This window comes from Dryobates pubescens, chromosome 12, assembly GCF_014839835.1.
Source record: "Dryobates pubescens isolate bDryPub1 chromosome 12, bDryPub1.pri, whole genome shotgun sequence".
Taxonomy (NCBI): domain Eukaryota; kingdom Metazoa; phylum Chordata; class Aves; order Piciformes; family Picidae; genus Dryobates; species Dryobates pubescens.
The window spans coordinates 28,364,524-28,508,702 of NC_071623.1; positions in this window are offsets into that span (position 1 = coordinate 28,364,524).

Sequence of the window (144,179 nt, forward strand, 5' to 3'; positions counted from 1 at the left end):
CTTGGCTGCTCCATCACACTCCCTTTGGTTCTATTTGGATTCTTTTCTAGCTGAGAATAGTACTGTCATGCATCCAAATGCCATAATGGTAGGTGCACAAAAATCTTGTAAAGGAAAAGAACCAATACATGTAGTCAGTAGTATAAAAGATACTGAATGAAGATGATGTATTTTGGCCAATGATCACAGAAAAATATCTAATGAAATGTTATGTGTTTTCTAAGATCAGCAGAAAACCTGGGTAGGGGGTTGAATTGGGGGATTTTTGTTTGGTTGTTTGTTTATTTGTTTGTTTAAAATTTTGCCTGAGGGATGGGCATGCAGCTCTCAAGACAGAGCTTGCAGTCTGTGGGCACATGAATCAGTAGGGTTGAGATTGGAACTTGTTGGTCCATAGCACTGGCATGTTTGAAAGCAGTATTATTCTACCCCCCACTACAGTACTTAGTATTAGGTATAAAAGAAACAAACAAATATTCAAGACCTACTTTATTTGAAATGCCCTCACCCCCCTCCTCAGTCTTACAGAACTAGCCCTGAAGATTGCAACGTGATAGATTCCAGGCTGGGGGCAGGTGTTGATCTGTTAGAGGGTAGGAGAGCTCTGCAGAGGGACCTTGACAGGCTGGACAGAAGGCAAGGGCATGAAATTTAACACATCTAAGAGCTGGGTTCTACATATTGGCCACAACTACCCCATGCAGTGCTACAGGCTGGGGTCAGAGTGGCTGGAGAGAGGCCAGGCAGAAAGGGACCTGGGGGTACTGGTCGACAGCAAGCTGAACATGACCAGCAGTGTGCCCAGGTGGCCAAGAAGGCCACTAGCATCCTGGCCTGCATCAGGAACAGTGTGGCCAGCAGGAGCAGCGAAGTCATTCTGCCTCTGTGCTCAGCACCTGGTTAATTCTATTCTATTCACTGTTTTCCAGTCTGGATTCCAGTTTGGATCTGTGAGCTACCTGATGCAGAGGATCCTGCTCTCAGGAGAAATGTCAACAATTTTAACCATCTTTTGTTTCACACAGTACCAGAATTCATATGCACTAGAGACAACCTATGACTGCATAGCCAACCTTGATTGTGTTATTTTCCAACTTTTGAGTACTTTGCAGCTTCAGTTTTAATTATAGTGAAATTATTTCGTTTGGATATGTTATGTCTGAGAAATATTTTAAGGCAAGGTTACAAATAATTTGTATATGTGATATATATGCACAAGAGAATAAAATGGGTTAACTCCTTTAACAGGTTTTGCTCAGCTGTGTCAGAATGGAGTTTTAGAGAGAGAGAAAAAAGACACTTCTGAAGATTAAGGGAGTTTCTTTTGTGGTGTATCAAAGCCTTACAGCAAACAGTAAAGCTGTGAGACATTTGTAATGGACAAATCACAAGACTCCTTTGTCATGGAGCATATTAACTAACCTAAGTACTGGGGAGTATACCAGTTCTGTGAAAGGTACCCATGTTACTTGAAAGGATAGCAGTCTTGTGCCTGTATTACATTCATGAAATAATTACTGAAAGCTTCTAAAAGTCAGGGTGTCAGTTCTGCTGGGAGGAAGAAGCCCTGAAAGTTCTTGCATCAGCCCTGACCGGCCATGGCTCAGTGATATGGGTATGAGAATCTTAACTTGCTGGTTCACCAGGCAAGGCAGATTTAAGCCAGTTTAGAAATCAGTATGAGGCATAGCCAAAATAGCAAAAGCATGCAGTGGTGACTTTCTGCCAGCACGTGTCACTGGTATCCTAGACAGCTCCCTGCTTGTCTGCCCTGTGCATATGGGGACACCAGTCCTGCCGCACAGCAGGAATATTTTGGGGCAGTTCGCTTAGACAGGGCCAGATTTCCATTTCCAAGGTCAACTGGTGACCCAGGAAATAGCTTCATAAAAAGTACCATGGCACTGGCAGGCCAAAATGCCCCAGGAATCTTGGCATTACAAGTACCATGTGCTATTTTTGCTGCTCCCCTGAGCAACAGAAATAGCAACAACAGCATGTCTCCATGCCTGGCAGGACTGGGCAAATGATGTGGCTGCATCAGGGCTTGGCATCAACTTTCTGTACACCATGGACTGCACAGAGAAGGCAGAAAGCAAAAGACAGAAAATGGGAAGCACAAAAGGTTGCAGCCTAAACAGGTGTGGTCTGCAAGAACTTCTGCAAGGCAAGGAAGGGAATTGTTAAGCTTTTCCCAGCAGGCTGATGTGTATAGGTGTCCAATACAGCTAGTTTGGGCCTGGAGCTTGGTTCTGGCTAGGCTGCAAAGGCATCTGCTGTAATGGCTGCATGATGGCACTGTCCAAAAAGAAAGAGATGGAGGCTCTGGGGCCTCCACTGAAGAGTAGGAAAGAATTTTGGGTGAAAAATGGAGGGACAAGAAAGCCTTGTTGTGGTCATGTTGATAGAGAAAGACAGCATCCCGGTGTCTTTGGCACACCAGGCTTGCCAGAATGAGTTTGTAATAGATAAGTCCTTTCTTTTGCATTTTTGATATGGTAGTAGAAAACCTAATACTGAATTTATGGCTTGGGGAAACCATAGCTGTCATTGAGCTGTCAATACTCAATGCCACTTGCCTCCTGTGAACTGCTGCCAATGGAGGACTTGCAAACATTTGCTTTTGCATCCATTGCCATAAGTCATCTGCAGGCTGCAGCAGGTACAGCTGGCCTGCTATGTCTATGGACTACTGCTGCTAGACTTGACAGAGGTCACCTGTGTGACTTCTGCTCAAGTAATAGAGTTTTTTAAGGTATCTTTTGTGTGGATTTGTTTCCATAAATATGAAAACCTAGAAAAAAGAGAACTAAGTACTGCTCTAAATAATCAATTCACAAATCCTGACCATAGGATCCAATATATGCATGTAAACAATTAATAGCAATGTAAGTATATGAGTATTGATGAAAACAAGCAGAGCCAATTTCTCCCAGAGAAGCTTAATTCTCAACTTCCCAAAGTCAGAATGCCTGGAAATTCCAAAATTAGAGATGTGAAAGTGGTATGCAAAGTATTTAGAAGTGCTAAATGAATTTTGCATCTTTTATCCCTGGAGGTGTTTAAAAAATTGGAGAGAGTTGGTTCTGAGGGACATAGTTTAGTGCCAGCCTTGGTAGAGTTAGATGGTATTTTGACTTGATGATCTTAAATGTCTTTGCCAACCAAAATAATTCCATAATTGTATGGTTTCTGATATAAATAATATTTAACCATTAATTAGGGAGGCATAAAATAGGACAAGTGAGATCATTCTGGGGCCATGATGTATTTTGTTCTTGTGACAAAGAGAAAATGTGAAATGCTAGCCTCTGCTTTACATGTTATGCCCTGTAGAAAGTCTGAGATGCTGTAAAACAGTGACCTGGAAAAGCTTTCAGGAAAGAGTTAAGAGCTATTTTTGTATGTCAGATAGCCAGCAGGGGACTTAAAGAAGACACTCACTTTCCTCAAGAGTTAAGGAAATCAGAGGAGTTAAGAAAATCCCTGACAAGGTGGACAGGTGAAATTTTGTTGTTGTTGTTGCTTGTGCTCAGAGCTGTCTGGATGGTTGACAGGTTTTGTTTGCTTCATGGTCATTTTCCTTCTAAGTTGTTTTTTGCAGGTCTGAAATGATTCCTTTCCAATTGAACTATGCATTTTAAAAACTCAAATGCAAATGCTATTATTGCATTTGTACTGTTGTTAACAAAAAAACCTCACAAAAGGAAAGGAAAAAACAACCAAAACCAGGAAAAAAAACCCCCAAGGCTCAAACTGAAAAGAAAATTCAGTAAGAAAACCAAGCAAGCCGTAGTGATCTTTGTAATTACTTATAATAAGGTTATATTTCTAACCGTGTAGACATGCATTCAGGTAGACTCTCCATGCTAGAGCTGATACAGGTTTAGATTGCTTTACAAGCTGGTAGTAGAACTATGGTCTTCTTCTGTGCAGGATGTTTTAAACAGGAGTCTGTAGAGTGGGTTTTTCTCAGTCCACTGTCCAAACCATTCCTTTTGACATGGAAAACATGGATAATTTTTTATCAAGCTCCTTATTCTTTACCTTGGTTTTTTGTGTATGTTTGTGTCACTCAAGTAGGATCACACACTGAAGTTTCATCCATGACTGAATTTTCCCCAGCACCAACTATCCAGATCTGGGACCTGAGCAAGCTGATCTCCCTTACAGCATATGCACTTTCTGGAGTTTCTTTCCTCTTGGCATCAGGCCATGGAGGCAACAGCTGGAAGCAAATGCTAAATATTTGCCCCCAGCATTTGGAACATGGCTGCGATGTGTGCCTGGAGCTGGGAAACATTGCTGAAAACCTCTGGGCTCTCTGAGCCCATTCCTGCACCTGATCTCATTCCTGAACCCTGTAGACAGCAGGAGCTGATGGCACTGATAGGGTAGACACTACCTGATCTAAACTGGACATCTAAGTCCTGGATCACAGCTTCTCCCACAGAGTTTGGGCCACTCTTGCCTCCTCATGGGACTTAGAGCACTACCACAAAGACCCGGCAGCAGGCATCCCCATTCCTAGTGCTAGCATGGGGATGGGCCTCAGAGCAAGAAGTGGAGCAGGGCAGAGGAGGGAATAGGAGGGAAGAGATGGAGGTCACATCCCTCATGGGGCGGTCATGCTAGATCCACACCTGAGTTTCATTATGTTATTGCCCTACAGCTGACATCTAATTATGTTAAGTTCACAGAAGGCTTGGACTTTTGAACTGAAGAGCAAAGGTCAATTTTTGCCATTAAATCAAGGTGGCAGAGGAAACATATGGTCCATGTGTGATCCCTCATCCCAGTCCCAATGTATTAGAACCCAAGAACTGATTTTTGGGAACAACTCTCTTTGCATTTATTTTCTCTGGATTTGATATTCAGAATCCATTAGATCTCTTAAGAAAACCTCAAAACTGCTAACAAAAAACCCAAGCAAACCTTTATATACTGATTTCTATTTAGGATATTGATATTCTGATTTTTTTCTTTCTTTTTACTTCAAAGAACATTCTAAGCTGTAGTCTCTGACACTGCCTTGTGTTAAATTCTGCTACTCTCCTTCCTTGCAATCCCTCTAGGAATTAGTAAATGATCATCCTCCATCCATATTCCCATGCTGACTGCTTTTGGTTCAGATCCTGCACTAACATGGTCAAGAAATGCAAACATGAAAGGAGAAAAAACCCTTGGGTGAGCTAAAAGTCCTTGTCTGGGTAATTTGCATGCTCTTTCCAGCTACCTGTAATGGCATCAAATCTAAGAGATAAGGGTATCACTAAACTTACTTTGAGTAATGTCATTTTACAGTCATAATTATTCATTCCCACATTCATTTTTGGAAATTTTTCATCTCTTGCCTCAGTTTGGAAATTCTCCCATTTGTGGACCTTTGCTTGTTCTTCTTACTACTATTATAATGGTTTCTCTGTCAGGTTGAGTTTCTGTCTGGCTTGAATGTGCGCACAGACTTACTCACGCTTCTTTAACAATGATCTAACTTCAATTCTTCCTGTGCCCATCCTTCTTCTAATTCCAAAGGTAGATGAGATGTTGGAAGTCGTTGCAGAACTGCCTTTCAAGAGACAATGTCATTGATCTGCAATTGCCTTCGATTATTAGGGCATTATTACAATTCAACGATACTAGTGATGCCTATGGACAAAGGCCGAGCACACCTACATCTGCATAGCTTAAACTATTCCTTTTCAATGAAATACAGACACTGATTTCATTGAGACTTCCTGCTTCCAGAAGTATTAATGAAGGTGAATAAAACATTTAAATTACTCAACAGCTCTTACATTTTGCCAGATGTGGACTTTCCAGTGACTATTGATCAGGCCTTTCTTTAATTCCATCTGGGAGCTTGGACAAGATCATCTTTGCTGTTTCTTTCTGTATTGACAAAATTCACTTCTGCTGGAGGGAATTTATGCTTTAGGAAGGCTGTGGTTCTCTTATGGTTTCAATTTTGATTTCTATTTATACACTTCCCTTGGTTAACATTATTCATCCACCCTGTTTGCTGTTTCATTTGTATGCAGACGATAGTCGGATATCCTCTCAGTCCCTGCAGAGTCTACAAAGAAGTTTGATGTTTTGTGTAATTGCCTCTGTGATATTTAATCACGGGTAACTTCAAATTTTGTTAAACTTAACACAGACAAAACTGAGTTGCTATTGATTAGTTCACTGGCTCAGAGGTCTCAGGTGTCATGTGTGGTAGTTTCCATTTGTGGTAGTTCTTTTATCCTTCAGATAATGCTTGTGACCTTGGGGTCATTGTGGATTCGGTGTTTTCTTTTGAAGCCCACATCAATCATGTAATTAAAGTGTCTTACTACTGTCTTTGGAATCTCGCTGGGCTGAGACCTATGCTCTTTCTAGCCCACTTGCTAAAACTTTAATTCATATTTTGCTTGTCTGACTTGACTGCTGCAGCTCTTCCCTATGCCCTTCACTGTTTGTGCTAGGGACACAATCAAGCTCTTTAGGAATATACAGTGCAACGCTCAAGAATTAACAATGATGCTCAAGAATTAACAATGATGCTCAAGAATTAACAATGTTCAAGAATTACCAACACTCATTGACTCTGCATTCTGAGTAGAGGATGTATTTTTAAAGCATGGCTAGACATCAGTATCACTTGTCTGCTTCTTAGCTAGGGGCTCCTAATGATATTTTATTTACCAGGTTACTCTTTCTGGACAGAGCAGTAGAGTTCTACATAACTCATGTAAACTCATGCTGTTATTTTTCACCTTGTTTCTGAGTATGGATGGCCTTAAAGCATTGGAATTTCAAGATTGCTATCACTGCATATTATTAAATGCTATCTAATAATACAATAACACATAATGCAAGTTGCAGCAGCATTGGTTATGGCTCTCATACACTTCTGTCTTTACTCATTTGTCGCTTTAGGGGCTAGTGTTTTCTAAAACAGTATCTACTAAAAGAGAAGTTGTTTCCATCACAGAAGCATTTACTTGAAACAATCCTTTTCTCAAATAGATGTTTTTGCCAACACAATGTCATAGGTCACATTCTGCTCTCACTTAGGTGTTCAGAGTTCAGTGGGATTGCATAGGATTAACAGAAGCTTTGACCATGATGGAGAGTTGTAAGGCTTTTAAACAATCCAGATAAAGCAATACGAGTATGTATGTAAACACTTATTTAAGTTGAAAAATTTGTTTAACTTTATGTAGTTTAGACTTATTCCTGGCAGCCAGTCTTAAGATACACTGAAACCAATAAACTAGTGATGCAGCCTATTGCTCTGGTATAAAAAATCATGTTGCATGTTTGTATTTTTGAAAGTTTAATGTGCAAACATAGCTTAACAGCAGGTGACTGTCACATACATCTAATTATGGTTCATACTTGCTCTAAAATGTAAAGTACTTGAGGTGAAATATGCTCTGGTGTACACTGAGTAAAGGTAAAAGCTATGAAAGATAATCAATCCATAGAGAAGCAAGACAACTGTTATCTGTATCTAAAATTAATCCCCTTAAAATCTCCTGCAAGGAAGACTAACACAGAACACCAAGTGGACTACCAACAATGTACATGCCAGGATGTCAAAGCAATGCACTTCTGCTTCTATTACTTGACACTAAAGGTACTCCTGAGTCTACAGGAGACAGGAAGCTGCCTACTATTCAAATACACAAAAAACAACAATGATGCGACCTTCCCCTCCCCCCCCCTTTTTTTTTTTCCATGTAGGTTCTCTCAATAAATGACTGAAACTACTAATTAGCATTACTGCATGCAGTCTTAGTGTTTATAGGACAGCCAAAGAGGTGAATTTCACTGCAGCATACTGCTTAATTTACACAGAGTTAAGTGGAGTAGTCTATTGTCTGCCTTTGCTATGATGCTTTTTTATCTACATGCCCACCTGTCACCCAAGGCTGTGCAGGGTATACTTAGATGTGAAAATCACATATATGGGATAAGCCTAATATTTTATTTATAGCAAGAACATTAATATACAACACACTACTCACTATATGCCAGGATGGTCTAATAGCATTCTGAGCAGTTTGTTCCTAGCTGAAATGTGAACTTTCATCTCTGACAAGAAGTGCTGGGACACTACAGCTTCCTCTGAAGTTGGATGCTCTTCCTGAATCATTTGAAAATTGTCTGGCAATTACTGCAAGTGTTAATTGCTGCAATGAGAAGGTAGCTTAACTCACCTCTCTAATTAGAGAAAGCACACTGGCCCAAGCCAGGCAAATGTCTGAAGCTTTGCCTAGTTGTCTAAAATGGATCCCAAAAATGAATAGATTGAATTTTCAGTACTTGATCAGCACTGCCTGCTTTTCTTCTGTCTGTCTGCAACCTCTGTCTGGAGACAGAAAGGAAAGGAGTCCTCAAAGTGTAAGGAATGCAGGAAACCTGAAATTAAGTAAAAACTTTCCAAACAAGACCTTTCATGAGAAGATTATTCCAAAGTCTCTAAAGAAGTGCAGGTTTTGTATCAAAGATGCAAAGCCTCCTTTAAAGTTTGTGTAACTCACCAATTTTTTTTCATTTCCCACAAATGCAGCTAATGTATTGTAACTGGGCATACATTTGCTCCAGGGCATATAACAAAAGAGCAAAAACTGTTTCAAAACATTATTGTAAAGATGCTACTCACTTCAGGGAGTGTTGCAAAGTCACTTTCTTCCTTTTCCACCTCAGCCCAAAAAGTCTGTGGGAAATACTTGAAAAACAAGAGAACAAGTCATAAGCTTTTCCCCACCACATAATGCAAGGGTCAAACACAAAAATAAAGGGGATATAACATGAAGAAGTATTTGCTCTGCATCATGATGTGCTGATTTTTGGCAGCAGTTGAAGTTCAAAGAGAATTACTTTATCTCTAATATGGACATGAGTAATAGATGGCAGAATGTACTGAGACATATAGGCAGATTTATGAGGCATGCCAGAAAACAGTGGCCCGACGAGTTTATTTAAAGCCATAGATTCTGAGCAAGTCTGGAGCAAGGACTACAGCATTCATTGCCCTCCTTGCAGTAAAACTGTCACAAGCTTGCAAAGGTGAGCATAGCACCACTGCCTCCTACCCAGAAGAAATCAAAGGTATTCAATAGTCTCAAAGGCTTCAGCAGCTGTATGAAAGTTCTTTCTCAGCAAGTTAAGCAGCCTTTGGTTTTTGAAGCAAAATTCTCTGCTTGACTTGATTTATAGAGTGAAACAGCTCTACATAAATACAAATGTTGTTGCAATAGACTTGTAAGATGGTTTGCTCACTTAGGTCAAATTTAGATACTTGGCATTTCTTCTGTTGGCACTTTGATGTTTATATCCTCTAGTTAGTGAAAAACAACAACTTCTTATGACCCAGGAAAATGTGACCTAAGAAAGTATGAGAAAACTTCAGCATCTCTGAGGAGGAATGTAATGTTCAACTGCAGTATAAGGAAGAGAGGTGGTACTAGTAGTGGAGTTACTCTGCAGTAAAATATTCAGGACTCATAATGTTTCATGGGGCCAATGCCCCTGAGAAGAGAAATAAACTCTTTTCTATGGCAGAGCAATAAATATTTATATATTGTATTTCCCAAAGACCTCCATCAGAAGGGACAGAGAGGGAGCTGAGTTTGCAGAAAAGAAAAAGGTGCAATCCTGATCTTGCATTTGCAACCTGAAAACACAAACAAGCATAGAGAAAAGAGCTTAGAAATTAGCACATTGGAGAATTTGCAGAGAATCTGCTAACTAGAAGAATTCCAGGAGTGCTGCTTTTCCCCAGCTTCTGTCTTCATAGTGTTTAGGAGTGAATCAGATACAATCTTTGAATCAACACAGATGACAGATTAGCAAATTTTGCTTTTTGATGGAGGGAAAATTGATTGTAACAGAGGTTTTTTCCTGTAGGATCTAGGTTATCTGAGTATCCACTTAACCCTTAAGGAAGCTTCTCTTAAGGAATGAAGAGAAGGAATAACATCCCTCTTGAGCACAGAACATTAACCTTCCCAAATGCCCATTGACACAATTTTGTCTCAGAAGACCACAACTGGTTGAGAAAAGAGAATCAAAGATTGCAGGGAAATCATTCTCATCCACTCAGACTGTGTTAAAGGCATCTTCCAAAAGCAGAATCCTTGTGTACTTACATGCAACTCCCACAGAACCTATTCATAAGATACCACATGAAAGAAATAAGTTTCAACTTGAATTTCTACTTTGGGGAGTTTAAACTATATCTCTAAGACATCAAAGCAGCCCAACTACAGTCTTAAGTCAGACAAAGTGAGGAGATTCAGAGAGCATCACAAACAACACATCTCCCACTGCAGGCATGAGAAGAGACATTCTTTGTGCATGTAGCGATTCTCAAGCGCTCCTCAAATATTAATGAGATCGAGAGCTGCAATGTTCATCTGAGGACCTTTATTCACAATTTACATATAGGGAAAAATCAGCCTTTATTATCATGGGCAAGATTCCAAAAATCAGTCTCTGATTTTGCAGGTATTGGTAGCTGCTTTCCATCCTGTGCCAGGCAACATGTAAAGATGTAAAGATTTCCCAACAAAATCAGGTTTGTCTTCCTCTTCCTTTAAGCATGTAGAACAACTGTCAATAGCAGAGTGTTTTGCAGAGATAGACAAATTTAGATAAACCTCTGCTTAAGACATAAAAAAGTGCTTTCTACATACAGGCTTTTAAGGACTCCAGACTTCTAGAGTCAAGATTTCTGGGGTGATCCCTCTGTATGGACTACCACAGACGTAGCAGGTCACAAAGTTTTAAGGTTCCTATAGCATGGCTAGGAGCCCAGAAAGCCAGGCTGTAGAAAATGTTTTTCAGTATCTCAGTGCCCCACTTTTCCAGAGGTTTGGAGATATCTAGCTAGTGTCAGGAAGAATAAAAAGGCTCAGATTAAATATGAAAGGCCTCTGGTCTTCTAGGAGCAGCTCAATAAACTGCAGTAAAAACAAATGCTAGGAAATATGGAGTTATCTAGTTAGGAAATAAACACTTCTGTTTTTCTTAATTATTTGTAGGGGGAAGAGAAACATTTTCTGTGGAGGAGTTCAGTATATGTAAGGGTATTTTTTTTTTCCAGTGATGGACAAAAGATTTTGAAATACCAAACAGAAATGGTCCATTTCACTATTCCCTTCCCTGCTTTTTATCAGCCTTTTGGTAGATTGTGGCTCCCTGCCTGCTTTCTCTATGCAATGACTGACTTCTGAAAACACGGGACACTGAAATTGCTGGACACAAAAAGTACCAAGTGAAATCACTAAGGGTTCCTATTTCACCTCTCACAAATGTGAATGACTGATATGACAGACAAGGCTGAAAGGCCAGAGAAGACCCAGGGCTACGCTAGCAACACAAGCGCTGGGACTGGGAGAACTGAGGGCAAAAGCAGGGAAGCCTCATTCGCCTCCCTAGTAAGCATCAGCCTTCCCTGTTTCTAGATGAGAGACTCGAGATAATCCTCAGATCCGAGCAGGAAAAAAGCAGGGACTGCTTTTAAAAGTTACCAACGTTTACAAATGTCGAAAGAACTAGCCAGATGGAGCCGAGTTCCAGGGATGTGAGGGGTGCAGCACCTGGCAAGACTATAGGAGGAGGAATGATCTATCACCTTGGGTGGCCTAGGGTTGCTTGAGGCACTACAAAAGAGAAGCCATCTCTGGCATTTGGGGCTTTATTACAAGCATGTGAATATTTATCACTCTGAGCAAAACATTATCCACATTTCTTCCCGGCAAGATGCAATCCTTTCCTGAAGTGTAGGAGGCAGGCTTTCAGCTGGGATGCTTTAATAAAAAGCAAGTGCAATTCAAAGAAGAATTGTACATTGAAGCCTGCTCCAAAACACTCCTAAAAACCCTGCGTCATTAGAGGCTGAATCACTTTATTCCTGTCAGCAAGATCTCTTCCCTAACATCATCCTCTATTTACTTTACATTACCTCATGGTGCTGGTCAAACTGTGCATCTTTTACATGAACAGGAAGGATCCTAGTCATTAGGATGTGTTGACGTGATGCGAGCTACATTTTCTGATACTAGTTAGAAAAAAACAGTCCCAATTAAGGATTTACTTAGGCTCAGTCTGCACACAAAAGAAGCCTTTGCTAACAAGCAGGTCAAATAATAAGCCTTGCTTTCTGGTTTTCACATTTCATTTATTTGCTGAAGCTCATAGCTGTCTGTAACAAGGGCAATTCTGAAAGTCAAAAGGTTACAGAATAAAGCATCACCCTTAAAAATTCATCATTTATCTGTCGAACAGTGACCTTGTGGTGACTCTCTTTCAGCCTCAAAGCCATTGATTGCTTGGCCCTTCATTCTTCTTCTGTACATCCTATAAACAAGCCCCTCTGAAATGCTGGAAGAAAATCTAATGTGCAACTCTCTTCACGCCTTAAAATAATGATGAAATATTGGGTTAGATATTAGACTGATTACCACCGATTTAGCTCTTTCCAATAGTTCATTGTATAAGATTAGGTGATAAATTATCAGGAAAAGACATTATTTGATTAGTTTTCAAATGTTTTAAAATTTGTCTATAAAATTAAATACTATCTGCATATATATATATCATTAGGCTTACTAATATGTCAGGTGCTATGCTAAAGAGATAATCTCCTTTCATCTAGATATGTCTATGGATTTTAGTTCCTTAAGGCACAGAGCTGTGGATGTTGGAGAGGCACAGGATTAGGAAGCTTAAGCAAGCTAAAAAAAAATTAAATATCTAAATTAAAGCAAAAGTTACTTTGCTTCATTTGTTTTAGATATTACTAAAACAGTGAGTCAGTTGTCTAGTGCAGGGTATGGCACAACAGCTCAAAGGGCAGCATTAATGATGAAAAGTTTAGGAATTGGAACTCAAGTCTTTGCTGAAAGAAAATGCTCAAAGCTGCAATCAGCCAACCATGGTTGCAGTCTGGATGATGTCAAACTTCTCTTCAGCAGTACTTCTGATGGACATGAAAGTCAAGCTAGGCTCTTTTCTTCTCAGACATCACCTTCTGCAGAGGAATTTCTTTAATCAAAACAGACCTCTACATTACAGAGGTGCAGCTTTGTTATCATTACTGCACCCTCTATATTCTGGTTAAGAGCTGTTATTTCTGGGGTCATGGAATAAGAGGAAGGGTTTGGGACTGAATACCAAACCCTGATTCAAGTTCATGTGGTGCTTGCTAATAATAGCATACAGTTGATAGCATCAAATGAAATGAAACCTACATCCCAAGCCAGTTTACAACCGCATTGCAGAGAGACCCTTACTCTAGCCAGCCTCTTAACCAAGAAAGTTATTATTGGAATTGAACTTTTCCCTGACTGCAGTTAAAATACTCCTGAGGCACCTGGGAGATAAACCTGTGAAGAGTAGTCTTGCTGGATCTACAGTTTGGAAATTAGAGTGTTGGAGCTACTCTATCAATTCAGACAGCAGCTGGCCTCTGGCAAGAATTTTTTCCTTCACATTAATTAACATTTCCTCTCAGCCCCTTGGTTACAGGCACGATCGTAAAATCTGTGCATGTTAGCAGCAGTTGCATCAGATACTGTACACCTAGCCAGCTGTGCAGCAGTGATTTTCTACCTCTGCACAATGTTTCCTGGAGTTTCAGGGGGGGTGGGAGACTTCAGTGCAGAGGCATGAAAATGGCCAGATCTCAGACGACTGGGCTGAAATTCTGTCAAATCCATTTTTTCCCCATTCACCTAAAAAAATTTATCCCTTCTGGGCTAATTACATTTTCATAAGAAGCTCTCATCCTGTCCTGTACAAAGTCAAGTTTTCATATTCAGAAGTCAGTAAGAGCCTCCTGTCAATGCCACCAGATCAGGATTCCTTCAGGGAAAGCTCACCTGTTTTTCCATCTCATTGATATTATACATCTCAGCTTTTCAGACTGACAGAAAATTTCCTTTAGGAAATCTTGCTTCAATAAGGCCTTGTTGGACTATAGTCTCATGGCTCTTCAAGATTAACTTCTCATATTAAAAAAATCTTATTCCTATATTACTGAGAAACACTTTCAAGGAGGTATGAGATCATGATGCAAACATATAAGCTATGGTGCAATTTCCTGACTACTTTTTAACCAGCAGCTTGGTAATATTAAATAGTTTCAGTAGAAATCGTGGATGTGAACAAGATTTTCTGTCACTAAGGTTTGTAAATAACAGAAGTGCTGCAAAAAAAACTCCACAACTCTATCTCACTTGGCAAATTTCTTCAGAATTACTTCTCCTTTTCACTTTCAACATAATTTAAACTCATTCTCACAAAATACTAAATCACAAAAACCATAGTCAAAAGCAGTGACTAAAAAATGGCCACAGGCAGTGTTCCCCAGGGCTCAGTTTTGGGGTCAGTCTTGTTTAATACTTTTATCAATGATCTGGATGAGAGGATTGAGTGCAACCTCAGTAACTCCACAGATGACACCAAACTGGGCAGGAGTGTTGATCTGCTTAAAGGATCTGGACAGGCTGGATCAATGGGCCAAGATCTACTGTGTGAGCTTTAACAAAGCCAAGAGATGGGTCCTTCACAACAACTGCAAGGAAAACTACAGGCTTCAGGAGGAGTGGCTGGAAAGCTGCCTAGCAGAAAAGGACCTGGGGGTTCTTGTTGGCAGTCAGCTGAGCATGAGCCAGCAGTGTGTTCAGGTGGCCAAGAAGGCTAACAGCATCCTGGTCTGGATCAGCAATAGTGTGACCAGCAGGAGCAGTGAAGCAATCATACCCCTGTACTAGGCACTGGTGAGGCTGCACATTGAGTATTGTGTTCAGTCTTGGGCCTCTTACTACAAGAAGGACGTTGAGATGCTGAGCATGTCCAGAGAAGGGCAACCAAGCTGGTGAAGGGTTTGGAGAATAAGTCTTATGAGGAGCATCTGAGGGAACTGGGATTGTTTAGTCTGGAGAAGAAGAGGCTGAGGAGAGACTTTATTGCTCTGTACAACTACCTGAAAGGAGGTATTAAAGGTGGGTATTGGTCTCTATGTTGGGGAGTAATTTCAGCCCACCACACTTCCCTGTATCAAGTGATAGAATGAGAGTGGTCTGGCATTGGAACAAGCTGTTCAGGAAGGTGGTGGAGTCGTCATCCCTTGAGGTGTTCAAAAACATGTAGGCATGGCACTTTGGGACATGGTTTAATGGCCATGATGGTGTTAGATCTGTAACAGACAATTTTCACAGTTTGAACTTTAAACCATTGCACTAATTGAAGCTGATGAGAACCTTGAACATAAACTATTTCTGGCAAAGCAGGGACTAGATCTTGAACATAGTGCTTACATGCACTGCCTCAATTGTATGATAATGTTCAATATGCCCCTAGCATAATACAACTGCCAGTGCTTTGTTCTTTACATTAAAGTAACACCCCCTCCTTCCTATTACTCTTCTGGGACTTGTGGATGCATTGCTCTGACTCATGAAGCAAAAAGGGCAATTGAAATTAGTAGAAAAAAAAATGCAGAGGAGCAGTTAGGATGTGAAATCTGGGTAGTTATTGTAGTTAAATTACAGAGATACTCACATTAGAAGGTCTCTTAGATGCCTTTTATAAATAACAGGCATCTAGGCAACAGGAGGGTTTCACAGAGAAGATGAAGTCAGGAGACAAAGCCCATCTCTTACATCTTAATGAAATATATGTACTGTTTGGCTGCACTAAAAACCCCAACAACCCACCACCACCGGAACACTGAAGGCAGCACAAACCCTATATTCATGAACAGGTCAATATCAAAGATCATCTGTAGATCAAAACCTGGAAAATGTAGCATGCTCATATTAGTATGCAAAATAAAACATCAGTGTAGAGAGTGGATTTATATGATTATACTATGAATAATTCATTAGCACAAGAAAGACAATTAGCTTTTAAAAATGATCTGACTACTATGCTTGTGTTTAGCAAATCTAACATATAGTAACATTAGGAGGTAAAAGTCCATAATGCAGAAGAAATTAAAACAAATTCCTTTAGGAGTCCAGCTGCTGCCTTATTACTAAGGGGGAAAAGGGCAGTGGATTAGACGGGTTAGATCATGCCCAGAGAGGTTAACTTGCCTGTAGTCAATACCCTTGCATTTTCAGGTGTGCCCTCAATTGACCTTATTAATATGTGCAATCCTTGCTGGAAACCTTATTTCTGAAACATTAAGCTCTGGCTGCTTAAAGTGGCTCTTGCTATGGTGATGCATCCCTTGAATTTGTAGGAAGGCTGGATGATGGGAGGATGCAGAAGAGACAAATTTTTTTCATGAGAGAGGCTTTTCTGCACTTCCAGTAGATAGAAATCAGAGGGCTGAATCAGACAGAAGATAATCGATGCTATAGCTGGCGTACTAAATCAATACATTACTGGCAACCGTAGCTAGTTTTAGCTGAACCTCTGCTTTCCAGAGCAATCACTCCAAGTCCTGACTTAGTCATTTTCAAGATGAAATTGCATCAGGCTCTTAATCTGTATTGTAGCAGTTTGATGTTAGCCAGCCTGATACTGATAGTAATTTCCTAGGAGGCTGACTTCTGTTGACTGATACTACTCAAGAAGTGAGCTGAGCAAGTGAAAATGGACAAGAGCTTGCTGTGGAGAAGCCTTCTAGTTGGTGTCTTGCTTCTTCCCTGTATCATGTTTCTGCAGATGGTTTGTGTAAGGGGAACACAGTGCCTACCTAACTTTTGGTATTTTAAAAGTACAGTGTGTTTGTAACAGTTGCTCTTTCAAGAATGAAGAGTGCCACCACTAAGTGACATTATGAACAAGAAGCCAAAAGCTGATACAACAATTCAAAAGCACACAAATTAAAGTCGATCGTCAAATGGATTTTCCCTTCTATTAAAAATGTCAGGGTTGAAAAATTTTGACATGTAAAAGATCATATTAAGTATCCATATTAAATTAAGTGGAGACAACCCCCCACAAAAATAGTCCAAGCATTGTGAAAAATTAAATTCTGAAAATAATTAGCTTTCCCAAAATGTTTGAATACCAATACATTGTTGACATTTGTATCCTTCCTTTTATTGTGTATTTTAAATAGCAGCTTTTTTCAAATTGAAGCAAATTTTCCTTTACATAAGGTGTCCAAAGAAAACCCCACCCCAACAAAACAAAACCTTGCTTTGCTACGGTGTTTTGTTTCTTTTCAGCTGTTATTGTCACCATTATATTGTTGTCATATAGTCAAATAACATCATTTACTTATATTATATTATATTATATTATATTATATTATATTATATTATATTATATTATATTATATTATATTATATTATATAATATTATATTATATTATATTATATTATATTATATTATATTATATTATATTATATTATATTATATTATACCAGGTTGGAAGAGACCTTCAAGATCATCGCGTCCAACCCATCAACCAATCCAACCCACGTAAACAACTAAACCATGGCACCAAGCACCTCATCAAGTCTCCTCCTGAACACCTCCAGTGATGGTGACTCCACCACCTCCCCAGGCAGCCCATTCCAATGGGCAATCACTCTTTCTGTATAGAACTTCTTCCTGACATCCAGCCTGGCGCAGCCTGAGATTGTGTCCTCTTGTTCTGGTGCTGGCTGCCTGGGAGAAGAGACCAACCCCCATCTGGCTACAACCTCCCTTCAGGTAGTTGTAGAGAGCAATAAGGTCACCCCAGCTCCCTCAGCCCCTCCTCATAGGGCTTGTGTTCCAAACCCCTCACCAACTTTGTTGCCCTTCTCTGGACACGCTTCAGCAAGTCAACATCCTTCCCAAACTGAGGGGCCCAGAACTGGACACAGGACTCAAGATGTGGCCTAACCAGTGCAGTGTACAGGGGGAGAATGACCTCCCTGCTCCTGCTGGCCACATTATAATATATAAACATTATCTAGCCATACAATTTGTCATAATTAAATTTTTCCCTGTAAAATATCCTCAATGAAAACCTTGCACCTACTCTAACATTACTGTACATTAACCATTAGACTGATACACTGTCTGGATTAGGAATAGGAGTAACAATTATAACCTTATGATCATGTTTTTGTCTTTAAAAATGTGTTTGCCATCAGGTGAGCATTTAACCCCAGATGTGAACTCATTCAACACAGATCTTCACAATGAATAGCAGTGGCTTTTTGAGTTTGGCCTTCAAACAGTTTGGATGCTTCTGCACACCCAAGTAAAGGAGAGCCAGAGGACAGTACCTGGCACAAAAGGTTGAGTGGCACCAATTGGCTCCCTTCTAAACTCATTAGGGTTATTAGCCTATCAGAGCAGATTGGCTGTTGCATCCCTACACAATGCTTGGTCCTCTGTCTCCTGCCCTGTGGGCTGCCTCTCATGCCCGTTACTCTTTGCAGTTGAGGACACTAGTTCAAAGCACATTGGACAGTGCTTCAGACTACCAGAGCAGCGTCTTTAGCTTGGAGCTGGGAGGGTGCTCTGCATACCACATGGTTGCTGCATGGGACTGTGTAAAGATACAAAAGGAGACTGTGTAAGATGGAAGAAGTCAGACTCGGTGCATGTGTGGTCCTTGCTGTCTGACAGCTGAGACCTCTGGTGTGAACTGCCTCCCAAAGCAAGTCAAAACTATCCCCCAAGAAGAGCTTATTGGAAAAGCCTCAGATAAAGATGGATGTGAACTAACAGTTCAGCAATGTCACCAGTCTGGAGACTTGTGCTTAGCAGCTCCCTTGTCCTCTTTTATTCGGCAATATAAATCCTGTAGTCTGGGCAAGGTCCCAAGGCGTGTGACAATTTAGTGGGAAGAAGTGTCTGAATTTCTTCTTTTTCACAGTGTGCCTTTATTTCCCAAATTTGCATTGCCTGTATTAGAAGGCTCTGTCAACAGAAGGACAGCCAGCATGGTCATGTTAGTGGCAACATTTGTTTTGCACACAGTGTTCGCTGTTGCCTGTTTGCATCGGTGGTTTTGTTCTCGCTCAGCCATGGAAAGCTGTCTCCGTGTTTAGTGCACTTCTTCTGCCCTGTACTAAGATTTTGGTGTGTTCAGTGCTGTAAACAGCTTTTGCACCCATTTCTCAAATAACAGCAACATTTCTGTGCCACATTCACAATAGTTCCATCTTTTTCATACCAGCAGCTACTCCTTTTCACGAGATTGTTACTCTGCTGCAAGCTTACAGTGCTATTCAGCAATAGCTCAGCTATCCAATTTATAGAATGCTGCATAGCAAATGTACCTGATTAAAAAAACCCCAAGTTAAACTCCACTAGCAGGATGCCTTTCCTAATTCTTCATCCACTCCAATATGTGCAACCCACAGCAGTACACTACAGCTGTGACCTTGCCTTCTGCAGACACATCCTAGCAATCCATTTGCAGAAGGAGTTGTAGGTGTCTGTGAACTCACTTGAAGTGTGTTTTAAGATGAATAAGGCATTATTCATAGCAAGTTTTTACTAGAGCTGCTGACGTAGCAGCTTTGGAAAAGCAGCTGAAGACACAGGATAGAGCTACCCTTAAACACTGCATAAAAAGTTACTACTTTAAGACTGGAAGAAGGACACAAGTGCTATGACCCAGTTTCCAGTCTGAAGTACTAGAGACAGAGACAGCTAGGTAACGCAGATGTAATGAAGACAATGCACAGCGAGGGGAATTAAGGCAATTTGATCATAATTCACAATCACCTGCATGAGGAAGAGATTTCTGGTAGCAAAAGCTCATTTATCTAGTAGGAAAGAAATCACTGAGCCACGCAGTACTGGAAGCTGAAGCTAGGTAAGCGTGGGCTCTAAGGAAGAAGCACTTATTGTATTTATTTCATTGTATTGTAGCAGATCGTTAATGACTAGCAGAGTTTACATAGGGACACTGTGTTACAAAGGGATTGTTTGGTGAGTCTATCCTGGCAGTGACTCATACCATGATCCTTTCCTCTTGACATAATTTTCCACATCTAGACTCCTGCCTTCAGTGCACTCTGATATGTAAACAACAACTCAACATCTATCTGATAACTCTGCTGCACATTTATGAATTTTAATCAACCGCTGACACACTTTCGTGAAGTGAAACAAATGAGCAGAGTTGACAAATGAGGGTTTTGCTTAGAAAGGATTTTAGATTCATATTAATATTCAGTTCCTCTCTAGGACTCTCCACATCAACTGTATTTTGGTGCTTATATGGCTGTCTTGAGCTTACATCATTATTTTCTATAGCCCAAACAGGGAGCCTATTGTGCTGAGCATATAATAAAAAGGCAGCTGCTGTTTCCGAGAGCTCAATCTAATACAGAGAGCGAATAAATGGCTGGTAGATGAGTAAAAAATAAGACTGAACGGCATTCAACAAGGTAAGAAACACTGTTGATATACCAGGTAACTAGCTGTTGGAGTCCCATTATTGGAATCTGTCCCAAATATACAGCATGTAACTGTATCTGTTCTTCAAAATATGGATCAGGATTATTTTTTTTAAGCTGTGCCTGGTTTGTCAGCTAATGCAATTTTCCCTCTTTTCCCTCTGCTCCCCTGATTCAGTCCCTGAACAAGCTCCCCTCAGGTAAAGGTCTTTGTGCCTTTGATTATTTTATGGCGTTAGCTGCAGCCTAGTTTTCATCAGAGGTCTTTCTCAGCAGACTAACAGCCCCATGAATGAAATCAGTGGGGAGGCTCTTCATTATCACAATTCTGGCAGTGAAGTCGCTGTACTTTTATCACTGTACTGGTATCAATTATTTGCAGCCACATTAAATAAATGAAGTCAGTAACATGAATATGTCATGCCCAATTCATACAGAGGCTCATGAACTCTCTTTAAAAAAACCCACCAAAACTCTCTTTTATGCTTGCTGCTTCCCTTATGAATTTTTTGTGAGCTCTGACCTTAGCCATTTCTCAATCATTGCAAGCATGCTTAGTTCAAGATTGAATACACATCCATTTTCTATGGGTTGAGGGGGGGAAAAAAATCATGAGAAAAGTAGATGGTATTAGAAAAAAAAAAAAAAAGCCTTTTCAAAGAAGGTTCAGTGACCTCCATATAGATATGACATGTCAAAGTCACTCACTTCTTTTAAACTCAGCACTTGCCTATATATATTTAGTATTATACCATGCACTTGTAAGGGCAAAGCCTCTTCAGCATTTGATCTACAATATTTATTGTAGCGTTCTGACTCACCTTCCTTGGGTGTATCCCAGTCACCGTAATACCAGCGCTGACAATGAAATGGGACTGAATTGGCCGGTGCCCTTTGGTTGTTTGATGGGTCACAGCAGCATACTGATGGCCACTTAAAGACAATTTCAGCTGTTTATTGCTTCTACTGAATCAGAATTAGGCTTGGCAAAGCCTACTCTCAAAACCAAGGAATTAAGAAGTCTCTGGGATTTAGATACCGTTCTAAACCATTTCTAACCAAAAAAAAATAACATAATTTGGTCTTAAGTAATAAAATTGTAAAAATCTAATGCATGGGCTATTAACTTCAGGAACCCTAAACCAAGTTCATTCTGCGTGTAATTTAACTGACCTGTTTAAACACAATAGGTGAAACACAGAACTGTGATGGGAAAGGAGATTTCTTGCACACTGCTTTGCATATGCTCAGCATAAAAAATCCCTCGAACCTTTGAGCTTACTGAGAGTAGAATTACTTGCAGATGGAAGGAGTAATGGGTAAGTGTTTTATGGGAGTGTTTGCAAACTCTGAAACTTCATCTCAGCCACACATGAACATGTTTCAACCTCTTTTCTTCTAACATTAATCAGCGTGGCTCAAATGCTCTCCCAAACATACTTCATTCAAACCTGCCTGAGAATTGCATTCTCTGCTTACAATTCACTCAGTCAACCTGGCAGCCAAAAGACTGGCATGTTGCTTAGGTGGCCAATTACACAACCAAAATAACACAGACTGAACAGGTAGAAAACATCATTAAAATAGATAGGTCTTGTAAATAAGCCCAGTCGGGATACAGTCTGATGAAATGACTATGCAGCCTGAGCCTCATGTTATGATGTGCATTGATGCTTAGTTCCTATGCATGCCTGCTGAAATTTACAGGGAACAAATCCTGTCCTTTTACAGAGACAAAGGCATTGACCTCAGGATTTTGGAGGGAGTGCATCAAATTAGATCTGTGGGTTCGTTAGGACTCAGCGCTGTGCATATCTGAGCAGAGGTTTGTGTCTTTGCAAAACTCAAGCTGACCTCACGAGAAAAACTAAGTCCTCACAGTTTTTGTAATGTTTTCATTAAAAAGGGGGCAAGAGTGGTGGAGTTCAGGTCAGAAATATGCAGCCAATAATTAGTAAAAAGAAATGAAATGATTCTTTCTTGGATCCCTTCAGTTTGGACGCATTCTTGTTTTATTTTTAAGCAGGTTCTTAGACATAACTGGGCATCTCCCCTTAAAAAAAAACACATGACTGCCAAGTCAGCAGCAGGAATAATTCTTGCCTATGAATTTCCAAACAGACCATGCTAGAGTGATGGTGTTCTCTGTTCAGGAAATCAAGCAAAGCACAGAGTGTGTTCAGTGTCTTTCTCTCAGTCTTATGTCATGTGATAACAAACTGGAAAAGCTTAAAATAAGAGGCAACAGTCCTGTACCCTAGTTCTTTATTCTCTTATCTCAGTTTTCTGTAGTGTAAATTACAGAATGCTTTAACCATGGACATTCCATCCTGAGTTAAGGCATTTTTCTTAGCATTCATCTCACAGAGTTGCTAAAGCACAATGGAGATACCGGTGTGAAGATTTTTTTGGAGTTCCTTGAACTCTCTTTGCATGCATTGTCCAGTAAGACAGGTGTGAGAGATGCAGCAGTCCTTCATCTAATGTTCATTCCTGGCATTGTCATGCTATTTCCTGAAGTAAGACTGTCAGGCTTATACCCCCAGTGACATGAGAAAATGGGACTGTGCTGCTCTTCAGAGAGAGCAAAAGACAAATGAGTCAAGTACATAGCTCACTCATCAGAAACTGCAGGCATCTCTTAGCTTCAAAACATTTCCACATTCCCCTAAACTGTTCTTTACAATTCTGCTGTATGATTGCCCTGCGAGTGCTTGCCATCACTGCAAGGTCAATCCTGAAACCAACCTTCCTGAAATCCACCAATTAGAGCAAACAATCAGGTAGATGCAATGCTATGTATTAAACATGAAACGACACATCTTACTGTCTTTAAAGGCAGAAAGGATTTCAGAAAGACCTTACTGTGATGCAGCTACCACCTCCATTTGCTTCTGATCACTATCACACCACACCGATGCAATGACTGAGAAAGAAACTTGAATTTGTTGCTAGAAGTCCACTGTAACATCAATCACTTGAAATAAAAATGTCATGCTTATGATTCCTCAGAAAATGCTGCACTTAACTTCCAAACTGTTGCTTTCAGAAAAGGCTAATTCGGGGTTGGGTACATTAATGTCAATGTCCTATAAAAGTGCCAGCTAAAAAAAAATGTCAGCAAAGACATTTTTTAAGCCTGTGTCAGCACAAAAGGGTGCCTCAGTTGTTTCATCTCACAACAGCTGCATGCTTTCATTGACATTTGTTGCCCTTTCTTTGTGCACTCATCCTAACCTCATAGGTTATTTCCTGGCCTCCCTTCCGTGACCTATGACCAGTGATGACCTTTAGCTAGAGAATGTGACATTTTGTTCTCCTCTGGCTGACATGTGATGCCCTCATTATTCAGAGGTATGTGAAAATAATGACCTGCACTGACCTCTCAGTTTCCTTTTGCTTATTGGTCTACACTAGGTGCTTGTTCAGCAGATTGCTGTGACTAGGTGGTGGGGTGTACAATTTCTTTTGAAGAAGGAAGCTTGTGAATTGCACCAACATTTTAGTTCTTTGTGTCTTGATCCATCAGAGGAGTGGGAGATGAGGTAGTGCAGCTGGGGGAAGAAGTTTAGGATTAACAGTTAAGTTTGGGTGTCAGGAGCATTATAGGATCATGCAGGGTGAAAAAGAACTTTAAGTTCATTGAGTCCAGCCATTATCTAAATGCTAGCAAGTCTGGTGCTAAACTATATCCCTCAGTACCATAGCTATGTATCTTTTTAATGTCTCCAGGGATAGGGATTCAACCACCTCCTTGGGGAGCCAACTCCAGTGTTTTATAACCCTTTCAGTGAAAAAGTTTCTTACATCCAATCTAAACCTCCACTGGTACAACTTAAGGCCAATTCTTCTTGTTCTATTACTTTACACTGGGGAGAAGAGATGAACACTCACCTCACTGCAACCTCCTTTCAGATAGTATTAGAGAGCAATAAGGTCTCCCCTCAGCCTCCTTCCTTCCAACCTAACCCCAGTTCTCTCAGACAGTCCTCCGAAGACTTGTTCTCTAGACCCTTCACCACCTTCATTGCCCTTCTCTGGACACACTCCGGCAACTCAATACCTTTCTTGCACTGAGGACTCCCAAACTGAGCAGAGAATTCAAGGTGTGGCCTCACCAGTACTGACTATGGGAGGACAATCACTTCACTGGTTCTGCTTGTCACACTATTCCTAATAGAGGCCAGGATGCATGTTGGCCTTCTTGGCCACCTGAATGTACTTCTGGTTCATGTTCAGCTGACTATCAGCCAGAAAACCCAGGTCCTTTTTCTTCTGGGCAGCTTTCCAGCAACTCTTCCTGAAGCTGGTAGTGTCGCTTGGGGTTGTTGTGACCCAAGTTAAGGGTTCAGCACTGGGCCTTGTTAAATCTCATACAAAGGGCCTTTGCCCATTTATCTGGTCTGCCCCAGGTCCTTCTGTAGAGCCTTTGTACTCTGAAGTAGATCAACACTTTCTCCCAATGTAGTGTTGTCTGAAAACTTACTGAGGGTGCACCCAATCCCCTCATCCAGATCTTTGACAAAGAGTTTCAAAAGAACTGGCTCCAGTACTGAGCCTTAGAGTACATTGCTTGTGACCAGCTGCCAGCTTCACAAGGCTGGCAGATACAGTCTAAGTCCTGTGATCTTATGAAGCAGCAGTTGAATCCCAGGCTGGATACCTACCTTAAGGTGTTTCAAATGGTACAGGATGCCAGTGCATGACCTACTGATTCAAGTCCTCAGTTCTCAGTCATCTGAAAGGCTGGATGAGTAAGTAAGCTTAGGAATTCAAAACAGGAGTTGAAATGAGTAGCTTTCCCATCACCAAGATTTCTACACCTTCCCTGTCATTACCATGGTGGAAACAGAGTCACAGTTACAAGAAATGCACGTCAATAGTGCCTTCTTAGGTAAGTCACTTTCTGCATTTCAAGTGGTGGAAGTTTTAGTATTCTCCAGAAATGCAAGCCTGAACATGTGCCATTTTTTTCAGTAAGGAGGCTTTTTCTCCTGTGAGGTGAGATGAGTCCTCATTGACTATAGTAAATATTTCAAATACTGAAAGTATAAAGCAGGAGCCAAGCACTTCGTGTGGGAGATTGTAATACCAATTAATAGTTTATTCAGACCTAGCCAGTATGAATATTTAAACCTCCCTTCCTTGAAGATGGTTACTTCATTTTAGAGATGCAGGCATGTATGAAGCACCATAAGGAACAGATGGCTGCTAAAGAGAATTCCCGACTATAAACAGTCCCTATTAAGGGTATAGAAATTAATCAACTGAGGACTAAGCTCTACTTCTGGTTGCACAAAAACAGAGCAGCAGCAGATGTTAACATATATGGCAGTGAGTGTTTCTGTTTGAGAAAGAGAAAGCAGACCCTTTCCCACTGAAAGGTGGGAAGCTTCTCTGGGTCTGAAAGTTAAGATGGGAGATTATCAGCAGCTCTTTGGAAAAGATTTTGTTATTTGGTATGTACACCAGCAAAAGTATTGAAAACCAGGATCAAGATTTTGACCTTGCCTCAGCACATTGTTGGTAGAGTATTCCCCACCACCTGGAGGTTGTAAAGAACATCATGTTGGAACATGTCCACTAAAGGTGTAAAAGGTGCTATTAAGTGACACCTGGACATCAAATTCCACACTTTGAGGTCTGACCTGGGCACCTGGGCCTTCAGGCCAACCATTCATCCTGAACTGTAATCCAGCTAAACAACCCATTAAAAGTTCAGACTGACACTTAGAAGCCTGCAGTGCAGTGGAAAAGGGATTCTAAGTTTGGATGACAGGAAGCCTGGCTTTGGGTTGAAATAGAAGAGTTAGTATAATCACAGGACCACAGGATGTTAGGCGTTGGAAGGGAACTCTGGAGATCTTCGAGTCCAACCCCTCTGTCAGAGCAGGACCACAGAATCCAGTGCAGGTCTCACAGGAATGCATCCAGATGGATCTTGAAAGTCCCCAGAGAAGGAGATTCCACAACCTCTCTGGGCAGCCTGTTCCAGTGCTCTGTGACCCTTACAATAAAGAAGTTCTTCCTCATGTTGAGGTGGAACTTCCTGTGCTGTAGTTTATATCCACTGCCCCTTATCCTATCACAGATCTCAAGTGAGAAGAGCCTGTCCCCTCCCTCTTGGCACCCAGCCCTCAGACATTTATTAGCTCTCCTTTCAGTTTTTTGTGTCCAGATTAAACAGCCCCAGGTCTCTCAGCCTCTCCTCATAGGGCACACACTCCAATCTCTTAATCATCCTCATATCCGTCCGTTGGACTCTCTCGAGTAGATTCCCATCCCTCCTGACCTGGGGAGCCCAAAACTGGATGCAGTATTCTAGGTGAGGCCTCACTAGGGCAGAGTAGAGGGGAAGAAGAACCTCCCTTGATCTGCTGGACATTTTCTTCTTAATGCACCCCAGGATCCCATTTGCCCTCTTGGCCACAAGGGCACATTACTGTCCCATGTATAACTTCTTGTCCACTAGGACTCCACAGGGCTGCTCTCTAACAGATCACCTCCTAACCCATACTGGTGCAGTTTATTACTCCTTCCCAGATGCAGGACTCTGCACTTATCCTTGTTGAACCCTCATTAGGTTCCTCTCTGACCAGTCTGTCCAGGTCCAGGTCTCGCTGAATACATGCACAGCCTTCAGGTGTCTCAGCCAAGCCTCCCAGTTTGGTATCCTCAGCAAGCTTGCTGAGCAGACTCTCTGTCCCCTCATCAATGTCATTGATGAAGATGCTGAACAGGACTGGACCCAGCATTGATCCCTGGGGGACTTCACTAATTACAGCTCTCCATCTGGACTTGGCACCATTGACCACCACTCTTTGGACTCTATTGTGTAACCAGTTCCTAATCCATCTGTTCTTCTATCCCACACTTCCTGAGCTTGCTCACAAGGATGTTATGGGAGACAGTGTCAAAAGCCTTACTAAGGTCAAAGTAAACTACATCCACTTGTCTCTCCAACATCATAGAATGCTATCAGATTACTCAAGCATGATTTCCCCTTGGTAAATCCATGCTGACTGCTCCTGATCATCTTCTTCTCTTCCAAGTGCCTAGAGATGACCTCCAGGATGAGCTGCTCCATCATTTTTCCACGGATGGAGGTAAGGCTCACTGGTCTGTAGTTTCCTGGACCTCTTTCTTGCCATTTTTGATGACTGGAGTGACATTGGCTTTCCTCCAGTCTTCAGGTACTTCTCCTGTCTGCAAAAATGATGGAGAGTGGTAGAGTGACAATATCAGCTCTCTCAACTCTCCTGGGTGCAGGCCCCATGGACTTGTGAATATTGTGAATTTGTGTAACTGTTCCCAAACCCAGTCTTAACTGACTAGTGGAGAGCCTTCCCTCCTCCAGTCTTCTTCTCCTTCATCCAGGGTCTGGAATTCATAGGGGAGTTCAGCAACTCTGCCTTCTCTGCATCCTCAGTTATCAGGGCTGCCTCCTTGTTCAGCAGCGGGCCCACACCTTCCCTATTCTTCCTTTTCCTACTGGTGTATTTGAAGAAGCCCTTCTTGTTCTCTTCTACTTCCTCTGCCAGTTTTAGTTCTAAAAGGGCTTTGGCCTTCCTTGTTGCCTTCCTACATGCCCTGCCAATTTCTATATAAAGTATTTTACATAGAATCATGGAATCAATAAGGTTGGAAAAGACCTCAGAGATCATCAAGTCCAACCTATTACCTACTACCTAACACCTCCTGACAACTAAACCATGGCCCCAAGTGCCACATCCAATCCTTTTTTGAACACTTCCAGGGATGGTGACTCCACCACCTCCCTGGGCAGCACATTCCAATGGCCAATTACTCTTTCTGGGAAGCACTTTCTCCTCACCTCCAGCCCACATATCTTAGAAGAAAATGCTACCAATAGATACTTCTACGTAAGCTGCCTAACTATAGATATGACTAACCACTTGTAGGTGTATGTCTTCATCTAAAGGAAACATAGCTGAAAAGTTTTGAGAATGCTGTCCCCTGTCTACCAAGATCCCCCTTTTTCTCCTTGTACTCAGCTTTGCTGCATCAGTCCCAGCAGCAGGTCTGGGCAGCAGGCTGAAACCCAAGAACGGCAGACAGCCATCGCATCTGTGATACATCACGTCTACTCTGCCGATCAGTTCACAAATGCCCCTGGTATTACATTTCTGAGGACTAGCTACTGATGGATTAATTGAAGGGAAAATAAGAGTATGGAAGTGGATCCTGGATGGTGCCAGGCAGTCCTCTTGTCCCTGACCTGACAGTCCTGTCACCAAGCAGGGCTGTTACATGAATCCTGCAGTTTGCCTTTGGCTGACAGTAATTTTCACATGGAATGCTTTTAAGAGGATTCAGCTAAGCAACAGAGACACTTTTACATGTGGCTCAAGCCTAGATCAGATGTCAGATTACTTATGACCAATTATATAAATGAGCTAACCCACCATGGCAACATAACTGTGGAAGGTCTTGCAGAAACCTTCTAGAAACATATTTATCAAGTGCCAAAAAGACTGTGACACATGGAATCATGAGTTGATTTTGATTGTTTTGGGCAAGAAAGACAAATTATTTATATATTGAGAACACGAGTTTAAGAGGACAGCAGTAAGGTAAGTTGTAAATCCAAGAGCATGTTTAGACTTTATTGTCTTTATTTTTCCCCAGAAGCATGGTCTCAGAAATATTCTTTCTTCCCCTCCATCTCATTTGCCTCTCATTTTTCAGGAGCTCATAGGGTTTCACTCCCCCCAAGATCCATAAATCAGTTGATTAACTTTCAGTCCAAGACTGTTTTATATGAGCAGAAGAAATCTAATTGGAATACAATCACCCTCCTACTGCTTTTCACAGCTTTCTTTGCATCTCAATGTGATCTGACTTTCAGATATCTCTTTCTGTTGAGATATTTATTTTTTCCCATCATGCCCTGAACCCAATTGTGCTGCTATCTTTTTCTGCCCTTTTAAGCTCTGGCTGTAAATTAACCATTATCCATGTGAAATAAGTTCCTTTAGAGTTCATAAGCAGTATTTCAACATGATAGCTTCCAGACTAGTTGCACAGAAACAAACTGCCTAATTCCCTGAACATGAGGGGTTAACACCAGTTTCATTTTCCCCTCTCTCAGCATGGGTGCTTAGGGGAGAATCTCTTTTGCAAGGTGAGCTACTGCTTGGACTGAAAGAGGGAGTCTGGAAATGCAGAAGTCCATTTGCAGGTGCTGGATGAACTCCAGGTTGGGGAATCCTTGTGTTACAGTTCTGGTTACTTGTTTTCATTTATGCTGACAGACATTTAGTACAACTGAAAAATCCTGCTGGTTGTAGGTCAATTATTGCCTTGCAATTTACTGGCTGATATCATTATTTAAAAAAAAAGAAAGTAAGAATCTATTCCTACTAACTCAGAAGCTGAGGATGCAAGTCACAGACTTGTGCTCAAAGTTTTCCTTAGATTCCCCCTTCCTGCACTCCAAGCCTTCTCCAGACTAAACAGAGCATGTCTGTGGGAGAAGTTAATACTCATGACTAATTAAATACTTGTGTCACCTCTCAGATGCTGTTTCTGTAGTGATTTCTTTATGTATATATTTGCTAAAGATAGCATATCTGAGAAAAAAAATAAACTTGAGCCACTTTTAGATATTTAGATATCAAGTGGAAACAACCTAATCATTGCCACATGACCATGAATGGAGACAGAACACAACAAGCATGATATGATTCCCACAGCTCTAGGAAAGCTGCAAGTTGATGCATCTTCCTGTTTGCATTCTGAGTCATTTACACCAGGGACCTGTCAGACAGCATTGCAGTTTCCAGCTTCTCTACTTTCCCAACAGGCACCAGGGTGCCATTCAGGCTGGAGCAGAAAGGTGCATTCCTGGATTTCATCCTGATGTGGAGTCCGGACATGGCAAGATGCCAGCTCCATGTCCCATAGTTTAGAGTAGAGTAGGGTAGAATAGAGTAGAGTAGGGTAGAGTAGGGTAGAGTAGAATAGAATAGAATAGAATAGAATAGAATAGAATAGAATAGAATAGAATAGAATAGAATAGAATAGAATAGAATAGAATAGAATAGAATAGAATAGAATAGAATTAACCAGGTTGGAAAAGACCTTTGAGATCATCAAGTCCAACCTATCATCCAGCACTATCTAATCAACTAAACCATGGCACCAAGTGCCTTATCCAGTCTCTTCCTAAACACCTTCAGTGATGGTGATTCTACCACCTCCCTGGGCAGCACATTCCAATGGCCATTCACTCTTTCTATGAAGAACTTCTTCCTAACATCCAGCCTAAACCTCCTCTGGCACAGCTTGAGAATGCGTCCTCTTGTTCTGGTGCTGGTTGCATGGGAGAAGAGGCCAACCCCCACCTGGCTACAACTTCTCTTAGGTTGTAGAGAGCAATAAGGTCTCCCCTGAGCCTCCTCTTCTTTAGATGTGACCTATCAATTTGTTAAGCAACTGAGTGTCATTTGAACAACTGCATACCAAGCCCAGCTTTTCTTCTCATATTTTCAGCAGTCCCACCTGCCTCAACAGAGCTACTTGTCCAAACATCTTGTGGAATCTGACCTGTCAAGTGTTGGAACAAAACCTTGCAACCAGTTAGTTCTGAGTTTGAAGTGTCATGTGGACATTGAATTGGATTTCTAATCTGAAGTAAAATTAATGATGAAAATGATTAAGCCATTGAATAAATACATCTCAATTCACAGGTGCTTGTGAATCAGTGACAGGCCAATTAATCAGAAAGACTTAGACATTTCATTTTCTGTGTCATCACATGCATCATTTTACAGTGGTATAACTTTTCTCACTTAAGTTTCCAGCAGTCTGAAGGAAGGGAAGATCTAACTTAGTGCAGCAATTCCACTGACTTTTTATTTTTGGTGGCTGCTTGTTTTTATTCAGAATGGCTTCTTTGTCTCTAAATTTTTGGGTGGTTATTTTTCAATAGAGCAGAGAATATACAGTGAGGACTAAGATGGCATTTATCTCAACATACTTTAGGCATTTCTAGGGAAAATGTTTAAATCCCATCCCCAGGGAGGTGGTGGAGTCGCCGTCCCTGGAGGTGTTCAAAAAGGGACTGGACGTGGCACTTGAAGCCATGCTTTAGTAGTCATGAGGTGCTGGGTGACAGGTTGGACTTGATGATCCTTGAGGTCTTTTCCAACCTTACTGATTCTATGATTCAATCACTAAAAGGTCCCCTTACAATTTTCTTGAATGGGAAACTGATTTGGCCAAATGAAGATGCATGTTTTTTCCCACTGCTAAATGAAGACAAAATTGATTTACTTAGAAGTAGAGATCTCCATGTTTTTCAAACTGATGCCATGCATGGATCTATCTTCAAATCTTTCTTCCCTACTGACCATAACGGTTCTAAAAGACAATATCCACATTGGTGCTCTAGTAGCCATACTGCAAGGGGCTTTTTTCCCCCCCAGTATTCTCCCCATTCTTAGTAATTTCTTATATGGAGCTGTCATAGGTACACAGACTCAGCATGCCCTTACTCATCCACTCATCCACAGCATGCACTCTGCAATACTTTATGCAAATAAGTTCCAAGCAGAGTTGCTTGCCATTAACACAGACAACTCCAGAAGCAAAACCTAGCAGAACTTGTTAGTGTTTGTACCCCTGCAGTGATTCAAAGTGCACTTGACTGTTTTTGCCTATCTGTTTTGTTGTTGTTGTTTTGGGGTTTCTTGTTGTGTTTTTTTTTTCCCACAAAGTTTAAAAAATGTCATTTTGGGTACCTTTTGTCAAATTACAGGTTTTATTGATATCATACCAGAAAGCTGCTTTCAGCTGCTGGCAAATGGGTAGCACAAGAGAAGGATTTCCTGGCTATCTTTATTCAAACACAGATAAATTGCAACCAAATCATTGAGGCATTTATGGAGAAAGAAAGAAGCAGATGAAAAACCACAGCTTGGTTGTGATGAAGTCAAAATGGACAACTACCATTTATGCTTTGTTCCTACAGTGAAAACATGTATACATGCATACAACCTGACTTTGCTGAGCATGTCCTGCTTGAACCTGAGGTTAAGTTTATATAGAATACATAGAATACATAGAATACAGCAGGTTGGAAGAGACCTTCAAGATCATCGCATCCAACCCATCAACCAATCCAACACCAATATGTCACAGTATGTAGAGATACCTGAGTTATTGTGGACACCTTGGGCATCTTAGCTGAGTGTTATCCCAGAAACACCAGGAGAGCATTGCACTTTTACTTTTGCATGCCACTACACACACTGTGACAGTCTCTCAGGTCTCACTATCTTTGCTGGAACTGAGGTCTGCTTAATAATTCACTGGCTGAAGCACTGACCACCCAGCCAATGTCAACTTAAATAAAGCCACCAGTAAAGCTCCCACCAGGCCCAGGCCCTGTCACATCTGCTGCCTGAAATGGCAAATTTTAAAACTGTGAGCAGCACAAAATCTTTGGTTTGCTTTCAACTACTGAAAGAAAGAAAATAACCCATCATCCATGAAAAATTCAAACACAGCTTTAACAGCATTAGCCACACAGAAATACTTGTGTTACATAAAGTGTTCCTTATGAAACAGTGGGAGAACTGTCTGAAATTATCAAGAATTACAAAACCTCCCACTCTGAAGGTGAAAGGAGAAGCAAGGTTATAATTATATAAATGACTATGGGGGAAACAGTTGCTCTGTATAGAGTGTGGGATCCAAGCAGTGTCAAAGTGTTCTACAACATTAAAGTGTTGGAGACAGGTTTCCTGAAGCCAGGGGTTTGTTGGTGTGGTTTTCTTGGTTTGTTCTGATTTTGTTTTGTTTGTTGGTTTTGTTTTGTTTGTTGTTTGGTTGGTTGTTTTTCCTTTCTTTGCCTTTTGCATCTTTAAGCTTCTCTCTCTTCCCTGAGGAGATCTGCATTGTGAGGTACACCCCATCCCTCCTCCGAGAGCAAAGGATTCAGATGCTCTCTAGCCTTAACCTGATTTGGTAGCATCACTCCCTTTCACCTTCTCTTTGCATCCTCACTCTTTCATTCTCACTTCAGTGGTGTGATTCTCAGTATAGACTTGTAACACCTGCAGAAGAACTGGATTACAAGGTTTATATATTTTTAGGCTCCACAACCATATTTACTGAGGGTAAACTAGGATTACAGTCCATTCTTCTGGGACAAGTGGCAACAGAAACAAAGAGAAACACAACCTTTGAAGGGTTCTAAACTCCAATTGTATCTTACATCATCTTGCCTTAACTGACTCAAGAAACATACAAACAAATAAAGATATGGCACTTGCACACTTTATTGATTACCTTTCCTAATCCTTCTGAAGTAATCTCTGATCTGAATATGAATCAAATGCAAGTTAAGGTCTACTCCCTAACCTATTAATTTCCTTTACAGGTTAAGCAGTGTCTGTTTCCTTGTCTTTCTCTTCTAGCCTCTCTGCTTTTATGATTTGCTTCCATTTGCACAGCAGCCTTCAAAAAGGGCATCGCTGTTACAAAAGCATTTCCTACATTTGCCTTCACTCACCATTTGCAGACAACTCTATCCCTAATCAACTACTTGCAGTCTGATCAGATGGCCAAACTCCATTTGTGGCCAAAGCACTCCTAGAGCCACATGAACCGTGGGGTGATGGGGCCGGGGCTGAGACAAGGCAACTCTTCCTCTTTCTGTATGGCTGGCTTCAGTTTAAACTGAACAGAAAGCCATGGTGAAGGTTTATAAGATTCTTCTTCCCAGTATATTCCTGAACATCTTCACTATAGATCTGTAGACAATGGCAATTACAGCTGCTTTTGGGTGGGGGAAAGAAGAAAGCTTTGCCAATCTGTTTTTCTCTTTCCATATTTTTACATCTGAAAATTCAGCAACATGATTTTAGCAAACATCAAACTGGCACAGCTGTGTCTGCTGCACATCTAAAAGACCTCTTAGGTGTCCACAGTCTCAGGCCTCAATAAACATATCTAAGGGTAGAGCAGAAGTCGACATTTGCTAACCATCATCATATGTAATATATGGTATCTTTATTGTAAGGGAAAAGGAAATACAGCTCCCTAATGCTGCTGTGATAACTGTTGACAAGTGCTGACATTTAAACAGCAATCAAAACAAGACCTGACCCTGCAGTGTCTCCACAAGTATCATTAGTCACCTACTCAAGCCCACTAAAATCAAATGGGATTGCTCTCTCATGACTTCAGATTTCAGGATCAAGCCCTTAGTGAGAAAAGTAACTCTCTTGCAGTAAGATCCTGCTCCACACATGCTAATGGGCATATTCAATTGTAGCATGACGGAGCTTGTAGTGTAAACATGAAGTCTGTAATTTTAAGGCGTGAAACTGTTATTAAGCCAAATTTCTAAGGTATTTAAATTTAAAACTTCAAAGAATACCTAATTGGACAGTAGGCATTCCTGCCATTAATTAAAATCCAGTTGATGAACAAAGCACAGTCCATGAAGCTATACAGCTGAAACCCCAGCAGTTGTGACCCAGCGCTCCAGTGCAGTGGACTTAGAGGAAACAAAACAAGCTATAAAGCCACATCTTTCAATCTGACATATTCTTAAAGGTAAATCTCTGTCACACCCTGCCCACCTCGTGGTGCAAAAACTTCTCAGAATGCATCAGATGTGGTTTGTCATTAGGTCAGTGAAGCTTGGTGGCATTAATTTCCTTGGGTTTTAAGGGATTTGAATAATGTTAAAGAGCAGAATAGAATAGAATAGAATAGAATAGAATAGACATGAATAGAATAGAATAGAATAGAATAGAATAGAATAGAATAGAATAGAATAGAATAGAATAGACATGAATTGAATTGAATTGAATTGAATTGAATTGAATTGAATTGAATTGAATTGAATTGACCAGATTGGAAAAGACCTTCAAGATCATCAAATCAAACCTATCACCCAACACCATCTAATCACCTAAACTGTGGCACCAAGCACCCCATCCAGTCTCTTCCTAAACACCTCCAGTGATGGTGACTCCACCACCTCCCTGGGCAGCACATTCCAGTGGCAAATCACTCTTTCTATGAAGAACTTCTTCCTAACATTCAGCCTAAACATCCTCTGGTGCAGCCTGAGACTGTGTCCTCTTGTTCTGGTGCTGGCCGCCTGGGAGAAGAGACCAACCCCTCCTGGCTACAACCTCCCTCAGGTAGTTGTAGAGAGCAATAAGGTCTCCCCTGAGCCTCCTCTTCTCCATGCTAAGCAACCCCAGCTCCCTCAGCCTCTCCTCATAGGCCTTGTGCTCCAAACCCCCCCCCCAGCTTTGTTGCCCTTTCTCTGGACACGTTCCAGCATCTCAACATCTTTCCTAAACTGAGGGGCCCAGTAGAGGACTTGAACAGCTCAGAAAGAGCTGTTAAGCTTTCTGATGTAGACATGCATTGCCTGGTCTTTTCTATAATGTGGATTATATAAATTTGAATGAAGTGATTTTTAAGAACACTGATTCTTGATCTGATAAACTATAATGGCAAGTCATCAGGAACTATTGTGTAAATAACCATTTTAAACCATTGTTATGTCATAAAAATCCTTATGTGATGTGCTTGTGGTTCTTTATGTGCTGAGTAGCCACTTTTCAACATTAAGTAATTCAGCCAAAGATACATTTCTAAATTAAGCACCTTTTAAGTTATAAGTGATTTTAAAAGAATTCTTCTAAATCACACAGTGTCTACTTTTTTCTACTTCTGATCCAGAAGAGTCTGCATATACTGGAGCTGTTAAAGGCAAGCTGAGTGAAGAGTAAGTGAGAGTACACACAAGCGTATGAGGTTCAACAAGAGCGAGTGCAGGGTTCTGCAGCTGGGCTGGAACAAGCCTCGCTATCAACACAGACTGGGGGATGAGGTGATAGAAAACAGCCCTGTGGAAAAGGACGTGGGGGTGCTGATGGGTGAGAATGTGAATATGAACAGGCAGTGTGCACTTGTAGCCCAGAAGGCAAATCACATCCTGGGCTGCATCAAATGATGGTTACCAGCAGATCCAGAGAGGAGATTGTGCCACTCTCATCTGCTCTGGTGAGACCTCACCTGGAGTACTGCATCCAGGTCTGGAGCACTCAATATAGAAGGATATGGAGCTGATGGAGCAGGTTCAGAAGAGGGCCACAATAATGATCGGGGGTTGGAGCACCTCTGCTGCTAAGACAGGCTGAGGGAGCTGGGGTTGCTCAGTCTGGAGAAGAGGCTCAATGGAGACCTAATAGCAGCCTTCCAGTATCTGAAGGGGGCTTACAAGAAGGATGGAGGCAGACTGTTTACAAAGGCCTGTGGTGATAGGGTGAGGAGCAATGGCTTCAAACTTGAGAAGGACAGATTTAGATTGGATGTTGGGAACAAGTTCTTTACTATGAGGGTGGTGGAACACTGGAACAGGTTGCCCAGGAATGTGGCTGGGGCCCCATCCCTCAAGATATTCAAAATGAGGCTCGACAGGGCTCTGGGGAGCCTGATCTAGTTGAAGATGACCCTGCTTGTTGCAGTGGGGGTTGGACTGGACGACCTTCATAGGTCCCTTTCAACCCAGACCATTCTGTGATTTTATGATTCTATGATTCTACTATTCTATGAAATGATGCTAAAATAAAGCAGCTACATTCAATGAAGCAGACACAGAATGACAAAGGATAATGCCCACAGCTGGAAAGTCATGGATCAGGAATGTAGCCCACAGAGGGAAAAACAGAGGTAAAAGGGTGATGCATATACCAACCACACAAATTTTTCCTGCTGGTAATGGCAACACACTGCAGGAGGGGTATCAGTTCCCCATGACAGCCATTTTGTTAGTGACTCATTCAAATGGCTTAAATGATAAGCCAGAAAGTATTCACAGTATCAGCAATGTAAAACTGAACATCAGTGCATATGACAGTGAAATTATTGTTGAAAAGGTACTGACACACACAAATGATAGTAGAGAATATTTTACTCTGAGTCTTTTGGATGCTGTTGCACTAACTGGGGCCTCACCATTTCATGGACTCATACTGGCTTCCTCAGCACCAGTGCTGGTGAGAGCAACAGTCCAGACAGTGACCCAGGGCTACCTGACATTGCAGTGAGGACCTTTGTCCTTTGGCAGCAGGACATTCCTACACTTGCATATTTGTGCAGAGTTGTAATGTACCTACGCCTCCTTCCAACAGCATTACGTGCTCTCTTACAATGAGGTGTTGTGCTACAGCAGTTCAGGAACCACACTGAGGATGGCTCCAAGGCAGAGCTCAGAAGACATGGGAAAGGTCCCTGGGAACTGGAACTGACCCCAGCCTTATCCATATTCCTCTCTGGCTTTGCTTAAAATTGACTTGACACACTCAATTAGCACAAACAAGAACAACAGGGAAGGATACTTGCACCGTAAGTCCACTGCAAATCACTGCAGGGAGGAGCTTCATCAGGATAACAAAGTATAGTTTATGGAAAGCTGTTTGTTGGTGGTGCTAACATGTACAGAACTAAAAGCAAAGTCAAGATAAAATGGCATTATCTTTACTGTTTGCTTTCATTCTTAGCAGGTTGCTTCTCCCTGTGATGATGCCCATTACCAGGCAGAACATTTTCCACATAGAGAACATATAATTGCAAAAAGAATATCCTTCAGGGTAGTTTAATACTGCCTCTTTCAAGCATCTCTCACCACACTTTATTTTCCAGTCTCTGGCATACTGGGAATGTGTGCCAAATCTCATGTGTACCTTTCAGAGATAACCTGGAGTCGAGGTGTCTCATGGAGAGTCACCAGCACAAGCAATATGAACTTTGGGCTCACGTGGCCCATTTCAATTTGCCCTTGCTAAGGCCTCCTGTTCCCACAGCAGATTCCAGTGCCTTGTGTTTGCTGGCTACACAGATACTCTGAGGATGTGCTTAGCTATGTAGTTACACACACATTTTGCTTTCACTCAGATGCTGGTTTATTTATTTGTGTGCTTGTGTGAAACAATGGAAATTCCACTTGCAATTTTGGTGACAGGTTAAAGTTCTGGGAATATATCCCAATGTGCAACATCATGCCATTTCTAACTCTCAGAGTCATAAAATGTTGAGAATGTGACTGATCAGACAGAGGGAACATGTCAAAAACTGCCCTGTAGATGTTTGGGGGAAAAAGGGACCTAGACAGGATGGAGAAGTGAGATCAGGTGAACTTCATGATGTTCAACAAGGCAAAGTGTGAGATGTAGCACATAGGTCAGCACAACCTTCAGTATCAGCACAAGCTGGGAGTAGATGTGATAGAGAGCAGCTCTGTAGAAAAGAACTGGAGTCTACTGGTGGGCAAGAAGCTTGACATGAGCCAGCAACATGCATGTGCAGCCCAAAAGGATTACCAAATCCTGGGATGCATCAAAAGAAATGTGACCAGCAGTTTGAGAGAGGTGATTCTGGCACTCTGCTCTACTTTGGTGACACCTCACCCGAAATACTGTGTCCAGCTCTGGAGTCCTCAAGACAGGAAGGATGGAGACCTGCTGAAGTGGGTCCAGAAGAGGACCATGAAGATGATCAGAGGGCTAGAGCACCTCTCCTATACAGGCAGGCTGAAGAGCTGGGATTGTTCAGCCTGAAGAAGAGAAGGCTCTGAGGAGACCTTATGGCATCATTTCAGTATCTGAAGGGGGCCTACAAGAAAGCTGGGGAGAGGCTGTTTATAAGGGTATGTAGTGACAGGATGAGGGGCAGTGGTTTTAAACTAGAGCAGGGTAGATTTAGGTTGGGCATTAAGAGGAAGTTCTTTACAATGCGGGTAGTGAAATATTGAAACAGGTTACCCAGAGATGTGGATTAGGCCCCATCCCTGAAGACCTTCAAGGACAGGCTTGTTGGGGCTCTGAGCAACCTGATCTAGTTAAAGATGTCCCTGCTCACTGCAGGAAGGTTGGACAAGATGACCTTCAAAGATCCCTTCCAACCTGATGCACTCTAGAATTCTATATTAAACAGTACTGGTCCCAGTAAGGACCCCTGAGGGACACCACTGGTCACCTGTGCAGCAAATGAATGCATGATTTCACATGAGGAATACTTTTTTTCCCCAAAATGCTTGGATTAGCTAAATAAAAGCTCCTGTTTTACTAATTGCTCAGGAATTATTCAATGTTTTTTATGAGTGTCTGGTGGATAAAGGGTCCTGCACAGTAAAAGCCATGTTTGATGTCAGCAGGAGTACATTAGCAGCCTAGGGATAGGTCATCTTGGTGTCAAAGGCTGCAAGAAATGTCACATGCTTCCTCTTAATTAATGCAGGCTAGGAGAGAATCCTCAGGGAAGACCCAAGATCAGAAGGAGGAAACAGACATTGTTGTACCAATTGTCACTGCTTATTTGAGCATCTCCCTTTATGATCCAATTTAAACAAACATGTAATTTCTAGGCTGACTCAGTTTATCATAAGTGAATCCACTTGGATGAGTGTTCATTCCATATTTAAATATAGATAGACACATACTTGCCAGGTGCTGAGTTTGCTTAACTCCTACTGAAATTAGCAGAGGCTCAGCATTTTGCAAGAATCACTTAGCAGTGCCCAGAACTGGGTTCTTTATGTGTCTTATACATCAGCCCCAAATCTGTGCTCCTCTAATGTCCATCTGCACAGCAATGCATAGTTCTTTTCTTTCATGTATTAACAACCAGACATCCACTTGCTGTTTCGCCTAAACAAATGTTAGTGGCTGTCACTACTAGATACTCAGGGAAATTGAATGCATTCCTATTCCCTTTTGCACCACAGAAATAGTATGCAATGTATTTTAGCTTTCAGCTTCCCCTTATGTACAGAATATTTATGGTCCATTTTGGAGTTGTCATCCAAGCACTTGGGGTCATTTTCTTATTAAACAGTGGAATACTAAAGCAATGAAGCCCAGCAGGTGGTGTGATTCTGGCTGTTTTGCCAGGCCTCAGGCTGATTTGCCATCTTCCACCCAAAATGTTGTACCAAATATTAGTACCAGGGAAAAAAAAAAAACCTCAGTAAAATCAGACTGAAAAAAAAGAGTTGGATTCTGAGTTCCAGCCTTACATGGAAGCATTGTTCCTGTGTGAGCTCTTCAGAGAGATCAAGTGATTGATTCCTATAAAAGCTGGCATGCATTACCAAGGGCAGATGGTGCATAAATTTGGGCCCCAGTTTTACATTCTGCTCCATGTAGGTGGACCACTGAACTACTGTGACTGAGAAAAAAGAATACAGGCATGAACAGATGCAAGACTCCTGGGTATCATGATCAGGCTGTAGGGCTAGGACCTGAACTTGCACTGCAATAATAAATTGAAGGCAGCTTTTGGCGATACATTCAAATGCATAAGCTAGAATTTATATGCTGAGATTTATATGCTGTTGATTGGTCATGTAAAATGTGTGAGCTGTCTCTGCTTAAGATATGTTTTGTGCTGTTATAAATTGTGTGGCAGGTGTTTGCTTGTATGCCGTGCTAAGCATTAGGTCCCAGCCATCACCACTACTATGAAGAAGATAAGAAATACCCTCTCTAGCTAAGCTGACTGTGGTGGTGACTAGAGGGATGACAGAAAGCTACAGAGAGCACAATCCATGTCTCAGGTATCTATTAGTGGATCTCCCATGAGGAGAGACTGAGGGAGCTGGGGTGGCTGAGCCTGGAGAAGAGGAGGCTCAGGGGTGACCTTATTGCTCTCTACAACTACCTGAAGGGAGGTCGTAGGCAGGCAGAGGTTGGTCTCTTCTCCCAGGCAACCAGCACCAGAACAAGAGGACACAGTCTCAGGCTGCACCAGGGGAGGTTTAGGCTGGATGTTAGGAAGAAGTTCTGCACAGAGAGAGTCATTGCCCATTGGAATGGGCTGCCCGAGGAGGTGGTGGAGTCATCATCACTGGAGGTGGTCAGGAGGAGACTTGATTGGGTGCTTGGTGCCATGGTTTACTTGATTAGGTGGTGTTGGATGATAGGTTGGACTTGATGATCTTGGAGGTCTCTTCCAACCTGGTTTATTCTATTCTATTCTAAAGCAGCCTCAACCTGTATTTCAGTTTACAGAATGTTTCATCACTTCCAGAACTGCTAATAAACTGGACCATACCAGCCAGCTAGGATGGCAGAAGAAGAAATCCCCACAACTTATTTCAGAAATAAATGAGTCTGCCTGCTGGTCCTTAAAGCAGCTGGACTTGGAAATTGTACAGAATGAAGGAAAACCCTGGTGAAGACTAGGATATAGGAAAACCAGGCAAATACCAGGTTTCCTAGTTACTTCTTTGTTTTATGTAGTTTATGAATATTTACTGAAGAGATTTTGGCTCACACTGGGAAACTCTCCTGTATAAACATCTATAGTAACATAGCAACAAGGGGGGTTGGTGCACAAAACTGGTTTTCTGAGCAATTTCTCTTGATTTCAAAGATTATAAGCTCTGATGGAAAAAAGTTCATCCTTGAAACCTAAGCTAATTGTTTCTTAAACATTTCTTAAACATTCAACTACCTGAAGGGAGGTTGTAGACAGGTGGGGGTTGGTCTCTTCTCCCAGGCAATCAGCACCAGAACAGGAGGACACAGTCTCAAGCTGCACCAGGGGAGGTTTAGGCTGGATGTTAGGAAGAAATTCTTCATAGAGAGAGTGATTGGTCATTGGAATGGGCTGCCCAGGGAGGTGGTGGAGTCACCATCACTGGAGGTGTTTAGGAGGAGACTTGATGGTGTGCTTGGCACCATGGTTTAGTTGATTAGATGGTGCTGGATGATAGGTTGGACTCAATGATCTCAAAGATCTCTCCCAACCTGGTGTATTGTATTGTATTCTGTTGTGTTGTGTTCTGTTCTAGTCTATTTCCAACAGGGGTTCTGTAAAATGATTATTACAGCTTCACTCTTTAGTTACAGAAGCCTTGAGGACATTTTACACTTGGCTGTATAATGCAACACCACCATTGCTAAGATATTCTTCAGGTGGCCATTCTACAGCATGCCTTTTTCTAGAGTTTGTGTTTTAAAATCAACCATGAAACCTTTCCATCATATATTCAATAGGAGGGACAAAGTGTTAAAACAAGGGCTGTACCTGATACGTGGAAGTTGCTATTCCTGACAGCACTTCATCTTTTTCATCCCCCACCCTGGCTTTTCTCCCGGCCCATCTATTCCTTAATGCAAGCGTTATAAATTGTTGTAAAGCACCATAAAATATAATAAACATGAATCAATATTTCTTGGTTAAGAAACTTAGAAATGCTGATGAAGCTCAAGGTTTATTACAGATGTCCTGAACCCACAGTGTGTGCCTTTATTTATTTGGCCTTCATAATTTTGAGGATCTTGGGTTCACGTGTGCAGGCACATTCATTCTTCACAAATCAGAGAGGCAGGGAAAGTCAACATTTCTAATGCAGAACTAATGAAGCATCTAACATTTTAACCAGTTGTTTTAGACAGGATACCCTGTATCTACAGTGTTGACGTATTTGGTGTGTCTGACCCAATTCAAGCAAATTCCTCATGGAGCTAGTGAATACTAAAGAGATGCATGGCATCAGAAAGTTTTAGGATCACTCAGATGCTTAAAGTTAAGCATGTGCCTAAATGCTGTGCTGAATCAGGGCTTTAATGAAGAAGCATTGCACACTAATGCTCTTTGCCATAAAAATTCATCATTGCCATGGATCTCTGCTCATTAAAGAAGATGCTGTGATTTGTGCTTAAAATATGAAAGAAATATGATGCCTGCATGATGCATTAAATACCCAAGCACACACATGCATTTAAATTCTTGATATCTTTTTTAAGGATATTGTTGTGAGTTATGTTCCTGTATATGCAAGAGCATCCCTCATTGTGAAGTGACAGTTCGTTTCCACATCCAGCTGATGCTCTTTACATATTATTGGTATTATTTATTCTCAGTCTGAAGATAATGATGGATTTCTTTGTCCTTGGTTGATTTTGTGGCTTCTCCACAGGAACCACCATGGGCTGTGGCATTTCCAGGGACATTAGAAAACTCTCCCTAGGGCAGAGCAAACCCAGACCCTCACTCCTGCATTGGGAGGGAAGGCACTGCCAAGCTGACCCAGGCACTGCAGCCCTGCTTCTGCCAAGTGGGCCTGACTGGGGATGGCCAAACTGCCTTTGCTCTCACCCGCTTGCTACCAGGGCTACCACTCGGCCTGCTTCGGGGAGGCTGGCATGTGTTGTGTTAGCCAAATCTACTGTGAACTGCCCCCACTGTGAGGCCAACCTGGCTCTCTCAGTAACACATCCCCATTCTGCCCTGTTTGTTGTCACCTACCAATTTGAGACCCCCTTAAGAGGCAGTCTGGCATCTGAAAGAGGAAACAGGTCACCAATGCCAGGGCATTGTCTTTGTCCAGGCCCTTTGCCCCACAGTGCCTGGGGAGGCAGCCCTGCATTGGTGGGTGCAGCCTCAGTGATGGCCCCAGCAGCTGCTAGGGAGGATCTGAGGAGAGGCCTATTTTGGGTCTACCACTACCTTGTTGCAGCCCTTCCCCAAGGCCAGGGGATAGTCAGGCTATTGCCACCCCTGGTCATGGTGCCTGGCCCAGCTCAGCTCACCTCACTGGGGACTGCAGAACAGGTCTGGTAGGGAGAAGGAGGAAGAGCACCACACTGCCCTGCAGACTCACAGTCCCCTCCACAGCGGCATTTGCTGTTTCTCGATGGAAAGAAATCTTGACAGAAATCTGTTAAAGATTGGCATCCTGGTAAAATGTGACTATAACCATAAATTGGAGTGTGTGTTCCTGGGACAGGGAGGCTTGTGCTGCCTGGGTGTTCAGAGTGAGCATCCACTGCTGGAAATAAGGCCACTGAAGTGGAAGAGAGACAGCATGTTTCTAACCTATGCACTGTCATGCGTTGCCTTTTTTCAATTTAGCTATTTATAAATGTGATAGTCCTCTGTTTCTCCTGCCTCTTTCAGTAACCCAGGGAAGAATGTGTGAAAAGCTCTGATTTCCCTTGAGGAAAAGAGTTAGTATCTTGTGATTCCAGTGAAAAGGCGTGTTCACACTGTGGTCAATAAATTCCTATAGACAGCTCTTCCCCTTGGAATTCTCTTATGTTATTTTCTTAGTGCTTGAGCTTGAGATTCCAGCTCAGCAAATGTGTGTTGGAAAGCTGTCCCATTTCTTGCAGGTCAGCTTCAAATGCAGAATGCCAGAACTTTTAACAGGCTCTCCCAGCATTAGGTTTCCCTTTTCTTTCAAGAAAACTTAAATATTCTTGGTTTCCTTCTCACTTGGAGCAAGATCAAATTTCAAAACATCCAAATCCTCCATGAAACAGCCTTATGTCTTTCTCCAGAGCCTCAGCTGTTACTTCTTGTAAAGATAAATCCCACTAGTATCATGAAAAGACATTTTCTGTTGATAAAAAGGTTGAGAAGTCTCCCTAGACCAAATTTGTAATAACTTCTGGGTTTTACAAGCAAAAATGCAGTTCGAAACATTCAAGCTGAAAGAAATCCTGCCTTGGTGGTTAAACAGCTTCTGCATTCACAGCCCACATCTCTGTGAATTCCCTAATGAAAGGAGGCAGACTTGGGGAATGACTGTAAAAGAAGGCATGGCTCCAAACCAAGTGTATCCTGAACTCGGGTGCCAAATTGCTATGTGGTAATTCCACAGTCATGGGAAGTTTCTGCACCTTCTAAGTCCGGGGATCACTCCGATCTTAACCCCATAATAAACTCCAGAGCAGATCTGCATGTAGAATTTTAATCACCACCTTTAGATATGTCATCTGTCTAATATTTTATTTGAAGACCATATTCTTTCTGAGAAGGCCAACAAATAAAGAGTTTAATACCATTCTCTCTGATTATACTACTTTTTTTCTCCATGCTTTGGAGACCACTGTATACGTGACTTCTTCTTTTCTTAGTTATTTATTTGTTTAATGTAAGCTTGTTAGTGAGATGGTGTCACTTGCCACTGTAAGACTTCTTGTTTGCCAATAGTTATATTGGGTTTTCATATAGAAAACATAGCTTTCACAGGCAAGACTAGAATAGAATAAACCAGGTTGGAAGAGACCTTCAAGATCACTGTGTCCAACCTATCATCCAACACCACCCAACCAACTAAACCATGCAACCAAGCACCCTATCAAGCCTTCTCCTGAATACCTCCAGTGATGGTAACTCCACCACCTCCTTGGGCAGCCCATTCCAATGGGCAATCACTCTCTCTGTGTAGAACTTCCTTCTAACCCTCAGCCTAAACCTCCCCTGGTGCAGCCTGAGCCTGTGTCCTCTTGTTCTGGTGCTGGTTGCCTGGGAGAAGAGACCAACCTCTGCCTGTCTACACCCTCCCTTAAGGTAGTTGTAGAGAGCAATAAGGTCACCCCTGATCATTATATCACAGCACCACTGTATAGTACATTGCAGCAGTGCTACTAATCCCACTGACAGCACACAATGAGATGGAAGGAAAAGCAAAAAGGAAAATTTAGAAGCTTCACTTAGGTCTTTGCAGAAAATTCAGAGCAGGAACTGCAGCCACAGTGATTAGCAAGTAGTTTCCAAAAGTTAATACACCAGGCAAAAGGGTGGCTCCTTTGGAGGCTGAGCACTGGAGAGTGGAAGTTAAAATGACTTGTGCACCATTGAGCTGGAACGTGCTGCTCCTGGGTCATTGATCTGGTCTGCTCTGGCAGGGCGCTGCTTTGGTATTGTTAATTTTCAATGACATAAAGACTTGTATTAGTACAGGAAGCAGAACTGAAAGGCCAGAGACTAAAGGGAAGACAAAAGAGAGGCCAGTGGTAAATACGGAGGGTTCCAAAGACTGTGATGCAAACCCAGAAACAAATACAGCCCATGAACAATGAGAAATTCATTACTTCATAGATCAAATGGGCCAGACCAGATCCTTCTCTGCCATAGGTTAAGATATTTTCTTTCATATCAGGGAAACTAGTCTTACATGAACTGGAAGAGTAGGTGATCCTTAGTTTCCATAAGTAGTGAAGCTGTATAGAAGAGCATTTTTCCCTCTGAGAGGAAATTCCTGTACAGGCAGAATTGTACAATGTGGTTTTTAATAAGTATTTAACATCTAAAGCACACTGCCCCTGCAATCCCTTTTTATGACCCCTACTATAATGATAAGTATGAAAAGGTGCATAAACCTCAAAGTGCTATTCATTTATCAAGAAGAGAGATGCTCATTTTAAAAACTAGGGGCAATAATTTATTGTTTGGATCTTCTGTAATAAACTTGAAATAATGCTCTTAAATTTCAGAATTTTACTGTCACTGAGAGAGTCATTGGTTCTTATGACTCAATTTCCACACCATAACATTCATTGGCATCTCCAAACAACCCTCTTGTACTTTCCCCCAGACTTTAGCTTGCAGTGACTACGTTGCCCTGGGGTCTCAGTGGCACAGGCACACTAACAGCTTCTGTAACTTTTTACCAACTGAGGCACTGTAAGTGCAGATATTTTCCTCTTTGACATAAGAGAAAGTTCCATCGTGCCTCCATCTCAGCCAGCTTGGGAAGGCAACCATCAGTTTGCCTGGGGTGTATGTAAACTGAGTTGTGCAGGGGTGAAATAAGCTCAGACAAAGTGTCCACCATGTCGTGGTGTCTGATAGCTTTGATGTACACAGAAAAATGGCCAGCTAGGAAAAGAATTAAGCTGGGAGAGCGAGGTTTTGTCTGTATAATTTTTACAACTCAGTTATTTGCAAAGCAGAAAAGGCTGTCTACTTCCTTCAACATAACAAACAGAGGTAATAGGCTGGCTTGCTGGGAGGGGGCTGCCTTTGGACCTCATCTGGGCCCTGAGCTCAGTATAATATAGCAGTTCTAGAGAGATGACATTATTTGAAATATCAACAGTCTTCAGTTCATCAGGGAGGATGAAGAAAAGACAGGCAGAGGACAGCATGAGAACAAGCAGCACAGTCAGACAAACAGGAAGGAAGAAAGAATTGTTGCCTGAATGAACTCTAGATACAGTGGTGTGTCTGATTACATCAGTTGCTTAAGACCAGAAGCAAAACTGAGTGTTTATAAAGCAGTTAGCATTTAAATACTAGTCCCAAGCTCTATTCCCAAAGAGAATCTTGAGTCAACATTTTCTGGACTTCACAATACATATTTCTCTCTCTTATTCTCATTTCAGCTCTTCCTAATTCAAAGGTGGATTCAATGCAAAAAAAAAAATTATATTTGAGCATTAAGGCCTTGCTCCACTTTCACATTGTTTAAACAGTTTAATAGCTTACATAGTGTCAGGAGCAGTGTGAATAATTAACTGATGCTCAGCTCAACAATAACTTCACAGTGCAGTGTATCTCCCCATTCTAACAGATGCAAAAGGGTCTTCAATACCATCTGTAAGATGTCTCAAATAGTTTCTTGTTCTTGGCTTGAGGGTGATCTTTTACTTGCTCTGCAGTGAATGAGGGCTCAGTGGTGCGTAATCAAACAATTAAAGAGATTTCACACGAGGAAGTGACAGCTTTTCTTTGTAGATCCAAATGGAACCTGTGGGCACTTGCTGAAATCCAGTGTTACTGGTATTATTTTTGACTTATATAGGAATAATGGTAATATAGAAGTGATACCTGTGAGTTCTACAAACAGTAATTGCTGTTGAAAAGCACTGTGAGGGAAAATCCATATGGTTTTGGCTTATTTGTAGACTATACAAAGTGAAGACTCCACTCAAATAGAGGAAAACATTTTCACATATACATAAAAGGATGGTGAAATAGTAGTTCCATGGCAATAGCTCCAAGAGAGGAGTGGATGATAGTGAGAGCTTCCATTCTTTTGCCACTTGATATGCCTGAGGAATTTTCTAGCCACTCATTAGTTTTGCACCAGTTTTATTGCTACAGCAAAAAATAAAAAAGCACTGCATTTGAAAGCATGGAAATCACAAAGCATGACCAGTTTGGGTTGCATTTTCCCCAGAAGTTATACCAGTACTCTGGTACTATGCTGTGGATTCAAAAGGCTTGATATATTTTTTTTTTTTTTAAAAACACAGACCAAAAAACCCCTCCACTTCATTTGGTTCAATCATTCTTTTCTTTGCCATACCTAGATTATTCATGTATGTAGTGGCTGGGCACTGAAACGGAATTGCCTGTAAGACTAAGGGAGGTTGTAGACAGGCAGAGGTTGGTCTCTTCTCCCAGGCAGCCAGTACCAGGACAAGAGGACACAGTCTCAGGCTGCACCAGGGGAGGTTTAGGTTGGATGTTAGGAGAAAGTTCTACATAGAGAGAGTGATTGCCCATTGGAATGGGCTGCCTGGGGAGGTGGTGGAGTTACCATCATTGGAGGTTTTCAGGAGAAGACTTGATGGGGTGCTTGGTGCCATGGGTTAGTTGATTAGGTGGTGTTGGATTGGTTGAGGGGTTGGACGCTATGATCTTGAAGGTCTCTTCCAACCTGGTTTATTCTATTCTAAATAGGTTGAATATGGCTTGATTTGTTCTGGGCCACCTTACACTCTCCCTAACAGTCCCAGAGGGTTAGTGTGGGCAGTTTGTACTACAAACTGCCATATCTCACTCATCAGTGTAAATGCAGCCATCCTACTTCTAAGACTATAAAGAATTATAATAATAGGGCAGGTCATTCCTCAGTTAGCCTCAGTGCCAGGAAACTGGGATACAAGTAATGTTTCTAGTCATGGGTTTCCCGAAATTGTGAGGCTTCACTGGACAGCCATTGTAGGCTTTGGTATTCACTGACTATGTGTGATTGATATTTTATACCCAAGCAATTCTCTCCTATTCTTTTCATGTTCCATTGTACTGCCATATATCCAAGAGCCTATGTTTCAGGTCATCAGTTGGAGTGGGGTAAAGTTGTGTGACTACGTTCTCCAGAAGGTAGAAGAAAGAAGATTCTCTATTTAGTCTCTTAATAGCATTTACCTGCTTCTCAAGCTCTGCCTTTCCTTTGTCATGAGAACCAAACTCAGCATATTAAAAAAAAAAGTATTCTTAGACTGTCTGTTCAGAAAAACTCTAGTAGCAGGTTTACAAAAGAATCTATTGCAGTATTTTTTTCAGAGCAAAATCAGTCACTTCACATCCTTGGTCTCCCCCAAATATGCAAAGTTAAAGACAAGATTAATACCAAGTGACAATCTCAAAAGAAAATTAGAACCCCCTGCTCTCTAGCATTTCAGAGGGCTGCCTGGTGATGTCCTTCTTCGATTCCAGCTACCACTCCACAAAGGCTCAACTCCCCAGCAGGTCCTATAAGGAAGTCCTGGATGTCTTTGGGTATCTCTTAATCCTCAGGGTTCAGGCAGCAAGAACCTGGGTGGAGGTTTGTTCAAGGATGACACTTGCAAATAGCAGAGTGAGACTAATTTTGAAAAATACTTCAGAAAAAAGTAGCACTGTTCCTCTGCAAAACTGACAATATCCAGGCCATACTCATTTGGGGATAGGTTTTTGAACTCTCAAGATAAATAGTTCTCACTCAGGTCATTGGTCTCCCTGAATATGTGCTGGCTTGCATGAAGGATAATGACAAAATAAACCATTTCATACTGCAGCAGGTTTGTTGCTTGGATACTTGAAAATGGCAGATACTTGATAAGAGACATGCTGTCATGTGTTGTTCCAAAGAGTATTGATTGTGACTATACTAAGAAGCCATGCTTAGATTTAGGTTGTTTCAAGCATCAACTTAATGCTACAGGGTTTGTAGGCTCTTATTAAAGAGTATGAACCAACGCACACCAGGGCATCTAACACCAGCATCTTTTAGCTGAGTTTTATAAGCTTATATAGGGTTTAGGCTGGATGTTAGGAAGTTCTTTACAGAATGAGTGATTGGCCATTGGAACAGGCTGCACAGGGAGGTGGTGGAGTCACCATCACTGGAGGTGTTTAAGAGGAGACTGGATGGGGTGCTTGGTGCCATGGTTTAGTTGATTAGATAGTGTTGGATGATAGGTTGGACTCAATGATCTCAAAGGTCTTTTCCAACCTGGTTAATTCAATTCTATTCTATGCTATTCTATCTACCATAGTGCCTATTTCTGTGGCTACTGCAGAACGAGGGCTGTATCTTTGCAAATCTTGACCCTGTTCTTTCCATTCCTAAATCATCTGAACACTATTAACCCTGTAAGTAAGCAAAGGTGACTGATTAGCTATGTAGGTATCTGAACTGACTTACAGCAGCTGAGATGTTGGCTAAGTTATGTGCTAAGATTGCCTGTAGCAGTCTGAAATACTAAAATTCAACAAACCAGGAAGGGCTGGAAATTGATCCCAATTCAAAAGGCTAGTCAAAGAACAACCCAGAAAAAAGCACATTCTCATTAAAAAAAAAAAAAGAATAAAAAATAAAAATGAGAAAATAAAAAAGATTGAATGGCAACAAGATAATCAAATACAAGTCATATGATTACTCAAACAACTGTCAGCTTGCATTTAGAATAGACCAGGTTGGAAGAGACCTACAAGATCATCGCATCCAACCTATCAACTAATCAAACACACCTGAACAACTAAACCATGGCACCAAGCACCCCATCAAGTCTCCTCCTAAACACCTCCAGTGATGGCAACTCCACCACCTCCCCAGGCAGCCCATTCCAAAGGGCAATCACTCTCTGTATAGAACTTCTTCCTAACCTCCAGTCTAAACCTCCCCTGGCACAGCTTGAAACTGTCCTTTTGTCCTGGTGCTGGTTGCCTGGGAGAAGAGACCAACATCCACCTGTCTACAACCTCCCTTCAAGTAGTTGTAGAGAGCCATAAGGTCTCCCCTGAGCCTCCTCTTCTCCAGGCTAAGCAACCCCAGCTCCCTCAGCCTCTCCTCATAGGGCTTGTGTTCCAAACACTCCCCAACTTCGTTGTCCTTCTCTGGACTGGTTCCAGCAACTCAACATCCTTCCCAAACTGAGGGGCCCAGAGCTGGACACAGGACTCAAGGTGTGGCCTAACCAGTGCCGTGTACAAGGGGAGAATGACCTCTCTGCTCCTGCTGGCCACAATATTTCTGATGCAGGCCAGGATGCCATTGGCCCTCTTGGCTGCCTGGGCACACTGCAGGCTCATGTTCAGCCTACCATCGACCAGTACCCCCAGGTCCCTCTCTGCCTGGCCGCTCTCCAGCCTGTAGCACTGCATGGGGTTGCTGTGGCCAATGTGCAGAACCCAGCACCTGGATGTGTTCAATCTCATGCCGTTGGATTCTCATCTTCCTTTTACTGAAGACAGGTTTGGGGGTTTTTTTGCTATATTCAATTTCAGCTAGGAAGAACCACAGAGAAATATTATCTAGCAATGCCTAACTACATGTGTGTTTTCATTGGTTTGCTATCAAGGGTTAAGGTCTGCTCAGACATATTAATTTCTTTTTGGAATTTTCAAACACATAAAAGAGTAGGAGATTCTGATAAGGCCCTATTGTATTTATCATGTGATAGAACTACAGCTAAGGTCATGTCGACCTGCTCTCGTTCGAGTACATCATCTACTTAGGAGAAAAGAAAACAAATTGTGTCACATTTTATTCCATCAGCAGCTCGAAATGAAAAGGGTATTTTGAGAAACTGAATTAATAATACATTAAAATAACTAGAAAGAGGGCCTGGTAATTAAACATGCTCTGTAATGCAATCGCAGCCTGAACAATGAATCTGCTCTTTGGGTAACAGATCATTTTAATTATAGAAGTGACAATTCTGAATGACTCAGACTTTCTCTGTCATCTTGCACACAGACAAAGCCAGTTAAGGTGAGACTAAAGCAAAAAAAAACAAACCAACCCCACCACAACAGTTTGTTCATTTTGCACCCACTCTACCTTGTCACATCACTTCTCTTTGAAGAATGCAGAAAGGGAACAAGACCCAGATACATGTGATGGTTTTCTTTCTTTCTTTGTTTTCAGCTGGTTTGGGGTTTGTTTCTGTTTTAAAGGTCTCAAGAATTCACTCCAGAGACACAGGGATGTTCAGCACCATGGCTTTCCAAATGTGATACAGAATCATCAGGTAAATTTCAAATCAGTTCAGGCATTTTTGGAGTGACCAATGGCTCTGTAGAATAGAATAGACCAGGTTGGAAGAGACCTTCAAGATCATTGCATCCAACCTATCAACCAATCCAACCCACCTAACCAACTAAACCATGGCACCAAGCACCCTATCAAGTCTCCTCCTGAACATCTCCAGTGATGGTGACTCCACCACCTCCCCAGGCAGCCCATTCTAATGGGCAATCACTCTGTGTATATAGAGCCTCTTCCTAACATCCAGCCTAAACCTCCCCTGGCACAGCCTGAGACTGTGTCCTCTTGTTCTGATGCTGGCTGCCTGGGAGAAGAGACCAACCTCCTCCTGGTTACAACCTCCCTTCAGGTAGTTGTAGAGAGCAATAAGGTCACCCCTGAGTCTCCTCTTCTCCAGCCTAAGCAACCCTAGCTCCCTCAGCCTCTCCTCATAAGGCTTGTGTTCCAAACCCCTCACCAACTTCTTTGCCCTTCTCTGGGCACGCTCCAGCAAGTCAACATCCTTCCTACAAGCAAAGCAGGCAAAAGAAGGCCTAGTGATAATTACAGTAACTTACCAGCAATTAAAAATTTGGCTGTCTGGGTTAATTTAACATGGAAGCAGTGTGAGATGCGGAAGCATCATATCCTAGAGACAAATAATGTTTAGTAAGAGGATTTTTGTTGCATGTTTCTAGCACACTTTTGTTCAAAAGATGAAGCCAATTCATCTCTCTGTCCCGAGAAACTCCTGAAGTAAACCATAATTCTTACTGCAGCTCAGTGCACATACATTTACAGTGATGATACTGTGTGAATTTACAGGGCCAACAGGTGTGGTTTGAATAATACCAAGGAGAGAAAAACAGAAAAGGAAGTGTATTCCTGCTGCTCCTGCTCCACCACCACCATTTTTGTACCCATACCAGAGACAGGGGCAAGACCCTCAACCAGCCAAGACACCACACAGAGGAGCTCAGCTCCAGTAAGGAGACCCAGCCAGCACCCATGGAGGATATTGGAGTGGTCATCAATTGTCTCCCTACCTAACCGGGGGGCCACCAGGCCCCCCGGCCTTTGTTGTCACCACCACCATCACCCAGTGTGCACCAGGGGCACTCACCAGAGATGAGAGGAGGATCCTCAGCCCAGATGGGCTCAGCTTAGGGCTGCTGCCTTTCCTGGGGGGAATTAAAAAGGGGAGTGGGTGGGGAGGGCCAAGTGGCCACACCTGGGGTGGGAGGAGACTCCAACAGAGCCCAGGTGCTCTGGGTGTGAGGGGAAAATGGGGCAGGTGAGGGACTTTGAGGGTGTCAGGTAATGATAGGACTAGGGGGAATGACAAAAAAAAAAAAGAAATGGGTAGATTCAGTTTGGATGTTAGGAAGAAATTCTTCACCATGGGGGTGGTGAGACACTGGAACAGGTTGCCCAGGGAGACGGTAGAAGCCTCATCCGGCCAGGCAGGATGTGGTTCTGAGCAACCTGATGTAGTGTGAGGTGTCCCTGCCCATGGCAGGGGGGTTGGAACTGGGTGATCCTTGAGGTCCCTTCCAACCCCAACAATTTTATGATTCTAAAACAATTTTGCAGTTTAGACTGGATGTTAGGAAGAAGTTCTTCCCAGAAAGAGTGATTGGCCATTGGAATGTGCTGCCCAGGGAGGTGGTGGAGTCACCATCACTGGAGGCGTTTAAAATAAGACTGGATGTAGCAATTACTTCCATGGTTTAGTTGATTAGATGGTGTTGGGTCATAGGTTGGGCTTGATGATCTCAAAGGTCTTTCCCAACCTGGTTAATTCTGTGATTCTGTGATTCTGCTCTCTGGTAGGTGTCTACTAATCACAGTATCACAGTACAGTATCACAGTATCACCAAGGTTGGGAGAGACCTCAAAGATCATTGAGCCCAACCTGTCACCACAGACCTCATGACTAAACCATGGCACCAAGTGCCATGTCCAATCCCCTCTTGAACACCTCCAGGGATGGTGACTCCACCACCTCCCTGGGCAGCCCATTCCAATGACAAATGACTCTCTCTGTGAAGAACTTTCTCCTCACCTCAAGCCTAAACTTCCCCTGGTGCAGCTTGAGACTGTCCTCTTGTTCTGGTGCTGGTTCCCTAGGAGAAGAGACCAACCCCCCTCCTGGCTACAACCTCCCTTCAGGTAGTTGTAGACAGCAATAAGGTCTGCCCTGAGCCTCCTCTTCTCCAGGCTAAGCAACCCCAGCTCCCTCAGCCTCTCCTCACATTTATTAAAGGCAGTAGCCATTTGCACGCATGTGCATCACCATGTATGTGGATCACTGTTCTGCTTTTCAGGGTGTGCATGCAGTAACACTGACAGGGTCAAACAAGGATTTGGGGCACCAAATTCCAAATTCTTAAAATCCTTTCAAAAGGAGTGTGCTTCCTAATTGCTATTTTACTGCCTAGCCAAAGAGCATTCCTTCCTTCTGCGGGCTTTGCAGCAGAAAAGTTCCATCAGGGTTTAAAACTGGGCAAGGGATAGAGGAATTAAGAAGTTGTACCAAGACCGTGGTGAATCTTTCTCACTTGTATTTGTTCAGGTAGTGGAACCCTGAATAAAGCCTTGCTGCAGAACATGCCTGAACTTGACAGTCATTATGAGATTTAAAGATTAACATCAAAGAAGTGAATAGAATCCAACAAACTGACAGTCTAGGAAAATCTGCATCATTATCGTGTCACATGAGTCTATCCTGTAAAGGGTGGCACATTCCCTGGGAAAGCAGCAGCAATTGCTTCCTCATCAGTATGTCCTCTCCACAGTGCTGAGGCACTCTTCACAGAGCTTGATGATGGCTCTTTCTTGTGTGTTTAGAAATAAATAGCAGGCTGCAGATGAAAGCCTGCTCTCCCTACAGTACTCATGAAAAGTGTCACTTCTGTCCTGTGAATAGTATGACTTGCCTAAATTGTATTTTTCAGCTTAATTGCACAAACAATGTTGGATTGGTGGGGGAAAGGCACCTACAAACTCCTTTTTGGGGAAGCAAAAATGTGGAATGTAATAACCCTTCCTATCCATTTCAAAGTCTGATCTTAATGCATTGACCAGGGAGAGGTTCTGTGTTTTGAACAGCACAAAGTTGTTACAGGACATTTGTGGGTTTGTTTGGCTTTTGGGGGGTGGTGGTGGTTGTGGTTTGGTTGGTTTGTTTTCACACTGAGGGCATCATAAAAGACAAAAAAGATTTCACATTTCCTCTAGCTAGACCTGCTCTAATGATAATGAAAACCAGAAGACTTTAAACCTAGAAAGCTTAGTTGTTTCAGGTTCAGTAAAGGAGAGCATCACTGTCATAGACAACTATTTGACACAGCCCAGGTGAACTGCATATTGTATTGCTAGGGATCAGAAGGACACTCACACCTTTGGAACACATACCATATGCTTTATTCTGAAGCTCTGCTGAGCCATATCCTTCCAGAAACTCTTCATGACCTGCTAATTAATTCTAAACCACTGTTTTGGAACTAGATTGTAGCAATAATCATTTCTTGCTATACACACACTCCTGATGCTATTGATACAAAGAAAAATCAATCAAGCTTTTAAGAAAGGTCAGGAGTAATCCATTCCAGCCATGGTTTGAAGATAGAATTTGAGTCCAACAAAGAGGAAAAACACCTTTCTCTGTCAGCATTATGGATTCCTGGCTGAAACACCCCTTACTCCCTTCCTTGCACTTGTCATTAAGGGGACTGATGTTATTGCATTCTGCAAAGCATCTTATTTACTGAGATGATGTGAAGCTAATTAAGCCAATGAAAGGCATAAGACTAGGCCACTTTGCAGCAAGGCAGGATTCACTGAGGCATATGGAGCTGGTACCATCATGTTCAAGGAGTGAAGAACATAATTAACCAGGTTGGAAAAGACCTTCAAGATCAAGTCCAACCTATCACCTAACACCATTTAATCAACTAAACCATGGCACCATGTGCCTCATCCAGTCTTATTTTAAACCTTTCCAGTGATGGTGACTCCACCACCTCCCTGGGCAGCACATTCCAATGGCCAACAACTCTCTCTGGGAAGAACTTTCTCCTCACCTCCAGCCTAAACCTCCCCTGGTGCAGCTGGAGACTGTGTCCTCTTGTTCTGGTGCTGGTTGCCTGGGAGAAGAGACCAACCCACATCTGGCTACAACCTCCCTTCAGGTAATTGTAGGCAGCAATAATGTCTCCCCTAAGCCTCCTCTTCTGCAGGCTAAGCAACCCCAGCTCCCTCAGCCTCTCCTCACAGGGTTTGTGTTCCAAACCCCTCCCCAGCTTTGTTGCACTTCTCCAGACACGTTCCAGCAACTCAACATCTTTCTTGAAGTGAGTGGCCCAGAACTGGACACAGGACTCAAGGTGTGGCCTAAGCAGTGCTGAGTACAGGGCACAATGACTTCCCTGCTCCTGCTGGCCACACTATTCCTGATACTGGCCAGGAGGCCATTGGCCTTCTTGGCCACCTGGGCACACTGCTGGTCATGTTCAGCCTACTGTCAAGCAGTACTCCCAGGTACTGCTCTGGCTGCTCTCCAGCCACTCTGACCCCAGCCTGTAGCACTGCATGGGGTTGTTGTGGCCAATGTGTAGAACCCGGCACGTAGATGTGTTCAACCTCATGCCCTTGGACTTTGCCCATCTGTCCAGCCTGTCAAGGTGCCTCTGCAGTGACCTTGTCTGTTTAAGACTTCCACAGAAATCCAACTAGGAGCGTTACTAAAGGTAATTTTCTTCTAAAGACAGTACAATTTCTTGTAATATCTACTGCATTTCATATAATCATAGAGTGCTCTGGGTTGGAATGAACCTTAAAGATCATCTAGTTCCCAGCCCACTGCCATGGCCAGGAACACCTTCCCCTAGGTCAGGTTGTTCAAAGCTCCATCCAGCCTGGCACTGAAATTTTTCAGGGCTGAAGCATCCACAGCCTCACTAGGCAACTTATTACAGTGTCTCACTACCCTCAGGCTGAAGAATTTTTTCCTTACCTCTAATCTAAATCTATCCTATTTCAGTCTGAAACCATCCTGTCACTGCACTCCATGATAAAGAATCCCTTCCTATGTTTCCTGTAGGCTGCGTTTAAGTACTGGAAGGCCCCTATAAGGTCCAGGATGAATAAGCCAAACTCTCTGCCTGTCTTCATAGGCAAAATGCTTCAGCCTCCTGACCATCTTTGTGGCTGTCCTCTGTGCCTGATCAAGTAGGTCCATGTCTTTCTTATGCTGTCTCAGCCTCAGAGCTGAAGACAGTACTCCAGGTGGGGTCTCACTAAAGTGGAGCACAGAAGGAGAATCACCTCCCTTAACTTCTTAGTCACCCTTCCCTTGATGAAGCCCAAGATGTGATTTGCTTTCTGGGCTGCAAGCACACATTGCTAGCTCACATTCAGTTCAGCATCCACTTGAAGGAGAATGATTGATCTGAAGGAGTCACTATCCCTGGAGGTGTTCAAGAGGGGACTGGCACTTGGTGCCATGGTTTAGTCACAAGGTCTGTGGTGACAGGTTGGACTTGATGGTCTTTGTGGTCTCTTCCAACCTTGGTGATTCTGTGATTCTGTGACCTAGTTCAGCTTACTCCATAAGATTTGATGAGCTATGTTGTTGCTGCCTATAATGATCCACAGTGAATTGAAACATATACATTCAACAGCAAGTTCAAGACTAGTACACAAAGTATACATCTGAACTTCTATTCATCCATCAACCTGATGGGTTGGGGATGTCCCTAGTTGGGGATGTCCCTGCTTACTGCAGAGGGGTTGGACTAGATGGCCTTTAAAGGTCCCTTCCAACCCAATGAATTTTATGTTTCTGTTCTATTGACTTTCTGTGTGAATATAGACTGTATTTTCTGTAGTTGAGAGCAAGGTGGAACAGTCTTATGGCTGCAAGGGGAGTCATGCAAAATACATACATAGAATAAACCAGGTTGGAAGAGACCTTCAATGACCTATATGTTCAGGAATATACCACATTACCTTGAACAGGTACTTCTCCAGTTTAGAAATACTCCTGGCTAGCTACTGAAATCTAAGAAAATGAGATTCAGAGGATGAACAAAGAGTTTTTTGGGTAGGATTTTTTTTTCATTTCCCAACAAAAATGCCACCCTATGTCCAATGTTTTCCTACAGCTAAGGAGAACATGATCAAAGACATAATTAATAATTAGATGGAAATTCTTCACCAGAAAGGTGATGAGTCACTGTAACAGGTTGCCCAGAGTTGTGGAGGCCCCCACCCTGGAAGTGTTGGATGAGGCTAGCAGGAGGTGTCCCCACCAAGAGCAGGATGGTTTGAAGTAAATTCACTTTAAGGTCCCTTCCAACCCAAACCATTCTATGATAAATAATTGATACAATATAGGAAAGTACTTGTCCTACCTTTAAGCTAATACTAGGAAGTATCATTATTTGGGATATTTAGTACAGAAAGAAAAACCCCAAAAGTATGCAACTGCACAGGTGGAGCTAGACAGATCAAGAGGAGACACTTAATTGCCTAGAGAAGGCCTTCTAATCCCCACCTAAACTGAGCTGCTCTAACAATTTATCCACTGAAGAATTATTTCCTGAGAGACAGAAACTGTATATTTTGAACTAAGCAAAAGAGTTTTAGCCCCTTACATATGAGACCAACATATTCAGGATGATAGTCCTGAGAGTCCTGACCATTCCTTTCCCATGGTGATCAGCATTCTCAGCATGAGAATTACCCCTAGATAGGCAGTAAATATTCAGCTGATGCTGTCAAAAAGCTGCTATCAAGATTTCAATACTACATCTAAAAGCATTGCACTTGTGGACTTGTCTGTAACAATATGCCCCCTTTTCCTCCCTGCCTTGTTTCATCTGTCCCATCCTTTGAGTGCACTGGACCTCGCAGCTGGAAAGTGTGACAAGGGCAGGCTCCCTCCTCCAGGGTTAGTGGCTGTGCTGTCACCTCATCCTGCTATGCAGGTGGCTACAAAGAGGCATGATACCCTGAAGGCAGCAATGCAACCTCTCCTGAACGTGTACATGTTTTTACTGTTGCAGCTGGAGACAAAGAAGCAGCAGATACTGGGTGACATAGCTCTGCAACCTGCAAACAATGCCAGCCTATGAACCACTGCACAAATACTGCAGCCTGGCTGAGATAGGTGGGCACTTTGACTGGATGTTAGGAAGAAATTCTTCATAGAGAGAGTGATTGGCCATTGGAATGGGCTGCCCAGGGAGGTGGTGGAGTCACCATCCCTGGAGGTGTTCAAGAGGGGATTGGACGTGGCACTTGGTGCCATGGTCTAGTCTGTGGTGACAGGTTGGACTTAATGATCTTTGAGGTCTCTTCCAACCTTAGTGATACTGTGATACTGTAAATTTCTATATTCAGTTCTATTTGTTGCCATGCCACTTTGCACTTCATGTTTTCTACTGCTTGTGTTATACTTGAATTCTATTTTCATGCTCCTGGTTTGTAACTGCTTTCTTGCCAAGAGGCACGCAGTAACTGAAGGTGACAGTACTTGACCCCAGGAGCTTCCATTGGCCACACAAGCCAATCCTATAGCCAAAAAATCTTCAGAAGCTATGTCAGGACTAGAGACTCATGTAAAATGGATTGCTGAAAGTGTTTGAAGTTCTGAATACATATGTGTGTGCATTCTACAATTTTCTATTCCACAGAAAAATTACAGGAACACTTCAAAACTGCCACTGGCTTGAAGGTCCTCTTTTAAAATACAAAAGAAACCCCTTAGAACTGAACTCTTGGAGTCCTAAGGCCTCACTTCCTGGTGGGTTTTTTTCATTACTCTAAGTACAGTTTCTCCTCTTGACCAAATATTTTCCCCCACCATACACTCAGAAATGTTTCCTGAAGAAGCTGTCATTAAAACAGATCCTTCTTGGCACCAATGTCTATGACTAGGCACTTTCTAATGAAAAAAGGCAGTCCAAGTTTCTCAGTAAGCTTCATAGGAATACTCACCAAAATTAGATAATGAAAACAAAAAAAGGAATGGACTTGGCATGTGAAATCAGCATTGTTTCCAAGCACAAAGCATGGGAAACAGAAGCTCCTAGAGATGTTTCAACGTGGAAGTGTAATTGAATGGCATGTATCTTCATTCAAACAGTATTTGTCTTGGGTTTAATCCCCTGGAAATGGCAGTTTATATGTGCAAGCAGTTCTGCCCAAGTAGCCAACCTTAAAATGCCTTTGTATTTAAACAGAGTGACAGCTGACATTTCTCTGTCTGTATATTAGCAGAGCTCTGTTTACCCTCTGGAAAGTGCCAGCATAAGGGGACAATAAGGGAACGTGAGAATTTGCCTGCTGATTTGGAGGCAGATGGACCTCTGTTTTACTATGAAAGTTCAGGATGTCCCAATTAAGATCAGGACACTTGAGAGAGATGAAGACTTAAATGTCCTCCCAAAGCTTTGGTCTAATGTGATTAAGCTGGCTGGCCTTGCTAATGATAGGCACACTCCAAATTGCAGAAAAATTGTAAGTAGCTAGAATGGCCTTTACTGTTGTGTACTTGGAAGAACAGACACCCCAAAAGGTTTCTATTCCCTCTTTCCATTTTCTATTGAATGTCGACAGTTTACAACTTTTGGTGCTGATAATTCAATCCCCCTTGAGATACATGATGCCCTGAGCTCAGAGGGCTGGAGCACCTCTCCTATGAGGACAGATTGAAGGAGTTGGGGCTGTTCAGTCTGGAGAAGAGAAGGCTCTGAGGTGACCTAATTGTGGCCTTCCAGTATCTGAAGGGGGCCTACAAGAAGGCTGGGGAGGGACTTCTCAGGATCTCAGGTAGTGATAGGACTAGGGGGAATGGAATGAAGCTGGAGGTAGGGAGATTCAGGCTAGATGTGAGGAGGAAGTTCTTCCCCATGAGAGTGGTGAAGCCCTGGAATGGGCTGTCCAGGGAGGTGGTTGGGGCGCCGTCCCTGGAGGTGTTTAGGACCAGGCTGGATGAGGCTCTGGCCAGCCTGCTCTAGTGTGAGGTGTCCCTGCCCATGGCAGGAGGGGGTTGGAACTAGATGATCCTTGTGGTCCCTTCCAACCCTGACTGATACTATGATACTATACTATGAGCTCTCAGGAACATCATGATCTCCTATGTTTATCCCTAGACTCCTCTGCTACCTTTTTTTTCTCTTTTAAACTTTGCTTGTTGTTTTCAGATTGGCGTGCATTTGTGAAATGCTTATGACTTCTTCATGTGGAGAAGCATTGGTTATACAGTGGGTACTACCTGACCACACTATGTGCTATAAGACTGTACAAGTGTGCAGTGCAGCTGGAGTTTTGAACGGGCAAAAAACTAACCCATTATGTCCTATGTATCTGAATAGCACTGGCTTGGGACAGCTTTGGAGTTCCTCTCAGCTGTTTTCTTGAGAATTATTGCTGAACTGCAAGCAAATATAACTTTATTGCTTAACTTCCACAAAGACAAATATTCTTCAAGGAATGAAAAGGGCAAATTAAGGAAAATGTTTGTTCTGTAATGCTGAAACAGCCTAAAAATTAATGAATAATATCAAGAAAAGTTACAAGTTCATAATTTTTAGATTTCTGTAACTGTCTAATGATATTTAAACATAGAATCAGTCAGGGTTGCGAGGGACCACAAGGATCATCTAGTTCCAACCCCCCTACCATGGGCAGGGACACCTCGCACTAGATCAGGCTGGCCAGAGCCTCATCCAGCCTGCTCTTAAACACCTCCAGGGTCAGGGCCTCAACCACCTCCTTGGACAACCCATTCCAGGGCTTCACCACTCTTATGGTGAAGAACTTCCTCCTCACATCCAGCCTGAATCTCCCCACCTCCAGCTTCATTCCATTCCCCCCAGTCCTATCACTACCTGACACCCTGAGAAGTCCCTCCGCAGCCTTCTTGTAGGCCCCCTTCAGATACTAGAAAGTCACCTCGGAGCCTCCAGACTGAACAGCCCCAACTCCTTCAGTCTGTCCTCATAGGAGAGGTGCTCCAGCCCTCTGATCATCCTGGTGGCCCTCATGACCAGACCATCACACACACACATTTTAAGTCAGTGTAAGTTATCATAGTGAAATGTCTTTCTTAAGCATGATTGCCTACTTTTCCCCCCACCATGAAAGACTGTATTTAATTGAACAGTTGCTGGGTGAGAACTGTCATTAAAAATGCATATATTCAAATACTCTTAGTACAGCATATTGCCCTTTCAGTTCATTTGCTCATTTCCTCATTTTATGGAGCAGTAAATATCATTCTGTGTTTTGGTTCTAATTTATTTAGGAATAATGTGCTTCTTACTAAGAGAAATCTTTTTTTTTATGATAGGCTGAGATTATAAAGTTGCTTGCTACTATGTTTTTTTATTGACCTAGTGTCTTTCAGTTCTCATACCATTGAATTCCAGGGTCTCTGTAGAAAGGATACATCTAGAAGAAAAACTAGGATCTAGTTTGTTGCTTTTAAAACAAACATCAACAAAACAAAACCAAAACACCTGTGAAAATAGTTCAGGACCTACAAGACAGAAAAGTCTACCACTTCAATCAGCCAGTGTGAATCCTCACTGTAGGCAAACAGAGGAGAGAGCTACAGAAATGGAGTTTTGCCCGAAGGAAGAACTGGGTTGCTTAAACCATCTACATGCATGCAGTGGCTAATTGAAGAACATGGTTTTGGCTATCCTTTTTCTCATCTTACACAATCTAAATTGTCCTTTAAATACTACTACATACCAAGTCACAGAATGCACTGTGCACACAGGTGTTTTTCACAGAGAATCACTGAATGGTAGGGGTTGGAAGGGACCTCTGGAGATCATCTAGTCTAACCTCCCTGTGCGCCTAGATCAGGTTGAACAGGAACGTGTCCAGGCAGGTTTTGAAAGTCTCCAGACAAGAAGACTCCACACTCTCACTGGGCTGCCTGTTCCAGTGCTCCATCCCCCTTCATATAAAGAAGTTTTTTTCCTAAGTTCATGTGAAACCTCCTGTGTTCTAGTTTGTACTGGTAGCCCTTTGCCCTATCACTGGCCAACACAGAAAAGAGCCCAGTCCCATCCTCATGACTTCCACCCTTTAGGTATTTATATGCATTGATAAGATCTCCTCTCAGCCTTCTCTTTTCCTGGGTGAAGAGCCCCAGGTCTCTCAGCCTCTCCTCACAAAAGAGATGCTCCAGTCTCCCACCATCTTCATGTCCCTCTGTCAGCCTCTCTCCAGCAGTTCCCTGTCTCCCTTGAACTGGACACAATTCTCCAGGGGCAACCTCACCAAGACAGACTAGAGGGGAACATCAACATGTATATCCACACTTCATTAACAACCAGGCATGAAAAAAGCAGGACATAGTTACTGTTAAACATTATTGCCTGCCCTGCAGCACTCAATACACACATGTTAAACATGTTAAATTTCTTCTTTCTGTCTCTTTGAAATGTGTTGGAGGGATAGAACTAGGTACATTAAAAAAGGAAATCATAATACCTAATTCTATAAGATACAATAACTGTGAAATAACATCCTGGAAGCAATGGGCCAGACCTCTGGCTGCTTCAAACGTTGAAGCTTCATCAGCATAAATGGAGCTATGACCAATCCCCATCTACTGAGGATCTGGTCCATTGTTTGCTGATGATAAAGATCTCACAAATGCCTGTGACTTTTAGATGATATGTGAGGAGGCTATTCTGAAAGTTTCATAGAGACAGAAAGGAATGGTTATCACCAGTAGCTTCTCTTGTGGTTTCTTTCATGGTTTCTCAGGAGAGAAAGGAATGGTTATCATCAGTGACAAATAAAATGCTTGGGGGACTCTGACATTGCTCTTTCTTCAACTGTCTAAATGAGTTTTTACTTTGTTGAGATTTTTCTGGTAATGATGCCATGTACAGAGGAAAGAGAATTAACACTTCATTACTATTCATGGAAACACTGGAAACAAACTTGAGAAAATATACATTATTTACCATCAGCAAACCAACATTATTTGAAATTAATTAAAACCAATAAGATGAAAAAATAGCAGCACTAATCTACTCACTAAGTATTCCTCCAAGACAGATCTAGCAAAGCAGTTGGATGAGACATAACAGTATGTTAATTAGGGAAATCTAAACCCCATCACAATTAACAGGAAAATTAGAAAGAGAAATAGAGGAAGAAGAAACAGAAAATTTTGTTTACACTAGGACTTGTCAAAACCTTTTGTAACCCACACTGGGAGCAAATCCAGGAAATGTGAACACAGGTGGAGTGTTTAGAATCAGAATGATCCGTGATCACTGATGAAATGTGCGCTAAAGAGATGTATATTGCATGGACAAATTCTGGGATGTCTTTGCAGACAAATATAGAACAGTGCAGCTAACTGTCAAACCAAGCTTTTCTGTGCCTTCAGAGCTAGGGCAGAAGAATAACACATAGAGGCAGAGACCATCATCTCAGTCACAAAACTGTTAAAATCTTTGTCAAAAGGATTATATCACATATGTATTACCATGAAATATTAAATAGGAGTTGTAAGCACTTGTTTCTCAGTTGTCAGGCAGATACATAATGTGGGTCTTTATTTAGATTTTACACAGAAACATAATCACACACCCCCAGGCCCCCTTTCTTAAACTGTTGCCAAAATGTTAGGTGTCAGTGAGGATTAGAGCCTGGTTCATAGGCACTTGTGCATACAGTCTAAGCAAGTGGAAGGTCATCAGTTCTGCCATGACACCAATGACAAAAAAAAAACCAGAAAAGAAAGAGGCTGTGCAAAGGCTTACAGCTGGTAGCAGATTTGATGCATAACAATAGAATCGATGGAGGTGCAGATGACTTGTTAGTTAGTCGTAATGACATGTTAACATGGATTCTCGAAGTCTAATTATTGGTCAAGGGCAGCTTATTGTAAAAATGGCAATAAAAGACAATTTTAGATTCATTTGCAGTGATCCTTCATAAAACCAATATTAGTCATACGTGCTACATATGCATATTTTGTACAAAGTCAATTAACCTCTTTATTTGGAAACAAGAGCTTGGTTATTGTTGAATACAGCAGCTAATCCTTTGCAGCAGAGAACTCCAGCAAGTGAGTGGAATCAGTTGTACTTGCTATGTCTATGTTCTTCCACAAGTAAAAGAATAAATATTTAATCTGCTAAACACTGGTATGTATGAAGGTTAGGAAACTTTTGGTATAGGAAAAGTCAAGGCACCATCTGAGGATACAACAAATGTTTGCTCTAGAGCCATCTTTCCATTTATTTCCTAACCAAATTAGCCCTACAGGTAAGAGCATTCTCACTTTTGGACAAATAGAATGGAATGGAATGGAATGGAATGGAATGGAATGGAATGGAATGGAATGGAATGGAATGGAATGGAATGGAATAGACCAGGTTGAAAGAGACCTTCAAGATCATTGTGTCCAACCTATCATCCAACACCATCTAATCAACTAAACTATAGCACCAAGCACCCCATTAAGTCTCCTAAACACCTCCAGTGAAATACCTAATCACAGTCCCATGGGAAGAAGAGGAGGCAGTTAGCATCATTCAAGTTGTGTTCTGCTGCACGACTGGCGTGCACAGAAGTATGTCTCTGCTTTAAAGACATAAGCAAACTGTCTAGTTTCTCCATCTGCATACTAGTTTATTATTCATTTAACTTTGCAATGGTATATCTGTATCTGTATTCCGAAAATCATGCCCATTTATATAGGCAGATTATGTCACTGTCAGTTGCTGAACACAAAACCCTACTATAGCTGTCTTAGAAACCTGAGGTGATTATAAGATAACTTCTGAGGAAACTCCTCTTTTTGCTTACAAAAATGTGACACCTTAGTAGGTGTCTTCATATAACTGCTTTAGATGTCAAAGTCAGATGCTCAAGTCACCTGTATCAAAACCTCTGGCTTCCTATATGAAGGTAGGTGGAGTTTTCCTGAAGTGCATTCAAGCTTTTAAGCTAGGCAGCAAGAATGTTTCTCATACATTAAGAGTATAATCCTGAAAATCACTACTAACTTTCTTTCATTGTAGAAAAGTGCAATGTTTATTTGCAGTGAGGAAGCGAGGAGTCTCCTATATAATCCCCATCTACAGAAAGCATACCCTGCAGTATATTTTACCTCCATTTAATTGTACATTTCAAGGAACCTTTATTGTGGCTGGACATTATTTAAATAAAAAAATAACCCCCCCAAACCTTCTAAACCAGAGAGAGATAATCGGTATTGCCTTGTACTATTTGTATTAGAGGACACAGTCTCAGGCTGCGCCAGGGGAGGTTTAGGTTGGATGTTAGGAAGAAGTTCTATATAGAGAGAGTGATTGCCCATTGGAATGGGCTGCCCAGGGAGCTGGTGGAGTCACCATCATTGGAGGTGTTCAGGAGGAGACTTGATGGGGTGCTTGGTGCCATGGGTTAGTTGTTTAGGTGGGTTGGATTGGTTGATAGGTTGGATGCGATGATCTTGAAGGTCTCTTCCAACCTGGTTTATTCTACTCTATTCTATTCTAGTCTAGTCTAGTCTAGTCTAATCTAGTCTAGTCTAGTCTATCAAAGGAGTTTCTGGAGAGTATTATCAGGGCTATTTTCTTACCCTTTGCTGAAAGAATGCTCACTGTTGAAATTAACTCTTGACGTAAATCTAAAGCTAGCTAATAGTTACAGCAGCTCCACTGAAAAAAAAAAACACTCTAAGAAATAATGGGAGCATGTGATCCTGCCTGCAATTCCCACCAAAGTCACAATGCAAGACATTCATCATGAGACAGATAACATAGATTAATGTTTCTATATAGAAAGGACACCATACATTTACGGACAGACAGGTGAACCTTTGCCAAAGCTTGCTAAAAGCAGCTGCAAGGCAGGGCTGACTTTTAACCTCCCCTGTTTAATGCAGGAACTTCTTGGCATAAAAACGGTGCTAGTAGCATACAACCTGCAGGGTTACCATTACAAAAACAGATTTGATCAGCAGGACTTCTCTATTTCCTGAGTAAACTCCTGACACGTTACATGAAAGCAAAGTTACACAGGCGTATCTGGAAACCAGAAGAAGCAGCAACCAAAAGATATTAATTCTTAGGACTGTATAAAAATAACACATTTTAACTTGGGGTTTTTGATGTGACAATCTCCTTTTTCTTTAGTTATCAACTAATATTATTTGATATAAGAAGTAGACAACTATACAGTTATCTACAGTGGTGAAATGTGCATATGAATCCTTATTTCTACAGGAAAATCGATCACTGAGCAGTGAGGTGGACCTTCTGCTTGTCTCAGAAACTGAGAAGAATTGTTCTTGCTTGCTATGGAGTCATCTGCAGTTAAGTCTGGGGTGCCAAAGTGGCTTGTCTGTGAGTTGCAAAAGGGTATTGTGGGAGAACTACAATATTTTCCATCTCTTTTGGAACTCCTTAATAAGGCATGTTGACTAAGGGGGATGCTTTTTACCCCTCAGAAGGCCTTTATCCATCTGAAATTCCATTTTACAAATTCAGTGATACATTATTAGTATCATTTTCATGATACCATAACTAACTGCAGCAAGGGGACTTAATATAGATCTGTCTGCAAAGTGGCAGTGCCTCCCTCCAGGCTTAAAGGTAGAATAAGATGTTATTTATCCCACTGGGGGAAAAAAAAAAGATGAGATTTCTTGTTCTGGTCTGTATGCCATTGTGATCCCAGGGCATAAGGTCTGTCACATGCTAAAGGAGGGAACTCTTGCAAAGATCCCTTTATTTCAGCAGGGCAGTAGCAGTGGTCCATTGTACCATTCATGAATGCACCAGGCTGCAGCTTCTGTTTTTTTCAAGCAAGCCAACTTATTTCTGGAAAGTGTTCTGTGCTCAGCTGTGCAGCTCTGGATTACAGCCTCCCCAGTAATCAAAAGCATGCATGTTAAAGCAAGTAGAGGCAGCATGTTAAAACTAGCATAAATTATGCTCTTGGAGAAATCAGCACTGGCTTTTCAAAGCAGAAGTCTGACTGTTCCTGGATCACCTGGAGTGGACCTAGAGATCAAGTCTCTGGAGCTTGCTGCCTGTGTGCCCCTTTCTTGGGCTCTTCCCAGCCACATCCACTGCTGCCTCCTGCTCACCTGTCTCTCTGTGGGAGAGCTGTCTCTTCTCCTTATGTGGTGGTGGGGCCAAATGGGCCCAGCACAAACCCAGACAGGCCCTGATGGGTCTAGACATGGTCCCCTTTCACCCCCACTCCTTCCTGCAGAAAGTCAGGGTAACATGGGAAAAGGAACAAAGGGACAGGACCTAAAGTACATGGTAAACAAGTCTCCTTCTGGGGTAAGAGCACGTGCCCTGGCCACTGCTTCGCCCTGACCAGGACTATGTTTCTGTCTTTTATGGCCACAGCCTGGCAGAACCCCTTTTCATGGGGTGACTATGTGCTGGCTTCAGTTGCCCTATTGGCTCAATTGAATCTTGAGCAAGACACAGGCTGATTTCTAGTTAAGCAACCTTGCCTTGCCTTGCCTGCTTGGACCTGCTTTGCTTGAAGCTGCCTTGCCTTGAGTTGCCCTTCTTCAAGTTGCCCAGTCCAGAGCCTGGGATAAAAGCCACGAGCCTACTCACTGCAAGCTAGAGAAGCCACGAACCTTAGGAGCTGGAGCCAAGCCTTGCTTGCCCTTGCAAACAGATTTTTGCTGTGCCTCAGTTTACCCAGGACAAAGCAAGTGCCCATCACGTAAACAGCCCACCTCCTGCTGAAGCCAGGCCAGCCCAGAGACTCTGTGGTGTTTCTGCTGGCAACCAGCCGTGCCTGGCACACGAGAGCACCCCACAAAGCCTCAAGGGCTGCACTCCCCTATTTGGAGTAGAACCTTTCATGAGGAATTAATTTGAGTCTCCCCCCCATTGTGGTCGAGCACCATATTGCTCCCGGGGATTCTCTCTGTTATTCCTCCCAGTTTGCTTAAAATCATTAAAATTGCTATATTTGCCTAAATATTGTACATTCCCACACTCCCAATAGTTATCCTACACTGAACCCTTTGGATATTTTTGGCAATTTTTCATATCAATTGAAGGTTGTTATTATTAATATTAATAACCATATTTGCCATAATCTTTACTATAAGTTCATAAATTCCATTACACCTTGGCAGCAGCTAGGAAAATCATTGCTGTACATCATATGTTTGTTGCTGTTTGGTGCTTCATTCAGCAGGGCAGCAAAGGAAGGGTGTGCAGGCTTTCAGCAGGGTGGGAAAAAACACCACCACTGGAGACAAAATATATGTTTGCTGTTTAGTAGAGGTGAACACCACCATTTTACATATGAATTAAAGAGCAGTCATAGCTATGATGGTAGTCTACAAAGTTCACCCAAGACCTCATGACTACTAAACCATGGCACCAAGTGCCATGTCCAATCCCCTCTTGAACACCTCCAGGGATGGTGACTCCACCACCTCCCCAGGCAGTCCATTCCAATGGCTAACGATTCTCTCAGTGAAGAACTTGCTTCTCACCTCGAGCCTAAACTTCCCCTGGCGCAGCTTGAGACTGTGTCCTCTTGTTCTGGTGTTGGCTGCCTGGGACAAGAGACCAACCCCCTCCTGGCTACAACCTCCCTTCAGGTAGTTGTAGAGCGCAATAAGGTCTCCCCTGAGCCTCCTCTTCCTCAGGCTAAACAATCCCAGCTCCCTCAGCCTCTCCATCCAAGAGCTCCCAGAAATCCCTTAGGCCCAAGTTCAACACCATTTATATGCATTTATACCTTCAGTTTCATTCCATGAAAGCCAGAGGCAGCTGCATGTGAGCACGTGTATGTCCAGTGCTTTATATCATCACTTCAGTAGCAGACAAAAAAACATGGAGATAATTTTGCTGCCCCAACTACTGCAGTGAAAAAGCAGCTGCTAACCAGCCTAGCTAACTGAATTACCTAAAAGATCCAGATGTTCCTTGTGGGTCCAGCAGCATATCAGAGCATAGCTTTTTGTTTAAAAAGAAATCTTCTGGTTTCAAATCTGAAAGCTGTTAGCAGGTGTTTTAAGGCAGGAATATTCATAGATGTTCATTTTCAGACTGCTTTCAGGCAAATTAAATTAGTATGGGTTGCAGAAAAGTTAGGTGTTCCTATTACTTGGAAGGAATTAAGCTCTGCTGCCTCCAGCACACACCGTTACAGGTGCTAAGCTTCACTGCAGCCTCCAAAATCTTGTCATTTTTGGCTGAGAAGAAATTAGGCTTATGAGAGTAAGAGGTTTGTGCTAACATGGGTAATGTTGTTTCCTAAAACTATTCAAAATTGTAGTCATGCTAACATTCTTTTAGAGCCAAAATGTTTATTTTCTTAAGCATTTCAAGCATTTATGTGGTAAACAGTCAATTATTTCTGAAAACAGAGCTGATCTGATCTATCACATCTGCAAGCAGACATAAACTAACAACTTTCAGAGAGTGACTCTACTAGCATCCCCCCTCTAAAGAAGCACATTTTAATCTGATCCCCTTCTGTGAGGTAACAAGCACGTAAAAACTGTAAATGTGTTCTTTTCTTGGAGCATGTATGAACATTTGAACAAATTTCACTTGAAAAGTCAGCTTGATTACACCAAAATTATTATGACACACACAAAACTGCACCAAGCTCTTTCCTTTTGGTCTGTCTAACCACCTAGTTTATTTTCAAATGATCCATCTAGAGAGCACCAGAACACCTCTTGAAATGTGCAAGATTATCAGTCCTGCAACTGACTTCAGTAAACACATAACTATGACAATGTGATCTATGTTACTGCCTTCATTGGAACTATTCACTGGGTTGAAACACAGCCATTTTGAATTAAAAACCTGTCAAGGGGGTTTTCTGATTAGTTGGTTGCTTTGGTTTTTGTTTGGTTTTGTGTATTGGTTTGGCTTGGGCTTGGGTTTTGTTTGTTTTTCACTTTGCTGCTTCCCTATAGACCAACTGGATCAGTTCTGAGGCTTAAGTTTTTTTCCCTCTCTACTGCAATATCTGTCTTCTCTTCCTTGTCATCCTTTATTTAATTTGTCCCTTTCCTACCTCTTGTCTTTTCTCCCTAGTATGCATATCAGGCTGTGCCAGGGGAGGTTTAGGCTGGATGTTAGGAAGAAGTTCTATACAGAGAGAGTGATTGCTCATTGGAATGGGCTGCCCAGGGAGATATCGGAGTCACCATCATTGGAGGTGTTCAGGAGGAGACTTGATGGGGTGCTTGGTGCCATGGTTTAGTTGATTAGGTGGGTTGGATTGGTTGATAGGTTGGACACGATGATCTTGACGGTCTCTTCCAAGCTGGTTTATTCTATTCTAGTCTATATTTACTTTCTTAGGAGAAAGGGTCTCCATAGAAGATTCTATTAGATGACATTGACTACTGAAGATAGCTTTTTAGTGCAAGTGGTACTCTCAGCTATAGCCAGTGCTCACCACTACTATCAAAAAATATTCAGCAACAACATCCATAACAATGTTGACAGACTATTAGCAGAGTCAGACACCCCGACAGGTACAGATCAAAGAGGTAGTTTTCTTAATGTTAACTTGAGAAAGTTCATTTCCACTCTAAGAAGGAATTTGGCAGTGTACAAACAATGTTAGGAAAAAATGTGAAGGTTCTCATCATATGTTTAGAAAAATAGGTGTGGACTAGAAAAATGTGGCTGTTTTGCCACTTTTCAACTGAAAGGACATCACACCTACAGCTTGTTTATCAAGAAGATTGTTTTTCTAGAGCAGCAATACAATAAAATAGTCTTCCCTCAAGGAAAAGCTTCAAGTATGCACTCCATGACTAGAATGGCAATCAATACATAATTCAGGGCATTACCATGATTTGGAATCACTCCTACACTTACATAATCAATAGGATTTAAATTCTGAGGCTTTTTTCCTAAGCTGGTGGCACTGCTCTTCAAGACAGACAGACCTCCTCTACAAATTATAACTGGAAATTACAAGTGGCACTGTTTGACTAGCCTATAAAACTCCACTGGTTGTTTTCAGTATGATTCACACTGGGTGTGCTTTATTTCTCTCTGAAAAAAATAATGCCCATTTTCAAAAGGAAAGGAGCTGTGAATAATCCACTTTTTATATAAGCATTGCTAGTAAGCAGAGCAGAATAAAGATGCCTTCATTCCACTAACAATTATGAAAAGATCATATCAGACAACAACCTTTAGAAATGCTTCAGTGACCACTATGTCAGACTGTAAGTCCTGAGCGGGAATTCTCCAGACAACATTTGACTTCACTTTCACTTATATGCCTAATTTTCCCCCATTCACTTTAACATGATTTTTACTGTTGACATTAACAAGGGAAGAACAATGCTCTGATATGGAATAAGCTCAGAGAAATTAATAGATAGCTGTATGTGCAATGGAGAACCGAGCTTAGCTATGTATTTTTGCTTTCTGGCCTCTTGATTTTCCAAGGACATTCTTTAGCATTTGATGTTGGTGCCAATTAGAGAGAAGGTAGAGGTAGAATTTATAGCACTGCCATCAATAAAACTCTTACTGAAGCAAACAGGGAATATGTGCAAGAATTTGGCTGAGTATCACCACGGCAGAAGAGAGCCAACCGACTATTTTCAGTTTGTAGATAGACTAATAACCTCAAAGAAGTAATGAAAGAGAAATACCTGTTTGTTAAGGCTTTAAAATAACATTTTCAAGTGAACTTCTTGTAACACCATTCTGCATAAAATTCAGCAATAGAAATCCATAATGTTGTCCTGCCATTCAAGGTCATGTTAACCTTCTCGAAGAAGAAGCCAAGAACTCCTTAAGTTAATCATCCTCTACACTGAAGCTGGTGCTTATTTGATTCCGAGGTTTTGTTCGAGACGGAACAAGCATGTGAAAAATTGGTGAAATGCAAGATTTCATTGACACAAGGTCAAAGTGACCTAGATTTCAAGCGAGGTCCAAATTACTGTCGGTCCTTCACACAAGGAAAGTTTTGTGAGCAGTTCATTTAGTATCTAAGACGTTTGCATAAGAGAATGTAAGAGAGCATTTTCTTCTTGCTCTGCCCAGGAAGTTCAAGTAACCGTTAATACGACATAAACCTTGCATGAGTACTAGTCCCCAGAACAACTTGGATTATGTTTAGTATTCTCAACACACAACAGTTTATTCAATAAGGAAATATACAGACAGGCAACCAGCACCAGAACAAGAGGACACAGTCTCAGGCTGCGCCAGGGGAGGTTTAAGCTGGAGGTTAGGAAGAAGTTCTACACAGAGAGAGTGATTGGCCATTGGAATGGGTTGCTTGGGGAGGTGGTGGAGTCACCATCAGTGGAGGTGTTCAGGAAGAGACTGGATGGGGTGATTGCTGCCATGGTTTAGTTGATTAGATGGTGTTGGATGATAGGTTGGACTCGATGATCTCAAAGGTCTTTTCCAACCTGGTTAATTCTATTCTATTCTATTCTATTCTATTCTATTCTATTCTATTCTATTCTATTCTATTCTATTCTATTCTATTCTATTCTACATCTAGCACAGATGCAGGTTATACAGCTGTGGGAGCTCTGGCTGTGACTGCTGAGGAGCTGGGTGCACTGTTTGCTGAGACAAATAAGTGTAATCAAACCAGACAATTCATATCAGCTGCAAGACTGATAAAAAACTTCTGAGCATAAAACTTTGTCTATGGCAGAGCTCAAAAATCCAGTGAAAAGTGGTCCCATATTGAGTAGAACATCTTTATGATGGTGAAAGAAGAAATTTATGTGGTGTTATTAATATTTCCCTGACTCAGACCTAAGCGGCCAGCATATGCACTGGCCTGAAAATTAACAATTAATTTTATATTAAGTTTGGCAGAATGAGAACAGTGCAGTCAATAGCTCTAGCAAACAGCTTGATTTATATATCACATTGAATTACACATGGATTCTTTAATGTTATTATTTTAAAAAGCACATTAACTTCCCTTATAAATATTTCAGCAGTAACACAGTGATCTGAGTTGTTATCTCTAGCAAGGCTTTTTGTTTGGTTGGTTGTTTGGGGGTTTTTTTTTGTTCATATTTTTCATCTGTCCTACCTGTTGAACATATCAATAGACAGATCAGGGACATGGCCATTAAAGACTAATCTCCAGCATGAGATGAGAAGCATAACTGATAACTGCAACAAGCAGAATGAGATTTGAGGTGATCTTTTTTGTAGAGTGGTACACCACAATGAATGTTTGCTTTTAAATGTTTGGCAACTGCTGTAAGTGAAGGAGAAACACAAAAAGTTGTAACAAGCTGTGTGATATTTTTCCTTTAATTATTTCCATAAGTTAGAGAGAGATGAGAAATATTTGCTGTATAGGTCTCCTAACATGTTTTTGTTACCTGCTGATTTTCCTTCTGCTGAAGGTCAGGAATTGTGAAATTCCAGTCGAGAGGAAGGGCTGTATCACACCTTGAAGAGAGGTCCCTCCCTGGGGAGGCAGTATTCCTGCCTGGCTTCTCCAGGAGCACAGGTACACCAGCACATCTGCCAAGACCACAGTGCCACCTCCCTTGGAAGCCCATCTCTTTCCCTGACTAATGCAAGGACAGAAGAGCTTCCCATGCAGCCCACTCCTAGGCTGACACTACTTTGCCAAGGCTTGTGGTGTGAACCAGAAGCAGCCATTCTGCTCAGGGAGAGTATGAGTTTAGCAGTGTTACCTACCTATCTCTGTCTGCTCAGTCACTTCATTAGATTTTACTCACAGAGTCACACACACACAGAGACCAAGAATTCTGTATCATTCCTCTTTAAATGCAGTGCTTGTCTTCTGATTGCAAGCCACTGCATTATTTATAAAAGGCATACTGCTCTTTTCTTTTTAAATACAACCTGTCCTATTCTGAACACCTCTTTAAATCGAATATTGTCTTATGTACCTTGATTGTGTGTGGAAATATACTGCTTCAAGGTAAAAGGAGAGGAGTTGAATTATTATCCTGAAGGCTGTTTGTACACTTCCATGATCCACCCACTCATCTTACCTTGAGGGCGATGAGAATTGCATGGGCTGGTCAAGAACAGAGCAAAGTACTCAAGTGCTGACTGACAAGGTTGCCCCTCCTAAGCGTTTGTTCTGAGCTCTGATCTCTGAGCACTATTGATACTCAGCAGTGAAGCAGAACTGCTGACGTTCGTGCTGGACTCCATGCAGAAACCTGAACATCCTCACTGCATTCATAAATTGAAGCCAGGGTTCAAGGAAGAAAAATTAAACCATGAATTTTCATCTTAAATGAAAGATGTTTTCACTCTGGCTCCTATTCAGTAACATATTCAAACATGTACCTAACTTTAAACATTAAAACCCTATTGTGCACTGGGAGGCTAGAAGTCAGATATGTGATTGAATTTAACTTGCTGAACTTAGGCCTATATCAAGATAGACATCTCTAAAGCAACTCTCTTTATTAAAAGTATATTTCTACCAAAGTCTGATATGTTCCAGATACAACAGCAGACTGTATTTCTTAATAGCTACTTCACAATCTCAGCCTTTCTAACGACACTGTAGAGCACTGGTTATCTTAGCAGATTTAAAGCATGCATATACAGAATGAAAGCTACATTACAAAAAGAGCTACCACAACTGGCCTTGCAACCCTTGCTTTATTATAGAAGAAAGGCAAATATATGTGCATGCATATCTACATATCTGGATGTATTTAATTTATAAAAGCACAGGGGGTAAATTCCTGGCATCAGTGAAATAATTACCCTCCTGTGGATTTCAGTAGGGCAGAGTTTCTCCTCACGTTTGATAGCTTACCTGATTTCCCTCAGAATGTGGTTTAAACTTTACCCAGTCCTTTCCCCCCCCTACTACTTGTTTTATAAAAACAAGAACCTAATTAACTGTGATTCTGAAAATAAAAACTACACAGAGGCACTTTGTTGTGTGTGTCCCCCCCCCCCCCCCCTTTCATCTTCTGCAACTCCCTCTTTAAAACTTTTTAAACCACATTAGAATATTAGCTATGAATAAAGTAGTTCTTTCACATGACTCCCTAGCGGTACACATTGAACTTAAAATGACAATAAAATAATCTACAAAAGTAATTTGGAAATAATTAGGTCTCCTTAGGAAAACAAGAGAGAAAAGGGAAAACATGTAAACTGTGTAAGTGTTAAAAATGCTGTTGCTCTTGGAACTTGCTTGTGAGAGTAACAACATTGCATGGACCAGGTCACACACAGACACAGGGTGGATCTCCTTAACGACTCTTGTTATTGCCATATGCTGCTGCTGCTGAAATGTAAAGGAGCAAATCAGAGATGGAGGAACAAAAAACTGTAAATTCAAGGCAATGCTTTAAAATAAATTGAGTGAGATGGCTTCTTAGCATCCAGTTGGCACGAGATGGAGCAACTTTCCGCTCTTCCACTGAATGCTTCTCCCAACTCTTGGGGGTTTACATGTAGCCCACTCTCACAAACCTCCCGTTTCCCCACACAGACAGGAGGGAACTCACACCAAAAAAATCTGCATTGAGATAAAGAATTTACTGAGATAGTACACTGCATCATTACCTTAGCCTATTTGCAGAAAATGAGCAGCAAAATGCAGAAGAAGCAGCAGAAGCAGCAATAAAACCTGTCCTCCCTGCCCAAGCATGCAGGGGCCAGCCCAGTGGAAAAGATCAACACCCCAAAAGTGGAAATCGGAAACAACAACTGGAAAAGGAAACCTCTCACATTACAATCTGAACTTCAAGCCCCATGATGCATTGGCCCAGCCAGCACTTTCATTTTGGAACTGGGAAGACAGCAGCATGGTATTGAGTATCATCACCAGTTCAACCCAACCCACGACAAGCAGAAATAGAGTGCTGGGTCAAACTGGTTGGAAATGGGGGTAAATAAAGACATAAAAAATATTATACCCAGGTAGGTAATGTGAACAGGAAATCAACACTGGAATCACTTTACTATGAAGGGGATGATGTCAAAGGGTTGACCATCACTGCAAAGTCATCTACTGTCTCTACTACAGGCCTCACAAAGTCAAAGTACCATCCAATCTTATATGAGATAGCTATGGATATCATGTATGTGGCATACAGGTTAATATACTGGAAATAATGCTGAAAAGCCCTCAATATGCAAAGCCGTTGACACTTTGAAAGACCTAGACTAGGACTGGATAGAGACACAAGCCTTTCCTCCCTCATCTCTCTGAACTCACCTTCTGACTCCAGCATGGACAAAACATCCTCAGATGCTAAATTAATTGCGTGAAAAATGGAAGGAAAGGGACTTGGGCTTCTCCTTGGCCACATCTGTGAAAGTCTGTGGGTGGAGGAGGGGGTAGGGGGTGGCTTTCCAATCAGCCAGCTAGGCCACTCTGCTACCACTTTCACACAACACACCTTCAAATCCTCGTCTAGACATGGCCTTATGCAAGTGAGAGATAAAAATCAGCCCCTGAATGGGTGTTTTGTTATATAACCACTGATGAGGCACAGGGAGTCAAACATTTGCAGTAGTTTGTAACATTCCTGAAGCATTACGTTTGCAGCAAAGCGGATTATCTTGTCTCATTTTTCTCTGATGAACAATCAACTGCGATCTTGACACATGAATTTATTATGCTTGGGTTAGACAAACTAAGACTTAATAAGCCTCGGTTAAAAACCTCACTTTGTGTTTGTGGAGAGAAAAGCGAGCTCTTAGGTTGCCTGACAAGGGTACAAAAATGAAATCAGGCTTCCCTACCTTTCTCTAGCTGAGGTTGAATGTCTACACACCAAAGATGGGATGTATTATTTTTTTATATATAGTTTTTGTGAGACATTTGATTGCTTTCTTGGAACAGTTCCACGGTATCAGACTGAGCTGACCTCCAGATGTATCTCCTCCGGGGCATTATGTTCTGTTTCACATTATCAGCTGCATACTCCAAAGGTTAGGTTGTGAGAACCTGGGTGGGGCTTTTAACTCCTTCTTCCAGCCCAAGGATAGCAGCCTGCCTGTTCCGATGCGTTCACTCGGTTAATTCTACCCAACAGTGAAAGAAAAGCAATACAGACTCAGCTTGATTTAATAATTGCAGTCATGATTTATGTATAATAGTGTCACTTTATTGAACATTGATTTGATAGATAACGGAGAGCATGTGCCTGGCTTATCTGGAAAGTTTATTTAACACTACGGATCCTTTGAGGAATGCGCAGAAACTTCTAAATATATGGAACACACTCATCTGGTGTAAATCAGGTGTCTGAACTGACAAGAGCAGTAATGGGTAAGGCAATAATTAGTATGCATAACTATTTCAAGGTGTGTAAAGTAATATATTTCCAGTGCTGGAGTGTCATTGATGTATGGCAGCTGAGGATATGGCCCATAGAACTGACAAGAAATGGCTATGCCTACTAATTACTGAAGCTGCTAATGCATTTCAGCCAGTACTAACTGTTTTTATTTCACTGGAAAATTACAGAAATGCTAGCTCTTGCAAATCAGACATCTAAGAGTTTTTGCATTTTCTCCAGTTTCAGCAGTCAGGAAAGCAGGGCTGCATTTCAGATTGTGACAGTCTTTGTTAAAGTGAAGCCCTGGCTTGACGCATTGATAAGGCTTCTCACCAGCTTAGGCATCATCACTACAATTTGCACTGGCTCCTTCCCAGGTTGAAGTAAGATGTAGAGTTGATATTTTCATTAGCTTTCTGGCATAGTATGAAGATATATTCAGGATGCTTTTGAGACTGCTAAAGTTTCAGGTGCTCACTCAGAAAGAAGTGACTACTGAGTACAGAAAAGTACTGTACTTTGGGATTTCCAACAGCAAATCTTTTATAAGTAATGACAGCTGAAACCCATGGGAAGTATTTTAAACCCAAAGGCTGATAGCTTCTAGATTCTAATTTATGTAGAGGGTATTGAGGGTTATACTACATGCCATATATTGTCCTGCCAGATTTATGTTTCAGATCACTTCAGTCACAGGTATGTCTTTTTAATGATTCAAATCACTGAAGGTAAAAGCCCTCACAAACATGAGGACACCAAAGTCCTTCACAGCAAGGCCATAAGTTGAGCTAGTTTTCTTTCCCAGCTTCTCTTTTGTTCAAGGGCTGTGGGTATTTTGGAATGCAAGTATGCAAGTTTTTTGGTTTGTTGTTTGTTTTTTGGTTGGTTGGTTGGTTGATTTGTGGTTGGTTTTGTTTGGGGGAAGAGAGTTTGGGATTTTTGTGGGGTTTTTTGGTGTGTTTGGGTTTGGGGTTTTGTTTTCTTGGTTTTCTGGTATTTTTGGTTTGTTTTTTGTTTGTTTTGGTATGTGTTTTTTGGTTGGTTTGTTGGTTGGTTGGTTTGGTTGGGTTGGGTTTGGTTTTTAATTCCTGGATCAAGTTGCTTTGGAGTATCACTGGTAACTGTTGGCTTACCAGTAGTCCTGGTAGGAGTTGACCATGTAAGAATATTTACAAGGCTTGTTAAGACTGAGGTTCCTGATTTGGCTTTATTTGTACCACTGTCGATGTAGGAGCAGTGAATCTCCCAGGAAATTTTCAGGCTCTAACTCAGCCATTCTTTGGGCATTTGCATGCTTAACTTGCAAGATGTGGTGGGAAATAACTAAAACTTTGTTATTCCTTCCCTGAGAGGAGGTTCCCTTCACACAGCTTTGGGCTGGAATACCTATGAGTGAACCCAAGACTGTTCATGTTTGTGGAGCAACTTGTTCCATTTAAACAGTCAGTAGTGCTAGAAAACAGATTGTTACAGAAGCACGTAGGCAATCCCTTCAGCCTCTATGCCCTGTACAGTGCAAGTATGCAAAGTGTTGGAAGACACATTACCTCTAAAACTGGATGTAGCTCATATGCTAAGAATTAGAAAGGAAAATTCCCCTTAATTATAGTTATAAATTGTTAAAGAGTAAAAATCTCACCTAGATGTAAAAGAACCCCCAAACGTCGTTGTGTAAATGAGCACCTTCTTGTGACCTTTGCTAGACAAACATAAATTAAGAGGAGAGCTAATGATGTTGTGATATTTTCTTGCTTTCACAGAATAAGCCAAAACCTGATTTTAATTGTGGCAAGTGTCTTTGTGTTAACATCTAGATTTCTTCCAAGTGACAGGCTATATTGTGTATTAATGTTAATCGGTTCTGACAATACAGACAGGATATCTTCATAAGAACCAGACCTTAACAAGACTTTCTATTGACCTCTACCACATAATTAGGTTATTTTCATAATTTACCTTGATTATCCTCACTTAAGCTATGAAGAGTCACCATGCTTTAGAAAAAAATGACAACAAATTGGCTGATACAAAACCTCTCAGATTTGAGATGCTCCTTGTGCAGATGTTTTGAGTTTAAAATGACTATGTTGGCTGTAGTTGACTTGTCCTAACATTATTCAATACTGCTGTGCCTGCTTTTACTAACACATTTGCTAATAAATCATTATGAATGAGGAGAAAGTGTTATTTGCCAGATTGATTTTTAAAATCTATTCCTCTTTCTTCCTTGAGAAGACCACAGGCTTGGCTACAGCAACACTTAAGTACCTAGCCTTAAAGTAACAAATCATATCCAAGTTATTGTGCTTGTCCATTAGGTCTCTTATGTTTTCCTTATTCTTACATAAAAAATAAATATACTAAGTCTGATTCTTCCTTATCTACTCTGTGAGTAGTCATTATGCCTGTGTAAGACAAACACAATCTACAAGGAGAAAAGTCTGATTTGGTAGCATAATGGATTTCCTCTGAATGCATCACAATAATTGCACAAGGTGATGAGCGATGAAGAATCTGACTCATTGTTCCTAAGAAGCAACCACCTTTTAGCTAATATTGAATAGCAGAGACACAAAGTCCCTGGTTTATTAGAGTAACTATTATTAGTTCAGTTGCTACTCCAAAAACCATATTTGATTGTCTCATATGCAGCAAAATACTAATCTGTTTTCCTTCTTGCTTCTTCCTCTATGCTTGTACAGGTAGGAATGTTAATCTATTGTGCTGAGAACAATCTCTTCATCTATACAGCACTAACATGATTCTTCACTCTTATCAACATCTTCATATATGCATACACCAAAAACATTTCCTCATCCCAATTTTTATCAGTTCTGTGCTGGGAGTGATCAAATCTTCTCTAATTGCAACACATCTCTGACATTTGAGTTTGAGTGACTAAAAATTGCCTTTTGATGACAATATTAATATGCTCTTGTGTTTTATGTCTATCAGTTTTTAGGAGTTTGATCAGATTTGCACTTCACTGAAGATAGCCAAGAGTACCTCACTGACAATATCTAATGCTAGTCACCCGATAACATCAAGCTAAATTCCTTCACCTGAAATACACCTTCACATCCCAGAGCATCCCAGGAAGGTAAGTGGTAGTTGAGACAGACCCAGTTCTTAGGGTGGAGGTTTCAAAAGACAGGATGATCCAACTGAACAGTTTGCTGGCCACAACAAAGAGTGGCCACACTCCTCCCCTTTCCTTTCCTCAGGCACTGCTCTGATCTCCTGTCAAACAGATTAAGCACAGTAAAATGGCCAAGTGAATAATCTTCTGAGGGCCTAGAGACCTCACCAGAATTTCACCAACAACTCTTTGGAAGGCAAGATCAAGCCTGTAGGGAGACTGTGAAGCAATTTATCTGTGGGAGGAGGGATATGAAGTTATATGATCTTTAGCTTGGCTGGAGGGATAGGTTTTCACATAAAGTTTTCATGAGATTGGAAATTGTGCTTAAAGTTTTATTTTCATAGTGGTTTGGTTCATTTTTGAGAGGTACCTAGGGCTCCAATTAAAAGAGAGGTAAACAAACAAATGAAGAAGATCCTCTCATCTGTGAGTCAGCCCATGAGTCATCATGATGAGAAGAGGAAGGTGTGATCAAAGTGCATCTTTTGGATGACATATTAAAGCAAAGTTCTGACCACTTGTGGTCATTAAAAATCCCACTGCAGTAATTTTATCTGTAAAGTGTGTTAACTCTGATGACCTGGCCAAATGCAAAGCCTAAGAATTACATTATCCACTCCAACACTCCTGCTTTGTTTCAAATAGATATTACACTCTTCATTTCCTCCCTGAAACAGCTATGTTGTAGGCTGCTAAATTCTTCCTGTGTTTCACCACAAAGCTTCAGCACTCTTTTAGATTAAATAATCATTATATGGTTTCTGTACCAGCTTGTAAAGCAAGGCAGTATTTCACAAGATGAAAGGCACTATAAAAATGTAAACTACTAATATTTTTGAGCCTGCTCACTGCAATGCAAAATTTGGCCAGTGGCAAAAAGTACAGTCAGCTGAGACAGTGCTGAGCAGTTCCATTAACCACTGATGTGCAACATTTCTCCCAGCATGCCATGAATGCATAAGTTTGACCTAAAAATCAGATCTTTATGTGCATCGTGGAACTGCCTCTGCTTCCTTTTTAGGTCAGATTCTCATTTGATTTCTTGTCACAAACAGAAGTCCTACACGAGATACATTTGTGTTAATCACAAACCCCCCACAATGTTACTGCTTTTGGTGCACGTTTAGTTGCCTGAGTTGAGGTCAGTCTGAAAAGGAAATGTGCTGGGTACAACTCGTTGCTGTATGGGGTCAACACAGTAATTTAGCTAAGGTAATAGCAGGGTCATAAAGGACACAAAACAAGCCATCTGTATTAAAATAAAATTCTCCCTCATTCCTAGATGCTTAGAGACAGAATGTAAGAAAAGGGGGCACCTGTAGCAGTATATTCCCCTGCTAGTGTTTTCCTCAGTTCTCCCAGCTTCCAGGAAGAAGGGAACAATGCACAGAATGGATAAATTGGTTGCATGGAGAAATTATATACAGATGTATCTGATGCTGAAAGTGTCATTTGCATAATATGGTAATGTATGCATTATAGTTCCAACTACATACATGATCAAAGCATCCATTATAAATGATAATGCAAATTAACTTTAGGCTCATTACTATTAATTGAACCTGAACAGAAATCAGATTCAGTAAAAATAGAATAAAGAAACAAACTGAAGCTATGTAGGGAAACAGTCATTAATATGATTACTCTCTGACTCACAGTTAGGTATATCCTTCTTCTGCCTGTGTTTCTCCTTCTGCCTTCTCTGGTATGATTTCAGACACAAACCCTCCATTATTCTGCAGCTTGTGCTCCTGGTTTCTCTGTTGATGTTCATGTCACTCTCTCAGCACACTTTCTCAAATGTATTATTAAGGTCTGCATGGTCTAATAGGTTGCCATTACCCTGAGCTTTATTCATCTCTTTTCCAAACTAAATCAAATTTGAGCTTGAATGATGTTGATAGGGACATTTGCCTAAATGAAGTTTGTTACTGCAGTAATGGGGTTGGGTTTGTGAATTAATGGTTCATTTGGTTTTAAAAACAGAACACCACTATGTTCTTGATGTTCCTGCCCCTTCTAATAATTTTTTAATGGTGATCTTTTGTCTTATTGCAATGGTTTCTGGTTTCTGCAGTGGCTTATGCCTTAAGATAGGAGAAGAAGAAAATTGTGGGATTGAGCCATTACTCAGCACTGAAGTTTCTGTCCTGAAGCAGGGGTTTAAATAATTTTATCACACAATGTAATTATATCCTGATTTTTACTCAATATACTGAAATCTGGTGAGACTACATTTATTTTATGTGGTTTTTTTTCTAGATAGCACTAGAGAGTGTGCTCTTAAGTGACTACAAAATCACTTAGCATTGATAACTCTTATTAACAACTGCAAGAAATGCATGCTTAGTCTCAGCATTAAAGCCACCGTAAGGATATGAGCATGTTTTATTTCCCTGTGAATATTTTAACTTACTTATTTAGCTTACTTATTCAGCACCTACTTTCAGGATAGGATAATGCAGTGGGCAAGGACTGATCACAATTCTAAATGCAAAGTAATATTAAATTTCTTCCTAACCTGAGGCAGGAAAGAGAAAAGGAAAGAATTACTGATGCAGTTCCTAGGAAGATTCTTGTCTGTCTAAAACATTAGCAGCTTTATTCTGGCATTTTAAAGGAAATGTCATTTAAAGTAATAATTCCTCTCATTCTTTTCTGCTATTTTTATGTTCCCTTGTTATCAACCTTATATTTATTTACATGCAGCACTCTAAGAAGTGTTAATGAAACTGCATATGTAATTTTTGGGGGGACAGCATATTGAATATTGATACTTCTAATTGCTGTGAATTTGCAGAGAGATTATTATCTTCATATCATAGTACAATCACCTTCCTGAAGGAAATTTGGAGCCCGTGTTGGAGAGATGCTGTATTGTGCAGACACTGATGGCATTAAAGTGTGCCCAAAAGATTGATTTTGTCACCTATATTCATGATAAGTGGCATTTTACTTCATATCAGGACTTGAAGCAGAGTATGCAGATAATGATTTTGAATCCTGAACCAGAATACCCCCACTCCTCCCAAACTTCCTATTTTTCACTGTTTTAACAGCTCTACAACCTGATGTTGCAAGTGTACTGTATTGACAGCTGTGGGTTTACTGATGCTGTGCAGCACAGGATCATAGAATCATAGAGTGCATTTGGTTGGAAAGGGCCCTCGACGGTCATCTTGTCCAGCCCACCTCCCTTCCAAGCTCCCCTGCAGTGAGCAGAGACACCTTTAACTAGACAGGTTGCTCAGGGCCCCAGCAAGATTGACTTAAAATGTCTCCAGGGGTGGTGCATCTATCTCTGGGCAACCTGTTCCATTATTTCACTACCCTCACTGTAAAGAACTCCTCCTAATATCCAGTCTAAATCTACCCTACTCTAGTTAAAAAACATTGCCTCTCGTCCTGTCACTACATGTCCTTAAAAATGGTCTCTTTCCAGCTGTCTTGTAGGCCCACTTCTAGACATCAAAATGCCACTATAAGGTCTCCCTGAAGCCTTCTCTTCTCCTGGCTGAACAACCCCAACTCTTCCAGCCTGTATTCATAGAATAGGTGCTCCAGCCCTCTGATCATCTCCATGGCTCTACTCTGGACCCGCTCCAGCAGGTCCATGTCTCTCCTGTGTTTGGGGCCCCAGAGCTGGACACAGTACTCCAGGTGAGGTCTTTCTTGTTCTGTTGGTGGTGCTGGGAGAAGAGACCAACCCCCACCTGGCTACAAATTCCTTGTGACATGCAAAAGGAGGAAAGAGACAAAAGTACTTCACACCAAAGTTAGAAAGCCCCTACAAGATCCATTCTTGATTACCTGCTGGTTTGGGTTTTTTTTCTTTTCCATGTGGTTTACTTTTTGCAGATTTTGACTGTTTGATGACTTCAGTGTCACAGGAAGCTTTTTAGACGTGTTTCACCTTAGATGGCAAGTATGACAGACAGTAAAGTCACACACTACATATTCTGTCATGTGCTCGTATTCTGGTATGATCTAATCTTAAGGAATGTGGCTGTGACTTTCCAGCATTACAAACTGAAATCAGGATTTGTTTGCGGGCTGCTGTGTACCATGTAAAATACCATCTCTCTTTGAATTTCACTTCATGCTGATATGTCTTCATAGCCAATGCTGGAAAGCATCACCAATTACTGTGGCTGTTTACAGAGCACAAGAACAGAATATTCAATTTAACAGCCTCTAAGGACAACAAAGCTGCATTTGAACTCTAGTTAAAGTTTTGCTGATTACTCTTGACCTTTCTGGGTCAAAGACATGAAGGTCACCAGAGTCATGATTTTTTTTCACATTCTGCTTGTCTTTGTCATTCCCCTAATAATGCAGAGGACTAGAAACAAGAGCTGGGTGGTGTTTCTTTCCCCCTGCCTGGAAATCTATTTAGATTAGTCACCAGGTTTTCCAGTCTACGGTCATTGAAGGTCATTTGTTTTATAGCTGAAATTCTCAATTGGAACCTCATCTTGCAATCAGAACTTAAAACCCAACCGAGGTTTTGTATCTCCTCTGAAAGGGTAGGCTGTTGTGTGATTAGCTTCGGAATGTTAAATGGACTGTCTGAGCCATGATGGGTAATTTTGGGGGGTTTAAATTGCACTATGAGAAGCCTTGTCTTGAATAATAAGTACTGGGCTATATTATAAAGAGCAGTATTCTAGGCTTCTCCTAAATGCTAATTCTATTATGCATTAACATTTCCTCTGCTTCAAAATGGCAAACGCAAGCCAGCAAGATGTAAAAATCTCACAAAGTGCATTTTCACTTACAGACTGCTCCTAAGAGCAAGCTGTTTCCTGAAAACCTCCCTTAAATAAGCATCCACTTACAGTGGTCATCATTATACAGTCAGCATCTGCTAATAGCTGCTCTACAGCCTTGGTTGCTGGCACATACACAGTGTTTGTTGTAACCTACAGAGTGATGGAAATGAGTGTATAATTTTTACCCTGATTTGCAAAAACTGTTATTAGTCCTAAATATGAACCATCAGTCCCACAGTGTGGATGCACTCCTGGAGGCAGTTCATAAAGTCACACAGAATCACAGAATCACCAAGGTTGGAAGAGACCTCAAAGATCATCAAGCCCAACCTGTCACCACAGACCTCATGACTAAACCATGGCACCCAGTGCCACGTCCAATCCCCTCTTGAACACCTCCAGGGATGGTGACTCCACCACCTCCCTGGGCAGCACATTCTAATGGCTAACAACTCTCTCAGTGAAGAACTTTCTCCTCACCTCAAGCCTAAACTTCCCCCGTATACTTTGGGTCTGCAAGAGTCTGAAAGCCCTTTTTAGTGTTGGATTGATTGATTGATGGTAGATTATTTTAATTTACTTGGCCCATATGAAATTCAAATGTAAATACAAATACATACATTTATATGTACATATGTGTGCATGCATTTACAAATAACCAAAACTGAAGGCTCTGTGAAGGAGAGATGGCTAGGCGGAAAGACAGTTGAAAAGCTGTCTAGCAGAAAGGGACATGGAGGTTCTAATTGACAAGCAGCTGAACATGAGCAAGCGATGTGCTCAGGTGGCCAAGAAAGCAGATGGCATCCTGGCTTGTATTAAAAATGCTATGGGCATTAGGAGTAGGGAGGTGATTATCCCCTTGTACTTGGCACTAGTGAGACCACACTTTGAGTCCAGTTTTGGGCACCTTAATACAAGAGAGATGTGGAAGTGATGGAGCGAGTGCAGAGGAGGGCAACAAAGCTGGTAAAGGGCCTGGAGAATGAATCTTATGAAGAGCAACTGAAGGAGCTGGGGCTGTTTAGTCTGGAAAAGAGGAGGCTGAGGGGAGACCTCATTGCTCTCTACAACTACCTGAGGGGACACTGTAGAGAGGTTGGTGCTGGTCTCTTGTCACAGGTAATTAATTAGTGATAGAACAACAGGGAATGGCCTCAAGCTGTGCCTGGGTAGATTTAGACTGGCCATTAGACAAAAAATTTTCCCAGCAAGAGTGGTCAGGCATTGGAATGTGCTGCCCAGGGAGGTGGTTGAATCATGAACCCTGGATATGTTTAAAGGTTGTTTAGACATGGTGCTTGGGAACATGGTTAAGATGTGAATCTTCTAGAGTAGGGTTGTCGGTTGGACTTGGTGATCCCAAGGGTCTTTTCCAACATGAACGTTTCTGTGATTCTGTGAACAAATCCAAGTCTCCATGATCTTGTTATGCAGGTTATTATTTTGCTTTTTTTAGGGTAAACCAGCTTTTAGGTCAACATCTCATGACTTACAAGCTGACCTCTGATATCTTCATTTTTATTACTGCTTAAGATCCTAGCTTCAAAGACTATTTTGTAAGTAACTTTAGCATGTATGATCCTTTGCCTCAGTTGCTGACTCCCTTTCTGTATGTCCATTTGACCTCCACACAGCTGCTTGGATACAAGCAGGAGGTTATCTTGCATAAGATTCAGTGTCAGACACTGCCCTGTGCAGTGCCATCTTGATGAGTGTCTCCAGTTTGATATTACGCCGCAGTCCACCACCATTATAACCTGTGATGTCAGCTCATCATTGTGCTCCAGCATTATTGTCACTCTTATTGACACTCTTATTTTCAGCACATCTCTGTGGGCAGCTGGTGAATCCACAAATTGACTTCATTCCTTAGGGAGTCTGAATCACCCTTTGGGCATGCTTTTTTGACTCCTCTCTGGGCTTGCATAAGCTGACATCACCTAGCTCCTGAGCTTTTTTTCCAGAACCACTAACCTAATGCCAGTTTCCCTTTCTCCTTTGTCTTCTTTAGCCACCACACAATCAGAGCTCTTTTAAACAGATCCCATCTCACCTATTCCACTGGCTTCCCAGAAGTTGCAAATGCCACCAACATGCATGCACCCTTACTCTCCATGTGTTTTTTTAATCCATGATGTTTTTGAGATCGAAATTATGCTGCTGTTGTTTTGCATCTGTGTGATGCTGCTGCTGTAACTGAATGTCTGGAAAATATCCAACACCATAAGGAATCAATACTATTCTATCTGCATTTTTCAGTTGTCATTAGCCTGACTACTTTGGAGAACAGAAGGTGTCAAAGGTGTTAAACAACTTTCTTTCACTCAAATTCATTCCATAATCATCCCATGGATCTGGGTCTACATTTCTAAAGCAGGTTATTTGGCTGAGGCCAGACTGACTTTTCAGTTTAACTCGCATTGCAAGGGGCACCTTTAATAACAAGCACCATTCCAAGACAACCTCCTGCTTCTCTTAGGCTGGCAACCAAGTAGCAGCACATTAGCCAATGCATTTGCTTTCTGATGAAGTACAGCCCTTAAAAAGCTAAGCTGGATACAAGGTTCATGACAGACAGCAGGGGCTTACACTGCAGAGAGAAATGCACAGCCTCAGAAAAAGAGTGCCTGCAATGTGTTGTAGGAAGACAACAGTGTGAGATATTTTGCTTTTTAACAGGACATGTAATCTGCTGGATGTATGTGGATTCTATGCTGACTACAGGATTATTTCTCCAGCAACACTGTAGGTAGATGTGTGTTCTCTCCTCGCACATGATTTAGTTGATGCTCCTGAACCTAATGAATTTTGGCAGCAGGAATGATAATAGCAGACAATTGTTTGTCTCCAGTCACTAAATTTTGTCGCAGAGTTAAAATAAACCTGTCTGCTTGACTAGTCTCATGTGTAACAAAATAAAAATAAGCCTTCACAAAGAATAATTTTCAAACACCACTTTGCTTTTTGTCTCAGGCTCACAAATGCCTTTCATGTTTTCTGATATGTCAGATATCATAATGCAAAATAAATAACCAGGGATATTCTCTGGGCATCTTGTGATGAAGAAAAAGAGCCTTCTGTTGCTTCCATTACTTCCCTTCTGGTCTGCTGTTTTGTGTTTGTTGTTTGTTCCCCCCCCCCTACACTTTTAATAGATGCTTCTTTGTAGCATGTGCATGAAGCACTAATGTTGTTTTAATGCTGTACCATTTTGTAGAATTTTGGAGCCCAGTCACAGCTCAGGACCCCTACTGAGCTAGATACTGTGCAGACAGAACAAAGTCAGCCCTAGCTCTGAGGACAGCCCATCCCACATTCCACCTCCCATGGCCACAAGAGACTAATGTTTTATATGTTGATGCATTCAACACATCTGCCACGAATGCAGATCACAGAGGCAATGACATTGACTGGGACATTAGAGGTTTTGCAGAAATGCCTATTAGTTGCTAAACACATCATTCAAATGTTACCATTTAAAAAAAAAAGCCAAAACAAAACAGAAAAAGGCAAGCTTAAAGCTGGTGTTTGCCTCAAGAGTTGGGTGCAAATTCAGCTTTTAAACAGAACCATGTACAAATGGAGCAGGACTCCCTATATAAATATTGAAAAGTTCCTTAGTCATTTAGGAACTCACAGCCTTAATTTCAAAAGTGAATTGTAATTGAATTTCAAGGAACAGAATCACAGAATCAGCAAGGTTGGAAGAGACCTCAAAGATCATCAAGTCCAACTTGTCACCACAGACCTCATGGCTAAACCATGGCACCAAATGCCACCTCCAATCCCCTCTTGAACACCCCCAGGGATGGGGACTCCACCACCTCCCTGGGCAGCACATTCCAATGGCTAATAACTCTCTCTGTGAAGAACTTTCTCCTCACCTTGAGCCTAAACTTCCCCTGGCACAGCTTGAGACTGTGTCCTCTTGTTCTGGTGCTCGTGGCCTGGGAGAAGAGACCAACCCCCTCCTGGCTACAACCTCCCTTCAGGTAGTTGTAGAGAGCAATATGATCTCCCCTGAGCCTCCTCCTCTCCAGGCTAAACAATCCCAGCTCCCTCAGCCTCTTCTCGTAGGGCTTGTGCTCGAGGCCTCTCCCCAGCCTAGCTGCCCTTCTCTGGACGCATTCAAGTGTCTCAATGTCCTTCTTAAACTGAGGGACCCAGAGCTTAATGACATTTTTGTAAGAAGGTGTAGGCTTCCAATTCACTTTTCCAGATATTACCCCTTCTGTTTGAAAAACATGCTGCCACTTACCAATCCACTACTGTCACTCCACAACAGATAGAGAACAGCAATAATTTTTTGCTGGTCAGCCCAGCACTGTGCTGCCAACCAGCAATATCTATACCAGAGCTGCAGATAAGAAAAACCTCTCTGATGCTCCTGCAACAGGACACTTCTCTTTTTTTTTTTTTTTGGTAAGTGAATCAGAATTACTTTTGAGAGGAGCCAAAGTTCAACCCAAAATTCTGTTGTCCTCTGGTCCCTATCTCTATCATTATGGCTCGACTTAACGTCGAAGCCACCACATAAAACTTCAAAGTGACAAGGGACCAGTGACCTACCATTAAACACCAGTTTGCACTTCTCCATAAAAGCAAACCTGCTTGTGTTAGAAACAGCTATAGGCATTTGACTCATTAAATTTTTCTTTGAATGAATGATTTTTTTTTTCTGATCAAAATAAAATGTTATTTATAAGTTACCCACTAAAAAACCCAAAAAGATTAAAGCTTCTTCCTGAAACAAAGCAGACTTTGTATCTTTTAAACCAGGGAACATAACTAAAGGCTGTTATTTCCCTTTTCTATGAAGTTATTTGGGCAATTAAATCTATTCTGGAAAGATTATTTTTTTTCCTTCTAAAAAACTAATAATTGTGTCCATCAACACCATAATAAGTGGATTAAAATCAAAGAATCAGTAAGGTGAGAAAAGACCTCAAAGATCATCAAGGACAACCTGTCACCCAACAGCTCATGAAACCATGGCACCAAGTGCCCCGTCCAATCCCCTTTTGAACAGCTCCAGGGACAGAGACACCACCACCTCCCTGGGCAGTCCATTCCAATGGCTAACAACTCTCTTAGTGAAGAACTTAATTCATTAATACATTCTAGAAAGAGAAATAAAATTACTCTCTGCCTTACATTTTTTTTTTTTTTTATCTTTTGACCTATAGGTTGAATTAAGATAAAATTTCCTGTTAACACTCATGTCCAGTTCTTCAAGGGAAAACATGTTAGCAATGGCTTCCAAGCAGTTTCAAACAATGAAGGCTCCAGCATCCTTACTTAAAATCCTTATTAAAATCTCTTACTTCCCTGCCTATGATTTTCCAAGGTCTGTTCATGAAACTGGCCTCTACATCCAGCTGATTTTAGGTTTGCAGTTGCTGCTGTATAGAATGGAATGGAATGGAATGGAATGGAATGGAATGGAATGGAATGGAATAGAATAGAATAGAATAGAATAGAATAGAATAGAATAGAATAGAATAGAATAGAATAGAATAGAATAGAATAGAATAGAATAGAATAGAATAAACCAGGTTGGAAGAGACCTTCAAGATCATCGCATCCAACCTATCAGCTAATCCAACACCACCTAATCAACTAAGCCATGGCACCAAGGACCCTACAAGTCTCCTCCTGAACACCTCCAATGATGGTGACTCCACCACCTCCCCGGGCAGCCCATTCCAATGGGCAATCACTCTCTCTGTGTAGAACTTCTTCCTAACATCCAGCCTAAACCTCCCCTGGTGCAGCCTGAGACTCTGTCCTCTTGTTCTAGTGCTGGTTGCCTGGGAGAAGAGACCAACATCCGCCTGTCTACAACCTCCCTTAAGGTAGTTGTAGAGAGCAATAAGGTCACCCCTGAGTCTACTCTTCTCCAGGCTAAGCAACCCCAGCTCCCTCAACCTCTCCTCATAGGGCTTGTGTTCCAAGCCCCTCACCAACTTTGTTGCCCTTCTCTGGACACGTTCCAGCAACTCAACCTCCTTCCTAAACTGAGGAGCCCAGAACTGGACACAGGACTCAAGGTGTGGCCTAACCAGTGCAGTGTACAGGGGCAGAATCACCTCCCTGCTCTTGCTGGCCACACTGTTCCTGATGCCACTGCATGATACCTGTATTGCTTTGCAGGTGATGCTGTCCAGGGAGATTCCTGAAATCAGTATAACACCTTCAAGTTGCTGCATGCTGTATTTTTTCAAACTGTCTGCTGGCAATTCAAATGCAATGAAAAATTCTGTACTTCTAAAAAGTCAGTGGGGACCACAGCAGGAGCACAATTTTGCCTGGATGGAGCAAGACCACTGGAACCCAGACCTCTATCTAGATATTTAACCAGTGACAACCAACAAGGCTTTGCTGATTTCTTGCAGCTGAGGGACTTGCTGTACATTTGAAAGGGCCTCAATCTACTCTTATTAAATACCTGCCATGTTGAAAGACACTAGGGCTACACTCAGCACAATGAGATCAATACATGTTTTCCCACCAATTTCAATACTTCCACATATGATAAAACTTGCAGCCACAGAAAATCCTGTGGCACATGAAGTACATTCTGCAGGCCACATCCTTAGCTGGGAGAAATTTGGCATGCCTCCCTTGGCTGCATTAATGTAAAGTCAATTTGCATCAGCTGTATATCTGGCCCTAGAAGTTGATATGCTGTTCGGTCCCTCAGCCTAGGTCAAAAATTTATCACACATTTACATAATTGTATGTGCAGAACAGTTGACTTGTAAAGAGAAAAGTATGTTTAAAAAAAAACCACATTAAAAGTATGTTTAGAAAGCCACAAGATCACTCCTAGTTATATTTACAGAGCTTATGACAAATTTCTGATACCCTAACCACCTGTGAAGGCAACCTAACTTCTTTCAGTTAGAAAGGCTTCCACTTAGTCTCATCATTACAGCCAAAGATTTCAAGGACACGGCTTGTTGCTTAATTCATTTGATCCTATTGGCCAGATGTCAACAAAAGTGACAATCCTGTACTTGTAACGTCATAAACTTCCAAGTATGATGTTGTAAACTGAGGACCATGACTTTGACTTAAGGGCAGGAGCAGATGGCTCGGGCACTTATGATCTTGTTTTCAGGAAGCAAGACCTTGTAATCATAATACTAAGAAGTTACTTAATTGGAAAAGAAGGCAAGAAATAATTCTGCTGAAATCTCCCTACTGTTCCTCCAAGCCTTCACAAAAGCCCCATAATTGATTTCTGAGCTCTGTGCAAAACTGCATATTTATTGCACTGAATGAAATATGGATTGCATGAATTCTGCTGGTGTGACATTCAACCCACTCGAATATTATGAGTTTGACAGTTTGACTCTAACTCTGTTTATTTCCCACTTGAGAGACTGGAAAGGAACAGATGGGGATGTGAGAACGGCCAGGGAGGGGAAGAGCATGCAGCAGCTTGTGCTGCTGGGCCCCAGTGTCAGCACACCTCCTTGCAGCTAGTCAGGGGTTGTGACCGCCAACGAGAAGTGGATTTCCAGCCATTATTGAAGCTTCAGAAGCACATGTAACTCTTAAAGCAGGCATTAGGCAGCCCCAGAAGGGAAGAGAAGGTCTGCTGAGTATGGGCTGTGCCAAATTTAGCGCTGGGAGCAAAAGGTGAGAGAGGTCAGCTTTACAGGCCTTGTAGGACACTGGCTGTCTCAAGTGATCATCAGTGCCATCGGGCAGTCCCTACATTAGTGCTGAGTTAATAGATAACTAGCTGCATCATCACAATATTTACTCTACTGGTTCAAACACTTTCCCCCCACCCTTTGTTAACAGCAACTTTTCTTTTTTAAATGTTTTGTGTACTTTCAAGTCTTTTGTCTACTTAGCACATTTTGTGTCCTTATTACATGTACTGCCTAGTCACGTTTACTGAAAGTTGATGAAGAACACTTGGCACTTTCCAGAGTCAAAATACTTTGCAAACACTAATTAATAACAGATCCCTTAGTTTCAGGCATGCTAGCATTCCTGAATGCCGAGTGAAGTTTTGCTAAATCATTGTCTCCCCGCATGTCCCTGCTCTTTTGCTTGCCTATTACATGGTTCAGAAGTCTGATTATTGAGTTTGGTTACAGACAGCAAGTCTGATTCAAAGTTCTGATATGCACATGATTTCCAAAATGCCTTTATAATCCAGACTAGGCTTCTAAACTAAGCTCATTGTGATACACGGCATCTGAGTGCATGAGGTATGATCTTAAAATAAGCTGAATATCTTTTATCTGAAATACAGCCACCCTTTTAAGAAGGCCTGGCCCCAGATAGCTGGGGCTTTGCCTAGGAATCACAGAGGTTTTACTATTTTTTCTATGTTCCAGTGAAGACCCTGAACTGAGAGCACTCTGTATGCCAGCAAGGATTCTGCAGTAACACCAGCCCTGCCTTATGCAGTAGCTCAGGCCAGGGTCTTGCATTTAACTCCTTGTCAGCCAAGAGCACTCTGACAGTTTCTCTCAAGACAGAAAATCAAGACACAAATCTTATAATTAACACCAGCTATGCCCATGTTTTATAGAGCCTTGTAACTGCTTAGGTTCAAAGGTGTTTGTTTTCACTGCAGAGTTTACAGAGGCTGCACCTTTATTTATCCCAGGACAGCCTTATAAATGTTTGAGTGCAAGGCTCAGTTACTGCAATTCCCTCATAGCAGGAGTTTGCCATAATTCAGCAGGTTCACAAGGCTTGCTCACAGATCTGACAGCTTGAGGGATATTGCTGCCACCTTGCTTTCCATGATTTTTGCCAGCATTTGTATCACATTCCACTTTTTGTTTATCGTCTCCCCGCTGCCTTAGCATGATGCAAACTGTTGTCTTCAAAAAAGCACAGGGCGTTGCAAACACACTTGAGGAGAATATCCCCCTCTGAAATTTCTAACAGACAGATTCAATCAGCTGCAAGCCCTGGTGGCTCTTCAAGCACTTTGGGTTTTCTTTTCTTCAGAGGGAGGGGCTTGTGGGTTTGTTTTTGCTTGACAAACACAGGAAGAGTGCACTGGCTCTAGAAAATGGATGCACTTAGATCAAGAGCACTGAACACTGTTTTCATCTGTGTACTACAATCAGATGAGATGATGTTTAAAAATCTGCTTTCTAGAATGAGTGATGCCCTTCTAGGATGTACCATCCACTTACCAAAAGGAACAAAAAGGTACAGTATGTGCATATTCTTAGGTAACATCACTGAGGCAAGAACAGCTAGCCTTCCTCTTTCTGGGAGGCTTGTCTGAATTCAGTAGATTGGTTCTTTTGAGTCTGCAATGTTTGCAATTCAGTCACAATTTTTTCCCTACATTTTCCACCTCACTTGAGTGTTCTGAAGCTTAATATGAGAGCAAGCAGTGTGCTTTTTCTGGTCTGCAGAAACCAGTATGCCCTACTTTTTGCTTTCCTTAGAAATTTTTTCTTCAGAGTGTGCTCTGTGCCAGCGGAATGAATCCTACAGTGTGCTATTTTATAGCATGCCATACTCCCAAGGTCAAACGATTAATATTCTATATTAATCATTAAACTTCTGATTAACTCTTGTCATCCCTGCAAATGTTACAGAACGTGCACAGTACAGTTGCTGCAATGACATTTGTTGCTCGTCTTGTTCTTCACGTTATACGGAGCGGTTAGAGGTGGGCCTGAGTAACAAAATGCATTGTAAGAGACCTGCAATGGCATTTAGGCACCGATACAGAAACAGCACCTCTTCTGTGTAGTGCAGAAATAAAATCACTTGCCTAAGAACTTACTGCTTCTAAGACTTCCAGACTAGTCCTTATAAATAGCAAACTTGTAAATAGTTTGACAGCCTTCCGGGACTGCTGACCTTGAATTCCCTTCCTATGAGTGTATCTAAAGATTGTGCAAGTAATCCATGCTAAGCGACTCCTACATCTATAAAATGTATAGAAATGAATAATGTAGCAGACCTGGCTTGGAAACAGCTACTGTTTTGACTGTTTCACTGTTTCACAGTTGTACTACAGGGGTGGAGGAACTTCCAACCATTAGTTCATCCTTGCCTTTTAGGAACATCATTCCTATTATTAGCTTAATGCTTTTTGTTTGTAACCCATTGAATCCCTCGGGCGCTCTAATCAAGTTCTTACTCCCATGCTACATGTAAAAATAGGCAGAATAGCCCAAAGTGAAGCAATTTTTCAGTATTAAGCCCAGCCCCAGCTCTTGGATCTATTTGTCCTAGATCCTTGGAGCTGTTTGTCTATCTTAAATGTCAAAGAATCAGACTCCCGTGAATGCTCCCGACTTTGGGGATTCCCAGCTGCCGCTCACATGTCTTCAGGCGAGGAGAAGGGAATGATTCAGTAAAAGGGTTGTGACTGAGGTGCATTTTCTTGATTTAAAGAGAACATAGCGTTAAAGCAACCTTTGGGGGGTTTTGACAAGTGCCAGGGACTGGATCAGAGATGAGAAACCCCAGGTTTCAGAGCTCACACTGATATCTGTGCGCCTTTCCAAGCTCACATCAAGTATTTCTGTTGCTGACTTGAAAAAAAACAGAAGCAAATGCAACCACACATTTCCACCCCAACTGTTAATTCTGATTGTTGACACACTTCCAGTATTTCTCTTTACCTTAAATATTATTACCAAGGCACTGTTGTAAACTGGAACATCTCCATTCATAGTTGCAAAGAATTTAGCCATTTATTTGACAGATGCTATTAAACAGAAAGTACTACATGAGTCTGTTTTGTCAGCTGAGCACTGAATTGCCCTGGTGAGGGATTTATCACTATTTTTTTTTCAGGCTAACTTTTCAAATATAGTTTAATAAAAAAATGTAAAACATTAGTATTAAAGTAGTTATTACCTATGTTCTACTTGGGCTTGCATTTTAATATGCCAGAGCGGATTCTCCCCCTCTACTCTGCTCTGGTGAGACTCCACCTGGAGTACTGTGTCCATTTCTGGAGCTCCTGTTACAGGAAGGATCTGGACATCCTGAAGTGTGTCCAGAGAAGGGCCACGAGGATGATTAGAGGGCTGGAGCACTTCTCCTATGAGGACAGACTGAGGGAGTTGGGGCTGTTTAGTCTGGAGAAGTGAAGGCTCTGAGGGGACCTTATTGTGGCCTTCCAGTATCTTCAGGGGGCCTACAAGAAAGCTGGGGAGGGACTTTTTGGGGTGTCAGATAGGACTAGGGGGAATGGAATAAAAATAGAAAAGGGTAGGTTCAGAATGGATCTTATGAAGAAATTCTTCCCCATGAGGGTGGTGAGACACTGGAACTAGTTGCCCAGGGATGTGGTAGAAGCCTCATCCCTGGAGGTTTTTAAGGTCAGGCTGGATGTGGCTCTGAGCAACCTGATCTAGTGTGAGGTGTCCCTGCCCACAGCAGGGGGCTTGGAACTAGATTATCCTTGAGGTCCCTTCCAATCCTAACAATTCTATGATTCTGTGAATATTCTCTCTATGTAATGTAATGCTTCTTGTCCTATGTTTCCAGTTAACTGATACAAGAATAATATTTAAAGTAGCAGTGGTGAAATGAAATATGCTTTTTTCTAATATTGAAAGAAGTGCACTGCTTAGGCAGAAAAATGAAATTTGCAACGTGTTGAGCTCTTTTGGTTTAAAAAACCCTAGTTATATAGCATTAATGCCTCCAACTCAGGATACAGGAATAGAAGAGTATAAAGTTGCACTGCATTGTTTGGACCTATTGAGTTAGGGCCATTTTTTGGGAGGGTTACAGTAAAAAAACAGGTCTGGGATGGAAAGCATCCGGACACAAATGCTCTGATTATCATGCAAGGCTCCTGTCCCTGAGCTGTCCAGACTGCATGGTACAGCAGACCCAGTTCAGCCCATACAGCTGTCTTTCCTTCTTGCAGAAACCAGGCAGTGGTTTCCCAGACCTAGGCTGAACATGTAACAAATACACTTGGAATTACCCACAGGCTCCTCAATTCATCTGTCAACTGGTTGTGCAGGATTGTTAGTCTACTCTCCATCACTACCACTATTATTACAACAGCAAAATACAAGAAGAGAAAAGAAGAACATCTCCTCACCAAAATAGCTTCACCATGGACTGAATGATACTGAAGAATTATAAAGCTCCAGCTTACAGTTAAAACCTAGTTTGCCCAGTTGTAGAACCGCAGTCCTGAACTGCCAAAGGTAAATGAGGGGGAAAAGAGGCTGCTATAAAGCTACTTATGTACAGCAGTACTTCATACAGTAAGTCTGTAAAGGTAAACTTTATCTTGCACCTGTACTTCACATCCAGAGAGACTGAGCTTTCAGCCAGCCTTTGTTTTGGAGATGCAAGCAGTATGCAGAAGAACAGATTTTAGCAGGCTAGGTGCAGCCTAAAACATTACCAAATTTTCTGAAGCCTTAGAAATGCAAGAATAGATTCTTTAAATGCTCTGAGCTGAAATTTACCAATCTGGTTCAACAGAACTTCCTATCAAAGAGGACTATCATTCAAAGATTTTGAAGAGAAATTGCGAAAGGTCAGTTTCTTTGTTAACAATTTTGTTTTATTTTACCAAGTGATGCACAATAAGACTGGGACTCTCAGTCTCCATCAGATGTTACAGGGATGGCTAAAGAGGTTATCACTGCCAACTGCCTGTCCTATCCCTGTCCCAGAGGCTGCTGCCACTGATGCTAGTTAGAACAGGAGAACAGGCATCACATCTGCCACCAGAGTTCATAACACAGCATATTAACTTAAATTGCAACTTATGTCACTTTAATTTACCAGACTTTAAATTACACAGCAGGAACTGTGGTGTATACAGCTTGTCCCATGGCCTGTGCTGGGAGGGCAGGGCAGCCACCCAGCTGAGACCCCAGCAAAACACAACACAGATTCTGACTCAGCCTTGACTTTCTGATTTTTCAGGGATGTGTACATTATATTGTACCTTTACACCACTTATTTATGGGACTCCCTCTGAATGCATCTGCAATGGTTTGTTACCAGTGCTGCCTTTTAAGCAGAGTTGGTAGGGAATTCCTACCTGAAAATGTTTTTAACTGATAACTACTGATGCCTCAAACTTGGAAGATTCCTCCAAAACAGAGCTATAAGTAGGAAGAAGGTAATTAACCTTTGGAAGAGTAAGCATGTTTTGAGATGGAAAGGATTGCAGGAGAGGAAGCAGATATGAATTTGTCAAATGGGGTGGATTAAACACACACATTTTTTCATTGCTGTGTCTCAGAAGAGAGTCAATGTTTCATACTGTGAAGGATCCTGTAGCAAAGGAGGGCTGCTGCTAGCCCGAATTCAGTATTAACCCAAAGCAGAGGGAAAGACAAGAATAACCGTTGGTCTCCTTCAGCACTTTCCTTTAATCAGGCAAACCCTCACAGGATTTTGTGATGACGCTGTCTGTTCCATGTCCTCCATCTGCAAGGAAGCTCAGCAGCAGACAGAGCCTCCTCACTCCTCCCAGCCGACGCAGCCGCCGGTCTCCTGGGCTTCCTGTGTTTCACCGTAGAAGCCTTTGTTCCTCCAGCACCGGCAGGCATTCTTTGCCATTCTGTCAGCACCACCACGGTGATTTTGATAATGCATGAGCAAGACTCATGCCCTACATTTTTACAGTTCTGAATCAGATAAAAATTGGATGTTTCTTAGGTACTGCTGTGCATTCTGCTATGGGACTGTCACGAGAGTTTTGTTTGCGTTGAGTTTTGTAAGTGGAGATTTCACAGTACGTTCAGGAGCAGGCGCTGTGACTCAGGAGAGCAGCCATCCAGTTAGGCACAACAAAGCATGTAGTTTCTATTCTGAGACTACAAGCAAATCCTTTAATTAAAGGAGTCTTACGTACTTTAGTGGTTCCTTCTGGAACCGCAGGATCCTCCTGAGGACACGGATGTCCTGCTCCACTTCTCCCAGTCCAGTTCCAGGGCCTCCTCTTTCTAATGAACATGACAGGGTGGCTCTCGGCTCATTCACATTCACGGTTTGACCTGATAGTTGGGGGTCACTCAAGGACACAGCTACAGCATCTTCTCTGTGCTTTCCCTGGTGGCCAGTATGCAAAAGTGGAGTGGATGAAGCAGAGCTCTTGTCCTTGAAGGTTTGTCATGCCGGCTACAATCTGCCTCACAGCAGGTCATTTCCATCCACCTGGTGCCCCTTCTCCCTGCTTTTACTGCACCCAAAAGCAAGTGTAAACCACCAGACATGCCCCATGGAGCCCATTTTGTGTCCTCCAAGAATGCTTGCTTTCACGCATGGCTGAGCCAAAGTTGCAAACAGAGTTTTAAATGACCTCCTGGGCAGAGCTGATGCAGCGCATGTTTGCACAGCTGATGTTTCATACACGGTCCTGAGATGAGGCTCAAGCCCCCTTTGACTTGTCTGGGGAGGGAGCTTGCCTCACACTGCACTGGGGTACATCCTTAACTTCCCTGGGAAGCCCAGCTTTTCCTGGGTATTATGCCACCTCACCAAGCTTTGTCCACACAGGTTTGCAGAGCAAATAACACATTATTCAAGCCTTGAAATAGGACTAACCTGTAGACACAAAGCTTTCTAGCACACCTATTAATGAGAAGGACAGCAAAGTTTATCCATTCAGAAAGAAGACTGATCTTTAAATTTTATTGTTGGGGTTTTTTCCCCCAACAAACTGCATATACCATCCTGGCTTTAGAATACCTGCAACCAGGATTTACTTTCAAGCAATGGCACAAATGAGGCTGTGGAGTTATTTTAGCTACTATTAAACAGTTACGGGTTTTGTACCGCATGACCTTGATTTTCCCTTCCCTTTTTTCTCTTTAACACAATTTAGCAATGCTGCTACTCTGCAGATGGCTGTAAAAATTAGTCAGGAAAAAAACAACATTTGAGGACTTTTTAACCTTTAAAAAAAATATATATATATTCCAGAACTTTCTTTTGTAAAACTTTTCTGCATATTTAAATGTATTGGCAGGTCCTGCTAATATTCAAATTCCTACTTAAAATAGTAAAAATATTTTGACAGATTTCTGGGAGTAGTCAACCCTGTTAGTTTCCACTTAAGGTGCAATTATTCAGGAATATTATAGATCATTATGTGGCTTTGGGGAAAAATCAGCACGACTTAAGTGCCCATTAGTGAAAGTGAAATGGTAGCAAGACACCTAGGAAAGCACATGTGGTATTCCCATGAATATCAAATTAATTCATTATGATGGCACTAGTAAAGTGTTCAACTGTTTCCTGTTTCGTGACACAAGATTTATTTGCCAAGGCTGGAATACAAACACTCTCCAGCAATATTATAGGAAAGGGTTTGTCATGGGGAATTTTACGTAAGAGGTGGCCTTCGGTGTCAGTATAATGGTGCTGATGGCTGCTTATTTCTTCTGTCTCCTTTCCTTCTGACTGTCCAGTTAGACAAGCTCTCCTGCAGTGCGTGGATAACAACTTATGCAACAATGAGGTTTTCCCTTCCCAGTTTCTGCCTGGATGCAAAGCAGGGCAATTATCTTTTTGAACTAAGAGGTCCCCTCTTTGGAGGTCTGTGAGAATACAGGTACTTTGGTACACAAAATAAAGATACTTGGCCCAGTAGGAGCCAGGGAAGCGACTTCCATGTTGCAAGGCACATGCAGCATCCTTCCTTTCTTGTCCAGCTCAGTACACAGAGGCGACAAATAGGGGTCACTTGCCATGAGCAACCACCCCAAGCCATTGACACTTCAGCCCCTGGAGCAGATGGCCTTCTGCCCTGTGCTAGGCTTTAAACAGGACTTGTAGAACTGGCCCAGCTTTTTGTGGGCCATGGGAATTTGATAGAATAGAATAGAATAGAATAGAATAGAATAGAATAGAATAGAATAGAATAGACCAGGTTGGAAGAGACCTTCAAGATCATCGTGTCCAACCCATCAATCCAACACTATCTAATCAACTAAACCATGGCACCAAGTGCCCCATCCAGTCTCTTCCTAAACACCTCCACCATCTCCATGGGCAGCACATTCCAATGGCCAATCACTTTCTCTATGAAGCATTTCTTCCTAACACCCAGCCTAAACCTCCCCTGGTGCAGCTTGAGACTGTGTGCTCTTGTTCTGGTGCTGGTTGCATGGGAGAAGAGACCAGCCCCCACCTGTCTACAACCTCCCTTCAGGTATGGATTCCCATGGCAGAGCACCACAGCAGCTTTATTACTTCAGGTCATCATGAGCCAGAGGCTATTCTTAAAACATCTGGAGTTTCTGAACAGCTCTATTCTCATGCCTTACAGTCACAGACTGGACAGTGGTTATGTCACATTGGAGAACCAGGAATGTGACATATTGTGGCATCTCTGCTATATTGTGTTATGTCTAACCATTATGGACAGATGAACAAAATGTTTTCTCATTGGTTTCTTACTCATTGCTGTTTTGGTTCATAATCCACCATGGCAATAGATAAAATCCACATTTCAGGTCAGGTTAGGATATATGTGCTCAAAACCATGGGAAAATAGCCACACCAGGGGAAAAGAATAAAGTATGGACACTGACAGGCTGCTCTCAGGTGTCACATGTAGGAGGAAACCAGAAAAGAAAGGATAAAGACCTCCTGCCATGCAATGGATTTCAGACTTGATCTTCTGGTTCTTCTTGATCTTCATCCTGCTTTCTGATAGATGGGAAAAAATGCAGTGTGTACCTCCTCTCTCTGAAGGTACCTTTGTACCTTCTGAAATTCCCTTAAAGGCTTCAGGCATGTGAACATTAAAACATACTTACAGTCCCACATCATACAGGTAAGACATATAGCACTGCCTGCCTGAAAGGGTAATAGTTTTCCAGACCCAAGACAGGCATTTGCACTGTGACCATGAGAATTACACAAATGGAGTGGGATGATTTTTCAAACTACTTTGACCTCAGAGAGCTATTTGCACATTATAGTGTTCAAAATTGACACAGTTGCTAGTATTCTACACTATTTAAACAGATGCTTTTTAACCAAGAGACCAGCACATTGCATTTCTTCTCATTTCCCAATTCCTATTACCTAACTTGTGGTTCCACCCAGTAAACAAAATGAAATGAAAAATCCCAACCCACAATCTTTGAATTGTAAAGACATGGAAAGACAGATTTCCAAAAAGGTTCCAAAGAATCAAATCTTTAATATGAAAGAGATGGGAAGGACTTCCTAGGAACAAAAAAAATGTAAGACAATTTGCTAAGAGATCTCAACAATCAGCAGTTAAGAGCAAACAAGTTACATAGGAAACTTATTCAGGAAATGAGCATCACACTTCAAGGCACCAGTGGTGTAGCTGTCACAGTTCATCTCCCATTCTGAGGAAAAGGTCTGCACACCACTCCTTGCTCCCTCTTTCCCCTCCAGTCCATCACCCTTCATTCAGTGACCCATTCAGCTGTTCAGTCACTAACTCACTCCTTTAGGAAATGCCTCCCAACCGCCAAGGCACTTCACACCTATTACCTGTTGTCAGCTCATCATAGATAGATTTAGTCACCTAGAAGGTTCCCCAGTCAAGTGACACCCAACTGATTCATCTCTTCTATTTTGTAATTAATACTCTGCCAACCTTTGCAGTGGGTTGGGAGTGATTTCTGTTTATGATCTAGGTGCAGTTTCTCCTGCAGGCCCCCAGAGACTTTCCAATGATTGTTGCCTGCAAGCCTAATGTCTTTCTGGGGAAGCAGTTCCCCAAAATTACTATATGCTTGGGGGGGTGTGTGTGTGTGTTAAAATAAGAATTTGTATTTCAGGTAAATGTAGGAATCAATGTGCAGAGTAATTAATCCTGGAGGATGTTTAAGAAAACTTTGCTAGTCCTACCAAAGCCAGCATGTTCCAAAAAACCAGATGAATTAGGAAGCAAAGGAGAGAACAGCTACAGTCTAGAACAGCAGGGTACATATTTGCTCTTTGCAAGCTGACACAAAGCCCTCACAGCATTTCTTTGGTCAGAAAAACTCCATACAGACCAAGAAGCTACCCTGAAATGCCCTGTAGTTCTGAAAGAAACCCATATGCTGAAGAAAAGCACATGAAGCAGCCCATCATATAAGAGTTCTTAAAAACATAGCTAATGAGTTGCTGATGGTACTATAGAATTAGATGCATTACTATTGCCTTAATAATTTGTAAGGGGTATTTTTTTTTGTCAGCTGGTAGAGCAGCATAAGGGTAATTGTAAATACAATAGAAGAATTCTATTGATACCCTTATGGTGTCCAAAATGTGAATCAGATGAAGGAACTTATTGCCACATACCAGTACATACAGGATGGCTATCAGGACCATGGAGATTCCCTTTTTATGAGGAGCCACATGGAAAAGACAAGGGGCAATGGATACAAGTTACTCCTGGGGGTACTCCAACTGGAATCCTATAACATTTCTCACAATGAGAACAGTTAGACATTGTAATAATCTACCACAAGAAGTAGTGCATCCCCCTACATTGGTCTGTTTTAAGATCCAGCTGCTGGGTCATCTCATTTAATTTACACTATCAATTAAAAAGGTTAGGCAAAGTCCCTTCCAACCTGGCATTCTATGAACTCTGACCTCTGTCTTTGATGAATTAAGTATACATATATAAGGGAGAATAAAATAGGACTAGATTCTAACAATTAATTTCATATGTTGCCACACAAGAAGTTAAGCTAAATAAAGCTTGCTGTGTTAGAAGCAATTCTGTAGCTATTGTTAAGGAACTTTCTACAGAGTATCAAAAAAGGGAAATATGAGGATGCAGGAGAGTGGTGCAAGGAAAGATCTTGAAACCTACCAATCTTTCTTTAAGTATTTTGGCTCATAGGTAGGAATTCACAAAGGAAATTTGCTGACCACAATTTCAGTGTTGAGGTATTATGTTAACAGAGGATATCACATGGAAAGAAATGACAAATGGAGTAATAGGAATTGGATTAAATTCAATTATACCAACTGCAAGGTGACATAGTCAGGGACAAGTAGCAGCAATCTTTTATAAATTGGGAACTTCCAAGTGGAAACCAGCTGAGTACACTACAGACTGTTAGACAGCTATTCTTTCTGCATAAATGCAAAGCCCTTGTATAACACAATCATGAAAGACAGAAATGCAGGCTTACACTGAACTGGGCACTGACAAAGAAAGGAATATAAAACCTCACTTGGAATTCTGGACATCTAACAATCCATGTTCAGGAAAGATTAATTCAGATGAAACAGATATGGGCAATGATCAGGGAAAGGGAACAGTCACAGGCAGATTGGAAATCAAAAGGAAAATTCAAAATGTAGAGCAGAGAGATTGTAGAAAACTCCAGATGAAAATTCTATCCTCTGTTATATCCTTATGAAAAGGATTGCATAATACAGTTGTGATGATAAAGGATTTGAGCATAGGACACTCACCAGAAAATCCCCAACCTTAATCAGTTCAGGAGAAAAAGAGGCCAAAGGGGAGAAAGGACTCACAGAGGTTGTCAAGTAGTTTCTGTGTGGGTCTTCACTCTGAGAAGAATGGGGAAATACCTCTCTTTGGTTTGTGAAGGTGAACCGCTGTCAAAGAAGCATAAGAAAAAGTGCTGAAACAACTTGACAAATTAAATTGCAATAAATCACTGAGACTGGAGCCTATTCATCTCAAAGTTCTGAAGGAACCAAACAAAATAGCTGAGCTATTAAACATATGTAATTTATCATTAAAACCAGCTACTAGATCAGAGATTTGGAGGGGAGCCAGCAGCATTCCAGATCTATAATTTAAATAGGTACCCTGGGCGAGCCCAAGAAACATTACTGTGGTCCTGACATGACTGGCTGGGTGAAAGGAACTATGTCGGCAGCAATGGCACATGTCCAAAGGCCTGCCACTGGAAACCTCTCACATGGCACACAGAACACAGGGGGCGAAAAGGTTTTGTCCAGCTTAGATTTGGGGCTGCACTGTTTGAAATACACTGGACCAAAGCTGAGAGGGGAAGAAACTTCCTTTACAGAGATGACAACCTCCCAGTGCTAGACCTCACCATTATGTAGCCCCATGCTAGGCCAAGGCATCAAGTAATGTCTCTGTAGACACTAACACATGTGTTTCTCTTACATATCTTCACCAAGCCTGCTCACCATGGCAGGACTGGTTTCTGTGGGTGCTGTTGTTGCTTGCTTTACTGCAGTCTCTTTTACGGATCGGGATCCCATTATGCAAAATGCGGTACAGACAGGAAGGACAAGCAAATACTACCCAATTATCCAGCAGAGACATGAGAAACATGGGCAGCTAGAGGGGGAACTACTGAAAGAAACAACAGCACAGATCAAGAGGATGAGCAGATGCCACAGCCAGTTCCCCCAGAGCTGCTGAAGGTGGGCTGGAGGAAAGGACTGTAGCTGCCCCCAGGTGCATCAGATGTGAGGGGCCCCAGGGCACAAAACTTTAATGTGCTTATTTAGAAGCTTATTTGTAAATGAAGGACAATAGCACTGGCCAGAAAATAAAAGTGTCCAAAAGGTCAGTGTCCATCATCTTATTTTTGGTTCAACAGACATGCCATTCTGCATCAAAAATTTTCAGACCTTTCTGTTTTTCAAACCCTTTAAATATTTCCTCTGAGAGGGGCAAATAACAGACGAGCCTAATGACAATAGTCTTGGGGGGTGAGTTTATTTTCACACACCATTTAAGAGCAGTTAATGGAGCACAGGTTAAAAACTACCGTTTCCTACACTCATGCATGTTAAAGATTGAAACGCAGCACTATGGCAAATCATCTGATTTTTGACAATGTGCATATTATAAACATTTGAACATGTGCATACCTAATTTTATGGATAGATCACAGGCCTTCTGCTTATACTGGTGAACTCATTAGTGTAGTCTTATCTTAGTCTATTTCTTAAACACTTACTCCAGGAAACCACCAGGGTTGGTTTTTTTTATATATACAGCTTCAGACAGATATTATCTGAGAAAGGTACATTTAGTTAATATCAGAGAGGTATGTTAATTGGCATGTGCTTCACAAAAATTCAGGCATTAAAATTTGAACACAGGACTGAACTTTAGGTAGTCTTGTCCTGGAAGGCTTATCCTGAATCTCTTCTGCAAGAGTTGCATTGAACTTGAATTTAAAAAATGGATCTTAACAAAAAGCCTGACTTTATCCTTCAAAAGTTGGTAACTGCAAAGCTCTTCCCCAGAAAGAAATACACAGGAAGAAATGGACTTGACAAAAAATTTAACTGATGTACATGTTCCATACTTGTGTATTCGTGATTATACTTAGGTTCCTAGAAATCCAAAATAGGCCATGGTATTTTAAATACTGTCACATAATGGCATCCTGGAATAACAGCTGGGGAATTAGGCTAAAAGTCACAAATATATCCTTGTAGCTACCCCCAGTCCATTTTCTGAACCCCAGAGCAAATGCAGGTGTTGCTGAGAATGACGAGAATCCAAGAACCATTTGCCCCAGCTATGTTCACAAACCCCATGCCATGGTATGGGCACAGGGATGGTGACAGAAGAGTGTGTTGCTTCCCTTCACTAACATCCCTGAGGAACATGGTACTTCTCCTTTCATGCCTAACTGGGGAAGTCCCACTTCACTGAATGTCGGCAAACATGATACTCATCTACAAGAAGGGTCAGAAAGAGGAATTACAGGGAACTACAGACCTGACAGTTTGACCTTGGTGCCAGGGAAGGTCACGATGCAGATCAACTTGAGTGCCATTATGCAGCATGTGCATGACAACCAGGCAATCAGGCGCAGTCAGCACGGGTTCAGGAAGGGCAGGTCCTGGTTGTCACACCCAATCTCCCTCTACAACAAGGTGACCCCCTTTGTGGATGAGGGAAAGGCTGCAGACCTTGTCTACCTAGATTTTAGTAAGGCCTTTGACACAATGCCCCACAGGATCCTCGTGAAGAAACTCGTTGTTCATGGCTTGGATGGGTGGATGCTTCACTGGGTTAAAAACTGGCTGGATGGCCAGGCCCAAAATGTGGTGGTGAATGCAGCTAAATCCAGTTGGCGCTCAGTCATTAATCATGTTACCCAGGGGTCAGTAGTGGGATGCAGTCCTCCTTAATACCTGTATCAGTTCTGTGGTTCAGGGGATTGAGTACATCCTGAGTCAGTTTGCAGATCACAGTATATTGGATGGAAGTGTTGATCTGCTTGAGGGCAGGAGGGTTCTGCAAAGGAATCTGGACAGGCTGGATTAGTGGGCTGAGGTCAGTTATATCAGGTTTAACAAGGTTCAGTGCTGGGTCCTGCACTACAGGTTTGGGGCAGAATAACTAGAGAGCTGCTCAGCAGAAAAGGATCTGGAGGTGCTGGTTGACAGCTGAACATGAGCCAGCAGTATGCTCAGGTGGCCAAGAAGGCCAACAGCATCCTGGAATAGTGTAGCCAGACAGAGTAGGGAAGTGATCATGCCCTTGTACACTGGTGAGGCTGTGCCTTGAGTACTTTGTTCACTTTTTGGGCCACTCATTACAAAAAAGGACACTGAGTTGCTGGAGCAGGTTCAGAGAAGGGCAACAAAGCTGGTGAAGGGTTTGGAGAACAAGACTTATGAGGAGTGACTGAGGGAACTGGGATTGTTTAGTCTGGAGAAGAAGAGGCTGAGGAGAGATCTCATTGCTCTCTATAATTACCTGAAAGGATGTTGTAGTGAGGTGGGAGATGGTCTTTTCTCTCTGGTATCAGGCGATAGGATGGAGGAAATGGCATCAAATTGTATCAGGGGAGGTTCAAATTGGATATTATGAAAAAAATTTCTGGAAGGGTGGTCAGGCATTGGAATAGGCTTCCCAGGCAGGTGGTGGAATCACCATCCCTGGAGGTGTTCCAAAACCATGTACACATAGCACTTTGAGACATGGTTTAACAGCCACGGTGGTTTTAGGCCAATGGATGGAGTCAATGATTGGTCTTTTCCAACCAAAACAATTCCATGCTTCCTTTTTAGCAGCATGGGATGCATCCCCACCAGCAGGTGCTGCTGAGACACCCATCCCAGCACCACAGATTTATGAATGCAACATTTCACAGTATTTTCATCACTGAAGAAGGCATGACGCAAGAATAGAGGCTATGAATTGCAGCTTCCTTTGGGGAGAGTAGGTGAGCATTTTTTAGCTCTGACAGGGTTGCACAGTTAATTTCAAATATATTCTTTGGTATATTAAAAAAAAAGTAAAACCAGAGAATCTTTTATTCCAGTTTGGAAGGCCCTCAACAACCCATGAAGGTAAACCATAATTTTAAATGTAAATGTAAATTGAATGTTTGCTGCTCTAGTGGCATCAATGAACTTTTGCTTGGAAGAGAATTTCTCCCCCTACTGCAAGTTCTGCAGTGATGATAATTCCTGAGGCACAGACATTGAAGATTCATTGACCTATTTAAATGCATTTCCCTGTTAAGAGGCCTGATTACCCAGGACCAGCCAAACTAATCCCACTCTGTATCTAAATGCGACACCGTAACTCCTGTGTGATTCATTACTATATGATAAGGATGCCAGGAAGCAGCAAACACACAAAGTGGGGAGGGAATGCAAGCGGGAAATACCTGACATTCCGAAAGGGTGCTTGAAGCTGACTTCGTGAATGTTAATGAAGAGCCAATTTGGACCATTTCCTGCTTGTTCTAATACAAGGGTTGCTTGATCAGAAATGAACCCCCAGGTTAAATCCAAGACAAGTGTAACACAGTGAAGAATACACCTAAAATCCATTTTGCTTTAAAAAAATATAGTGCTGTTTTGGAATCGGGTCAGAAGACAAGTCTGTTGTAACTGACTCAGTTATAATTATAGTATAGATCAGGCCCTGTCTCCACTGTAATTGTATAGCATGACATGCTTATACATGAACGAAGAGTAGGAGTCTTGGCTAGAGCAAGACAAATTCTAATATCATGAACATAACAGTGAAAATCATAATTACAGCTACATCACTGTGCATCAGGGATGTAGCAGGCATGGACTGATTCCCAGTGACCTGGTAGGGACTGACTCAGCTCCATGCTGCTGCTCTGCAAAGCAGCTGGGCTACAATCACTGCATTTTGCCAAGAGGGAAAATGATTGGTGGGGTGGATATTCCTTGTGGGTCACTGACAGCAGATGGTGACACAGAGGCAAATCATTTACTTTACTATGGTGGACTGACCCCTGAAAGTGGGCAAGTGCCTGCCTCCCAGCGCAAAAGCCAAGGAACCAGCAACAGGGTACCTTTCCTTGCTCCTGCCTGGGAGAGGCAAATGGTTCCAGAGGATCATGGTTACGCTGCACATCACCATCCCCTCTCATGCTCTGCTCCCCTACCTCACTGGTGGCACAAAAAGGTGCGCTTTCCCCTCGGCTAGCAGATGACTGCAAAACCAGTACGTACTTTCATCAGCCACCTCTACAATGCAAAAGCTGACCTACAGCAAAGGCATGAGATAGCCAGCAGTGATACTGCTTCCCCAGCTGGGTTCATTCAGCCTCCCTGTACTGGAGTGCTTTGATGCCTGAGGATTTTGTTCAAAGCAGTCATGGCACCAAGGAGAGCGCAGATGCAGAGAGTACCAAGAGCAGGTATCTTCAACATTTTACTTCTTGGATATTCTTGGCACCATGCACCAGGCTGCAGGGTGTTAGTGAATATTTTCTCTGGCATGTATTCTCCTGTTACAGCTTTCCTTTAGGATTTGGGGGCTGTATCTGTGCCTTTCACAGAATCACAGAACTATTGAGGCCGGAATAGACCTCCGAGATCATCAAGTCCAGCCTATGACCTAACACCACCACACAGACTAGACCACGTCACTATGTGCCGCATTCAATCTTTCCTTAAATGCCTCCAGGGACAGTGACTCCACCACCTCCCTGGGCAGTCCACTTCAGTGTCTAATTCCCCTTTCCATGAGGAGTGCTTCCTAACATCCAGCCTAACCCTCCTCTTTCATAGAATGGGGCAGTAGTTCAGCACTTCAATGGGCTTCAGGGTTCCCCCTTCACAAGTTCCAGGTCCTTCTCAGTTTATGGATTCACTTCTGACCTTTCCTGCTTCACAGAACAGTATCCTTTAATCACCAAGCTCTAGGTTACACACAACAAGCGGGTCTTCCTCACCCTTCTGCTGCTCTGTGTTGGTTTTTCATTATATTATTCCAAAAATTGGTGGAAAAGGGAGACATGATTATCCATTTTACATTAAACAGTTACTGGAGTTGACATTTCGGTGTACAACAAAAAAACAACAGATGGATATTGACAGATGGAAGAGCATGAAGAAACAATGAGACATCTTCAACCACTTTTCTCTGCTTCTGAAACATGTTATTGTTTCACCTACCATCTTTCCTGACCTCAGCTCCATTTTCCAGTGCCACTCCATATGCTTCCTTTCTTTGCCTCCATATGTCTTAAACATGTTAAATATATAGATAAATAAATAAATACCACTTCTCCTGGCCCTACTTGGCCATTTTTTCCCCCAGTAAAATCTGCTTTCTCTTCCTTCTCGTCCATAGAAATGGCTTGCAGCGTTACCAGAAAAGTCACCAGTGAGCTCATCCTCCCTTCTGTTTTAGGGTGACTGCACCCCCTCCCTTCCTGAAAACCACCTGTTCTCCAGCTTTCAGAAACACCATACGCTTCTTGTTTGCCTCCATTCCCATGCTGTGACACACTTCCACATCTTCAACTACCCTTTACAAACTCAGCGATTTAACTTCTTCATTTCCACTCTGCTTTGCTGAGACTCTTGCCTTTACCTTGCCAGCTGAACTTCGACATTTCCCTCAAGAAAACCACATGCCAACAAACTGCGAGAACTGAAGCGCTTTCAGTAAGTTCCTTCTTTTCCTTGATGCTTCTTCAGCTTGAAAATACACCCTCTTATTTTTGACTTACTGTTTCTTATCCAACTTTTCCCACTGTCACTCACTCTTAAAATTCACACAACTGTACTCTCTCCACTATCTCCAACAAACAAATATGCCAGCACTTATTAAATGACAGATAAGTGATACATCCTTTTTACGCTCCTGATATTTTGCATAAGCCATTTCTACCTTACCTTTCACTTCAGTCAGATCCCATTCTTCAAGTTCTTTTGCTGACTTTCCCACTGAATTTAAGCTTTCCCCCTCTTGCCTTTGTGGACATGCGTATCTGGTGGTTTTTCTGTATCTCCTTCTAACACGTTTTCATCCACAGAAACCCCTCACTCCCCACAGCCAAAGATCGCATCTTGTCTTTTCTTTCCCTGTTCTTGGAACTGATCCACTGGCCCAATCCATCTAATTCATGTTGGTTCTTCCTTTAAAAGAGCTATAAATCATACTTTCCCCACTCTCAATATTAGAAATGACTACAAAAGATTAATGGAGGTATTAGCCAGATACAAATAAACATCACTACTTGTTTACTTAGATTTCATTGTTTGTTTGGAAATTTCACTCGTGGTTATAACCTGTGATAAGACCTTTGCCTCCTCTTGTGATGCACCTCCAAGTACCTGGCGTGCTTTGTGATGGGTATAAATTACACTCAAAATGTCATGAAACTGAACTAGCATTGAAAGCTCTGCAAAATTAATCTCGACCAAATTCTCCTGTCTGAATTCAGTGCTGCATTTTGGAGCCTGGAATGCTAGTTAATTACAGCAAAAGGTGAAGTAAAGAAGAGTAGTATGAACATTTTGCATACCTGCTATTCACCATCTGTTCTTCTCTGTGAGAGAACGATACAGATTATCTTTACAAAGAAGCCTTTGATTTGATGGAGGGGGAAAAAAAGAGAATAGCATTTTTTAGTTATACCACAGAAATACTATTTTAAAAAAAACAAAACAAAACCAAAAACAAATAACCCAATCAAATAATAAAAAACCCAGCAAACAAAAAACAACCTCAACAAACAAACCCCTGACATTTCTTAGTGGACTGTGAGGATGTATTAGGCAGCATCGAATTTCAGAAGACATAAATTAGTATGCCATTACCAGGAAATCATAATACTGCCTTAACAGGGCCACAAGGCACCAGCAAGGGTTCTCCCCCTCACCTTTTGGAGTCTTTTCTTACTCCATCTAGGTTACCAGCCATAAAAGGTGAAGCTAGAGGCACTAGGAGTTTCTTCCTAAAACCATACTGAGGTTTTAAGGTAGCCAAGGTCTGAATCATTAAGCCAAAAAAGGGTATTGCAAGATTTGCAATAATTTTACGACCACTCGCGAAGCAGAGTGACAGACAGCACAGGGGTCTCAGCGGAGCGACACCTAGGCCGAGTCACTGCGAGAAATGTGCTTTACCTTACATCGCACTTCCCTTACCCCTGCTTACCCTAACTCAGGAGCTCTTTGCTTAACGAGGAAATAATCGGTTGTGTGAGAGCTGTCTACGGGTGCCCTTTCTCCTGCCTTTTTAAGAGCGAATTCTCACTCAGGGCACAGGTTTCCCCGTCCTCCTGTATCTGCTACCCGCCTTCCTGTGGGGGTCGGGCTGCCCTGCCAGCTCCCGCCTCGGCTGGTCTTGCCCCCGGGGGCGCCAACAGGTAGAACTGCCGCCGGGCCTCTAAACAAAGCCCCCTTCACCACGGCATGAGAAGGGTTAACTTTTTAGACCCAGACAGTCCCCTGCTGATCCGGTAATGAGTAAGCAATGCAGCTGAATGTCAATAGCCCGGTGTGAACTCGGGTAACCCAGCCGAGCTCTGCGCCGAGAGGGGACGGGGGATGAGGGAGGGGGAAGGGGTTGGCGGAGGTAATCAGCTTGACCCCCCCGACCTTCCCCAGCTCGCTCGGGGTCCTGCGGCCCCAAGCCCGTTTGCCTGTGGCTGCTACGTGCTGCTTGCCCGAGTGCGAAAGCCTTTTATAACAACTGTGTCTGAGTCAGCTGCTGGAGGTAATATAATAGCTTAGTCAATAGCTGTACCTTGCACAATATACGATGTGGCAGTTCCCTTCTAACTTGGGGAGCCACCCAGTCTTTTTAGGATTTCCAGGAAGAGCTGTGGCATCTGACCTTCAACTGTTATTAAAAGAAGTCAAAGATTGTATAACAGTCTGCCACAGCTTTGCGTTTCTTAGTGGAGTTAGGTTTCATCAGATGCCTCCACATTTCTGAGCTTCACAGGTTCTTTGTGCCTTTACTTGTTTATCCGCTGGTAAGCATTTATTAATGAGAGACTTATTCCTTTACTGTACTTGTTTATCTTCCAGGGGGTTTGTTTTGTTTTTCAATTTAGGAGCACAAGGGTCTCCCACACATTTCACATTTCTATCTGTGGGTGAAGTCACTGCATGGCTTTGATAGCAATCTTCCAGCTGTCCATTTTCACCCTGGAATCCCTCCCTTTGGCTGATTTTCTGCATTATCACCATAGTTTTTGACTAAGACTATTAATCCACCTGTCCCTCTGTGAAAGCAGCTAGATTGGTTTGTGTAAAAGGGGAGCAAGATGGTATGAACTGTAAATCTGCTATTAATCCTGTTAATAAGGGATTAAAGCGAAGCCCTCTGAGTAAGAAAGGCTGATTTGATTGTTTGGGACTGTAACTTAGCCCTCACTTATGAAAGCAGTATTTGCCATGCATCACATTTTGCATTTGCATATTTGGTCTCTGAGGAAATCAAGGTTAAATATAGCAAGGAGATTCTGCTGGCTTAAACTGGTAGCACTGCTATGCTTCTTCAGCCTAGCAGTCCCTCAGATGGCAGAATAAGGAACCCTGTTCATGCCTGGCAGTATGTGCATCCTATAATGCAACTTACATTGTTAGCTTATGCTTTGCCTCTGACCTTTCTGTGAACTTTGCTCATGTACTGGATAGGCTGCATGCCTTATTTTAGAAGGAAAGAAGCAGCAGAGGAACTGAACCACGGTATCTTGCCACAGCTATTTCAGTAAAAGATTTACAAAAGCAGCAGCAATGGAAAGCAGAACACCACCATATATTCCCTGTGTGAGGCTATCGTAGAGAACAATATAAATCTCATTAAAAGAGCCAAAGTTGGTATTTTCTTGGTGTTAAAGCTGCTCTGCTTCCTCCTCAGCCTTAAGAGAAGGCCTATAAATTATTAATACTAACATCAGTGTGAGACAACAGATGGTAAAGATTACTTGGAAAAAGTCTTCACATTAACATATTATGGCCCTAGTTTCACAGCACGTTGGGACTGTTTCCTGCTGCTGCTAGTCAGCCTGGCTCTGGGAGAAACCTCTCAGCAAAAGGGCATCCATGGGCAGCAGAAGAAAGGTTCTGCCCTTGTTCGGCTGCATGGATACAGTGACTCAGCTACCACTGCTGAGATGGGTGGTTGTGTGTCACAGCACCCCTCTGACACCACACTGGCCCTGTGAGGGTCCTGGCATCTGCTATGCCACAGATGAGACCAAGAAAGAATGAGCTCAGGGTCAGGAAAACCTTCAGGTAGCTAAAAATTGTACTCCTTGCTGAGGTATTTCCAGGTGGGATCAGTTGTGTTGCATGTCTTGGAAAATAGGAAAGGTACATTTACCTATTTTGAATAGTTCTTGAGCCAGTGGCAACTTGAGACCCAAAGTATTCAGTGGTATATATGTGCATTATCCAAAAATCTTGCAAGCAATGAAATGATTTTAATGTTCTCTAGAATGGGTTACTTCAGCTTCTTCAGGTAAGTTGTCACACTAGCTAGCACTTGTTACCGTAAAACAATGAAATTACTTTTACTCTTATTTTGGAATTATGTTTCTATGACCCTCCTGCATGTCATAGAATCATAGAATCAATAAAGTTGGAAAAGACCTCAAAAATCATCAAGTCCAGCCTGCCACCCAACACCTCATGACTACTAAACCATGGCTTTAAGTGCCACATCCAGTCCCTTTTTGAACACACAGAATCACCAAGTTTGGAAGAGACCTCAAAGATTATCAAGTCCAACCTGTCACCACAGACCTCATGACTAAACCATGGCACCAAGTCCAATCCCCTCTTGAACACCTCCAGGGATGGGGACTCCACCACCTCCCTGGGCAGCCATGTCACTCTGCTCATGCAGAGTGCAGTACTCATTTTTAAAGGTAACTCTGTATCCCACCCTCTGACACTGAAGGAATTTATTCAGCCTTTTAGGGCTTTATACAAGAGACATTTTCTCATGGCCCATTACTTCTGCAAATACATATGCCATGCGAGTTGTTTGCTCTGATTAAATCATAACTTAAAAATGTAATTCTCATGTTTCTACACCCTCTGGGTATCAAGGAAAATTTTACAGAAAACCTAAATAATGAAAATGTGAGAACTACCATGCTCAGACTCACAGTGTTGGACCTGAGTCTGGTTCTGTAAAATGACCATGAACCAGCTCTTCATTTGTCAGCTTGTTGGAGTCTAGTGCTTTGAAGAGATGGACAATGCATGAGCGAGGGCATGGAGAGATTGCTAGAAAATGCCATCAATGGCATTGTTGCTGTGATGTCATTGTGAGCACCAAGACTTAGATAAGCAGCTTTTGATTCATACCTTGTTGTTTTAATAAACTAGTAATCTTGATTTTGCTGAACAAGTATGCTTAACACCTTCATTGTCTCAATGCTTCACATAATCCTTCACTGCCTTGCTCCCACCAGTCCTCTTTAAGGGAAAACTTCTATGTTTGCACAGCTGCCAGTACAAAACTCTCACAGTGAAACTGTTGCTTAGATCCTGGTGGCATGATGTCAGTCACCTGCAGGGACTTCTGGCTTCAAATCCAGCTTTACATGATGACTTTGAAAGTTAAGCAGTCTGTAGAAATTTGCTCTGCATAAGAAATTTTGCAATTTATCCCAATCTGGAGGTGACACCCTGGAATCAGTTGGCCTTTGAAATTGCCTGATTTGTGAGGGAGGTGCTGGAAGAGCTATTTCCAGATGTCTGATATCACTGAGTGATTAGAATAGAACAGAATTAACCAGGTTGGAAAAGACCTTTGAGATTAAGTCCAACCTGTCACCTAACACTATCTAATCAACTAAAACATGGCACCAAGCACCCCATCCAGTCTCTTCCTGAACACCTCAAATGATGGTGACTCCACCACCTCCCTGGGCAGCACATTCCAATGGGCAATCACTCTTTCTATGAAGAACTTCCTCCTAACATCCAGCCTAAACCTCCCCTGGTGCAGCTTGAGACTGTGTCCTCTTGTTCTGGTGCTGGTTGCCTAGGAGAAGAGACCAACCTCTACCTGGCTACAACCTCCTCTCAGGGAGTTGTAGACAGCAATAAGGTCACCCCTGAGCCTCCTCTTCTGCAGGCTAAGCAACCCCAGCTCCCTCAGCCTCTCCTCATAGGGCTTGTGCTCCAAAACCCTCCCCAGCTTTGTTGCCCTTCTCTGGACACATTCAGCAAGTCCTAAACTGAGTGGCCCATAAAATGTTCATTTCTGACTTGGACTTTTTTTTTTAACTTCCCCCCCCAGATTGTTTAATGATACAGTCAGACCTAAGTTCTTGGAACAAATGCTTGGTTAACCAGATCTGTTACTGAATTAATTTTCCCCCATAAAATTCCTTTAACCATTATAGCCCTGAATTTTGCTTTCTAAAATAATCCCACAAAGGCCTCATCCTGGGGCCACTGAAGATGCAGGCAACATTCAGATTAAGGTCAGCAGGGAAAGCATTCAGGAAGTAGTATTAGTGGCACAGAAAAAGGTTGGGATGTTAGCATCTGATCATTCGTGATCGCCTCTGCCTAAAAACAGCTACACTGGCACAGATTTGTGCTCGCCTGTGGACAGCTAGCAAGTGTTTACAAGCTCTGGATTACACTGGTGGCAATCTGTTATGTCACAAATAATCTTGTTTCCATGTGCTGAATGTGGGTAATTTGTAAGCCGCTTTCTGAGAGTGTTGAGGGTGGAGTGACGCACTTCACTCGTGAGAGAGAAGGAGCAATATATTTATTGACATAAAATGGTGATTTAACAAAGTTTGATAGTAAATGCAGCAGTGGTTTAACAAGATTTGAGGCAGGGTACACTTTGTTATTTACTGCATAGGGAGCTCGCTCAGACGAAACTGACAAGGACACCCTTGCATTCTAAACTTCCCCTTGGAGAGAAGTGTAGATGTGGCTAGATCCAGTGCTCATCCCAGACTTGGTTAATGGTTTATGTCTAAAGGATTGTTATACATGCAGCCAATCCTTCATATCACTTAGCTAAGATTTTCAGGTTTAGACTGTTATTAATCACTTACTGAGAATCTGTTGTGACAAAAATTCTCTCAGCCTCTAGGAGTAACCCTGAGAGATGTTCCTTCCCAATGGGAGATCCTGGCATGCAGCCCAATGCTGCACAGGATTGCTCAACAGGCCATAGGCTGTCCACTATTTGTGGGGTCATATTTACATAATGACTACAGAAGTTAATTTCTTCCAAGTCTGGCTTAAGCCAGACATTGGCTGGTGCTGTGATTTGGTGGGTACATTGTTCACAATAGCCTTTGGCTGCCTATCTCACCCAAATTCAATTCGAACTGTATGCAGCCATCACGACCAGACATCCAATATGACCATTGCAGGTGGTTATCAGAGTTATGGGAAATGTTGAAAGAGGGCAGGACAGTGAGCACATTGCCACAGTGCGTGAATATGACCTTAATAACTTCTTTTATTGACTGATTTTATGTGGACTTGTGATACAAGGCCTTATTTATGGGCTGCAGTGTGAGACAACCAGGCAAAATCCATGGGGAGGCCACAGAGCTGGTTCACAGCCTGTCCCATGCACCATGCTTAGCCCATTAACTGTCAGCCTCCTTCAGGTTCTATTTGGACCTCAAACAGGAAGAGGTCCCCACATCTTTAAATTATGAGATGCAGTCCTAATTATTTGATCTTTTTGATTGATGTGAATCTGTTGACTTCAGGAAAATCAGTCTTGAAGAACCAGGGAGGTCTTTTTGGCTCAGCAAGTGAAGTATTAGGGCTGGGGAAATGGTAGGAAGATTTGGCATCACACAAACGCATACGGAGGGTTAAAAGTCATTGTTAGATTTCTCTAGGCATAGAATTAACAGAGTTTAAAACAGGCAGTGCTGTTTCTGTCAAAAATAACAGTACAGGTGAAGCTTTGCATGTTACACTGTACAGATGACATGAATGCTCAAACTCTGATATGCACAATGTCTTATATGAAAGTCAGCTGGTATATGAAATATAAATACAATTAAAGATGAATTTGAAAGCATTGCAACAAACCTAACGGAAGGTATTGGTATGTCTGATGGGGTGGGGAGGAAACAAACACACAGGAAAAAAAAGTTAATTAAGATTCCTGGGAAGGGAGGGAAACTGCTTGCTGCTCTGCAAATGTTGAAGGGAGGAGCAGACCTTACTAGGTAATGAGGGTGCTAAATCGTGAAGCTTGGGCTGGGAGAAAGGTAGAGCTTCAAAGGAGGAATGTGCACAACTTGGATCTAGGTTGTCTTTACATCTGTCCTTGGCAAACGCAAAGATGAAAGGATCTGCACTCAAAAGACCTTCTTTTCTGTTGCCTTTTACCTTCTGAGCTTATTTTTATCTATGCAAAGGGTTATGTAAATTGCCAGGGCTCCAGTCCAGTGTCTCGTTGTCTTGCTATATAGGTTGAGCTAGCCTATATACTGGGCTCTGAATGCATGGAGATGCTCATGTCATACCACACGCTGCTGATGGTGCCCTGAACATCCTGTTCTGGTAAGAGGTGGGGGGAGAATCTTCTCTAGTGCTTGGATGGTGTATCCATAATACTTCAACTATAAATGTATGTGAGATGAGATACTGGGACACTGACATGTTTTTGGTTTGGCTTGTTTGCTACTCTGCCGAGATCCCTAGTGCGGTGCCTGTGCCTCTGCCTTTTGCCTGCCACCCCACTGCCCCGTATGCTACAGCAGCAGGGGTGATGCCTGGCAGGGAAGGTAGCTCCCCATCCTGGGTAGGCAGCCAAGCAGAAGACCTGCCATGCATGCAGTCATAGTAGCAGCCTTCCTGCTGATGAAAGAGGCTGGATGTGTGCAGGAATTGGGCTGGAGTAGGAGAAAGGGAGAGTGAACAATCGGGAAACAGACCTGAGGGCTGGGAGGGAAAGGAAGAAGGGCTCTCAGCACTGAAGAGAGTGCCATCAATTTAGTCATCAGCAGAGCATGGAATCCATGTAGGGATTCACTGAGAGAGTTGTTAGCCATTGGAATGGGCTGCCCAGAGAGGTGGTGGAGACACCATCCCTGGAGGTGTTCAGGAGGGGAGTGGACGTGGCACTTGGTGCCATGGTTTAGTCATGAGGTCTGTGGTGACAGGTTGGACTTGATGATCTTTGAAGTCTCTTCCAACCTTGGTGATTCTGTGATTCTGTGAATACACTAAAGGATCAGGAACTGATGGAAGACTCTAAAACAGAATGCATATTGCACTTTTTTTTGGTCTTGTTTTGCTGGTGGGAATATTAATTATGGTACTGTAGAAATGCTTGGGAATGCCTTTATTTAGCTGGTGTGCTTCAAGATTCACTGCAGTTAAGACCCAATTACTCCAATGGTATTAAAGGGTCCTGTGTGGGTTTTGCAAAATTCATTTACATTCACTTTAAGGCCCCTTTGCACAGGCTGAGCAAATGATAACAGAACCTAAGTGGAAAAAAAATAAATGGAAAGGAGGAAAGATTGATCTCAAAAAGAAATGAGCTTCACATTTGTGGTCCATTATAGCCATAGGCAAAATCATCTAATCTGACTCCTAAGGTTAGTCCTAAATATCAGTGTAGGCAAGTCCCTGGACAGTTGCCAGTGTCTCAGGGCAGATAACATCAGCACAAGTCAAGAAGAGGTCTCCAGTCTAGGCTGTGTTTTAATATACTATTAAAATAAAATGAGACAGCAATTAGTTTCTCTTCAGCTATTCCACAGCATAACTTCGTTGGTCAATTAGTATGAATAAATAAATATAGCTCTTGAATTATTAAATGGCAAATAGAAGAAGCAACTGCATTTAATATTTCACTGTGCCTTCTCCTTGGGTTTTTTTTGTTTTGCTTTGCTTGGAGTTTTGACTCAATTGGTATTATAGGAGTGCTATTGTCTATTCTTAACTCTTTCTAAACTTAATTTGTCCTTAGGATAATTTTCTTACTCCGAAAACACTTTTAATCTTGGCTCAAGACATAAAGGTCAGATTACCAGAGGGTATGTATTTACAGAGCAACAGTCAAGCCTCTGGGAGCAATGGGGAGATCAGCAACTTAAAGGGAAAAAAAACCCAGGGCATTGAAGTGCTTCAGTATGGGCTTACTAACTTTAGGTTGCCACTTACTAAAATCTTGGCCTTAATCTTTTTCTGCATGGGATATAGAAGAGTAAGCAACGTCTGATTATCCCATCAGTTAATCCCTTTTCCTAGTAAGAGGGGCAGAAACAGGGGTTGAGTGAGGTTAGGATATCTCCTATTCATGTCCAAAGGCCCGTAGCTGCTTGAGGTGGAGAAGGGCAATCCGATGGATCTGCTTAGGAAACTGGAGTACAACAGGTTGTGTGACTGTCTTAGCACCATTGGCGTATCAAGCTTCATGTGCTGTGTCTTTCACAATTTTTTAATGAACACATGATCAGCATGGGGGGAAAGTCAGTAAAAAAGAAAACCTCATTATAATTTAGGCCTTTGTTGTTTCCTGGAGATCACCAAGCAGGCAAATCAGAGCATTTTCTGACATGTTCATACACAGATGCTAGCTTGAGCTGTTTGGTCACTGGTGCCAATTCTTACAGAAATGGGTCACTACAGTTTTGTACTTTAGGAAAGCCTCTGGATGTCAGATCACTTGTTCCCTGTGGGAAGTGGCCAAAGAAAATATAAAATGATGGTTACATGTTTCAAGTTCCATTGATGGGAATGTCAATGCATATATAAGGAAAAAGTGCAACTTTAAGTTGGTAAGTTGAAAAAAGTCTGAAAGCTCTCAGGGCATTTGTCTCCCTCCTGAGATGCACCTGCCTTCTGACCCCTGGTTTTGATTTTGGACCAAACTCTCATAGTAATGGCTTCTCCTCTAACTTTCTCAGAGATGAAGCATAACAATGTCAGTGACATTATTTTGTTTAAGGTATGTATATTGGGGACTGCAAACTTTGCACTCATGCAAGCAGTGTAGTGAAACAGGAGTGGATCTGTAGAAAAGTAGTGCCAAGGACCCAAGGTGAGGCTGCATCTGGAATATTGTGTCCAGGTCTGGGCCCCTCATTTCAAGAAAGAAGGTGAGCTGCTTGAGAGAGTCCAGCACAGGGCCACGAGGATGATTAAGGGAATAGAACCTTATGAGGAGAGACTGAGGAGCTGAGGGCTCTTTAGCTTAGAGAGGAGGAGACCAAGAGGTGACCTCATCAGTGTTTATAAATATGTAGAGGGTGAGTCCCAAGAGGATGGAGTTAGGCTCTTCTTGGTGGTGCCCAGTGACAGGACAAGGGGCACTGGGTGGAAGTTGAGGCATAGGAAGTTTCACATAAATATGAGGAAGAAGTTTTTCACTGGAGCAGGCTGCCCAGGGAGGTTGTGGAGCCTCCCTCTCTGGAGATATTCAAAACTCGCCTGGATGCATTCCTGTGTAATCTGGTGTGGGTGATTCTGCTCTGCAGGGGGGTTGGACTAGATGATCTTTTGAGGTCCCTTCCAGCCCCTGAAATTCTGTGGGTCTGTGATTCCGTGTTCCGCTGTGTGCTCTGTTCTTGTCTTGGACTACTTCTAGCAGCCTGAACTTCTGCCGGCAGCTGGAGCGCAATGGGTGAGGCTCTTGAATGCATCCTCCAGCTAAACCTTGCCTAAAGAAAGCCCATCTCTCTTATTCTGAGAGTGCTTCAAAGGACAAAGTAATTCATACCAAGTATGGGCAGCTGGGAAATTTGTTAACCTGCGTTAAAGCACTAAAAGTGATGCATCCTGCTTAAGGCAGCAGACTGCTGCAGCAGTACAACCACCCCCAAAAAGTCACCTGTTGAAATGTTGCCTGCTTTACACTATGCTGCTGGCAGCCAGCAGCAGGGTGAGGGAAGCACACTTGCTGTGGGGAGTCAGGGTGGATTTATGAGGCTTAGCAAGACACAGGAGGGACTGAGACAGCTGAGAGCCACAGCTTCAGGTCACAAAATGCAGCGGTGACCCACGCATGCCCAGGACAGACTGACCTCTGCTGCCATCCGTCCTGTGGTTTCCCACTCATCAGTTTTCTTTGCTAATGACAAACCTTGAGCTGCTTCTGTATGTATTTTAAATGTATAATTTTTTCCCCCTTTGAAGCTGCTTGAGGCACCCTGTGAACTGAGTGCATTCCTTTTAGACTGGTTCACTGCAGTAGATTTTTAAATGTTAATTTAAATTAGATTTGGGTTTCTGTTTAAACATTTTTGGGCCACTTTCTACCTGCTTTTATGTTCTTGTTTTCCATTATTGCTAGTGTAAGATCTTTGAAGAGTATAGTTTGGGGTTATTAATAAAACTTTTTCATTCTGTACAGCTTTCAGGTAGAAATCATAAATGGGTCATGGCAGCAGCCAGGGGAGGATGTGACATGGAGTCTTGTGGTTATGTCTTAAAAGCACTGCTCTGATCTGCTCTGGTCTTGCAGCATTTTCTCCTCTCTCTGCTTAGCTGCCATGGTGATAGGTTACTTGGACATACCATAAATAGATAAACTAGCAGGGCTTTCAGAGCTTGCTTGAGTGTATGCATATGTTTGTGAAAACTGCTGCTTGAGGCCGTTGCCTCCAAAGCCAGTGTGGCAAATAGCAATGTGTTTGTACTCACAAGTGTACAAGAGATTTTACTGGGAGGGCTGGATATAAGAAATGAGATACTTATTTGCAGTCAACCCAAAGCAGAGGGATTTACCTCTTCTGCCTGGTTCCAGGCAACCTTTTGCAAGCTAGCAAGTCTCAAGATTCAGCTTGGTAGGCAAGTGGCAGCTTTGGTGTCTCTGTACCCCTACAAAGCAGAGGGTCCTGGAGCTCATACATGGGCATGACCACACAGTGCTCCTGTCTGAGCACATCCCATTAACAAGCTGCTGAAATCCCTGTATGTAAAGTTACATGTCAGGCTATGGAAGAGACAAGTCCCTGACCAAGGCACCAAGGAAGGATGCTCTCTGTCCCTGCAGTGTTATATAATGACAGAGGGCTTTCAGCTTAAAGATGCTGGTAGGACCTGTGCCTTTTTTGTGTGCAGAACAAGTAGAGAACAAGTTTGTAACAACAAAATTAAACCAGAACTGGGGCAGAGGAGGAATTAGAAGAATAAGTCTTGCAGTTGGAGCCTGTAACTTGACTTCTGTCTGCAGGTAGTCCACAACTTCATTCCTCACAGTGCTCCTCTTGTTCGGGTCAAATAGAAGAGCTCCTTCCCTACCAGTGTTCCAAAGGAAACCAGTCTGTACAGGTGGTGCTCCTGAGTCAAAAGTCAGCTTGCTGGGCTGACAGCAGCTTGGCCAGGTTACCTTGCAGAGACCACCCACCCTGTGGTGCCACATGGCCAGTAGGGGAGTAGGAATCTGAAACCCACTCCATGCAGAATAGGCCCTTAACTGTGAGAGACAATAGAAGATGGAGCCTAGGAAAATGGGCTGGAATTGGTTTGAAAGCAAGGAAGAGGGAAGCAAGAAGAGAAGGCTTTTAAGAAGGGAAATATTTAATGTATGAAGGAATCTAGGGCAGGTCAGCAAAGGGTGAAAAGAATGAGAGACAAAATGGTTAAAGCAAGTGGAAGAAATTAGGAGGAGGAAAAACTTGATAGATGGAATAAAAGCATGAAATAAGGATAGCTGTAATTTTTAATTGATTATATGAGCTGTTAAATATAATTTTTCAATAAGGACAGCTGATTTTTTTTAAATGTATTAGATGAGCTCTTAAATCTAAACTATTCTGCTCTCTCACATTTTAATCTAGATTTTAAAAATTCCTAAGGGAGTTGATATGATTTTTAATGGATGTGATTCAGTTGGGTTTGACTGTTAAATATCTGTCAAAATAGCTTTTGCTCTTGTATTATTGGCCCTTCACAGAGCACAAACCCTACAGGAGAGTGGCAGGTAGCATAGAAAGGGAGAAGGTGGTGGAGTCACTGTCCCTGGAGGTGTTCAAGAGAGGATTGGACGTGGCACTTGGTGCCATGGTTTAGTAGTCATGAGGTGTTGGGTGACAGGTTGGACTTGATGATCTTTGAGGTCTTTTCCAACCTTGTTGATTCTATGATTCTAAGAAACCAGTGTTCACAAAATAAGAATGTGTAGATTCCATCCTCAAAATGGAGGAGGAACTATGGAGTGTGTGCTTGTATGTGCCTGTGTTTTAGAGATATGTAGGCATAAAGTGTATGTAAAATGCAATTAAAGATGGGCTTACTAGTGAGATGATGATTTATCCAGCAAACCCTTCCCTTAAAAAGAAAAGGACCACAGAGGGAAGAGATGGAATTATCACCATCATTCAGATGTAACACCTTGTTGTGTTGGGGAGAAGGCATTGGACAGAACTCAGTGACTAATTTGCTGGCTATTAGTCTTTCATTAATTTTGCTTCAACTTCTGTTTGATTTATGTCCTACAGAGGATGATTTGCTAAATAGTTTCTGCAAACAATTATTTGTTGCAGGAATACAATACTCAAGGCTAAAGCTATAAGTTACACAGATGAGTTAGAGGTTATGTTTTTGATCCCTGTCTAGATTAACAAGAAAATGGATTCCATTTCAAGTACACAAGTCTAGGCTAGGTTTTGGATTTCAAAACCAACTTCCAAAAAATAAACCCCCATGAGTTTTCTTTCCCTGAAAACTCTTGTTACTGTAGAAGACCTTTCTGCACTGATGGAGGGCACACATGCAAGAACAAAAATGCTCCTGGTACAGCTGTGTCTCCAAATGTGAAGCAGCTCTTTCTGTGCACATTCTGTGCCCTGATTCAGGAAAGCACCTTCACAGGTTGAAGTTCCTCCTCATTTACTGAAAGGCTGGTGAGCCTAAAACACTTGCAGCAAGACTGAGGTATATCCTTATGCTGTCTGAACTGGCATCTGCCTGCCAAATGTTTTTGTTACTAGGACTTTTTCTTTCTTTCCAAATATTGATGTCAAGATAGTAACTTTGCTGTTAGAATAGAATAGAATAGAATAGAATAGAATAGAATAGAATAGAATAGAATAGAATAGAATAGAATAGAATAGAATAGAATTAACCAGGTTGGAACAGACCTTTGAGATCATTGAGTCCAACCTATCATCCAACACCATCTGATCAACTAAACCACGGCACCAAGCACCCCATCCAGTCTCTTCTTAAACACCTCCAGTGATGGTGACTCTACCACCTCCCTGGGCAGCCCATTCCAATGGTATATCTCTTGTTCTATGAAGAACTTCTTCCTAACATCCAGCCTAACTTCTTCCTAACATCCAGCCTAACTTCTTCCTAACATCAGCTTTTCTAGGGATGAGCTGATTTAGGCTTGGGTCCTTCAAACACTTCAAGCAATTCTGCAATCTCTTTGGAGTGGGATCTTCATGAAGTTGCTTGTGTTCCTAATTGCAGTGTATACATGGCCAAGTCTTGAATTCTGTTCTCACCATGCTAAACAAGATGGCTCTGTGTAAATTCTTCAAAGTATGTTTTTCAGAAGCTTGTCTTCTTTCCCTTGATAATGAAGAGAACAAAATCCCACCTGCAATATTATAGGATGATAGAATTGTCATGGTGGGTTGAAATTGCTCCCCCCCCCAATAAATTTGCCAGACCAGCTCAGTTGGAATCAAATTAACGCTGTATTTACAAGCAAAACTACAATCTACAACAAAATGCAATGAATATGTACAAAATGTTACAATATTTACAGATATTTATCATTAATAAACAGCACAAGAAGCTACTAGCTTCTCCCCTTACCCCCCCTGCCTTCCTCTTACCTCCCTGTACAAAAGGGAAAAAAGAAAGAAGCTGAGAATTTAGACTTAGCCAAAACGGTGCAGCCAAGGTCAAGCAGAAGCAAGTTGGTATCACTCCCAGAGCAAAGAAGTGAGAAGAGTTCTTTGGGGAACTAAACTTATGGTAGATATCTCTCCAAGGGGATTGTTCAGAGTTATCTTTATTTTCCTTCTTACACCCAAGAGTGATTTATTTGCATTTTACTGCATTCTGTTAAAGATCTGTGAAAAAAAAAAATTTAAAGGCATAGCCTAAAACTACCACAATCCTCCTCACCTTTTGCAGTGAAAAGTTCTCCCTTGCATGATAGATCTTTATTCAAAATGTGCTCAACTAAGTGTAAAAGTTCTTGTTCTACTTTTCTTATAACTGATCACCCAGAGCTGCCTGCTGTTTGGATGATGCTTATTAACTTTGGGGTTTTTTTTAATGGTCACTGCCTGACCCTAACATTTTTTTCCCATTAAAATTAAATGAAAAACTTATCAAATGAAAAACTTTATCTCCTTTAAAGGATTGGGTAGCCAGGTCATGTTTCTGTGACCTTTACTTCTGTTAGTGGTGAGTCAAAACACGGATCTGATGTGAAAATGAGAATAGCCTGTCAGGATTTACAACTGCATGCAAAGACTTAGTAGTGGGTAATTATGAGTCAGGAAGAGAGGTTCACATGAACTTGGGTGATTTTCCTTTTACATTGAGTGTGATAGAAAGGTGCTACCTCAGAAGGTATTTTTGAGACATGTAAACACTTCACCCTCTTTGAAAGCTCTCTCTTATCTCCTGGTGAGATTCTTAGCAAAGTGGAACTAGACTTAAATAAACCGTGGGTGAAATCTGTAAGCTTCTTGCTTTGACTCTGTGTTCAGGGAGTCAACTGGAGCGCTCTTGCTAAACTAAGAACAGACATTTCCAGCTGGTCTAGTTCCGTATCTGCTGTGGAGCTGGCAGGAGAGGCAATGCATGGAAATGCAGTGCAACACTGAAACACCATGGGCAGCTGTAAGTAGCATACTGAATCACCAAACCAAATGGAAGAATTAGCTATTGCCTGCTCTGCTGTGGGCATGATAAATTGTGGTTATTTTTGGTGCCATCAACATGAATGATGCATCAACGCTCTGCCCAGTAGTGCACGTACAGGTGTGCACTTACATTAAATAGCCATTGCCAGAAAGAGTTTTGTGGGGGTGTCATCTGCAGTCAACACTGAATTTTCATTCAGTTGCTGTTTTAGAGCTGTCTTGAGCTTCTATTGGATGTGCTGGCTCTGAGCTCACCTTCTCTGTTATTTTTTTGGTACGCTTTATTTTTCTCATACTATACTGAGGCACTCAAAAACTCTCCCCAGTGCATCTGTACTTTCTGTATCCATACCCTCATGGCCAAGGCATCTGTTCTTCTTTCTGTATCTGTACCCTCATGGCCTTTGCTGTGTCTGCTACAATAGTCTTTTGGGTTTTAACATGGTTTTTCCAGCACAGGTCTGGGTGATGTGGTATTTCTGAAATTGCCTTTCATAATAATCCTGTGACTTCTGTCTTGTGAAACAGAGACTACACTCTCTGAGCCTCCAAGTATTAAACTCTTTCAGAAAATGTCCTATAACTTCAAGAGCTTATTTGACTTGGCTTACTGTGTCATCCCAAATTTTTGTTTTCTTGTAAAGATTTTATTCCCACCAATCAATGATTGAAATCCTTGTCTCCACTAATTTATCTTTTTTTAATCTCTCTTGCTTTTCATATTTGCATTGTATCTATTGAGGTGTCATAGAATCATAGAATCAATAAGGTTGGAAAAGACCTCAAAGATCATCAAGTCCAACCTGTTACCCAATACCTCATGACTACTAAACCATGGCACCAAGTGCCATGTCCAATCCCCTCTTGAACACCTCCAGGGACGGTGACTCCACCACCTCCCTGGGCAGCACATTCCAACGGCCAACAACTCTCTCTGTGAAGAACTTTCTCCTCACCTCAAGCCTCACTGTATGGACATTGAAATCTGCAAGTCACAACTAATTAACATATTAAAAATCATTTCATCTGCCCTCCAAGCTCCAGTTCAGCACAGGACTTCCATGTGAGAATATCTGTGAGTGCACAGATCACCCCACAAGGTTTAATGGCCCATAGTTTTTGACCATTGCAAACAGAGGTACCACTACTGTCCTGGAAAATACAAGCCCCAGAGGAGCTGGCTGCATGGTGTGCATCAGCACATTCATTCTCTGCAGGGAGGTGTTTGCGGGGTTGTGCCCTTTCCTCGAATGTTTGTCTAACCCCTATATGTTTAAATGCTCAAAATCTGTTTGTCAGCTTGCTCTGGGAGCAATTTTGAGGAATGGGAAAATTGTTGTCCTAATCAGGTTTGGTTAAAGATCTGTGTTCATCTTTGACATCACAGCACTGCAGTATTAGTGCATGGCAGCTGCGTGTGAATAGGCCACAAAATACAGCAACCTTTGAAGAAAGACAAGAAGGAAGAGGTTGAGAGTGCAAAAGGTAATAGCAGTATTTATATAATGGTAGTGAACTTAAATGATGATGCCTTGCTAAATGAGGTCATTATCTAAGGCACCCTCCCCTCTATGTCTGGGAGCGAATGTGCGACTGAATCCTGATTAAATATTTGTCAGTCAGTGGGTGTTTCTCATGTTTACTCCTACAAGTATGGAGGCTAAATCACTTGTGTCAGGATGATATGAGTAAACTGAAGGTCACTTTCAGCATACTTTAGCATGCCTCAGAGGCACTGCTGATAAGGAAAAAAGACAAAAGGACAAAAAACAAAATTAACTTTTAATTTCCCACCAAAACTATGACTGTCAGAAACAGGGAGATGAGTGAAATCCCTAATAACATACAGCACAGACCTGTATAATTAACTTCTTATCTGATTCAGCCTATCACAGAGACAGAGCATGTAATTGCATGTGTGTGTCTAAGTATGGATATATGTGGATCTTAACACATAGCTCAGAAAAATGGTAGTGATGTACTTTGCTATCTAGTTACAGCTTAAAATATTTCTGCCCTAAATTAGATGAATACATAAACAAATCAGATATATTAATTTTCTGTTGAGAATGCTTTGGTGATTGCTTACAAAGAAAGGTTATTTACATGCTGATATAAGGCATTACTTAGCATAATGAGCAGTAATTTTCTCATCCTCAAAGGTATTAGGCTTCTTTGCATGTTACACCTAACTCAGCTGCGCAGTTATGCTGCTGTGTGTGATCCCCAGGCGCATATTTGAGAACCTTACGTTTTATCTGATTGGTTTTGTGGAGCCGGCTCAGAGCCCAGCAGTTAAGTGTGTGGGTGCCCAGAGAAGAAGCCTGCACCAGCCTCTAGAACTCACCGCCCCCAAATGGGGAGGCTGAAGCCAGCTGCACCCTCAGAACCCCTCCTCACTGCCGGGGAAAGGTCAAATGGCAAGTGCTTTTGACCACCCACTGGGTGTTGGTGGATAACATTCCTACCTTGTTGCTCTCTGCAGCTACCTGAGGGGAGGTTGTGGCTGGGTGGGGCGTCTGTCTGTCCTCCCAGGCAACCAGCACCAGAATGGGAGGCCACTGTCTCGGGCTGTGCCAGGAGAGGTTGAGGCTGGATGTTGGGAAGAAGTTCTTCACAGAGAGAGTGATTTGCCATTGGAATGGGCTGCCCAGAGAGGTGGTGGAGATCTTCAAGAAAAGCCTGTACGAGGGATTTTGTTGAACGGATAGGGCTGGGTGATAGGTTGGACTTGATGATCTCAGAGGTCTCTTCCAACCTGGTTGATTCTAGGATTCTATGATTCTACCTGCAATGCAATGGATGTAATGGTATTGGGGTGGTTCCACTTGGGTTTTGAGAAATGACTAATATGTCTCCTGAGGATGACTGGTGATGATGTTATGTGCTTGTCTGGGATTGCTTCCCCTCCTTCTCTTAAAAATACTTCTACTACATAAATGTAGGAGTGAAAAGTCAGTAATAGGAATAGCTGTTATTAACCACTGATGATATTGATCTTAGGCTTTAAAAAGAAGATGGTTTCTAAAGAAAGCTTTTAAAGTCTGAAGTACAGAAGTTCATATTTTTCTGGCCTGCCTGGTGGAAAACCCCTTCAATTATTTTGAGGTTTACCAAAGAACATGTTTGTGTTCAGAGCCCATCTCTCTGGAAAATGAAGACTTGTGCTCATCCACCAAATAAATGGAGTGGGTAGAAATTAATTCCTGTCTCCCTTGGCAATATTTTGCTTCTGTTTTGATCTCATCTTGAAACCACTTTGTCTTTTAGAGCCTCCAGCTTTTTGTTTTCTCGGGTTTTCTATGGAGAATCATTGCAAGTATATGGAGTACAGTCATGGTCTCCATGAGGTTGTTACAGTTAGAGGTTCACAAAGGATGAGGTGCAGTGGAAAGTATACAATATATACACTATTATATATTTTTAAAGTAATTTATTATTTATACTATGATAGACAAAGGCATTTGTTACTTAACACTTAGCATAGCAAAAGCATAGTGTTTAGAATATAGAATAAACCAGGTTGGAAGAGACCTTCAAGATCATCGCATCCAACCCATCAACCAATCCAACACCACCCAAACAACTAACCCACAGCACCAAGCACCTCATCAAGTCTTCTCCTGAAAACCTCCAATGATGGCGACTCCACCACCTCCCCAGGCAGCCCATTCCAATGGGCAATCACTCTTTCTGTATAGAACTTTTTCCTAACATCCAGCCTGAACCTCCCCTGGCGCAGCCTGAGACGGTGTCCTCTTGTTCTGGTACTGGCCGCCTGGGAGAAGAGACCAACATCCGTCTGTCTACAACCTCCCTTCAGGTAGTTGTAGAGAGTAATAAGGTCACCCCTGAGTCTCCTCTTCTCCAGGCTAAGCAACCCCAGCTCCCTAAAGTGTTGCTGTGACTCATGTGACACATGCCATCAACCCCACTAGAGATGGTAGCACACCGTGGAGCATACTCCAGACTTTGAGTCAGCAAGGCACCAATATAATTAGTGGACATCTCCACGATGGCAACATGGACTGAAATTCGTTGCTGCATCATGTCACAGCTTTGGGTTAGTTATATAATCTCAGCATCCCCTCATGTAGGGCCACTACAGGCCAGAAGGTGAGCAAAGCACCCCCCTTGAATATGTAATGTGAAATCACATGTGCTATGATAGATGGGTGGTTGTCTTGTACCCTTGAAGATCATTACTTCATCCTCCCTCCTCTTCATCGCTTACACAATCACTTCATCACTTACACAATGACTTTCCCCCCCACCTTCTGAGGTCCAGTGGCACATAGCCCAATTTCACAATGTGGGTAGAGATCCATTTCACTACTTGCTGCTTCTAATCTCTTCCCTTTAACCTTCAGTTACTACATTGCATATAGTCACAGGAATAAAGCCTTGTCCAGCAGGCACTTCCACAGGTAAAAGGCAGTTACAATACAACAGAGGCTCTGTCTGTTGGTTATATCCAGGGATCATAGTCCATCGTTACATCTGCGGGGTTTTCCCATCGCCAACACGGGGGTTTCCCATCTATGATTCTATAGGTTGGACTTGATGATCTCTGAGGTCTTTTTCCAACCTTATTGATTCTATGATTCTATACAAAGGTAAATGAGGAATACCATGAGACTCACTGAGTTGAGACAGTTAACTTGGATAACATTTGTTAGAATTCAAACCAGTGGCAGGCTGTAAGCCCTACAGTTACTCTCAGTTTTATGATCTTAAATTATGGGCTGTTCAAAAAATGCATTGTATGTTCTGCTTAAATAGTTTTATGTCTGTTTATATCTTAATTGAAATGCTATGTGGGCATCTGCAAGTACCTTTCATATGAAGGCCATTACTAAATAATGATATTGCAAAGGTGTCTTAAAAATGTGGGTTTATTGTGTTACAAGGGAAGCATTTGTTGAGAATCTCTCCATTAAACAATTAAGCCTCTAAGGCTTTTGCCTGTAACCAGTTTAGGTTCTGTTTTGTCAGCAACAAATTTTATGACTGCCTGCCAGTTATGAGAAGAAGATCTTGGATAGAGTTCCAGAGAGGTCAGCATGTATCTGACAGCAGCCTGAGCTTCTTCATGGTTCAAAACGATACCACTTGGTCTTCTGAAACCTCTCAATGTGTTCATTGTGCAAAGGGGCTGGGAAGCAGCTTTGCCTTTACAAAGCATGTGTGAGGTGAAAGTATGTTGAAGAAGCAAACATCTGCTTTGTCCTGACATCACAGCTCTGATGAACCAGAGCAAAGACAGGTGTTCATATAGACCAAACTGCTGAATTCACTCACTTGTTTTTAAAGGACTGTAGAGGGATTTAGGTTGGAAAGGATGTTGAGAGATTTCTGTCTAACCTGCAGCTCAAAGGAGTGTCATCTGTGAAATCGGACCATGCTGCTCAAGACTTTACCCAGGCAGCTCTTGAAAGCCTGCAGCAACAGAGCCTTCACAGCCTCTCTAGATGGCCTTCTCCTCTGTCTGTCTGCCCTCACAGGGAATAGTTGCTCCTTATATCCATCCTGAACCTCTCATTTCGACTTTCAGCCATCCTGTATCAAGCTGTCATACGCTGATGCAAGAGTGTGGCTCCAACTCCTTGATTGCTGCCTGGCTGTTAGGTCCTCCTGCAGCCAGCTCTTCCCCAGTCTGAGCAATCCCCAGCCCTTCAGCCTCCTCTCAGTTCCCTTAGTTACTCATCAGCTAGAAAAGACTTTTTTTTGGCCTTTTCTGCCTCAGTGAGTGTTGCTCAGAGCTGTGTGCCCAGGATGATGGCAGGAGAGAAAGTGGGAAGGGTAGCACGAACAGGACTTTTGAAATGGGATAATACTTGTGCTAGATGAGACAGCTTCTGCAGCTCAGTGGTGCAGAGAACTGGTTGTCCTAGCTTGGGAACAGAAAGTGGCGCAGGCTGGCTCTAGAGCTTTAACTTAGAAATCATTGCTCAAAGTAAACAAGAGCTGTGTGCATGCAGCACAGCAATACAAGTGCGGGATGTTAAGCACCCTCTGCATCATTGTTTCCTAACAGCACAGGAAGGACCTTTCAGCATGTATTGGATGAAAGGGCCATGGGAAAGGTAGAGTGAGTCTCATCATCGCTTGTGCAGGTCTTGAACTCTGCTAGACCACTCTTGAGGTAGGACAGTAATTGCACTGTACAATCACTTTAGTTCCAGTATATATACAGAAACTTCCTTAGTGAGTAATCGTTGGCAGGCACAGTTAATAGCAAATCTGGAAAATCAGAAGTCCTGGTTTCAGCAGAAGAGTACTTGAGTCCTCTAATAGTTGCAAACAGAGGTTTCCAGGACATTTTTGCTCCATTTCACTTTGGTTGTTATCTTTTACTGAAAAAAAAAAAAGATTCTTCTCCCTCCCTCTTCATTCTCTTTGTCTCTCTATTGAGCACTGGATATGCTGTTGCTCTCTCACCAAAGCCACTGTAAAGTCATTAACTGCTGGCATACTGTGAAGCATAAAACAGGACATCGTGGTCTGTGCTTTCCAGGTTGGTGGGATTTTGATGATTGGGGTTTTTTTGGGGTGGGATGGGTTATAGGGTTTTGGTTGGTTGGTTGGTTAGTTTGGTTTAGGGTTTTTGCTGGTTTGCTTTTTAAGGGGGATGGTGAAGTGGGGGACAGGATGGAAATGAGTTCTTTTAGGAACCCCCTCCAACTTTCATAGGTAGTTTCTTAAAAGGGATCTGAGGAAAGATTCTCAGTGTTCAGGTTCTGAATGCACTAAAAAGCAACCCCAAGCTAAACCAACTAAGAAAACCCCAATCAAACAAAAAACTCCAACCAACCAAACAGAAAACCCCACAAGCAAACAAAACCACCACAAAACCAACCAAGCAAAAAAAAAAAACCCAACAAGAAAATTAATTAAACTTTAGTCTGTTCTGTCCCCAAAACCTGAAGGAGTTTGTTTCACACTTTTATCTTTCAACCATGGACAGATGAGACTGGACAGCCAATTAGCAAGGATGCATATCTGTTGACTAGACATCATGGGACAAAGCTACAGCTGGTTTAAAATAGCATCACTCTCCTGCCTGCCCTGTACAGGACAGAGGTCCTGCCTGGTTGGTGTACACAATGGAAGTATGGGTGTAACTACATGTAAGCCTCCATGATGAAAATAAGAGAACCACAAGAACAGAAACCTTATGGTTGTAGACAGATGGATGCTGGTCTCTTCTCCCAGGCGGCCAGTACCAGGACAAGAGGACGCAGTCTCAGGCTGCGCCAGGGGAGGTTCAGGCTAGATGTTAGGAAGAAGTTCTATACAGAGAGAGTGATTGCCCATTGGAATGGGCTGCCTGGGGAGGTGGTGGAGTCACCATCATTGGAGGTGTTCAGGAGAAGACTTGATGGGGTGCTTGGTGCCATGGGTTAGTTGTTTAGGTGGTGTTGGATTGGTTGATGGGTTGGACGCAATGATCTTGATGGTCTCTTCCAACCTGGTTTATTCTATGCATTCTATTCTATGTATTCTATGATCTGGAGGCAACAATTCAATAATAACTGAGAGAGTGCTTTTTCTCTGAGTTGTCATGAAATAATGTGGGGGATCATGGTACAGCTGAATGTTCTTGCTTACATATTGCATGTAAGGCTTTCCTGCTGAGCTTTCTCTTCTTTGTGTACTCCACAAGGTAGCTATCTCAGAAGAGTGGCTTATAAATTTGGAAAGGAGGCAATTCCACAAAGTAAATCCCACTGCATATTTCAGCTGTGTCTTTTTAATATTTTTTCAGCTCTCTACACAGACAGATAGGGACCATAAAGCAAGTTGGCTAAGTTTTTGCCACAAAGTAGCTCCATCACAATGTTCAGTGTGCCAGACATTTTTAGCTATAAATTTATCCCAGCTTTTACCTTGAAATCAATATTTTTAAACAAAGCCATGGAATTAGAGAAATAACAGAATTATTAGGAAATGTTTAAAAGAATCTGCTTTCCAGCATTCCTCTGATGATCAGTAAGTCAAATATAACAATGGGAATTGCTTGAGTGGAAGACTAACTACCATCATGCATTAAATTTACATCTTAATGCTTTGTTGTTGTTGTTCCTATTCATACAAGCTACTTCTGAGGATGCACCTGTATAATGAATTTCCATGGGAATAGGCTTATGTGAGTTTTTTCCTCGCCATGTTAAACATTAGAGGATCTTCCACAGATCTGGCTGATATTAAAACAAATGTCTGGAGTGCTAGAAGTGAAGTGGAATTTTAACCAGGAATTGGGAGGTTTGGGGTCAGACCTCTCCTTTTCTTGGTTTTAAATATACATGTGGGTTCAAGGGGTTCAATTGGGACATAAAAGCTACTGTGTTGGCTATACAGAGACAGTCCCAGCTGGGCAGTTTATTATTAGTGTCACATAGTGATGTGTCTGTGTAAGAGTGAGCAAGCAAACCGTGTATGTGTGTACCTAACACATATCCATTGCAGTCCTCCTTCTGCCTATAACTGTGATCTGTAGCCACATACAGGCTTTTCGATAGCCTTCACTGGCTTAAATATTGCCTTCAGCTCTTGATCCATCAGTGAAACACCTCCCAACTATACCATACCACACCTAAAAATCCTCTACCTGACTGATCTGTACTAAGTTTGTGAAGTTCCAGGAGAAATCAGGTGAATGTATTTTGTATATGCAAGCAGTGATGACCTTTCTCACTAACAGTTACCCTGGGTCTGGCTGACCTTGGCAGCATGACAGGGTTGGTTTTTGACATGGCTGAACTGTTCCTGAACAATTTATCCATGGTGCTGGGTACAAACAGTCTTTTCTTCAGTGTCAGGCATGCATGTCTTATCTTCCTACCTATTATTTAAAAAAAAAAAATCTCAGCTATTGTGAATTAGGCAAGGAAAAATGTGTTCTCTATTTATAGTGTTTGTTCTCTTCAGTCTCTTCTATTCTGTCTTGGACAATAACATTTCATGAATGCCTGCTTTTGCTCTTTTTTTTTTCTTCTTCATTTTTCCCCCCCTTTTTTTTGGTCCTTTTTTCTTTTTCACCCTCTCCCCCCCCCCCCCCCCCCCCCCCCCCGAGTCTCTTTCTTCTCCAGCACTACAGAACAGGGTCTCAGGCCTGGATTCTCTGATGCAGATGTTGACAGGCTATTTGCAATTGACTGAACTGGGTTTAAATGACAGAATCACAGAATCACCAAGGTTGGAAGAGACCTCAAAGATCATCAAGCCCAACCTGTCACCACAGACCTCATGACTAAACCATGGCACCAAGTGCCATGTCCAATCCCCTCTTGAACACCTCCAGGGATGGTGACTCCACCACCTCCCTGGGCAGCACATTCCAATGGCTAACAACTCTCTCTGTGAAGAACTTTCCTCACCTCGAGCCTAAACCTCCCCTGGTGCAGCTTGTTCTGGTGCTGGTTCCCTGGGAGAAGAGACCAACCCCCACCTGCCTACAACCACCCTTCAGGGAGTTGTAGAAAGCAATAAGGTCTCCCCTGATCCTCCTCTTCTGCAGGCTAAGCAACCCCAGCTCTCTCAGTCTCTCCTCATAGGGCTTGTGCTTGAGGCCTCTCCCCAGCCTCGTTGCCCTTCTCTGGACACATTCAAGTGTCTCAATGTCCTTCTTAAACTGAGGGGCCCAGAACAGAACTGGACACAGTACTCAAGGTGTGGTCTAACCAATGCAGAGTACAGGGGCACAATGACTTCCCTGCTCCTGCTGGCCACACTATTCTTGATGCATGCCAGGATGCCATTGGCCTTCTTGGCCATCTGGGCACAGTGCTGGCTCATGTTCAGCCACCTGTCAATCAGCACCCTCAGGTCCCTCTCTGTTTGGCAACTCTCAGCCACTCTGACCCCAGCCTGTGGCTCTGCATGGGGTTGCTGTGGCCAAAGTGCAGCACCCGGCACTTGGACTTGTTAAATGTCATCTTGTTGGACTCTGCCCATCTGTCCAGCCGGTCAAGGACCCTCTGCAGAGCCCTTCTACCCTCTAAAGGGTGACATCTAATATTGTCTTGTGAATGCAAGGAAAGTAGGAAAAAAGTTCTTGCCAGTATTTTTTTTAAAGTAGCTATTGAGCTACAGGAGTGACAATGCCTAGCAAGACAACTCCCTTCTCCTTTGTCTTCCAAGGAAAACTTTATATTAATATAGGGCAAAGGTATCCAGAATGAAAAATCTGGTCAGCTCTGCTTTCTCTCTGTGTGGGGGTCTGCAATTTTCATGGTGGGCTTTTGGGGTTGGGTTTGTTCATTTGTATTATTATTTATTTTTCCCAAATGAAAAGGCAAAGGTTCATGTCAGGTTTCAGCCTGAGGTGAAGATCAGCATTTTCTTCTCAGTGGATTATGAATGGCAGTCTCTGAAACAGATTTACTCACTTGCATTAGTGGAGTCCCAATGCAGACAGTGACAAATGCACGTGTGCTCGCGTGCAAGGTTTTCTTTTTCTAGAGGAAATGTGAAGCCACTGCACAGGAAGAATATCTCTGGGGAAGAAAAAACATGGTTATGAATTTTAAAGGAAGAGAATAAACTCTTATCTGCTCCAAGCCACTGCTCATTGCCCTGGCTATTCTGTGCTTGGATTTGTTTGTGCCTTTTTTCTTTCCCTTTCATAGGTGGTTTGGGGTAACTGAGGCTTTTCTTCATTTCTGATGTTTTAGCAGCCATCAAATTTTACATTACAAGGGCTTTTAGATCTGTATTACTTCTTGTTTTCCTGACTTTTTTTTTTCTTTTCTTTTTCCTTCTTTTGCCCTTGCCATTATTTTACAGCTTTATATCCGTTCTCTGTGTCAGAGAAACAGAAGCTGCAAGTGTTCCAGACAGTACTGTAACCATCTCAGTTTGGACCGCAATTTGACAACGTGTAGTGCTAATTTTAATAATGGCTTGGTGGAAGACATATCATTCTAGTGCAGAGTGTGAACTGCAGAAAAAAAATGGACCTGTACAGTCCTATTAGGATGTCCTTGTTTTAAAATCTGGAAAGTAAAGCACAATGCAAATGAAATCAGTTCTGTTATGAATAATGTAGACTATCCATTATTCTTTGTAAAAAGCTGCACGTGCTTCTCAGAGCTATCTAGATACATTCCTGTTATGTGACCCCCATAGCAATGAGAACCATGGAAGATCAAATGCTATGTGGCAGACAGGGAGACCAGAGAGGATTATGTTTGGCTGGAGTGTTATGCTAAAAATTCATCTAAATAACACCAGCGTGCTTCCATGTCTTCACATTAAGAAACTCTTTCGTGAAACTTAACTCCCCTCTCTGCTGATGGAGTGGCACAGGCTTTCAACTGTCTCTGCTGAGCTTCCCATGCCTGGGTGCAGTCCTGCATAGGTGGCATATTGTGTGCTTCAGCTGTGTGTTCCTAAAGAGGAGTGAACTTCTGAGGACAAGTTTTGGCTCATGGTGTTACCACAAGCCTGTCTTTTTATTGTTTCTGAATAGAACAGTCTTTTTGCCTGAGACCCTGCAAAGAGTCCTATACATGATTAATTCTGTACTCTGGGAATCATTTCATGGGTGTCACAGAGACCACAAGCAGTGTGCAAATGTAAATCACTGCAGAACTCGTTTCTGAACATCAGTGTAAATATAAAATAGATTTAAGTATATAGCTGGTTATGCAGCTTTCTTATTTAAGGGGGGAGGGGAGAAGAAACATTTTCTCCTGTAATATGGAGCATGAGAATTCTTCTGCAGTCAGACATTGTTTCAAAACTGGCCTTGGGAGCTGGTTTTAAATAAATTTCCCCACAAAACAAAGTTGATCATAAAGTTTTCTAGGTCTTAACTCCACAGTGGCTAGCAACATAAACCCCAAGAGCAAAATTACTTCAGTGAGGAATATTGACTTGATTTCTCACTCCTCCTGGTCCAATTCTACTAATTCCCTCTGTCTCGCCTTGCAGGAGCAGATATGCAGGGTGGTGAGAAAAAAATAATCTTCTCAGTAATCAAGAGCCCAAGAGGGTAATGTGGGATTAAAAAAGCTATGGCATGGATAGCACTTCTTGATGCAGTGCATACTTTCTTGCCTGGGATACTTTCTCATAACATTCTCTGCAGCTTGGGATGCTTTCTGAATGCCTCACCCATTTACTCAAATAAGTTTATATATCTATATATAGTTATTGTTAATATTTTATTTTTTTCAATAAGTAATTTCTTCCCTCCCTTAACAAAGTACCTGTGTCCAGGGAAGAGTTGGAGACTGAATTTTAGCAAGAGTAGACACACCAGGCTTCAGCAGGTGAGCTGCCAACATCACCGAGAGCTTCCTCCTCAGAGGCGAAGAAAAATCTCAGTCAGGGAAATGCAAACAGCTCAATGCTGTTCACTAGCTAAAGGGCAGGGGGCAAGAGGATGGGGCCAGACTCTTTTCAGTGCTGCCTAGCAACAGGACAAGGGGCAATGGGCACAAACTGGAACACAGGAGGTTCCACTTGAGCATGAAGAAACTGACCCAAGCTGCATGTGACTGGGGGCTTTGGAGCCCCCAGAGGCTTTGCAGACATACACCTGAGTATTCTGGGGTTGTGATTCAGTGAGGTATTTGCTAATGATTTGGAGAAAGGAGGAGAAGAGGGGTTTTCATAGTGCAGGTGGGGCGGGTAGTAAACCTGAGAGAAAGAGAATTAAAAAGCAAATGCCCTAGGCTCCTTTTTGACTGCATCCCTGCTTTTCTCAGCACCACTTCACAGTTTGCTTTTAAAGTCTCCTTTTCAGAGGCACTAGTAGAGGTGAAGATAGGGAAAGGGAGTTTTCCAGTACAGTAACAGAGGGTGCTAACCTCAGTCTCGCATGCTGAGGAGTTTCTGCTGTTGTGTTGTAATCCTTTGCTAGAATGAGCCAACCCCTCTGTTACTTAACTGGGCAAAGTTCCCACTGAGTTGTGCTTGATTAACAGCTCTGGAATCTGTCTCTGCACAGTTGCGATGAGAGATGCTTAAGCATTTCAGCTCAGCCCACCAACACTGATCTCCCCAGCTGCTGGTTCCGAGAATTTCCCAGCTACTGTTGTTGTGCACTATTTGGGAAGGGAAATTTCTCTTTGAGCAGCTGCAAAACATTGTCCTAGGCATACTGTAAAACAGACCCATGGGTTGGCGAGTGGGAATGAGGATCAGGCCAGTGACAGAGTACAAAACTTTCCCCTTTCCAGCTTATTTGCAGTGTCATTGCCAAGAAAGTTTGGGGTTTGGATTCCTGGGTTGTTTGGGGTTTTTTGGTTGGTTGGTTGGTTGAGTTTTGCTGGTTTTTGTTTTGCTGGGTTTTTGTAATATGAGTGAATTGCTTTTGTGGATAAGACCTTCTATGGGTCTGTCTTGACAGTACCTGAAGTTTTGGGTTTCTTTGGTTGGGTGTGTTGGAGGTGGGGAGAGAGTGGTGTTAATTGGGGGGAGGAGGGGTTGTTGGTTGGTTGGTTTTGTTTGGTTTTTTTCAATGGAGCCAGCAGACCTGTCTGCAAATAGTTATCATCTCAGCACATTAGAGTTGGAGACCACTGATGTTGCAATAGAAGAGAATAGCATAGCATAGCATAGCATAGCATAGCATAGCATAGCATAGCATAGCATAGAATTAACCAGGTTGGAAAAGACCTTTGAGATCATCAAGTCCAACCTATCATCCAACACCATCTAATCAACTAAACCATGACACCAAGTGCCCCATCCAGTCTCTTCCTAAACACCTCCAGGGATGGTGACTCTACCACCTCCCTGGGCAGCCCATTCCAATGACCAATCACTCTCTCTATAAAGAACTTCTTCCTCACATCCTGCCTAAACCTCCCCTGGCACAGCTTGGACTATGTTTTGAGGTAGAGCATGGTCTCTTCTAAGTTACAGCAGGATTTGAAGAGCACTAGTGTGAGCGTACACTTACAGAGGCTGCCTAAAATGGTATTCTTCAGACAGATTGTGAGGTTTCACCTGATGCTTGTTGTACATGGCTTTCTAATTGATGCATGCAGTTTGAAAATCTGCATGTCAGACATGCACAGCTATACTGTGCTGTTGTTACCCTGTTGCCACATGCGGGAGTCAGTTTATGCAGAGAATAATCTGGTTGGTGCTGTATGTTAAGAAAACTACTCTCCTCTAGCTGTCTAATGAGCACTGGCCATGGGGTTTTTGTTAATATGTAGATTCCAAGAATGCTGTTCATCCCCTCAAAAAAAAAAAAAATCCCCAAACTGCATAGACTGGAAAAATTGGGTAGTACACAGGGCTGTTATTAAATAAAGCATCTTAGATGTCCTAGGCAGCCTTTGAATTAAAAACAAGCAAAGGTTTGCAGGGTGTCTGATGTTGAACTAAAGAGGAGCAATTAACGAATTGGGTGTGAAGCTGCACTGTGATTTTTAAGATTATGAAAAGGGTGTTAAACTCATGGAACCCCTAACATTTGGCACAGGCTTTATTGGTTTTAATTTCACATTCTTGGCTCATTCTTAACCGTCTCATGCACATAAAATAGACAGGAGAAGCTTCTTGTGTCACGCTTTCTCACTCTCTTCACTTCTTTTCTGTATAAACATAAAAAGGTGAAGCAAGAAACAGCAAATGTACATTATTTGGTTTCTATTACAGAATTATTAATGGTATAGCAGATGCAATGCTTGCATGCTATGCTTGACCATTAAAATCTTACTCCATATCTGCTTACGGTTAACTCATTTTTAAGATGAGCAATAAAATGGCTTGAATGAAGACTTCAGGGTTTAGCAAATGAGGAAATATAGAGGCTTGGGATTCAGAAGGGCTGTTGCTCCATCAGCCCTTCTTTGTTGATGGTGACATGCTCCTGTCATGTTCACTCTCGGCGCTTGAGAATTGCCTGCTGAGAAGCAACAGCCTCATGCTGGCTGAAATTGCTCCAGGGTCAATATCTTTATCCTTTTTCAGGGAAGGAATGTGGATCCCACTACCCTCTCCATGGACAACGTATTTCCATTCCTTTTGTTTAATGACCATAATTCCCATGGTTTGTTCAGCTTTTTTCTGGTCCTGAAAGGTGTAGTAACAAGGTCTGATAAATGTGTATGAGCTGACGCTGATTCTTGGGACAGAAGTAGATACAAACAAATGGATTTCTATGGGGCACGTATCTATCTGTTTTGCTTGGTAGAGGTGGAGGCATAACACTAGGGAAATAACACTGGTTTGATTTGTAATGAAAAATAGATTATGTTCATAGAATCATAGAATCAATAAGGTTGGAAAAGACCTCAGAGATAATCAAGTCCAACCTGTCACCCAACACCTCATGACTACTAAACCATGGCTTCAAGTGCCACATCCAATCCCCTCTTGAACACCTCCAGGGATGGTGACTCCACCACCTCCCTGGGAAGGACATTCCAATGGCAAACAACTCTTTCTGTGAAGATTTTTCTCCTCACCTAATTCTCTGAATTTCTGTAATTATATATCATCTGAAGAGTGACCTATTAGAAAAGCAAGGAATAATTCTCCTTTGTTTGAAATCAGTCTTTCCAGATATGCAGCTGTTGTACACACAG